General features: G+C 39.1%; 1 protein-coding gene across 1 annotated transcript; it reads left to right on the forward strand.

Annotated features, from left to right (window-relative positions):
• The first annotated feature begins 1,162 nt into the window (after positions 1 to 1,162).
• On the forward strand, positions 1,163 to 118,653 carry LOC124776482. Its single transcript, XM_047251496.1, has 10 exons — positions 1,163 to 1,494; positions 37,900 to 38,199; positions 38,943 to 39,577; positions 39,994 to 40,203; positions 59,080 to 59,337; positions 75,006 to 75,210; positions 79,823 to 79,995; positions 92,738 to 92,835; positions 102,475 to 102,736; positions 117,358 to 118,653. Exons 1-10 carry the CDS (start codon positions 1,362 to 1,364, stop codon positions 117,904 to 117,906), a joined length of 2,823 nt encoding a protein of 940 aa, XP_047107452.1. The 5' UTR covers positions 1,163 to 1,361; the 3' UTR covers positions 117,907 to 118,653.
• Positions 118,654 to 144,179: the final 25,526 nt, after the last annotated feature.

A 144,179-nucleotide genomic window follows, 5' to 3' on the forward strand; every position in this document is an offset into this window, starting at 1 on the left:
GGAGTTGGAGGTTTGAGCGAAACCTCTCAAATCTGTGGGTTCAAACCACATCTGCGCAGACAAGTTGGAGCGTGTGGACAGGAGATCGCCGCAAATCTGGCGCGAAACAGCTGTTTGCTCAGTCTAGTGTTTGCGTGCACAGGGCATTAAATTGTCTGATACTCGTCAGTGTTCTCAAGAGTTTGTAAGTGAATTCATTGAAATATGTAGAAACCACCCATGTTTGTGGAAGATTAAAAGTAAAGAATATAGTGACCGAGACAAAAAGACTACAGCATACAATGCTCTAATTGAGTTATCCAAAGTTCAGAAATCTAGATCTGGTGTAGGAGTAGATCAAGTATACCAGCCAACGTTATGGTATTTTGATCTGCTTGGCTTTCTTAGTGATCAAGAAACGCCAAGACCAAGCAGGAGTACAATTGAAGATGAAATTGGAGTGTCAATGTTACCGCCAGCCGTTCATGAGGAGAAATTGCCCTTCTCATACAAGTATTTTTTTTCATAATAAGAAGGGTTACAAGCTTTAAGAGATAATTATAAGTTTCGACATCCATCCGCAAATAATTTCGCCAGTCGTCCTGCAACTCTCTCAGTAAATTTACGTGAGAAAAATGCTTTCGCTTTAGCAGCCACTGTCTACACCATTTTGCCCGCTTTCTCTGTTTACTGCGCTTGGTCTGAATGTTTTTTGCAACACAAGTTACGAACACAGACCACAACAGAACTTCCTCCATTTCTATATTTCAAAATAACTGAATTAAATGTTTGACGTTTGCGGGGAGCGTAGTCGCTTGCCACTGATATTTCTTTTCTACACCGACAGATGGCGGGCGAGTAGTAGATTGGGGTTTGTGTCGTGTGAACACACCACATTTGCAGCGATCTTTTGCATGTACAGACATCTGCACCGATGTCTGCGCAGACAGATCGTTGCGTGTGGACCGGGCTTTAGCTATAAATTGTGTCGTTGTAATATATGCAGGACAATCTCTACCTGAAGACAAATGTTACTTTGCTGCGTTTTTGTGTACCAATATTATTTAAATTGTGATGCTGAAAGTTTACATGCTGGAAGTCAATGAAATAAAAGAGAATGTAAAAATGTAGCTTTTCGAACCGTTTCCAGAGACTATATACTAAAGATTCCTATGAGAACTTGAGACTCTGAGATAATCTTTGTGTTTGTTTGTTTCACGAATAATCGTGGCTATGTTGTGTGTTGATCAAGGTGAGGAGTGTTGTATTGCGAAGTTTGACCAAGCTGTGGAAGGAATGACAGTTGTATGTTGTTGATTTGATATTTTCCATCCGTTCAACGCTGTGTAACCGATTGTTGTTTTTTTCGATTGAGCTTGAAAATGTCTGCTGTAAACACAGAAGAAAAACTTAGATTGGTTTTACATGGTCTATTGAACTCTGACTGCAAGTTAGTCGACGACACATACTTAGAAAAACTCCTCAGCCACATTCCTGCGATCGTCGGTAGTTCAGGTAAATATACATTAGTTAGTAACGCTGATTACGTGATTATATGCCGTAGGCTACTTGTGAAAAAGTGTAGCCTAGTACGAGTTGGATATGCTAGAAAAAACTTGGGAACAGCGTGTGTAGGTAGCTTCTGTTTTTTGAGCTGATAATGCGCTCAGGTGATTGAAATGGTAAGAATAAGATTGATGGACGAAAGGGATAGGTTGCCATACATTCCTTAGAAGTATTTGCTGCTGTGTGATAAATGTCGTACGGCATCTGCTTATGCTGCGACACAGCCGTTTCCTGCTTGTATCTCTCGATATGTCCTCAAACCGTTAACATTAGTCAAAGAGTTCAATTACGAATGTAATCAATGGATTATAGATTGAGTGACATTGAAATATATGTTCAAATAATTAATTATCTATTGTTATGCACTTTTGAATATAGAAACAAGATGCGAGGTTATGATAAAAGAGCATCAGTCTTGATACTCTGTTGACACAGGAAACAAACTTGTTAAGAGTGTTGTAGCAGTATACTCAACAGAATTTTGAATTATAAAGATCACCGAAAAATTGTAAGCTGACAAAATTGGAAAACATCACACAGCAGACTAAGATTTACTGGATGAAATAGTATGACTCACAATTTTACCCCAAACTTCCAGTGACACCACTTTATTAACCTTGCATCAGAGTGAATACATTGAGTTGGTGTATTTGCATTTGTATCATCTACAGAGATAAACAGATGAACAACATCAGAAATGATTTGTCTAAAGACCGACACACACACGCACACACACAGTGGAAACTGTGCACTTGTTATAAGATAAAAAACAGGCTATATTGTGCAGTGAGTGGTAGCCTGTTTCTGTAGGCTATCATATTCCCTTTGATTGTAAAACACTTCAATTCAATTATAAATGTTCTAAATCTTCAGTAAAATCCCTATTGTCACCTAATTTATTGATGTATTCTGACGTTGTATTATGAAGTATGACGCCATTGTGGCTCACCTGTCTTTCTAAGTACAAGTTCTTGCTTGCATTACATGGAGGGAGCCAAAGTTGCTTGTGTTGCAGGATCAGATTTCTGCTCTCTGTGCAACCAACGTCTGAAAACACTGTAGTTCAGGAACTGCCTGAATCAAATTGGCTGACAACATAAAATAAGCCATGGATGGTTATTTATTATGTATTGTGACTTTTAGGCTGAAGGTCATCACCTATCTCTCAATCTTTTGGAGTTTTACAGCATAAGGTTGCATTTATCAAAACATTTCATAATTTGTTTCAAAACTACAGTATGATTTTGGTGAAGGACATTTGGTGTAATAGTTGATAATGGTCGATGACTTGGGACTAATTGTTGTATGAAATAGATTTGCTTGCTTGTATACAGTTTACAATTAAACAAAAACCTTGTGATTGATGTCCCCTACTGTTATTCCTTCACATTACCATAAGGGTTATATCAAATGTTCGCTGAAAATGGCTTGGAAATGATCCAGTTGTGAAGTGTCAGTTTTGACACTGCTTGATTTCTGCAACTCTTTTGAAACTGTTGATTTCAGTGTATTAATAATGGAAATGAAACAGCTGTATTTCTGTAACAGTACAGTATTTTCATTCAATATTTATCTCCAAAATATGTGTCAGTGAGTCATACGTGGGTAAAAGAGGTTATTATGGAAACATGTGCATTATGGAGTCACACAGGTTTCAATCTTAGAGCCGTTGTTGTTGTTGTTGTTCCTCCCCTCCCACTGTACATCAGTGATATTTACCTGTGCAATATTCTTGTAATTTTCACATACAGGTTAACAACTTCCAGTTGTATCTAGGTGTCAGACCTAAGATCATCACTGTTGGCATATCAGGTGCAAAAGGCAATCTTTGTTCAGTATCACGATCAGCTTGAATTCTTTGTCTTAAACTAAACCAAAGGAAGTCACAGGTTATCCTCATACCACATTGAAAGTTGCTGAAGCATACATTTTACTGGAACAGTTCCTCCTATACTCCTTGATGGGAATCAATTATCCTATCATAAAACAATAAAACATCCCACTATGCCATGTGGGAGCATGTGCACTGGCAAGAACAAACTGTACAGCATACAGAATGTCTCTGTTGTCTACACGCATCAAAATTTTAGAAATATAATTTCTCCTCAAGTAAAATAAAAATTAGTCAAACCTTTAGTCTTTCAAATCTGTACTGCAGTGATGCCATCCAGCACACCACATATAGTGAAAAATCCAGATGACTCGAGCTATCTGCGAATGCTTTGTTAGATATGTGCATAACAGGTGGTTGTTTGAACATGTCCGTCCTTCGTATTCATAGTAAAGGCTGATGTTACCAAATGGGCAACATGATTTTCACATCTCTGTTTTTTTCATTGGGTTTTTGCCAACCCACAATCAAATTGTCACCTTTAAATCTAATCCAGGTCTTTGGCCGTGTTGAAGAGCAGTCTGTCAACAAAACTAAGTTTTTTTTTTTTTTTTTGGGGGGGGGGGGGTGTCCAATATGTACATTTAACCCCTTCACCATTCTATAAATGCACCACAAAATCAGAGGGTCACCCGAAGTTTGCAGTGGTGCCTGTTGCTTTGACTTGTGATGTAACTGTTTTCCGTGGCATTATGGTGGCAAGGCTTGTTTGAAATAGATCATGTTTGCAGAGGGCTTATATGTGTAAGCAGTGGCACTCCCTAGTGTTGGATCTTTATGTTTCTAAATTGTTTATGAGTGATGTTAGTGATTCTTCGGACCTCTTGATTGCTGTTTGTGAGAACAGTATTGTAAGAGCTTTCTTTTGGCAGTTAGTCAGTTATTTTGATGTTGGCAATTGTGGACAGTTTTCAGGTTTGAAGTTACTGATTAGTGTAGTGCATTGTTTATGGTTGGAGATTTGATTTTATATTCAAAGGCATTACAGGCATTGGCTACAAGTGGTCACTGATATAAATAAATGGGTAAAGATGAAAATTTGTGCCAGACCAAGATTCGAACCTGGGTCTTCTGCTTACTAGGCAGGTGCTCTGTTCACTAAGCCATTTGGACATATTGGTCATTGCAACTGCATGGAATACCCTAGCACACCTCTCATCTGACCTGAATTCTCAACTTATCCACACACTACGAATGTAGTGCCTCTTGCCCATTATCCTCATTACTCACGGCACTTTGCCAATTCCCATAAGAGTTCGAGCCTAGTGTGCATCCTTACCGAAGAGATCATTGGCAGTTCTCACCTTAATATATATAATGAAGATAATGTGCAAGGGGCTCTACTTTTGTAGTGTTTGGTTAAGTTGAGAATTTGCATCTGATAGAAGGCATGCTAGTATATCCCGTGCAGTTGTGATGACCATGTTCGGGTGGCTTAGTGGTCAGAGCATCTGCCTAGTAAGCAGGAGACCCAGGTTGGAATCCTGATCCAGCACAAATTTTCAACTTTCCTGATTGATTTATATCAATGCTCCACTGCAGCACATCTGTAATTCCTTTGTGTTTGACTTGTAGTGGCTGCTGGATCAAAATGGCGTCTGTTCTTTTGGACATGTCTGAAAGAACAGACACCACCTGTACTTAATTTTGTTTTTTATTAGTTATGGGTATGACAAAGTAGTTCATGATTAGCTTGCTGGATGCCACAGTGGGGGGATGACATGTTGACCACAATTTAGTTCCTGCAGTTGTTTGGTTTAACACTAGAACTATGGCTGGGTCACTAGTGACCTGTTCCTTAATTCTTTTGTTGGTCACTGTGTTGCATTATTGCCCAGACTGATGAAATTCTGAGACTTTGAGGGGAACCTTAAAACAGACCAAGACCCAGATTCACTTAGAACTGCAGACTGGTCAGTTCTGACCCCTCTGCTGCAGCCATTATAGTAATCTCATATTTTGTATCGCTTCACTTTTTTTTTATAGCTATTGTGTTTGTCCAACAATCTCAAAACTCACTTTTATGCCACTACCAGATGACTCTGCAATTTCCTAGTAGTGGAGGGAAGAGAGATCAGGATGAAACATGTTCAAATGTGTGCACAAGTATAATGCAGCCAGTGCTTTGTTCCATGAAATACAGCGTTAGTAGTGCATTCTGTCTGGATAAATAGTGTCTGCAACATACGCATTTGTTATGGCCAAATATCTAAGAACAGAAGAGGACATTGTAAATGCTATTAAATGGGTTGACTCATGAATCTGAGATGAGCTGCTGGAGTTTTCACTAGAGGAAGAATTGCCATAACCTGTAGTTTCAGATTCTTCACCAAAAGATGATTGTACATCCCATGATGATTTACTGAATACTGATCAAGAAGGTGTGGGAATAAGAGGCAATCAGAGTTGAATAGAATGATGTGCAGACACTTGGGTGAAGTATTCCACAGCTTATTGCCATGAACATAAACTGAACATACACAAGAAACACTCGAGCAGTTCAAGAGACAGATGAGTATTGGTGATCAGTGGTTGTGAACTAAATCTACAGATAAACCATATCTGTAGGTTCTGCAGTTGATAAGTTGGCCGTTGTCGATACTGGCAGCCAATGTCGCCACAGAGGCCCCCCCCCCCCCCCTGCCCTTCCAGTATGGAGCACCGTGTAGGGGGCAGGGAGGAGATGGTTTACACCCGTTCATAGTCCAATAGAAACGGTGCAGGGTGGAGGGAACTTCCATACCAGGAACAGGGAGTGTCATCATCAGCAGTGTTTGTGATGTGTGGAATCGTCTCCAGTCCTGGTTTCACAGTTGTGTGGGGGTGGAGAACCACATCGGAATGTTGAGGGTGCGGGAGGCTGAGCTATGAGGTTTGGAGAGGTTTATGTTCTCCTCTGCTGTTAACACCCAGGCTGGTGTAAGCTGGAGGCTGATACAGTTGTGTGTCTGTCATTCTGCAGCATTGAGAATGTTTTCTCCCTCCCATCGGAATACTTTGTACGGGCCAATACACAATTGCTGGAGTTTGGCATGGACTGTGTCGTCATGTGGCATTAGTGAGAACACTCCCTTAGCCCCTTGTGGACAAAGGTTGGTTGTAACTCATGGGTGTTGCGGCAGGAGTGTGAGGGAATTGTTGACATGGCATCAGATCTTCTGAACTAATGCGGGTAGCTCTGCAATTATAATTGGTGGGAAAGAGAAAGTCTGCTGGGAGAGTAAGGCAGTCGCTGCACAACACCTCTGCAAGTGATGACTTGAGGTCATCCTTGTGTGGTTCCCGGGTTTCTAGCAGAACCCGTGGTAGAGCGTCTGTCCATTGCGTGTTGTGGTACATTAAGGAGGCCTTCAAAATCCGGTGCCATCTTTCCACTAACCTTTTGCTCTGAGGGTGGTAGGCCATTGTATGGAATCATTGCATGCCACATAGTTTGCATAACTCAGTGAAGAGGGTGGATTCAAATTGTTGGCTCTGGTCGGTTGTGGTGGATAGGGAGCAACCAAAACGAAAAATCCAACTGTTAGTGAAGGCCCATGTCATTGACTTGGCTGTTACGGCATGTAAGGGGATTGCTTCTACCCAGTGGGTCATGCAATCGATAGCCGATAAGATGTGTTATAGCCTTTGGACTTGGATAGGGGGCTGATTAAGTCTAAGTCTACGTGCTGGAAGCATCCTTTAGTTAATGTGAAGGTGCCATGTGGGGGAACGAGGGGGATGCGTACCATCTGGTTGTGCTGCACTTGCACAGAACATATGCCCTCGTCCATTTCCTGCAGTCAGCTTGAACCCCCGACAAAACAAAATGTTCTGGGCCTCATCATGTGGTGAACCATGGTGTGTGACAGGTTATGAAGACTGCCAAAACTTGATTTTGTGAATGGGATGGTGGTCAGTGGGGACTGTATTCTCAGCAATGTGCCACACCGAACTTTGACATAAGAGTTGGGGAGCTTAATTTGATCGAGTTTTAGGTCTCTGTTGCAGTTATCTAAGCCTTCACGTAAGAGTTCGTCATGTTCTTGTGCATTTGTTAGGTCCTCTTAGTTAATTAAGGCACTGATGGTGTGGATACAGGACATATAGTCTGCCACCTTGTCCCCCCCCCCCCCCCCCCCCTCCCCCATGCTGCTCTATGTCTGTCAAGAGCTGAGCTATCAGGTTAAGGTGTACCAAGGGGCGGTGGTTGGTGAAAAGTGTGAGAGGGCGGCCCTCGATGTCCTCTCTGAAATATTTTACTGCCTCATAGAGGACGAGTAGTTCACCATCATATGTGGTCAACAACTTCTGCGATATCTGTGGTTTGTGTGAGAAGAATTGCAAGAGTTGGTGTACCATTAACTGTCTGCTGTAGGATTGCCCCAATGGTGCTGTAGCTAGCGTCAGTAGTGATTGACAGGTGGGCCATTGGTGAGGGGTGGGCCAGGGTCATGACCCCTTGTAGTGACTGCCTCAAAAGCCTTTGAACATGGAACAGTTCAGTTGCCTTTGGTGTTGGTTCTGGAAAGGGTATTGTTGAGGGATGCCTGGATTTTGACTGCCTGCAGAATGTGGCACCAGTAGAAATTGATGCAAATGGCGTTGTTCGGTGTTGATGACTACATCTAGCTGTTCTGTGCCTTGAAAAACCTGTTTATGTGTTCTTTGTGCTCTTGGGGTCTAGCAGAGTATATCGGTATGTCATCCAGATAAGGGAAACAGAATGGGAATTTGCATAGGGCAAAGTCGATGAATCACTGCCATGTTTGAGCCACATGTTATAGTCCAAATGGCATGAATATGTATTCAAATAACCCAAAGGGAGTGGTAATTGCAGTTTTAGCAATGTCTTCAATCACCATTGGTATTTGCTAATATGCCTTTCAGTGGTCAGTGATGCTGAAGATCGTGGCATCCGATAAAGTATGAGCAAAGTCCTGGATGTTGGATAGCGGGTAATGATCCGAAATTGTCCGATTATTGAGGATTCTGTAGTCCCTGCATATTTGAAAAGTACCATCTTTTTTGCAGGCCATAGGTAGGGGTGAAGCCCAAGGGCTGTTTGAAGGGCAGATAGTGACCAAGTTAGGCAACCTGTTTAAAGTGGCTTTGGCAATGTGCCATTTCTCAGGAGAGAGGCGGTGCACTTTTCAAGAGATGGACAGTCCTCCTATTATGATTCTGTCCACTGTGCCATTAGTAATGCCATAGCAGGGGGAGATCAGTGCCCAGTCACCTGTTTGACTGGCACTGACCTGTTCATTCATAATGTTTCTCGAAGGTGGTTATTTGCTGTTGGTAAGAGGCGACATGTGCGAAGTCTCAAGCAGATTACTGCAATGTTAGTTGGTTTCCACTGCTTGTTTGTGGCAGTGGCGTGTGTGCATGTCACCGGTAGTGTCTGTGGAGCTCAGGTGGAGCAGCATCAGGGTCAATGATTCATCAGTGTTATGGTATTAGTTGTCATTGCAGGAACTGGCAGAGAATTTCTGCGTTCTGGTGTGGAGGTCCTCCACCTGATGCTGTAAGTCTGCCAGGTTCATATCCTCAGATGTTAGTTGTTCTGCAGCAGTGGTATGTGAGGACTGAAGAGTCCTTAGTTGTAACTCTGCTTCCGCTAGCTGATTTTGATGCCCGTGCAGTAGCCTCTGAAAGGATGAGTTTGCCTCCTGTAGCATTCTTTCCTTGAGTCAGTTTACTGTTGGTTGATTGTTTTCACTTGATCCTCGATGGAAGATCGTAGCAGTTGGAGCCTGCATAATGCTGAAAGTTAGGTATCTTTGTGTTGTGATGGGGCTGGGGCCAGTGGTCGAGCAGTTGTACCATGGATGGTGACATTACTTGGTGTGCAGACAGTACTCCTCATAAATCCGGGCAGAAATGGAGTTGTCATAGGAAATCAACACCAATCAGTGGTTAGTTGACATCGGTGTGAAGAAGTGTCCATGTGAAGTGTTGGCTGCTGCCAAGGGCAATGTTGTAGGTGATGGTTCCATAAGTGTCAATAATTGACTGTTTGCTACTAATAGCTTAGGAGCAGAGCCGGAGGCTTGAGGGAGTAGAGTGTAAATCAGGATTGTACCGATTTCCAACCCAGAGTCCATCAAAAAGTACTGTTTGGTATGATGATCTTGTACATAGAGCCTGGAGTCGCTGCTGACTTATGGGTGAAACAAACTGGTTTGGTTCACTGGGTGTGATGTGTGGCGAACTTTGTTGATGATGTGTCTCTGATGTCTAGCTAAGGTCGTGGGAGGTGTTTGGGCATTGGGCAGGGAACACTTGCATCCAGTATTGCTGAAGCGGGAGGGAAACGATCACCATTGCATGGTCTGTCATTCATTGTCCGTATCCTGTGATGCAAGTGGTGCCATGCCATCGGTAGTTGTCAGCTTTGGGAGAGTGTGGTGCAGCCAACTGGGGTTGATGACTGGCTGTGGTGGTGTTGTGTGCCTTCGGGAAAGTTCGGTAGCAGTCGCTCATGGCCCGCTATGTAGGGAGGTAAGATGACTGCCACTGTTCTGTGCGGGACATGTCGGAGGACCTTGGGTGAGGGGGTAAGTTTCGTTCGCAAGCCTTCTGCCAACTCGGTGTGCAACATGGCTGCCTGCAATTTGTACTGCCAGTGGCTGCTGGGTAGTGTGGGTGGCCATTTTGCAAAGTGTATGTGCGATCTGCTAATTTATGGTCCAGTAGGAGTCCTTCATTGTATATTAGTGCAGCTTGGATTTTGCGTGGCTATTCACTCGACAATGTGGCCCACAGTGAAATGTCAGGCATTAGTGAGGGATCCACTATGGTCTGTAAAAGACTTTGAAGGAGGACTTCTGCTAATTGTTCTGCTTGGATGGCTTGAAGTACTTGTTGTTCAGGGGTCTCACATAGTCTCAGGAGCAATGCTATTTTGGCTGTCTCGACTTGTTAAATTTAGATGGAAAAAATGAAATGTCGTGTGACGAGTGCCTCCTGTCAGGTAGACCGCTCGCCTGGTGCAAGTCTTTCGATTTGACGCCACTTCGGCGACTTGTGCGTCGATGGGGATGAAATGATGATGATTAGGACAACACAACACCCAGTCCCTGAGCAGAGAAAATCTCCGCCCCAGCCGGGAATCGAACCCGGGCCCTTTGGATTGACAGTCTGTCGCGCTGACCACTCAGCTACCGGGGGCGGACAAGTTAGATGGAGACAGTATGTTATTGCTGATCATGGTCATATGTTTGACTAAGTGACACAATAAAGTCACGTGTTGCGGTGCGTCATCAAACATGTTGTGTGTGGTGAATATTGATTCGACAATAACAAGCCAAATATGACGTTGATCTACTACAAATGCAGGCATCTTAGGTGGTGTACACGGCACTGTTATTTGATTAGATCTGGGGATGGCAGTGTGTAGAACCCCATTGCTTGTACATGGTGCGATAGGTAGACCAGGAATGTTTTGGTGTGGCTTGGCTGGCCGTTCCACTGCTGGGTAGGAACTGGTTCATCGCCTGAGAGCCCAATGCGGTAGCACAAGTCTCGGTAGGGGGGAAGGCTGAACAATTGTCATTGAGTGTGAACACTGGCATCCCATAGGATGGTAATGTGGATTACATGTGTTGGGTCCAGAAGATGTTCTGTAGGAAGTGGGTTGATCTGCTTTGTTGTGGTGTGAGGTGGCAGCTGGCGCCATGTAAGGATGAGGATTTCGAGTGCACACATGGGAGAGTGGAAGAAGTCGCTTTCACTCACACTTTCTTGTATGTCGTGTCCCAGGTTTCTCGTACCATGTAGTCCGTGTAGAACACTGTTGAGGTCAATGAAAAATCTGAAAAGTCCCTTTTGGTCGCTGGTATCCATTGTCTGGGTGGTGGTTTGCGTATCCCTTAAGTATATGGTGGATGTGCTTTGGTCTGGAATCACCAGTGTGGAAATAGCAGGTGTCCAGGGAGGAGAATGATACACAGACACCTTGATGAAGAATTCCACACTTTATTGCCATGAACATAAGCTGAACATACACAAGAAACAGTCATGTGGTACACACAATTTGAGAGACAAACAGGAACTGGCAATCAGAGATTGTGAACTTAAGCTACGGGTAGACCCTGTCCATAGTTGCTGCAGTTGATAAGATGATCGGCGTTGATAATGATGCTCGATGTCACCACAAAGGCATGGATATTTATATGTGTATTTCATAACTGTTGATGTATGTGCGGCATAGACACACTTTTCAATTGCAGCAATTGAGGAATGTTTTTTCTAAACCTAATAAATGCAATAAAGTAAATTTTTGAGCAAATGCATTTTTTAAATATTATACTGAAATGATAATGACATAATGAGATAATTTTGTAGACCCAATTCCAGTTGTGTGTTTGACTTCTCAAAAATTTTCATTGTTTATTTCGGGATAGAGGGACAAAATTTCCAAGTTTTTTTCAAACATCCATAAATGCAAAGATGGAAGTTAAAAGCTTAAATCAAACACTGGAAAATCCAGGATGGAATGTAACAGTATTATGAGAAGGAAAGTTGCAACTCACCATATAGTGGAGATGCCGAGTTGCAGATAGTCATAACAAAAAGACTCTCACAGTTACAGCTTTCGGCCGTTAAGGCCTTCGTCAACAATAGATGGACACGTGAGCGCACACGCGCCCACACACACACACACACACACACACACACACACACACACACACACACACACACAAATATGCAACTCACACACACAACTGCAGACTTAGGCAGCTGAAACCTCTGAGACTGCGGTCGTGTGCGCGAGTTGCATTTGCATGAGTTTCCGAGAAACTCCAATAGAGCAAAGACTACTTCGTTGCATCCTTTCAGTCTTTCTGTTTCAAGCTGAATATAAAAACCAGTCCTTTCTTTTGTCTGAGCTCGGGAATGAATCATAATGCACAAATTAAATAGAATACTACATGAACGGATCGCTTTAGTACTACCTGAGCCTCTTATACGTCAAAACATACTGTAATCACATTTGAATATTCCTCCATTGTTCTTAGAAAATTTTGGCACTTATTTTGTGCAACCAAGGGTTTCATATTAATTGATTATTTTTCTCCAAATCTCATTCCTTTTGAAAGTCAGTCGCTGGACTTACCTGATGTTGCTCGAAATGTCATGGCACATACAGGTACTATTTGGCCATCTTTTTTCTTTCTGATGTACTTTATAGAAGTAGTATTCTACTTCTTTCTTGATACTCCTTCTCTCTGACAAAGCTATCTCAAACTGAGTAATAATCAGGTGTTAATGTTGTTGTGTAAACCACTTATGTCTGTTGTTAGTTCTGATGGCAAGTGCCTGTCTGCAGTTATGTTCTTTCCTTTTTTGAAGAAAACTCTCTCACATTATCATTGAAAATGTCCTGCATTATTGTTCTCCCTTCAGGTCTCTCAGAAGCAAAGCACAGTTTACCTTTGTTGACTTTTGTTTTAACTGGCTGAGAGCCAATATCGAGTTTTGCAAAAACTTGTAATTTTCAACATCCTATAACAACAAATATCAGCTTTTGACAACACCGTTTCAATGGGTCATGCATAGCAACAAGCTCGATTTGTAGCTACAAAAATCCACTAAATCTTGAAAAAAATGAACATTCATCGACTTTTGAAAGAATGCTTCTCAATTATGTTTACATTTTTGTACAACTTACTTGAATAAGAGAAGAAATGTTACATGTGACAATTTTTTTACATCCTTGGCTGTTTCGGAAACCTTGAAAGCAAATGCTACAAGTATTGTGGGAACCATAAATAGATCTCGCATGGACATACATCTTTGTTAAGAAGACAAATACGAGTTATACAGAACAGTATTGTTGAAGAAGAATGATACAACACTGACTGTCAGAAAAAGAGCAGCAAGAACGTCCTGATTCAGCGCTATGCATCCTTATTGAAACTTGAGGCTGTTTTGAAAAGATGCCTGAGTATTGTACAATACTCTAAACAAGAAAAAGTTGAAATCTAGGGACTTCATTCTCTAGCTGAGGGAAGCTACTTTCTTTTTGTCAATTTTGTAATAAAATTTGCAGCACTTCAAAGAATAGATTAATCAGTAGCCACAATAACCTACTGACACAGGGTAATGTAAGGAAAGATGGCTGGGTCATAAGTGACCCAGCTGCCATTCTAGGTATGACCAAATATCACTGGTTCTGATGTAAATTTCTGAGTATATGGAGTGTTCTATATGTGAAGAAGGTATAAGATTGACCAAAGTTGTTGTATCTGAGACCAGTATATGCGGTGGTGTTGGTGGGACAATGTAAGGCGCTCTATCAGAGGAAAAGTGAGGAGGAGGTGGGGGGAGGGTCGGCAGCTTATTGTATGAGTAGTTTAGGCTGACCATTCGAGAGACTGAATTGATGACGTATCCTTACTATCAGGTCATCCTACATCAAGTGGACTAGCTTTAGAAATGGTTACTACTCATCCATTTCTGAATCAAATTGAAATTTTATGGGAGTATTCAACAATGTCTTCGATGGATATGTACAGAGTTTCAGCTCAATGTCTCCGTCAGTTCAATTTCTCTAGTCCCTCTTAGTGTCGTGTGCCAACTTTGCACCACCTACAAGTTCCAAATTTTGATAACTTTTATGTATATATCTTTGACTTATAATCCGTTGCTTTTGTATACTTAAACAACTTGTTTAGGCTGAGAAAGAATATATTACTGATTAGATTTTTAAACGCGTTTGGTGACAGCAGTACTTATTCAAAAATAGCATAAAATTCGTTGTACAACTTCGAGAACCCTTCTTTAATCAACCATAAAGCATAATTTTGATGATTCAGTCAAGAATTGATAATATGACACATAGCTGTCCTGTCTTCTAGTGGTTTTTGTACAGTGGTCTCTGTCCTCTATCAAAATATATACATCTGCAAATTTGATGAAAATGGCTTAGTGCCAAATTTTGGATAGTTTTGAGAGTTATATCTCAACTGTGTGTTCTTTAATATTTTTTATCTTGATATCTCTGAAAAGCATTCTTTACGCTTCAGAAGCTAGACCTATGTAGTTTAATTTTTGACCCACGCCTGCTTATGGCTGAGAAACATCACTCAATGTTATTACTTTTCCTACGCAGCATTTAAATGCTTGAATGTGACAGTAATGAATAAACAGAAAGACAAAACAGTGGAAACTGCTTTTATGTCAATATAAATATAGCTGTAGTTGTGTGCAAATCAAATTCAAGCAAGAAGCAGCAATATAACAAATGAAAATCCAAAAATTTAGAACTTTAAAGACACTGCACATCTGGAATAATACTTTTTCTACTCAGACTGAATAAATTTCCTGTACTGTCTTGTTCAGATTCTGAGTAAATATATTCCGTTCCTGGTGTTATTGATGGGATGGTGCTTTTATGATTTTAATTACATATTGCTCTGGAATCCAGCAATTATCTTTAGTAGATGCCCAGTGGAAGGAATGTACAGAGCCACGGAGACTTGAAGCTGACTAAGGTACCTTTTTTGTGTAATGAAACTTCACATACATTGCCCAGCCACCAAGCATTGTCACACAGACAGGCAACATAATGCCCAGGTTGTAATGTTGTAGCTGAAACAGCTGGAATGTTTTCATCTGCTTTAAGCATGAATGCTACATCACCACTGGACATTCTGCTTACTCTGATTTTGCTTAAACTATTTGGCTTGAAATTGTGGTTTCATCTTGTCCCAGCAATTGTGTGGTCTTTGGGAAAGCTACTTTCCTGATCAAAGTGGTTATCTAAAGGCCTCTGCAAACTAGCATGAGCTGCCAGTCATCTGGCTGTTCCTCCAGTTGCACCACAGGGAGATTTCCTGTGGCGGATTATGAAAAAATTCCTTTCAGCAGGAATATCAAAGTCCTTTTCATGTAGATGTAAATTGATAAAATTCTTGTATTGGGCAGCAGATTCATTATTGAAGTAGCGAGTGTGCCTGATTTCTTCTATTGTTATCCGGAAATATTTAATCAGCCTCATTATGAATGCATGAACTGCAGTAGCATCATGACCAAATCAGTCATTAATAATATGGGCACTGATATTCTGTAGCTCTTTACCACCAAAGTAAACCATGAAGGGATGTAATGTGGCTTGGCTCTTCTCTGACTAAACCCCTTGAACAACATCTTTAATGGCAAATAAATAGTTCTCACCAAAATCTATAAAAATGATCACTTCACCATCTGCAAGATTTTCTTTCAAGTTCCTCAGACATGAACTTCGATGTTTTGAAACGAAGTGGTGGCTCGTAAGACCTTGAATTTTTGGAAACAATTCCTCTTATAATATTTTGTTCAATTGCATGACAAGTCTCTAGTATATCCCTGTTAGTATGAACCCACTGTTTGTATTCCATCATTTCCGCTGGATCATATCCTCTGAATACATCTTCCAGGTCAGGTTTGCCAGGACATTGTTCACAATGTTAAAGCATGCAGTCTTTTGATTCCAAGCAGCACACAGTTTTTTTCGTTTAGTTCCTTGTAATCATCATCATCGGTAGATGTTTCAGCCAACATCATTTGGCATTTTGATGTATTACCCATACACAGATTGTGTACCAACAATGCTAGCTGTAAGATACCACTTTGTTCTCAGTTCACAAATTTTTCAGAAGTTGAATTCGCTGTTATATTGCTTGCAATAGGCTGTGAACGTTTCTTTCAAGTTACAAAGTAGAAGGCGTTTCTGCTTATGAACATTTTCACCATCCACTCTTACTGCTGTAATCGTTTTTGCCTGGGGCACAGCCGAGATTGTTCATCATCTTCCAGGAACCTCAGGACTTTATGTTTGATCTTATCACTGAGTCTTTTTCCCTCTAATTTTGCAATTACTGCCAAGGTGCCTGCCTCCATCTCTAGTTTCTTTGACTGTTTAACCATTCTCACAGAAACACTAAATTCTTTTGCTGCTTGTTCTATAATCCAGCTGCTAAGAGCCAAGGTCAAAATTTGAACTTTGTTAGAATGACTTGAATTATGCACTGTAATTTTTAATTCATTAATTAAAATGTCCATATCCTTACATTTCTGACATTGCTTCACGATTTGTGTTTCCACGACATCAGAGCACCTCACACCAGCAGCTTCTACTATAGCCTTGGTCATGGAATCTTGGTGATGAACCCCTTTTGCTAATTCGTTGAAGCTTTAAAGGCGATGGTCCAAGAGCAGTAACAAGCAATTCAGAGGCAGGAACTTGATCCACCTTGTAACAAAATGTAATTTAACCATTCAGTTTTTGGAAAGATGCTATATTTAATTAGAAGACACTTGTTGTTTGTGAAAGCAAATAAACTGTTCGTTGGGCTTAAAATAAGTGTGGGCATCCATCTGAAGCAATTTAACAAGCTCGTAAGTTTTAACAGTGGGAAGTTCAAATTTAGGTGAATATATTTGTTTATCAACAATTGTATTGCGTAAAAAAAATCATCAATACAGATTTAAGAAAGCTGATAGTTTATATATACAACATGGTTCGTAGAAGTAACTTATCTTCTACATATCTTACAAGTAATTTATTTGTCAAAATTACATAATTATCTGTTATATTAATTAAATTACATGCAGTGGGCTACAAACATTTTATTCATATTCACATTTATAATTTTTTTATATCTGTGAAGTTGTCTGTGTTATAGAAATATTTTTGTTCTTCTCAAGTGTGGTACGACTTTAGATTTATGTTTTTGCAGTTTTCTTGTCTCATATGGTAGCTTGTTGAAGACTATTTTGCCATCATCTAAGGAACCTTTTTTTTTTTTTTTTTTTTTTTTTTTTTTTTTTTTTTTTTTTTTTTTTACTTAATCTATTGAATGGAATCTCCTGAACTCCCAGTTCTAGTTCTATATGTAAATATCTGATCAAATTTCATACAGGTGAATATTATCTTTGGCATACATCAATACTTTGAGTCTGCAGAACCTGCAAACTGTAAATATTTTATACTGGGTTTATTTGAATCTACCAGTACTGGACGTCGGCTTTGACCCTTGTTGTAATGTTTTTGTCGCATGTGACAGTGAGTGGGTGCAAAGAGAAATACATTGCACAACAGAATTAAAGGATCATTTTTTCAAAACCCTTTGTTAAAGGTGCCTACAGCCTTCCCCTGTAATGGTGCAAAAGCGTGGTGACATGCAATGTCACCCTCTGGCTCGATGACGCTTCAGACAGCAAGGTGTCGACACTTTCAGAAAAAAGGGCAGAGCTCTGAAGTTCATGTATCATGTGAAGTGGTTTACGAGTGTCACATTGGCACCAATTTTCACCAAAATTCTGCCCAACTCCACCATTGAAGTGTGCATGATGGGAAGAAGATTGTAGTCCCTCTTGCACACCTTTCACTCCTCCTTTTGATGCCTCTATGATGTAGCTCAGAAGTGCATTGAAATCACATGGTTTTCTAATAGTGGCTGAGGAAAATGTTTCAGATACACAGAATCGAAATGAAAAGGCCTCAGAAGGTGGCATAATGGGCGTCAATGAAACCATCCCTTCCTCTTGGGCGTTGATTCCCACACATTTTGTATTCGAAAATGACAGTTTGCAATGTGAAGAGCAACAGGACAACCTTCAACACTGCAGATAACCCCCCGTCCCCAGACGATTCAACACTACTCTATGGACATCGCGAGATGCAACCAAAATGTGTTGAGAATTTTAAAACCATACCTTTACAGAGAAAACCTGCGAAGTAGCCGTAGGCAACTGCATGTTGGCAACCACTTGACATATCTACAATGACAGTTGTGTGCCTGCAGGTGCCTAGGACTACTTCGTAGATTTTCTCCGTTAAGGCAAATTTTTAAAATTCTCAATAATTGAGGGTGAATGCCATTGAGGCTACTGCCGAACTGGGGGGCTTTATAGGGACCCGTGCCATTGTATTCGTGTATGTGTCTATTTCACACCCCTCTTTTGTCACGCTACAGGAGGGCATGAAACAGAAGATCTGAAAAAGCATAAGCACCCGTTGCTGCTTCGGATCACATTCAAATTTCATTGAATGGTTTTGGATGGTCCCTAATGGTTCTACCCCGTATGACAGAACAAAAATTGTGGTCGTACTACATTCCAAAGGGTTCAGCTCACGTTCAGTGGGGTTGCACCTTCACATTGTGCTCAGAGTAGTGTTGAATCATGTGGTGTATCGTCCGATGGGTTTATGCATCCTGTTTTCACGTAAACAAACAGTGCCTAAGATGAACGAAGTGATGTGGCAGATAAAAATCTTAGGATTGACCGGGAATCAAACCTGAGATCCGTGAATTTGTGGTCTGGGACTCTTCCGCCAACCCAGATAGTTCGGCAGTTATAAAGCCATAAAGATGAAGATATCATAATTTAAGATAATTAATATCTTTTGATATATTAGAGGAGCAGAGCTAAGCAGTGCCACAAAGGAAGTTGCCCGTATGACATGGAATGTTGATCTGGTACCAAAAGTTAGGAATTGATATTTATTTTTGAGATATTAGTATTTTTCCTTATTTTACACATACTTTAAGTATAAATATTCTTAATGTTTCCAGGATTCATTCTGTGGCTAAGTCAAGTCCCCACAGTAACCTTTCTTCCAGAAATGCTAGTCCTGCAAGTTTTGCAGGAGAACTTCTTTGAAATTTGGAACGTAGGAGATGAGGTAGTGACACACGTAAAGCTGTGAGGATGTGTTGAGAGTCGTGCTCAGGTAGCTCAGTTAATAGGGCACTTGCCCACAAAAGGCAAAGGTCCTGGGTTCAAGTCCCAGTTTGTTATACAGTTTTAATCTTCTAGAAGGTTTTATAATCAATATTAATTAGAAATTAGAAAACTAATGCAGCATGATAAAGTAGAGGTAAAGTGAGTTGTTTGAGTTGATTGAGGTGCCACAAATAGCGCACTCAAACTGGTTCAATAAAACTGACATTAAGCTGCATCAAAAATCCCGATCCCAATTGTGATCACCCAAAATAGTACTTAAAAATAGTACCCACTTCCAGTAGCACTCGCCACATAAAAGCCAGTGACTTTCCCTTCCTAAACATAAGATAAAATAATTACTTTATGCTATTTATAAATGACCTGCCTTTGAAACTCCCTGGCTGATTGAAACTGTGTGCCAGACCAAGACTTGGCTTTCACTGGCAAGTGTTCTTCTGACTTAGCTACCCAAGCATGACTCACGGCTCATCTCACAGCTTTACTTCTGCCAGTACCTCATCTCCTACCTTCCAGCTTCGCAGAAGTTTCCCTGTGAAACTTGCAGGACTAGCATTCCTGAAGAAAGGACATAGGAAAGAGTGGGCTAGCCATGAATCTTGGAAACATTAACAATTTTTGCATATAAATGCAAAATTACTAATAACTCAAAACTAAATATCAATTCTTAACTTTTGGTACCATACCAGTAGTCTGTGTTACGTAATCATGCCCACTAGCCATGCAGAAGCAGTGCATCACCATGCTACAACACAGGGCATGATTTTAGGAAGTCATATCCTTGTCAAAGTATTAGTCAGCAAGTCTGTGACTTCCTGAAATCAGGCCCTGAAATGAAGTTCATTCTATGTGGCCTTTTTGTACACCACACCTAAAATAGCCCCCCCCCCCCTCTGCCTCCCCCCAACCTCTGCAATACACTGGTCAGACCTTATATTCCTTCTACATCTCTTTCCATAGCATTTGGCTCCTACCCCTGTGACTGCCCTCCTGCCCTCCCTGTGAGACTTGGCCTATGCACCCTCCTAACGCCACCTATCCCAGCCCTGTCACAAATACTATCAAAGAAAGAGCCACTTGTGAAACCAGCTGTTACATAAACACTTTTCAGCTTTCTAGAGTGGTATGACTACCACAAAGTTATCAGTTAGGACGATTGAGCATAGACAGAATGTGTACACGTACAACACACAATGTCCTTGTTACTGAGCATGCTGTACTATGTGACAGTTGTGACCTCAGTGCCTGTTTTGCCACATGTGCCATCTGGATTCTCTTCCCCCAGACACAGGTTTCGTAAAACTCCACTAGTGAGAAGCGACACTGCAACATGTCCTTGGTTCCCGCCACTCACCTTGCCTTAATTTATGTTAATTTCTTTGATGTCAGCATTTCTTCTCAGTTTTTTTTTCCACTCCATTTTAGTTTTCTGTATCTTTTATTTTCTGATCTGTCTATTTTTCCTGCTCCCCCACCTTACCTGCCTACCACATATATGACTTAGTTTTCTGCTCGTATTCACTCTTGCCTGATGTTTTGTCAGTAATCTCTGTTTGCTTATTACCCTATCTTCCACCTTTAAACTCTCAGGTTTTTAAATCTCGCCCAGTGCAGTCCCCAGCAATAAGTCTTTCTTTCTCATCCTGTCCGATAAGTCTTCCCTAATGGGGGTTCTGGGTGACTTTTCCATAACTCTCCCCATTGTCTAAACCTCGCCAGTCCGTTTCATCCCTCTTGCTTCATCCATCATCCTTCCCCTTCTGCTCTTCCGCCAGAAGGTGGAGTCACTGGCTCTGAAAGCTTGCACATTTCCTTCACTTCTTCGTGTTTTCTCCGGTTGCTCCTTGGTGAGTAGATTTTTTTATATCCAATTATATTATATTTTCAAAATTGGTTATTCTCATTGACATATTAGCTTTTGCTTGAGATTTGTTATATTTGAATGTTTTAGCTGTCTCACTATCCTGGTTGCTATTGTTTGTTTGAGATATTTCTTGAACACACAACATTTTAGGAATATGCTGTTGTGATCAGAAACACCATCTACAACTGCTCATCCATTACAAATGTTTGAGATGACATAATGTAAATAGACATAGTGCTCATTTGATTTATTGTTAAGGTAAGAAAAATTGAAACTTCCTGGCAGATTAAAACTGTGTGCCCGACTGAGACTCGAACTCGGGACCTTTGCCTTTCGCGGGCAAGTGCTCTACCATCTGGGATGAGATACTGGCAGACGTAAAGCTGTGAGGATCGGTCGTGAGTCATGCTTCAGTAGCTCAGATGATAGAGCACTTGCCCGCGAAAGGCAAAGGTCCCGAGTTTGAGTCTCGGTCGGGCACACAGTTTTAATCTGCCAGGAAGTTTCATATCAGCGCACACTCCGCTGCAGAGTGAAAATCTCATTCTGGTAAGAAAAATTGTTTAATTTTTGAGCATACGTCAGCAGAATTTTTTTCCACCACATCATTATTAATGTCAACAAAAATTTAGAAGAAACTTGTCACTTATTTCTAAGTAAGTAAGTAAATACCGCACTGGAATTGATTGGTGCATATTTTTGATAATGATCATTATGCTTAGTAATTTGCCCTTCACACCATTATTCATTGTGGAATAATTAGGAACATGGATGAAACTGATATATTAATGCCTTCCGCAGCACATTGTCAATTGATTTGATGCCTATAAATATGGAAATGGAGAAAGTATGATATCATGAATGAAACTAATTTTTAACCTTTTTCCATGACTGCTTAGATACTTTTGGATATGTGAAAAACACAGATTTGTGGATAGTGAATTCTCTTGATAGTTATTTTCATGTACACTCGCCACTCCCCCCACCCCATTTTATTAGTAGATGATAATTGTAGCTCATTGGCAGAGACTGCATTATATGCGTCATAAAAACCTTAAAATATGCGTGCAAATATACATGAAAAATGCTTAAATAATGCACGAAAAGTGTCGAAATATGCCAGATCAGATAATCAAAAAACATGATAGTTACTGTGTACATTGTATCTCAAAGTTGAACCTGTGCATATCAGTTATGAGCAAGAGTGCCGGCCACTTGAGAAGTCGGTGCATTTAGAATGCTGATATCATTTTCTGAGTACTTTCTGATAGAGGTTAGAAAGGGGGCCTTTCTGGGATTATTTTCTAAAAAATTGCAAAATGGGGATGCATACCGTGTTTCAAGAATTGTTCCTTCTTTGCAATTGTTGTCAGTAACAAGTGGATGCAGGTGCGATGCGAGTGTCTCAGCAAAACATTGCTATGTACAGAACTGCCTTTGGGATATATCGCACGCAGAGGGCCACGCTCAAAAACTCCGTAATATTTTATGTAAAAAACAACATACTATCATGAGTTTTTTAACAACATTTACTTTTAATTAATACTATTTGACTAAAGCATCATTTACAATTTATTTTACATTGTTCTATTATTGTATACATAAACAACCAAGTACTTTTCCAAATGATTGGTAGTAAAATTGTGTCTTCTATCATTCAAAACATTTTTATAAGAAGAAAAGGACCGTTCAACATCAACTGAAGTAACTGAGCAGTATTTGAATTTGGGTGCTATGTTCGCATTTATTGCTTCTGGTGAAAGTTCACTTGTCCCATTAATAAAACTATCAATCTGGCACAAGGGTTCAAAGCCTGGCTTATTGTTTAAAACATTTCAAACTTTTCTTTAAGTTTTCTTGGGAATACCTCTGACAATGAGGAATCCACTAGAATAATTTGATTTATTAACTGAATAGATTCATTCAGTACCAAACCTCGAATTTCAAGCTTTTTAATACTTGCAGGTGTATGGGAAAAATGAGTGCTATTACAGTAATGTCTTTTTTAATACCGGAATCATTAAAAGCTTCCTTGCACTGGCAAACTGCCAAAGCCTCTGCACTATTGAAGTCATTTACTACCCCTCTAATGGCCTCGAAATGTTCATTGTAAAACAATACAGCTTCGACCCACGTACCCCAGTGAGTTACCACTGGTTCGGGAGGTAAAGGCGTATTTGGCAGTTTTTCTTTGTAGGTCTTGATGCTAGCGGGAGCCTTTAGAAACACTTTCTTTGTGGACAAAATCAGTTTATTTACATTCACAAATGTGGAACATACTTCTTCAACAAGGTGGTGCACTCCATGAGCAAAGTACGTCACATGAATCAAATTGGGATAAAATACTCGGAGGGATTTTCCTGTTCATTCACAGATCTGGCGATAGTAGAATGATTTACTTTTTCCATTTCTTTGCAGGCCACTAAATAGGAAGAAGAAGGCTCTTCTTTTAAAGCACCAAGCATTGACTCTGTCTGCCTGTTCCTGTTCCTCTTCTGTAATGATTTTTCTAGGCAGTGGCCTCTCAATTAGAGATTGCATGCAGTTCTAGGTCGCGGTCAATCTGTGAATCTGAGACATCAAAACTAGATTGAGCTAGAGACCGCCCATCTAAATTTCTAAAATATTGTAAGCATATAGCGAAACTATGCATCGTCACTAGTTTTTAGTTAAAATATGCAATACCTGGTTAAAAAGAGCCAAATATGCAAGTACATATGCAACATGCAAATGCATATAATCCGGTCTCTACTCTTTAGATAATGGTTGCACCTGCCCCAATTTGTGTGACAGTTTCCTTTTCATACACTATTTGACTGACTTTTGTCTTTCCTTTATCTCAAATTTAATTTTTGCTTCTGCATTTGGTGCGTGTTATTGGAGATTTATATTTGTTATTTGTGCAGTTGTGCTTTCCCATGTACATACATACTTTCTGAAGTGGTACACATTTGTGGCTTTTATCTACGTCTAAGTACATTCTCTACAAGCCACCATATGGTTCAGTTCACAAATGGAAACGTGACCGTCTATATGCTTTCAGATGAGCCCTGATTTATCCTATCTGGTCTTCACAGTTTGCAGTCATCACACGAGATGCGTGATTGTAGCAGTGGGATTGGTGTGTAGTCTGTTGCAAATGCCAGCTCCCTGCTTTCCCAGAAGTATGTTACAAAAAGGATGTCTTCTCCCTCCAGGAATTGCTATTTTAGTTCATGGAGCATTTCTGTATTCTTTGTGTGTTGGTGGAACTTACTGGTAATAAATCTAGCAGCATGTTTGAAAATTGATTTGAGGTTTTCCTCTAATACCATTTAGTGGGGATCCCAAACATTGAAGTAGTACTCAAGTATGGGTTGCACAAGTGATCAGTGTGCGGTCTCCTTTATAGAGGAGCTACACTGTCCTACAATTCACTCAGTAAACATAAATGGTCCAGGAGTGCCTTATACATCACAAGTTGATACTCAGGTAGCTGACTGTGTGTGTGGTGCACAAAGCTTTTTTTTTAGATTAGACGACTCTCCATCCAGTCCAGATATAGTGATAGCTGTCCCAGAAGTATCAGTGTAAGGTTCAAAGAAATATCCCCTGCAGGTGAGAGTATTAAAATACTAATGATTAAATAAAGAACTCATAACAGTAAGATTAAAATATGACAGAAGACACCTAACAATAATAGGAACTTATGCAGCAGAGGATGGGAAAAAGGAAGAAGAAAAGCTTTGTTATGGAGAACTTCAGAAATGGCTAAATAAAACAGACAATTGGGACCATGTAATTTTAATGGTAGATTTAAATGCTAGAATTGGAAAAGTGCCAATTCCTATTTTAATAGGTGCTAATGGGGAAGATACTGTAAATCAGAATGGAGCAAACCTAAGGGAATTTGTAATGTTTAATGAATTGAAAGTAACGAACACCTTCTTTAAGAAGAAAGGACATTCACAAATTTACATGGTTTGCACAAGGTTACTGTTCATTAATAGATTAATTAATTATTAAGCAAATGTTAGCTCCAAGGATAATAGACACTCAAGTATATAGAGGTAAAAATATAACTATGAACTACTACCTTGTAAGACCAGAACTCCAGCTATGGTCAAGATGGAAAAAGCAGTCCATAAAAAGTAAAATTAAAGCTGGAAACAATTCAAACAAAAGATTTAAGGTACATCTATTGCAAGAAGAAAGCTTAAGAAATCAGTATTAGAATAGACTCACATAACTGCTCAATAAAATACAAACTAGTCAGTACATATGAAGAATAGTTTGATGTTAAAACACTGTAAAGCAGATAGCAAGTGAAGTGCTAGGTGAAAAATGTAGGACCAATTGAAATGAAAAGATACAAAAAGCCATTAACGACATACAGAAAGCTTATAATGAATGCTTACAGAAGAAATCACTAGAACTAAAGAGCAATACAGTTGGAAAGAAGTGAAGCAAAAGCAATAGTAAGATCAGCACATAGTACACTGTAGGACAAGTTTATAAGCAGAGGTGAACATAATATCCATGGAGACAAGAAATAACATTCAGGTTAATGAAACATCTCAACAGAGAAGAAAGAGATATGATAAATCTAAATGTAATACCAACATACGACTGACTTGCACATTATAAAGAACTATGGCACCATCCAGAAATCAAAGGAACAGATAAAGAAGAACACCTGCAAGGAATATGTAATATAGAAGTCATGGAACTGAAAACAATTTTTAAATCACTAGGACTAGATGGAATTAGTACTGAATTGATTAAATATGGAGGAATTCTCTTAGAGCATCTTAAGTTCCTGCTGCTAATAAGGTGAGTACACCATTCATTTGTTATACATTTTTATGAGCTTCAAACAGGGGTGACTTATTTTCAATTACCTGTGTAGTAACTAGTTTATTTTTGTAATTTTATGAGTGTTCGAGTGCTTACTGGGCACAACCTTTTATTTTAATAACAGTGTAACGTACAGTACCGCCCTTGTTACCGACCTGGGTATCGCCCCTCGTATTGTACAGGCTTTTGTTTGTTTTGGTTAGTATAGCTCAGTGTCGGTTAGGCCGTCAGTGACAGAGCACCTCGAGTTCCTGCTGCTAATAAGGCGAATACACCATTTGTTTGTTACGTATTTTTACGAGCTTCACACATGAGTGACTTCAGTAATGGATAGGAAATGCGATTGCTGTGCACACGAGTCAAGTTGGTGACCCTTCGCTCACAGCTCCAGCCTGTGTTGGCTTCCGTCACTCAGGTCAAGGCTGCTGCCAAGGGGTATCACTATGGGGAGTTGGATGCGGGGATGCGAGTGACTTCAAGCACGTCCCATGTGTCCCTCGATTGGTCCACTGCTGTGGCCGCCCTGGGTACAGCCTGCACTGAGATTGACCCCGCACATGTGATCAAGTGGGAGATCATTCCAAAGTCCGGCAGACAGCAAAAGACTTTCCATGGGGCCGATCGTAGAACCTCCCGGGTTCGTTTGACGAACAGGTTTTGGGTGTTATCTGTGGCTGACAAAGTTTGTAAGCCGGATTCAGTTGTCCACCCTGTTCCAGAGGAAGCTTCTTAGCCCGCAAGGTCTGGTCATTCACAGAGGGTGGGTTTGCTGGTGGTTGGGAGCTCCAACGTTAGGCACGTAATGTGCCCCCTTAGGTACATCGCTGCCAAGGAGGGGAAGGAAGCCAGTGTGCACTCTTTGTGCGTACCGGGCCGATTCATTCCAGATGTGGAAAGGGTGCTTCTGGATGCCGTGAAGAGTACAGGGTGCAGCCAACCCCAGGTGGTGGCTAATGTTGGTACCAATGACGTATGTTGCTTTGGATTGGAGGAGATTCTCTCTGGTTTTGGGCAGCTAGCGGAAATGGTCAAGATTGTGAGATTAAGACGGAGCTCACCATCTGCAGCATTGTCTGTAGAACTGACTATGGTCCTTTCGTGCAGAGCCGAGTGGAGGGTCTGAATCAGAGGCCCAGGCGTTTCTGTGACTGTGTAGGCTCTAGATTCCTTTACTTGCCCTATCGGGTGGTGGATTTCTGGGTTCTGCTTAGTAGGTCAAGAGTTCACTACACACAGGAAGGAGCTACACGGGTACCGGGGGTCGGTTTTTTAGGTTAGAAGGTCTCAGGAAATCACAGAATGGACGTCCGTCTAAAAGGGGGCAGGTAAAACACAGTAAGGTAGTTGTAGAAATGATCAGTATTGTAGTTGTAAATTGTCATAGCTGTGTTGGGAAAGAACCAGAGCTCCAAGCCCTAATAGAAAGCACTGAAGCTCAAATAGTTGTCGGTACAGAGAGCTGGCTAAAGCCGGAAATCAGTTCAGCCGAAATTTTTTCAAATGAGCTAACAGTATTCAGAAAGGGTAGATTAAATACAGTTTGTGGTGGAGTATTTATTGCTGTCAGAAGTAGTTTACCTTGTAGTGAAATTGAAGTAGATAGTTCCTGTGAAATAGTATGGGTAGAGTTTACACTCAATAATCAGACTAAACTATTAATTGGATCGCTTTACTTACCCCCTGACTCAGAAGATATAGTTGCTGAACAGTTCAAAGAGAACTTGAGTCTCATTTCAAATAGGTACCCCACTCATACAATTATAGTGAGGGATGACTTCAATCTACCCTCGATATGATGGACAAATTACACATTTAAAGCCAGTGGTAGGCATAAATTGTCTGGAATGCTGTCTCAGAAAATTATTTTGAACAATTAGTTCATGAGCCCACTCAAAGCATAAATGGTTGTGAGAGCATACTTGACCTCTTAGCAACCAATAATCCTGGACAAATAGGGACTATCATGACGAATACAGGGATTAATGACCACAAGGCAGTTGCTGCTAGGCTGAATACTTTTAACACTCACAACCAACAGAAAAGAACATGTATTTAAAAAATCTGATATTGCTGTTAATGCCTTTTTAAGAGACAGTCTTCACTCCTTCCGATCTGGTCATGTAAGCGTAGGAAAGATGTGGTATGATTTCAAAGAGATACTATCGACAGCAATTGAGAGATATATACCACATAAATTAATAAGTGATGGTACTGATCCCCCATGATACACAAAACGGGTCAGATCGATGGTTCAGAAGCAATGAAAAAAGCATGCCAAATTTAAAAGAACGCAAAATCCCCAAGATGGGCAAAGTTTTGCAGAAGTTCAAAATATAGCATGTACTTCAATGTAAGATGCTTTTAATAATTTCCACAACGAAACTCTGTCACAGAATCTGGCAGAAAACCCAAAGAGATTCTGGTCATACATAAAACACACCAATGGCAAGACGCAATCAGTACCTTCATTGCATAACAACAATGGTGAAGTCATTGATGACAGTGCCACTAATGTTATTAAACGTGGTTTTCCAAAACTCCTTCACAAAAAAAGACAAAGTAAATGTTCCTGAATTCCAATCAAGAACAACTGCCAAGGTGAGAAACATAGAAGTAGATATCCTTAGTGTAGCCAAGCAGATTAAATCACTTAATAAAGGCAAGGCCTTCAGTCCAGAGTGTATACCAGTCAGGTTCCTTTCAGAGTATGCTGATATAATAGCTCCATATTTAGCAATTATATACAACCACTTGCTCACAGAAAGATCTGTACCTAAAGACTGGAAAATTGTGCAAGTCACACCAATACCCAAAAAGAGAAATGTTCTGGGTAAAATATGAGGTACTGGAGGGATGTAAAATAGCAAGGGTCATTTTGTTATATAAGAAAGGTGAAAGAAATAGTGCATCTGACTACAGGGGGTAAGTATTCTGAAAATTTCTTATGAAATCTACAGCAAAATAATAAATGGATGCCTATGATATGATTTTAATGGAGGAAAAAGCAGGTTTCTGAAAGGAAAGATCATGCATAGATGATGATTTTGCACTGAAACAGATGATTCAAAGGAGATGAGAATTTAGGAGAGAAGATGAATCCCTAAACATCTGACCCAAGTCACGAAAAGCCTATATATGATCACCAGAATTAGAATTGAGATGGGTAAGGAAACGACACCTAAGATACAAACAAATCAAGGCTTTAAACTAGGATTTAGCTTGTCGTCAATATTATTCAATATCTACATAGATGGCATGACCAGAGAATGAAAAAAGAGAGAGAACACAATCAGACGTAAATATTGGGAGGAATAAACATATTAACTTTATTTTATTTGAAGATGAACAGGTTATCATACATGACAGCAAAGCTAAATCACAAACAGCCTTACATAAAGGAAATGAGATACCCTGAAGCGCCAAAGAAACTGGTATAGGCATGTGTATTCAAATACGGAGATATGTAAACAGGCAGAATACAGCACTGATGTCGGCAACGCCCATGTAAGACAAGTGTCTGGCACAGTTGTTACATCAGTTACTGCTGCTACAATGGCAGGTTATCAAGAGTTTGAACATGGTGTTATAGTTGGCGCATGAGTGATGGGACACAGCATCTCTGAGGTAGTGATGAAGTTGGGATTGTTCTGTATGACCATTTCACAAGAGTACTGTGAATATCAGGAATCTGGTAAAACATCAAATCTCTGACATCGCTGCGGCCAGAAAAAGATCCTGCAAGAACGGGACCGACGACGACTGAAGAGAATCGTTCAGCATGACAGAAGTGCAACCCCTCTGCAAATTGCTGCAGATTTCAATGCTGGGCCATCAACAAGAGTCAGTGTGTGAACCATTTAATGAAACATGCCTTGCCTGGGCCCTTTAGCACCAACATTGGACTGTTGATGGCTGGAAACATGCCTGGTCAGATGAGTCTTGTTTCAAATTGTATCAAGCAGGTCAAATATCCATGGAGCTTGCTTGTCAGCAGGGAACTGTTCTAGCTGTTGGAGGCTCTGTAATGGTGTCGGGTATGAGCACTTGGAGTGATACTTCTAGATATGACTCTGACAGGTGGCATGTACATAAGCACCCTGTCTGATCACCTGAATCCGTCCAAGTCCATTGTGAATTCTGACAGACTTGGGCAATTCCAGGAAGACAGTGTAACACCCCACACATCCTGAATTGCTACAGAGTGGCTCCAGGAGCACTCTTCTGAGTTTAAACACTTCTGCTGGCCACCAGACTCCCCAGACATGAACATTATTTAGCATATTTGGGATGCCTTGCAATGTACTGTTCAGAAGAGACATGGAAACAGATGACATGTGGCCAGAGGATATTTTTTGGATAGACGAGACACATTTTACTCTGCATTACCATGAATGCCCAGAACTGTCGCATATGGGTATATACTCTGCCACACTTTGTGCAGGAACATCCACTGCACATAGTTGATGTGACTGTATGGTGTGATTTCACAAGCTCCTTCAGTCTCAGTACATTTTTTCTTTGAGGTGATTACACCTCGCGAGCCTGTTAGGTGCGCTGTGACATCTGCATGTTATAAGGACCTCCTTGTGCAATACGTGACTCCAGCTTTCCAAGAATGCAACCGTGTCGACACCACTATTTTCATGCAAGATGGGGTGATACCATATGTTGCTTGACAGTTGAAAGATTTGCTTCAAAAAACGTTCAGTAACGACCGCGTGATCTCTGTGCAGTTTCAGGACGTGTGGAGTTGCAGAACACCCAATCTAAATCCATGTGACTTCTGGTCGTGACTATATCTGAAAGATTGTGTCTATCAGGGATGTATCCGGACTCTTCCTGATCTGGAGAATAGCGTACAAGGACATAAAGCTCTGGCTACACTGCATATTCTGTGAGCAGTTGTAGATCTAAAAAGTAATGAAGCTCACATAATGTTAGGTACAGTAAGCTAGTTAAAATCTAAATCTGTCAGCAGTGAGATTTTTGGGGAAAATTAAATGTATACCAAAAGCAATGGCTACTGGGAAATGGAGATGGTGTATTTGTTGCTGTAGACAAGAAACTCAATCCATTGAGATAGAAATTGAAACTGGATATGCAATCGTTTGGGCAAAACTAGGAATGGGCATAATATTATAATGGATGCTTCTACCTACCATCAGACTCACCTCTTAGTGTAGCTGAAAACTTTAGAGAAACTCTCAGTTTGCTTGTACCTATGTGACTTTAACATCAATCAATAAGGATAATTACAGAGTTGTAAATGGTTGACAGGACAAAACTATCTGTCAAACATTACTAAATGCCTTCTTTGGAAACTAAATAGGGCAAATAATTTGGGACCCCGGGACTCGTGATGTAAATATATTGGGTCTAATGGCAAAAAATAGACCAGACCACTTTGAGGACATCCACATTGAAACTGGTATCAATTACCTTGAGAAAGTTGTAGCAGCAGGTACAAAGGGCAACTAAAAGAAGTAGAGGAGTTTATATGTCCCATAAACTACACTGTCCAGTCATGTTAATGTGACCAACTGTCAAAAGTCAGAATAACACCATTTGCAGCACGGACAGCTGAGAGACGTGCAGGAAGAGAGTCAGTGAGGTTCTGGAAGGTACTGACAAGAATATGGAACCATGCAACTCCTGTACCACAGCCAGTTGTGCTAGGTTGCTCGGTTGAGGATCCATGGTGCAAACAGCTCGATCAAGGTGACCCCACAAATCGTAGATCGGGTTTAAAACTGGGGAGTTTGTTGGCCAGGGGAGTAAAGTAAACTGCTCCTGGTGCTCTTTGAACCACACATGTGCACTGCAAGCTGTGTGACATGTTGCATTGTCATGCTGATAGATGCCATCATGCCGAGGAAAAATAAACTACGTGTATGGGTGGACATGATCCTAGGGTAAATGCATACTTGTGTTGATCCACTGTGCCTTCCAGAATAATGAGATCGCCCGGAGAATGCCACAAAAACATTTTCCAGACCATAATGCATCCTCCTGTGTTTGCTTTCAGATGTTTCATGGTGTACACGCCAAGAGCCACCTCTCCATTTGAGTGTAAAACATGATTCATTTGAGAAGGCCACCTGTCGCCACGCCATAGATATCCATTTGTGTTATTAGCATGCAATTTTCAGCCTCGTTGCCGATGAACAGCGGTCAGCATGAGTGCATGAACCAGGTGCCTGCTGCGGAGAGCCATACGCAACAACATTTGCTGAATGCTCATTGAAGAGACACTGTTGATAGGTGCTTGGTCTGGTACCGTGCACCGTGGAATTTGAATCTGCGCCAGACGTCATGGACGTCGAAGACCCATAAAGGTCTCTGCACCATCGCGCCGTAAGCTGTGGCAGCACGTGCCTCCTGGCCCGCTTTTAGTGTGAGGGTGCCACAGTGGAACATGTGGTCCCAGCGGCCAATAGCGGCGCCCCCCGATAGCCTCTCGCTCAGCCAGCCAGTTTAATCTCGCGTACGTTGGTTTACACCTCACATTGCGCTAGACAGCTTACTTCCTTGTTCTGTGTACGAGGGGACGTGTTTGTTTCCTTGTGACTCCTTTGTTCGGTCTGGTTGTATTCGTTCTGTCCTTCGTTGGTCGTGTCCACCCTCTCCCATTGTGTTGTTGTTCGCGGGTCTCGCCGTGCTTTCCGTCATTGCTACCCCGCAACCATCCTGGTCGCAGTTACAACACTTGGTTCATCTAGGCGGTCAGTTGTTCAACAGTTGCACGTCTGTTCATCTGTACACATCTCCAGAGCCATTGTTCACTACTGTCATCTGTGGTCCATGGCGCACCACACTTGCCTCAGTACCAGTTTTGGACAGCCCCAGTTTGCCATGCGCCGCACTTTGACCATTTGAAATTGAGTGTTTCAAAGCAAAAGCAGAAATGCTTAACTCTGTTTTCAAATTTTCCTTTGCAAAGGAAAACTCGGGACTTTTGCCCTAATTTAATTCCTGTACCCCCGAAAAGATGAGTGAAATAGATATTAGTGTCAATGCTGTCAACTGAAATTGTTAAAATTGAATGGAGTTATAGGGGCTGATGGAACCCCTGAGATTCTACATTGGATTTACAGGTGAGTTAGTCCCTCTTCTAACTACAATCTGTTATAAATCCCTTGAATAACGAACCGTGCCCAGTAGTTGAAGAAAGCACAGGTCTGTCTACAAAAAAGATAGCAAAAGCAACCCACAGAACTACCATCCAGTATCCTTGATATTCATTTGTTGTAGAATCTTAGAACATATTCTGAGTTCAAATGTAATGAGATACCTCGAACAGAATGAACTCCTTCAAACTAACAAACGTTGATCCCAAAAACATTGATAATGTGAAACCCAACTCTCACTTTTCTCTCATGAGAAATCCCCAGACCAAAGCAGTCAAATAGATTCAGTATTTCTCAATTTCTGAAAAGCATTTGACTCAGTATTTCATCTACACTTATTATGGAAAGTATGATTGTATGAGCTTATCAAGTGAAATTTGTGACAGGTTTGAGAATTTCTTGGTAGTGCAGACACAGTGTGTTATCTTGGTTGGAGAGTCATCAGTAAATTTGGAAATGCCCCGGGGAATAGTGTTGGGACCCTTTTGTTCATGTTGTGTATAAATGATCTCGTGGACAATATTAATAGTAACCTCAGACATCTCAAAGATGATGCAGTCATCTATAATGAAGTACTCTCTGAAAGAAGCTGTACAGTCAGTCAGTCAGATCTTGATAAGAGTTGAAAGTGGTGCAAAGATTGGCAACTTGCTTTAGATGTTGAAGAATGTAAAATTGTGCACTTAACAAAATGAAAAAAAAAAGTAGCATCCTATAGACTATAATATCAATGACTCGATGAATTCATACCTTGGTGTAACACTTTGGAAGGATATAAAATGAAACAATCATGTAGGCTCAATTGTAAATAAAGCAAGTGCCAGACTTCGGTTTATCGGTAGACATTAGGAAAATGCAGTCAGTTTACAAAGAAGATTGCTTAAAAATCACTTGTGTGGCCCATTCTAAAATATTGCTTAAGCATTTGGGACGCATACCATAGAGGACTAACAGGGGCATTGAGCGTATACAGAGAAGGACAGCATGAAGAGCACAGATCTGTCTGACCCGTGGGAAAGTGTCACGGAGATGCCGAAAGAAGAGATAGGTGTAAACTACCTCGAGAAAGCCTACTTACAAAATTTCAGGAGCAGACTTTAAATGATTGCTCTAGGAATATATGACAACCTCCTACTTATTGATCTTGTAGGGATCATGAGGACAACATTAGATTAATTACAGCTTGCATAGAAACATGTGGTTCATGGTGTGGGTTCCTGTAGTCATGTCCTAGTTCATGAACCACGGGCAACGTATGAGTGGCCAGGTAAGTGGTCCCGACAGTTGGGATACCAGTTACTTTGGAATAAGGCTGGGCATCTCGGACATATTCTGAGTTGTGGTCACCTTTGTGCTCATACGGCAAAGACTACCAAATCCACCGGTTAGTCCCTCAGCCGTTAGGGGTAAAACCCAATGGGACTCGGGGCAAGTAAGGCTAGCAACCTGCTTCCCTGGTGCTTTAAATATGATGCTGGCAATAATCAGAGCAAAATGCCTCGGACCTTTGGAGGTGATGGAGTCCCACCTCTAACTGACAAACCAGGGACTCCTAAGATACGACTTGGCAAACACATGGTAATGAGATGGGGAGCTATTAATATCAATGGGGGCTACTCGGGAAGAAGGTAGGGCTGGCAGAGGCTGCAAGTAAGATGGGGCTGGACGTTTTAGCTGTTAGTGACATTCAGGTAAGGGGTGAGAAAGAAGAGGAAGTGGGAGAATACGAGGTCTACCTGTCAGGAGTCAAAGCAGGAATAGCACAATGGGGTGTAGGGCTTTACATCAAGAAAGAAATGGAACCCAGCGTAGTTGCAATAAGGTATGTAAACGAACGGCTGATGTGGATAGATTTGACAGTGTCTAGCAAGAAAATTAGGATTGTGTCAGTATATTCGCATTGTGAAGGGACAGATCAAGATAAGATGGATAGTTTTTATGAGGCACTCAGTGATGTAGTTGTTAGAGTAAAGGACAAGGACAGTGTTCTGCTCATGGGTGATTTTAACACCAGGATTGGAAATCAAACAGAAGGGTATGAAAAGGTTATGGGTAAATTTGGAGAGGATATGGAGGCCAACAGGAACGGGAAACAACTCTTGGATTTCTGTGCCGGTATGGGCTTAGTAATCACAAACTCCTTTTTTAAACATAAGAACATTCACCGGTATACTTGGGAAGGCAGGGGAACTAGATCTGTCATTGACTATATAATAACAGATCAGGAATTCAGGAAGGCTGTGAGGGACACACGTGTATTCAGGGGATTCTTTGATGACACAGGTCATTATTTAATCTGCAGTGAAATTGGGATTGTGAGGCCGAAAGTGCAGGAGGTCAGGTCCATTTGTAGAAGGATAAGAGTGGAGAAACTTCAGGATAAGGAAATCAGGCACAAGTACATAACGGCGATCTCAGAAAGGTACCAGTTAGTTGAATGTAGTCAATTACAGTCATTGGAAAAGGAATGGACAAGGTACAGGGACACAGTACTAGAAGTGGCTAAAGAATGTCTTGGCACAGTAGTGTGTAAAAGTAGGATAAAGCAAACAGCTTGGTGGAATGATACAGTCAAGGCAGCCTGTAAAAGGAAAAAGAAGGCGTATCAAAAATGGCTACATACCAGAACCCAGGTAGACAGAGAAAGTTATGTTAAAGAAAGAAACAAAGCCAAACAGATAATTGCAGCATCGAAGAAGAAATCGTGGGAAGACTTTGGAAACAGGTTGGAGACTATGGGTCAAGCTGCTGGAAAACCATTCTGGAGTGTAATTAGCAGTCTTCGAAAGGGAGGTAAGAAGGAAATGACAAGTATTTTGGACAGGTCAGGAAAACTGCTGGTGAATCCTGTGGATGCCTTGGGCAGTTGGAGGGAATATTTTGAAGAGTTGCTCAATGTAGGTGAAAATGCGATCAGTAATGTTTCAGATTTCGAGGTAGAATGGGATAGGAATGATGATGGAAATAGGATCACATTTGAGGAAGTGGAAAAAATGGTCAATAGATTGCAGTGCAATAAAGCGGCTGGGGTGGATGAACAAATACAGTGGAATGTCAGGTCTTAAATGGCTACACAGGATAATTGAAATGGCCTGGGAGTCGGGACAGGTTCCATCAGACTGGACAAAAGCAGTAATCACACCAATCTTTAAACATGGAAACAGAAAAGATTGTAACAACTACAGAGGTATCTCTTTAATCAGCGTTGTGGGTAAAATCTTCGCAGGTATTGTTGAAAGGAAAGTGCGAGTATTAGTTGAGGACCAATTGGATGAAAATCAGTGTGGGTTTAGGCCTCTTAGAGGTTGTCAGGACCAGATCTTTAGCTTACGGCAAATAATGGAGAAGTGTTATGAGTGGAACAGGGAACTGTATCTATGCTTTATAGATCTAGAAAAGGCATATGACCGGGTTCCTAGGAGGAAGTTATTGTCTGTTCTACAAGATTATGGAATAGAAAGCAAACTTTTTCAAGCAATTAAAGGTCTTTACATGGATAGTCAGGCAGCAGTTAGAGTTGACGGTAAATTGAGTTCATGGTTCAGAGTAGTTTCAGGGGTAAGACAAGGCTGCAACCTGTCTCCACTGTTGTTCATATTATTTATGGATCATATGTTGAAAACAATAGACTGGCTGGGTGAGATTAAGATATGTGAACACAAAATAAGCAGTCTTGCATATGCGGATGACTTAGTTGTGATGGCAGATTCGATTGAAAGTTTGCAAAGTAATATTTCAGAGCTAGATCAGAAATGTAAGGACTATGGTATGAAGATTAGCATCTCCAAAACGAAAGTAATGTCAGTGGGAAAGAAATATAAACGGATTGAGTGCCAAATAGGAGGAACAAAGTTAGTACAGGTGGACGGTTTCAAGTACTTAGGATGCATATTCTCACAGGATGGCAACATAGTGAAAGAACTGGAAGCGAGGTGTAGCAAAGCTAATGCAGTGAGCGCTCAGCTACGATCTAATCTCTTCTGCAAGAAGGAAGTCAGTACCAAGACCAAGTTATCTGTGCACCGTTCGATCTTTTGACCAACTTTGTTGTATGGGAGCGAAAGCTGGGTGGATTCAGGTTACCTTATCAACAAGGTTGAGGTTATGGATATGAAAGTAGCTAGGATGATTGCAGGTACTAGTAGATGGGAACAATGGCAGGAGGGTGTCCACAATGAGGAAGTCAAAGAAAAACTGGGAATGAACTCTATAGATGTAGCAGTCAGGGCGAACAGGCTTAGATGGTGGGGTCATGTTACACGCATGGGAGAAGCAAGGTTACCCAAGAGAGAGGGTAGGAGGAGTCGGGGCAGACCGAGGAGAAGGTACCTGGATTCGGCTAAGAATGATTTTGAAGTAATAGGTTTAACATCAGAAGAGGCACCAATGTTAGCACTGAATAGGGGATCATGGAGGAACTGTATAAGGGGGGCTATGCTCCAGACTGAACGCTGAAAGGCATAATCAGTCTTAAATGATGATGATGATGATGCATAGAAACATTCAGTCATTCTTCCCACTCTCCATACATGAGTGGAACAGGAAAAAGTGATGATAACTGATATACTGGGACATAGCCTCTGCCATGCACTTGACAGTGGTTTGGAGAGTATAGATGTAGATATAGGTTGATTATTAGCTTGCCGTACAACTTCCTTGTTCCATTTCATGTTGACTTGTGATGCTATGCTTCGATATTTAATCAAAGTGACTGCCTCAACCAGTACCACAGAGAGCATATTCAAATAATAAAAGATGGTTTTTCCCAGTTGTGTTCATCATTAACTTACATTTTACCATTTTTAGCTCAGTCTCCCCCACCCCCTCCCCCTTGGGTCCCATAGTGAATTTTTTTATCATTAGCTTGCTCTCTGTGTTGATTTTTTTTTGTGATGCTAAATAGCACCTTGTTTTTATTTCAGAAAATGGTAACTGGTCAACAAGTGGTGGTCTGTGTCTTGAGTGGCTCCACCAAGTGCAAGAGTCATGGCAGTTATTGCCACCTCACCCTTCATTAATGGCATTTGCTTTGAGACTATTGGCAGTGCTTACACATGATGAACAGAGATTTACCTTTCTACAGAAAATGAACACTGTCAGTATCTTCTGTCAAAAAATGAAGCTTCAGAACAACAAAAATGTTTCATTAAATTTAGCTTATACTATTCTGCTGTCGTCAGTCATACAGCATAAGGAAGGAAGAAGATGGGTACTAGCTAATGGTAAATGTCTTTTATGTGAATGTTACCACTTGTGTATATAGCAATTATGATTTTGTGTAAATTCTAGTTGGAAAGCACTCAATTGTTACAGATTAAGTCATAATTTTTATTCAGCTGTAAGTTAAGAATGTTGCAGTTATTTATTTCGTCATATGAAGAAAACTTTGGTTTGATTTATGTATTCATCCAGGGTACTTATCACATTAATACAGGATTTGTCATCATAATACAGTGAAAACAAGCTGCTCACAATAGACATATGCACAGTTTATATAAGTATAAATTTATGAAGAGGATAGATTACTGCTCACATATAGCTAAGATGTTGAGTCACAGATAAGCACAACAAAAAAATTGAAACAAGTGAGCTTTTGGCTGGAAAGGCCTTCATTGGAATTCGAGCACACACACACACACACACACACACACACACACACACACACAAATTCACACAAACACAACTTGCATACACACGTGTGACCACAGTCTCTGGTTGATGAGTCTGTACTTTTGCCATTTGTTGTTTTTTATTGTAGAATACGCCCCCCCCCTCCCTCCCTCCCTCTCCCTCCCTCTCTCTCTCTCTCTCTCTCTCTCTCTCTCTCTCTCTCTCTCTCTCTCTCTCTCTGTGTGTGTGTGTGTGTGTGTGTGTGTGTGTGTGTGTGTGTGTGTACAAACAACTTTTTTCTTCAGTTAAATATAAGCATTATCATTTAATTATTTTTCTTTTTGCTCAATTTTAGGGTTGTGGAAGGATGTCATAAACTTCTGCCTTAGCGATGCAAGCATATATGTTGCTCGGGAAGGTCAAAAGTTTGTCGCAGATCTTTTTAGTAACTTGCTAAAGGATGGAACACCTGGTGTTGCTGCTGTTGAAGAAATTATGAGATATGCCATGAATCCTGTTCTTATTGGCAGAAACAGCTTCGCAGTAGACGTAAAAAGCAAACAAGACAAAATGTTACCAAGTATAGGTATAATGTGTTACGTTTTTGAAACCTCAATGGATGTAAGAAATTTGGCTGTTTTGTGTGGCATTATAAACAAATACAGTTTAGAAACAGTGGCATGGTCACTGTTAAATGGCAGCCTTGACAATATATTTGTTGCACAAGTATCAAGATTCCTAGCACTCCTTTACTTTGTTTTGTTCAAATACAAGGCTAGTTCGTCTGGCCACATAACATTAGAACATGTGAAGGAAATAGATGCAAGTATTGTGAACTTGTTGTCCGCATTGTTTGCAAAAGGTTTTGTGAGAAACGCTCTGAAAATTATTGTCCAGTCTCATTTCCAGTGGCACGAATTTATTAAAATAATCCAAATTGATCCTGAAGCCAGGAAGCATGAATTTGAGAATCAGCTGTTAGCCTTACAGGTATGTTCACAAAATTTAAGTGTGCTTGCATTTTCTCTCAGGAGCAATAGTTAATTATGTTTCAGAAGTGACTACAGTATTTTTCTTTGGTTAGTTGAGTATGATTACTGAGATATTGAAACTGTTTTTTATCTCTCTAGTTGAGCATGTAAAGTGTAATTAGTATGAATGTCAGCCTTCAAGAAAGTCAATGCTCCCAATTTGAGTCTTTTCTGGGAGCACAGTTTTTATGGCATAATGTTTTATGAGCATTTTTGTATGAGAAAGCACAATAGTGACAACAATATTTTTTGAAAAGTAAAATACAGTATATTCAGCTACTGCTGCCATACATCTAACATTAGTCCCCTTGTGATACTTTCAAACATTTTAAAATAGTTAACAGAGTGAAGATAGTTATTTTATATTTATTTTAGGTGGGACCAATTCTTGCTATTCTGTCCAGTACCACGATCTCACATGAATATTTCGATGAATTTTGCACAAAACTGACTGGTTTGATGCATCAGGAAACTGTTCGGGCAGTATATGCAATTAAGAAAATGCTGAGGGACCAGCCCAACAGTCATGAGGTTGCTCACATGGCTGTACTTAGTATATTACAGATAAAGGATGTAATGGACAAGGTAGGCATCAGAGACTGCAAAGTATTTGTGGCTTCTGTGAGATGACTAAATGTTGATAAATTTTATACTTTAATTTTCTGATAGCTGTGACAGATATGCAAGAGCTATTTCTCTTATGTTTGTCAAACTGAAAATGTTGCAGTTATGCTGATATCTTCCATTTTACTGATTGGCATAAAGTGATGTGCTTGAATTATCATAATGTGTTACAGTGAAACTGAAATCTCCCATTGGTAAAATTACATGTTAAATGTGGTAAGAACAGTGAACCTGAGAGTACACTGATTTTCCTTCTATCTATTTTCTTTTTCAATGAAATGCATATTGCAACTGAATTTCTTAATGGAGTAAGGTACTTATTTTCTAGATCATCTTCTCTCTGCCCTTTCTCTGTTAAATTCAACCTCGTGATGTCTGTATTGAACTGTGTCTTATTCTATTGGTCATATGTATAGGATGAATCAGGTTCTTCGATATAAACTTAAGGGAATGTTTGATCTTTTAGAGAGTATTACATATTGTAAAATGACCATTGTCTAATGCTGCATCGTTTCAGGAGTGCACCCTCTGATGCAGTTGAGGAATGTGGTGCAGTAATTAAGACAAAATTTCCAGCTAGACTTCCAGATTTAGGGTTGTCTGTTTTTGAAAATAGCTTCATATGAATGTTTGGTTATTCTTTAATGTTCACCCCTTGTTGTACCCTCCAAGCTCTAACTGTGCTCCCCCTGCACTGTCGGGGGCTAGAATAGACCCGTAGCCCCTCCTTGCCTGTCTTAAGAGGCAACTAATAGGAGTCTTTTTTATTGGGCTAGAATTTTTAGATTGGTCTTGCAACTGTTCTTTGAACTTTTGAAAATTTTGCTCTTTTTCCCCCTTTTTTTAACACTTTTACCTAACCTTTTTTTGCTTTTTAAATTCTGGTGCCCCTTTTTTGGTTTGGCTTCCACTTTCCAAATTTTACTGAAGTGCAGGCGATATGTAGAACGACCCTTTACTTTGGTGCATTAACCCTCCACTGTGCACCGTTATCTTTTGCACCTATCAGTCAAGTGGATCTACCTCTGCACCCAAAATCCAGCGTGTTAGCCAGTCCGTCGTGGTAGGGTTCTCATGTACCCTCTCGGTGGTAGCCCCCTGACAATGCAGGGGTCACACTGTTGATGCCTGTGCTGTACCCTCTCCACATCAGCCAATGAGTAGATGGCTGTCCATTTTGGGGTACCAGGACTTGGGCAAAATTTACCGTGCCAAGAGGCCTTTGCCTTGGAGACATGGCGCCATGGGGAGAGCCTCTGATTGGAGTGAGTGACATCGGGATAGGTTGTCTGCGATGAAACAGGTCAAAATTAATGGCAGCTGTGCCAACACAGCCATCTCATTAGCCAGGAACAGTGATTTTAATGCAAAGGCTTACAATCCTACAGTATTTCCATCACTGACCATGCCTCAAGATAAGAACCAAGGCACAGAAAAATGGAAGCGGACAGTTTGCTGAGTTCTTGGTTTGTTCCCACACTGTTGGCAGCTTTTTTGCTACTACAAAGCCAATGCTTTTTGTTGAAAATATTGAAGATCTGTTTGGGGAGGTTGTGGCAACAGAGAAATGGATCTTTGCTGATCAAAACACCGCATGCCAACCCATCATGGGCACTTCAGACCTTTGTCAAGTTAGGAGATATACCAGTCACCATTTCTTCTCACAACAAGCACAAAAGAATTCAAGGTGATCTGAGACTACATGTTGTTGAAGAGTTGCACACTAATCTCGCATGGTGTGGAGTCCACTTTGTTCACTGCATCCAGAATGGATCCAAGGATAAAAGAGTGGAGCTTTTATCGTGGATTTTACAGCAACATTTTGCCTAAGAAGGTTAAGGTCATGGTTTATAGGTGTGACGTAAGGCCTTACTTTCTTACTCTTCCAGTGAGATTTTTTAAGTGCCAAAGGTTCGGACACGTCCTCCCACAGGTTTAATGAGGCTATCTGTAGGGCATGTGGACAGGTGTCCTGTGAGGGCACCCCTTGTGACCAATCCCCTCAGTATGTCAGACTGTCCGGAACTGCACCCTCCTCATTCACCACAATGCTCAGGGAGAAGTCAATTCAAGAGTACATAGTGCTTGACCATCTGACTTAACCAAGATGCAAAGAAAAAGGTTGAACGGCTTCATCTGACTGATATGGTCTCCAATTTTGTGAATGACGTGTCACAGGCCACACCTCACACCATGACAAGGTCTTGCACGAGACGACCCGGCCCTGGTCGTATTCCAGGACCTGCCCTGGTTGGGGAGGGAATGTCAGCTCCATCATTCCGTACACCTATAGCACCGGTAGTTACTACATCATCGGTGTGGACAGAGATGTCTAGTCATCCTCTGGCATCGTCAGGGACGAGGACACCTGTCAACATGCCCCTCTCTCAAGACAAAGACCAGCAGCCACAGGCTGCAAGCCAAAGAGAAGTATTCTCCTCTTCACTCCCAGAAGACAAAATTGGGAAATCTTCACAGAAATCTAATTCTCACAAGGATAAGAAGGATAAGCTGAAAGGTAAACTACTTTCTGAGGCTTCAGATGTTCCGCTCTCCATCCCTGTAGCAGTCAAGCGTATGCATACGGATAATGGATCAGGCATTCAGGTGAACCACAAAGTGGTAGCGAAGTAATAACATCCATATTTTCCATTCGCCACTCTCTCAGGCCTGACTCCAACACTCCTTCAGTGGGATTACAATGACTACTATCGCCATTTGAATGAACTCTGTTATTTAATGGCTACTTACTCCATAATTGGCATAGCGCTTCAGTAAACGCTGTTTATAGCAACACACGTCCCTGCTCGGGAAAGCTACAATCCTTACTGTACCAATTGCATTAATGTTGAGAGAGCATCTGCTGGGGTCTGTAACCTCATACGCTCTGATATTCTCACTGAGCGGGTGCCCCGTATCATTGCACTAGATGCCGTGGCTGTTAGTATCTACCTGTCAGTTTGGAAGACAGTATGTAATGTTTATCTTTCCCCAGGTGGAACTTTCCATTATCACGAACTGTTTGAGTTAGTGACACAGCTCCCTGCCTCCTTCCTATTATTGGAGGACTTAATGCCCATGAAATCCTCCGTGGGGCGGCGACACAATGTCTCACAGAGCAGATTACTAGAATACCTCCTTTCAGAATTGGACATCTGCGTACTCAACACTGGAGCTGCAGCCCAATTCAGTATGGGCCACAGAACATTTTCAGCTATTGATTTCCAGTTTGCAGCCAGAGTATCTTAACCTTGGTCCAGTGGCATGTCCATAGCAATCTTTGTGACAGTGACCATTTTCCTATTGTTCTCTCCCTCTCCACTCACAGACATCTTGAACATGCTCCATGTTGATTGCTTCAGAAAGCTGATTGGCAGGTTTTCTCCTCTACAGCCACTTTTGCAGCCAGTCATGCGATGGATATCGACAGATTGGTACAGGATATTATAGATACTATCAGTCACGCTGCAGCATCAACAATACCCTACTCCTCCAGCTCATTCCGAAGACTGCTGGTGCCATGGTGGTCTGGAGATACAGCCACAGATCTCAGGGAACACTGCAGGGCACTTTAGTAGCACAAGTGCCATCCCTATATGGATAATTTAACAGCATTCAAGAGACTCCAGGTGAAAATGTAGTTTTTAATAAAGAAAAGGAAGCAGGAATGTCAGGAGCGATATGTATCATCTATGTGATAACAAACCCCATCGTCCCAAGTATGGGCTAACTTAGCCGCATTTACAGCCATCCAACCTCAACGACAGTTCCTGTCATCCTTGTCAATGGTAACTGATCCCGCAGTACTTGCAAAATGTTTTGCAGTCCACTTTGCTGAAGTGTCTGCTTGCATTAATTACCATCCTCATTTCCTGACCCAGAAACACCTTATTGATTGCCGCCCGCTATCTTTCCATGCACACAACTCTCTTTCATATAATGTCCTTTCACAGTGCTTTGGAAGAGTGTCAAGATACGGCTCCTGGACCTGACAAAATCCACAACCAAATTCTGTAATATCTTTGTGCTGATAGTATGAAATGTATTTTCCAGATTTTTAATCAAATTTGGCAGGATGGAGAATTTCCCTCTCAATGGCAGGAAGGTACTGTTATTCCTGTCCTGAAACGGGAAAGGTCCCGCATATTTTAACTAACTACCAGACAATTTCTCTGATGAATGGGCTGTGTAAGCTATTCAAATGAATGGTCAACAGCTGTCTTTATTGATGCCTTGAAGCTGGAGGGCATATATCACAATTTCAAAATGATTTTTGGGCATTCTGGTCTCCCATAGATCACCTGATTTGTTTGGAATCTGCAGTGCGCAATTCTTTCACGTGTCACGAACATCTGTTTGCTGTGTACTTGGACCTGCAGTAGGCATACGATACTACCTGATGATATCACATCCTATCTACACTGCATGAGTGGGGTTTCTGGGGCAGTTTACTCATTTTTATTCAGAATTTCCTATCTCTCCAACTTTTTCATATCCGGATAGGTTTGACTGTCAGTAGGAAACTGGAGTCCGTCAGGGATCAGTTCTTAGTGTAATGCTGTTCACTATCACCATCAACGAAATAATAAATTCAGTGGACCCACAGTCTCTCCATCACTATGCATGAATGATCTTTGCCTGTACTGTGTGTCTGCATCACTGCGCACTGCTGAGTGCCGGCTTCAGGGTGTTGTCTGGAGAGTTCATGACTGGGCCCTGAATCATGGCTATCAATTTTCTCCTGCAAAATCATGAGTCATGTATTTTTGCTGACTCTGGACTGTGCATTCACACCCAGAAATTTATCTTGGGTAACTGGTTACTTGAAGTCGTTGAAACTTTTCAGTTGTTAGGTACTTTATTTGATAACAAACTAACTTGGCTTGGTTGATTTTATCCCACTAGGACTTTGGGTCAGCAGCACCATCTGTACTGAGCTTGCTGGACCCTGTTCACCACACTGACGTGGGTTGGCAATGTGGCCCTTCAGTATTAGCCTTGTTGACAGCCTCCTGGTGGAAGCTGGTGTCCCACTACTGTGTGTTAGATGACAGCAGATTCTGACAAGTTACACGGCCACAATCTGTCAGATGCCTACTCACCCATGTCACTCAACTCTGTTCCACAACCAATGGTTCAGACTGCTCGTTGCCCAAAAGTTGGTAGACCAGCTGGGATCCGACTCAATATTCTACTCAAGGACCTCCAACAGCCTCCTGTGTGTTCCTAGAGCTCCCTCTTGACAACCCCCCCCCCCCCCTCCCCTCCATGGTCTGTACTCTATCCTGTGATATGAGTGTACATCTGTTGTGAACCTATAAAGGATGTTGATGCTACCCTTCTCTGACACTTGCTTCTCTTGGTCCTCCACGATTATTTTAATTCAGTATGCATATACACAGACAGATCGAAAGTCAATGACGAGGTCGGTTAAGCTTTTGCACAGGCAAGAGGACATGAGAAGCACACTCTGCTGAGTTGGTTGCCATATCTCAGGCTTTGTGGTACATCAAACCCCAGGCCACGATCTGTAGTGGTTCCATGAGTTGCTTAAAAGGTGTAACCATGTGCAGTCCCAAAAATCATTTGGTCACCAACATCCAGGACCAACTGGTTGATCTGTACAACTCTGGAAAGTCAGTGACCTTCACGTGGACAATGATCAACATACGCATTCCAGGAAATGAACTCACCAACCATTTAGCTAAAAACGCAACTCCAGTAGATCAGTTTGACGTCAGCGCAATGGCTTATGATTACAACTTTGACGCAATATTTTGAGGTTCTGGGAATTGGAATGGCAGACTATTATGACCCAAAACAAGTCGAGTATGATGAAAGGGTCCAGTAAGGTGCGGGATACGTCTTTCCAGGGCTCTCAGAAAGAAACCATTGTGTTGGCTGACTACACATTGGCCACATGACTCACCCACAAGTTTCTTCTGCATCACAAGGCTCCTCCTCACTGCAGATGCAGTAGTCTACTGACAATAGCGCACAGTCTTGTTGAGTGCGCCGTGCTGGCCGATCTGTGGCACACACACAGCTTGCCTAGCAGACTTTACACTAAACTATAATACTCTTTTAGGGATGGTTTTGTGTGTGTGTGGGGGGGGGGAGGGGGGGGGGGGGAGAAAGCCTCCCTTGGCAGGTTGCCCCCGCAGGTTACTTTCTTACCCCTAGGGAGCAACCTCTGCGACATCTACAACTCCCCCCCCCCCCCCCCCCCCCCTCCCTCCCAGTTTAAGGCTTGCTCAGCAAGCACGATTTTGTTTCGCTCAACATTTTTTTTTGCCCAAGTGGTTCATGGGATCCATATGGAGTGACCTAAATTGACATCTACTCGTGATGGGATGGGTATACCATCAGGTAGTACCTACATCCACCCAAGAAAGAGAGAGCTCGGTTGTTCAGTCCATCTGAGAGGAAGTTTCAGAATTATAGTAACAGGGCACAAGTCTGCCGCAACATTTTCATTGTAATCAAGAGAGCAGAGGAAGCCTTTAAGATGGTCTTCCCTTTATATATTCACTAGGCATTGGAGGGTATTGCTGGATCCTCAAAAAGTGTGAAATGACTTTATAGTGAAACACTTGTAGCTGAAACTGCCAAGTCAGACCAAGTACAGAGATGCCAGTTGCTATGAATCAATCATCATAATTATGAATTTTCTTCAGTAATTATGAGTTTACGAATGACATGGCAAAAATTAACAATTTTTTCCAATTTTTATTGATCTGTAGGTGTAAGTTTATAAAGTGCTCAAAAGGAAGCACAAGAGAAAATCATTCCTTACAACTTGAATTCTCAACGGTATTTCTTTTCGCATTTTTCGTAAACAGTTGTTATACTTGTCCTTCCCTGCCCCTCATAGAACTTTGATTAGACCGAATACCATATATGGTATGAAGGTATGAAGTGTATGTCGTGCAGTTGTTCTTTGCTAGTCACATGATGACTCTTCCTGGTGAGCTCCTATGCAGGTGTCTGTTTTGTTGTGATGACAAGTTGGAGTGAAATTCTGTTTAATGAGTAATGTGTATGTATGTGACATATTAACAAGCGTTTATTGCATTTATCATAAACGAATTAACATAGAATGCTCTTGTAATGCATACTGACTGTGCGTTGGGGAAATAAGTTCAGAAGATTTTGAGATAAACAATGAAGCAATTCTGGTTCAGTAAAATGTGTGTGATGACAGTACCAGGACTAGTGACACTGTTAAGAAACCAGGAATTGTTAGAAAATTTAAGGAGGAATACTCAAAAGCATGGCCTTGCTTTTAGCACTCCCCAAATATGGCAGAATTTGCTATGAAATTTCAAAACTCACCGATGCTTTAGGAATAGGAAAGTACTCTTTACTGAGTAAACTAATGACAGGTGTTCTTCTGGTACCTCATAGTAATTCCACAGTGGGAAGAGTTTTTAGTTTGGAAAGGAAGAACAAGACAGAATTTCGTACCAGTGTGAAATTGCACTGTTAATTGCTCTGTTACTGCAGAAGATGCATATGATTTCAGTACAGAAAGCATGTCACCAGTGTACTTTTAAAAAACAGGAGCTACTAGCTGCTAAGGCGGCAACTAAAGTATCCTATGAAGAAGAAGAAAAAAAGATTCTTCAGCTTCTACTTCAGAGATGTAGTGTAGATCAGAGATGACATCAAACTCTAACAGCTCTGTATATGTCATTCTTTCAATATACTGCATTTGTTTCAAGTGTGTGTTGGTTTTCCAGTAATGATTTGGTGACTACACTGTTGTGGCTGAGATGTATAACAGGTGTTGTTAACTTCAGTAGAGGCACCGTTACCTGCTGCGATATAATGGAGATGGCCCCTGGGGAGTTACATGGAGAATGGAAAAATATGGGTGTCATGGAAGTGCAGAACTGTGTGAGGCAAGTCAGTGGCACATAGGAAAAAACTGCAACATTTATTCTAATGTTCAACACTCCAGAATTACCTGAACATATTCTTGCAGGCTATGTCCGTATTAAGATTTGACCATTTGTTCCCAGTCCAGTGCAATGCTTTCAAATATCAAATTAACAGGAGGGCTATGTGTGGAAATTGTGGAGGCTCAGTTCACAGATCAGGTGATTCTTTTACACTTCCTCCTGTTGCAGTGGAGCTTAAATGAATAAATATTGCATTTGGAAGAATGAAAGTTCTTCGCCCATGAGTGACTGTTATGCTTCTAGAATGAGATTTTCACTCTGCAGCGGAGTGTGCGCCGATATGAAACTTCCTGGCAGGTTAAAACTGTGTGCCAGACCGAGACTCGAACTCAGGACCATTGGCTTTCGTGGGCAAGTGCTCTAACAACTGAGCTACCCAAGCACAACTCATGACCCGTCATCACAGATTCAATTCTACCAGTAGCTCGTCTCCTACTTTCCAAGCTTCACAGAAGCTTCACAGAAGCTCTTCCATGAACCATGCAGAACTAGCACTCTTGGAAGAAAGGATATTGCGGAGATACGGCTTAGCCACATCCTGGGGATGTTTCCAGAATGAGATTTTCTCTCTGCAGCAGAGTATGCACTGATATGAAACTTCCTGGCAGATTAAAACTGTGTGCCGGACTGAGACTCGAACTCAGTTCCCACTGCAGAGTGAAAATCTCCTTCTGAAAACATACATCACATTTTTCTCAATACACAGAAATCTTTTGACATAAAAGTAGCTTTGAGTGTATCATAAGGAAATGTTAGGGTTGATGCTTGGTGCAGGGATTGTTAGTTGGTCCTCAACATAAGCAAATGTAACATATAGCACATAAACAGCAGAGAGGCCCACTATTTTATGATTAAACAATAGCAGAACAATCATTGGAAGCAGTTACATCATGAAATGTCAGGGAGCATGTCTGTGGAGTGATTTAAAATGGAACAACAACATAAAACTAATTGCAGGTAAGGCAGATCCCAAACTGACAGTGGATTGCCAAAATTACAATGAGATTTGTTGGAAGAATTCTTATGAAGTGGAATCCACCCACAAAGAAGGTAATTTACAAAACTGTCGTTCTATCAATAATTAAATAGTGGTCATCAGTCTGCTAGCCATCATGTTTAGAAGTAATAGAAGAAATACTAAAGACTCAAAGAGGAAGAGCGTATTTCATTACAGGTTTGTTTAGTTTGTATGAAAACACCACAGACATGCTCAGCCATCTTTAGTGGTAGATGCTATAAGAGGGGGGGGGGCGGGGGGGGGGGGGGGCAGTGTGCACCACGGCGTGATTTATTGTTAAAATTCTGAGAATGTATGTTCCTGGAAGAATCAACCAGTATACTGTTTCCTCATATGTTCACAAAAAGATTATGAAGATAACTTTAGAGAATCTTGAGCTCACATGGGGGCTTGCTAACAGTCATTCTTTCCTCAGACCATTCAAGTCTGCAACAAGGAAACGAGGAAATGACAGTGGTACCGTACACCAGACATCAAAGATCAAAGATGGCTTGTGGAGTGTAGACGTATATTATGTTGGGAAGTGAGTTGGCAGGGGGAGATAGAAAAGAGGAAGAGGGAGATGGCGAAGAGGAGTGCGGAAAGCAAAGGTGTAAGTGAGTGGGGGGTTAGCAGAGTCTGAGGCCTGAAGGAATATAGGGTTGAGTAATATCCCTTATCTGCATAATTTAGAGATGTTCTGTTGGGGGAGGGGAGAGGGGATTCATACAGATGGCTTGGGTTGTGGAGCAAACATTGAAATCAAGCGTGTTGTGCTCAGCAATGTGTTCTGCCACTGGGTGATCAACTCTTCTCGTAGCCTCAGTGTGGCAGTAGTTGTTAATATGCGAGGATAGCTGGTTGAAGGTCATGCCCATTTAAGAGGCTATGCAGAAGTCACAATAACTGATGTGACTGCTTTCACAAGAGGCCCTACCTCTTACAGGATACATTTCAGACATGATATAACCAATGGGTCAATATTAGTTGCCAAAGACTGAGAATTCAGTTGTAACGTGCCGGGCTGTATCCTCGTATTAGTGTCTCTTACTAGTTCACGTCACAACCGGATGTGCCGGTATTGAAACATTTCCTCACCCGGGGCACCACATGTAACGTGCCGGGCTGTATCCTCGTATTAGTGCCTCTTACTAGTTCACGTCACAACCGGATGTACCGGTATTGAAACATTTCCTCACCCAGTAGATAGTGCGCAGTGTTTTCGACCTACCTTGCTTTGTTTATTCAATATTGTCTTCCCGGTAGCTGCGTCCATCTCATCTAAATCACACTGAAATTAAGAAGCCAGGATCCTCGGTTAAGTTTTCCAAAATCAAAAGTCAAGCTCGTATTCATTGTTGAACATTTATGTCAACCACAGTACGATTTATTAGTTATTACTCGCACACACAATATTCATGTGACCAGGCCTCTTACACTTAATTGTCACATAAGGTAGGTCAAAAAATTCCAGTATTTAACAATGTTCACAATTACATTTTTTTGGTACGACCGGAAAAATTAACTGACTTGCGCACTTTTGCTCCAAGAGAATCTGACCGAGAACTAACTGAGAACTGCACCAGCTCAGACCTTACATAGACGAGCGCTTGAATATTTGACTATTTCTGTTAATATATTATAGTTAATAATTTCCCAGGGTTAAAATGATCCTTTCTAACTGGTTTTGAAGTTAACTATTGGGTTTTATTATTTAAATAACATGAGTGAGCTGTATCAATTTAAATACGTGGAACTAACTTATGCATCCGCCGTGGGAATTCCCGACTTATACCCACGGCAGCCCTTTTGAACAATGATTTTTACGTATTCAAATTACTTAATTCTTAATTAATGCACTTACAAAGTTAAGACTGGAGTTACTTTACGTAGAAAAATAAAGGTAGCAAAAGTATCGAAACAGATCTTGGAATTATTTGGTAGTTTGGTCATAATTGGCACTGAAAGTCATACAGGCTACAGATTTTAAGTCTTAATATCTATTTAACTAACAGACTTTAGGTTAATTCAAACACTTTGCTGGAATCAGTAAAATTTATGCTTTCTTTTGGATGCAGTCTTATAGCTGAATTTGATCTATTAGCTCACTCAAATTTTACTTAATATGTATTACACAATATACGTCATTTTCCATAATTGTTAATGGTATGCATTTCCAATAAAACTGATTAGCTCATTACTTTCAGAATAGATATTAGAATGTACTGAAATAATAAGCTTTTACTAGGGGAGTTTTATTTAAACTATTTCTGAATTCTGTACTATGAGGCTGAAGGCCACAGAATCTGTAGTCGGAATCTGAGTAGTGAAAATGAGGAAAAAAAAAAAAAAAGTTCATTGCTTAACTAAGTTACTGAAGGAGTGTAAAACCAAAACAGGATAGCAGTGGGCAACCCTGCTTCGTTACACTGTGTTAGACTGACAGCACCTTACGAAAAAGTTGCAACTCAGCATTCAATCAAAGTAAAAAAAAAAAGGACTCCTGCTTCATGGTGAGATGTTCTTGCACTGAGAGTCTATGCATAGAAGATTAAAGTGAAATCCAACATCTGAACATTATGAGGTACACAGGAAACTGCTGAACAAAATGAAACGTAATGTTTGCAACGTGAAAATCAGCATGCACTTTCTGTTGTATGCAATGAATCGAATCCTGCAGCACTGTGGCAGAAAACAGCATGTCTTTGGGATTGTATTCAAGTCCTGTGTTTCATGCTTCTACATATGAATTAAACGAATTTTTCAATGTCACTCAGATTTCATGTTGGTATAAATTAGGAGCCACAAGGTGGCATTTTCATGACAGATCTGTTTTTTGTAAAACATGATTATGCATCCACACTGTGAGGCACGAGCATGAGAATCTCTAGTGGGGCTTTAGATAATGATGGAACAAGCATAGCTAGGACTGAAAATGTCACCATAGTTGTTGTACAAGTTATTGGATGCAATTTTTCTGTAGTTAATGATACACCTCCTACTGAGTTCAAATGTCTTAATTAATCAAATACTCAAGAATGACATCTGAGAGGTACCATGTAACAATAGCCCATCGATACTATTGGGACAGCTGATAGTTTTAAAACTGATTGACCAGTTGGCCAAATCAACTATGTGAGTGGTAGTCTGCTTGGGTTTGCTGTCAAATCCTAAAATCGACAAGGCATAAAATTTGGACAGTTTTTCTGTCTGCAATCTTCAGGAGAGATGCTGCTACCAATACCAGAAACCTGTGTCCACCCATAGCAGAACACTGGTATCAACAATCTATAACCCCCAAAAGATTATCCCCAAACACTTGGGCCGGCAGCACCAAAGAATGTTGTGCTTTGATTTGGGAAAATGGGGATTCCACATCTTGCCTCTATTATTCAAGTTGTCTGCCAGCCTAATTTTCATTTATTCCTTATAAACACTGACCCAAAAACTATCAGTTTCATGGAAGTTTATCCCTCATTTAAACAATATTCTGTTATCACTGTTTCATGTAAGCCTTTCCACATTGACACACAATTTTATGTATGCCAGGCTTCCAAAGCCCTATCGCTTTCAACCTCCATGGTAAATTTGATGTTGGGATGAAGACACTTGAAGTGGACCCAAGTGTAAACACCACAACTTCAATTCTGTGGTTTTTATTGAAAGGCTGAAATCTTTGAGGCTGATTCCTGTGGATGTATATGTGAGTTTTGATGTGGTACACCTATTTACAAGGGTCCTGTAGTCCTTTACCACCCATAGTTGCCAACTTGTATATGGAGGACTTTGAGGATAGGGTACTGAGGACTGGTTTTCCATCCAACGTGCACCTGGAAATATGTTGGCAACACCTTTCGTGTCTGGCCTGAGGATATAATTTTTTCAACTGATCTTTTGAACACTTTAGCTGTCTCCATCTTAGTATTAAATTTATCATGGAGAATGGAAGAGACAGGAATCTTCCAGTTTTGGAGGTAATGGTTTACAAAATACATAATTGTTCTGTGGGGTTCGCACAGTTCAGGAAAGGTGTGTGGAACATTGCTGTAATATATGGCTACAACCACCTTAAAAATCAGCAGTAGTAGAACATTGTTTCAATGAAGGATGTGGAAGGAGATTGAATGAGACTCCGATAATTGTTGGTATGTCAGGAATCCATTTAATTAGATGGCAGACAACTTGGTTAATAGAAACAAGGGTTTTCCTCGTAGCATAATGTGAAATTTTGTATTATCTCTAATCAAAGCACAACATTCTTTGTCCTCCAGGGAGCTAGCTGCTGTTTGGCAGGTTCGTGCTTGGCTACCGCAGAGTCCCAGCTTTTGCAGCATCTTTTCCCTTCCATGCTGCATGTCTGTCCTCTTGCTGTTCTTTTCCCCTCCCTTGGGGAACATGTCTGGGCTGTTTTTGGAAATGTTTTCTGCATTTTCGGTAGTCATTTCAGAATACTCTCCATTGTTTTTCGTTACTCTTTTCTTTCTTTGTTCACCTTCTCCTATCCTTTTCCGCTTCAGCGTTTGAGGTTCCTCTTTTTCTTCTCCCTCCCTGTGCACACCTGAAGGCTGACCCATGCACATCTGATGTTTAACAGGTGACTGGGTAACCCATAATTCCCAGCCCCAGATGTCGACAGGTATTGTTCGCTCTTACTCTCTGGTATAGGCCACGCCCAGGGAAGGGTGATTGCCTGATCCCAAATTGCTGATTAGACCCTCTGTCAGGTGTTCGGGAGGTATGATCAACCACCTAAGGCGGGTGTGCCCCCTTATGAAGTGGGTCCCCAGTTGGAAGGAGTGCGCCATCAGAGATGCTGGCAATCATGGGGATTTTTTCACAATGAGCCAATCATCTTCACAGTCAATGGCTGCGGAACATAAACGGAATGAGACTAGCGATTCTAAGACCTTCCCAGCTGCACTACGGTTCCTTGTGTTTTCACATACTGAAGACAGTCAGTCCTTTGCTATGGTAAATCTGTTTATTATTCAGAAAGGTGTTGATGCAATTGCTGGCCCTGTGAAATCCTGCTCTTGTTTACACAATGGCACTTTGTTTTTGCATACTACTTCTGATTCTCAAGCACAACTGCTTGCAGCTTCACTCCTCTATGGCTATCCTGTTCATGTCGAGGCCCACCAAATGCTGAATTCTTTCCATGGTTTTATTTACACTACGCTGCTCGATGGTTTGACTGAGGCAGAAATCCAAACATACCTCTCTGAGTAGGGTGTCATTGCAGTCCATTGGGTGATGAAAAAAATAGGTGCCTCTTTAGTGTCCACATGCCCTCTCTTTCTCACTTTGGATAGTCTGGTTCTTCCATCAAAGCAGGTTATAAAGTTATCACAGTCAGACTGTATATTCCGAACCCGATGCGCTGCTGCCAGTGTCGTCATTACAACCACACTCAAGTGTCCTGTTGACACCCAGCCAAATGTGTAACTATGGTAGGGATGCTCACGAGGGCAGTTGTCTACCTCCTTCTCCCCGCTGCATCAACTGCCTTGATGACCATGCCACCTCCTGCAGTAATAGTCCCATGTATCTCGATGAGTGGGCTGTCCAGAGACATGGGTGAAGGAAAAAGTGCCTTACCCAGTCATTCGCAAGGTTGTTGGCTAGTTGGAAACCCTATGTTCTACTGTATGGCACCTACAATACTGTTCTTGCTGCATCTTGCTCCATGAAGGACATGGTCACGCAGACATGTGATCTCAGGCCCAGCACCACAGTTGTGAAATCACCCAGCATCATGGTAGTGTCCATGTATCCTCCTCCAGCTGTGCAGCATGCCACCAAACTTTCGCCTCAGAGGGGAAAGTTACCAGCTACACAACTGGCATGCCAGAAAGGACAGAAGGAATACTCCCATGAAGACTTCCTATGCCCTTCCAGCCAACCAGCATCTGAGTCTTCCTGTGCCAACTGGAAGGGCTCCAAGAAGTCAAACAGAGCCAAATGGTCTTATCCTTTGCTGACTTGAAGATCCTATTCGACGGTGTTGCCACGTAATTCTCTCGACTAGTCACCCTCCATGTCACTGGTGTGTTTCACCAACCATTTTTCTACCCTGGTCTCTTCAGGCTGACAGAAGGAGAACACCGATGCTTCTGTTGACCTCGTGGAGCAGGATCCTCCTGCCTCTGTGCCCTGTAGGAGCGAGTCTTTGAAGGCTGGCACTCGGCAGCTGCCGAAGTGACATCCCTTCATTTTTTCCTAGTCATGATTCTACTCCAGTGGAACGATCGTGGTCTTCGATCCAACAAAGAAGATTTATGGCTGCTCTTAGACTCGCAGTGTCATCTTGTTCTCTGCCTTCAGGAAACAAAATTGTGTTCTCACGACTGCTTTGATCTCTCACATTTCTTCCCAGTCTGTTTTGACCTTTCTCCTGAGGAAGGCATTCCATCTCAGGGGGGAGTCATGCTGCTCATACAGGATGACGTACATAGTCAACCCATCTCCTTGACTACCCATCTGCAAGCTGTTGCATTTCGCCGTTTCCTTCCTCACTTGACCTTTTCCCTTTGTACCGTTTACATTCCTCCATCATTCGATGTCACCAGGGCAGACTTCCTCCAGCTTATTCGGGAAGTTAACTCATCCCTTTCTGCTGCTTGGTGACTTTAATACGCACTATCCCCTTTGGAGTTTACCCAGAACCTGTCCAAGAAGTGCCCTCATGGCTGACCTCAAGCAACTTAATGTCTTCTGCCTTAACACAGGAGGACGTGTGTTCTTTTCAGACTCCACGCACACCAATTCCCATTTGGACCCTTCAGCACTGCCCAGCTTGCTCATCGTCTCAATTAGTTTGTTCTCTCTGCCACATACTTGAGTTACCATTTCTCGTGGGCTTTACTCCTCCCTGGCGACTAGGGAGATTACCTTACAAACGTTATCCTTACTGCTGCAGAACATTCCATTCCTCGCACTTCCTTTTTACCATGTTGTGTCCTGGTCTCTTTGTGGACTGAGGCATGCCGTGATGCAATTCGCACACGGAGACATGCTCTCCATGTTTTCAACTGTCATCCTACAATGGCAAACTTTATTCAATATACTCTGTTGCATGCACAGTGTAGTTGCGTTCTTTGTGATAGTGAAAAAGCTAGCGGATGTTTCATTCACTAGTTCTTTTAATAGTTCCACTCCCTCTTCTGTCGTGTGGGCCAACCTCCAACGGCTCTCTGGGACCAAGATCCATTCCCCAATTTCTGGCCTGACAGTTGCAGACAATGTCTTCGTGGACCCTATTGCTATCTCCAAAATGTTGGACCGCTATTTTGCGGAGATTTCAAGCTCCTCTCACTATCATCCTGCCTTCCTCCATTGGAAACTAGCAGGGGATGTTTGAGTGATAACCTTCTCTTTTCAGAATCGTGAGTGCTACAATGCCACCTTAACTATGGGGGAGCCATATCATGCTCTCACTTCATCCTGATCCTCTGCCCGGGGGCCAGACGATCTTCACATTCAGATGTTGCAGCACCTTTCTCTTGCGGACAAGCACTTTCTCCTTCTTACATTCAATCACATCTGGGCAGAGGGCACGTTTCCCAGATGGTGTCCTGACTTCACTGTCATACCCATACCTAAGCCCAGTAAGGACAAACACCTTTCTTCTAGCTACCGCCCCATTTCTCTCACCAGCTGTGTTTGCAAGGTGATGAAACATATGATTCATGTCTGGCTGGTATGGTGGCTCGAGTCTTGCAATTTACTGATCACTGCACAGTGCGGATTTCAAGTGCGCTGTTCTGCAGTTGACCATCTCGTCACTTTGTCCACCCATGTCATGAATGGTTTTCTGCGGAAATCCCAGACTGTGACCGTGTTTTTCGATTTGGAGAAAGCCTATGACACCTGCTGGAGGACTGGTATCCTTCATACTCTCTACAAGTGGCCACCTACCCATTTCCTTCAGGAATTTTCAAAAGACCAAGTTTTCAAGGTATGTGTGGGTTGTGCCTTGTCGGACACCTATATCCAGGAAAATGGTGTGCCTCAGGGTTCTGTTCTGATTGTCATCCTCTTTGCTGTTGTCATTAACCAATGACCTGTCTCCCGCCAGTCATCTCCGACTCCCTTTTTGTTGACAATTTTGCCATCTGTTGCAGTTCTCCATGGACGTGTCTCATTGAGCTGCGTCTTCAGTGGTGTCTCAATCGTCTTTACTCATGGAGCATCGACAATGGCTTTCATTTTTCCACTGACAAAACCGTCTGTATGAATTTCTGGCGGTGCAATTGGTTTCTTCCATCGTCCTTACATCTTGGACCTGTTGCTCTTCCATTTATTGAAACTATGAAGTCCCTGGGGCTCACGCTTGATAGGAAGCTTTCATGGTTCTCCCAGTGCCTTACCTGGCAGCCCACTGTGTGTGGTCCCTCAGTGTCCTATGTGTCCTCAGTGATGCATCCTGGGGTGCAGATCGAACTGCCCTCTTCCCTTTGTACTGGTCCCTTGTCCGTTCGAAACTGGATTATGGGTGTTTCATTTGTGCATCTGCATGTGTGTCCCTCTTACGCCATCTCCATACTATCCACCATTGTAGCATCTATTTGGCCACTGGCACCTTTTACACTGTCTCGGTTGAGCGTCTGTCTGCGGAATCTGCCGAACTACTGCTGTCCTACTGCCGTGAATTTCTCATCAGCATATATGCATACCATTTGTCTGCCACGTGCGGCCACGCATCGTATGCCGCCTCCTTCGATGGCTCCTTTGATCGCAAGTATGGTGTGCATCCCTTTTCTCTGTTACCTCCTGGAATTTGCTTTTGGCTCTTGCTCCAACAGCATAACTTCAAGCTACCTGCAACTTTGCATGTTATCATCATTGTATTGACCTGCTCAGCAAATCTCTGCTCCACTGTCTTCTTTCTGTCCAACTATGAACTAATATCGACCCATCGTCAATGCGCTCTCTCCTCCTCCCTCCTCCTCCCTCTCCCCGTCCCCCTCCCCGTCCCCCTCCCCCTCCGCCTCCACCTCTGCCTCTGCCTCTGCCTCTGCCTCTGCCTCTGCCCCTCCCCCTTTTTAATACTATTTATTAAATTATGACCATAGTTAAACAGCTGAATCTTCCTGTAACTTTTTTAAGTGCAGTAGCGAGTGGTCACATGTTGACATCATCTTCATGATCATATAATGTAGCACTCATTCTATTTATGTGTGCATTTATCATATGAAAAGACTGGACCTTTGTGCCCTCTGTTACATCTAACCAGACATCTTAATGTGTAAGCATTACGATTTGTGTGGTACATGAGCAATAGATAACAACAACAATGATGATGATGATGATAATAATAATAATAGTAGTAGTAGTAGTAGTAGTAGTAGTAGTAGTAGTACATCCAGTAGTGTAGTAGCATGATGTGCCCAAACCAAGTGCTATGATTGAGACATTGGACTTTCATTGGGGATGAAAGGGCTTCATATTACTGACCACTCTATTTAGGTTTGCATTGTGTCCCCGTATCTGGTCAGGAAAATGTTGAGGAGGTTACTTAAATAGACCACAGGTAATTCTGTTCCTCAGCTTACACCATCAGAGCTAGTGTTCCATATCTTAATTATCCCATATGTTACTTTGAAATTTGTTGGCACATTATTCATATAATTTGATTTTTCAGGTTTATATGCTAGTTTGTGTTCCTCAGTTTGTTTCTTTGTATGTAATGTGTCCACTAGATTTATATTTATTCTGTTTTATTATGACTTTCTCTTTTTCTGATTTCCATGATTGTACATAATGTAGAAATTTACCTAGATCAGTCAAACTCAGCTAACAGTTGTTATTTTCATTGTGATGGCAATATTTTCTTTCATAGCTTTCATGATTTCACCAATTATTCATTTTTTCCAGGATAAAGCAGTGGTTGTGTTCCAGGTTTTAATGTATAGCTTAAAAGAGTTTATGCCACCATCTGTGCAGTGTCTTCCAGGATACACCATTGATTCGTATGACTTTCCAATAGAGTATCCAGAGTTACTCTCAACAGTCTTGGAGGCTTTAATGATGCTAATCACAAACTTCCACATTGTATGGTCACAGAGTGTAGAATCCATTTGCATCTTCACATTTCTATCAATTTTACTCCAAAATCCAAACCTCAGTTGCAGGGTACGTATGATGATAATTAGTAATTTTGTTGTTGATTATGTAACATAATTTATATGTGGTAGTATTGAAATACTGTGAAAGTATGAAACATAGTACTGGAACTATAATGTATGTGAAACAAAATTAGTGAAAATCACTCAAAAATGAAAATTTTAACTGTTGAAAGGTATGTGCATTCACTGTTTAGACCCAGTAACTGGGAACATCAAAAAATTAAATATCTTGTGTGTTTTGAATTGCATTCCTTGTCTTAAAGACAACACAAGGAAGGAAAGAAGGGCAAGCTATCGAAAACTGTAAGAATATAGGGAAGGGTTAGCTGCTCAGAATCCTGACTTCTCACAGAGGTGTAGATACTGAAAAGCCATTGAAAACAACAGGTGAATTGCAACAGACATTCATGAATCCTTCACAACCTTTGTTAGGCTGGTATTACACTATCATATTTCTTTGACAAAGTTTGATAAAAGGTATGATCAAATATTTGTCACATTTGTTTGACAAAGATATTTGAAGTGGCACTAGAAAGGGGTATTACACTGTCATCATATTTTTCGTCAAAATTCAAGATGTTCGACAACAAGAACTTGTTACTATGTGTAGCAGTTGCATGTACCACAATAGCACTGTGTGCGCATTTGGAAGAGAAGTGGGGGAAGAAAAAGAAATGTACTTGGGTGAAGCCGCAGGTTTTATGACTTGACGATAAAAGCATTCAACAAAATATGTTATGTGAGCTTCTAGTGGAGGAAGTCAAGTTACACATAACTAACTTAAGAATGGATGAGCATACATTTCAGTATTTGCTCAGTGAAGTGTCTCATCATATCACAAAGCACAATACTCACATAAGAACTGGTATATATGCAGAAGAGAGGCTCACAGTAACACTCGGATTTCTTGCTACAGGAGAGAGCTACTCTAGCTGTCAGTGCAGCACTCGAATACCACAGTGGACATAAACTAAAATAATACCAGAAACGTGTGAAGCAATTTATAAAGCACTAAAGCACCAAAATCTGAAAGTAAATAAATGTTCAATACACTTTATGTGCATTAATAACTATTTTTATTGTAGCTCAAAGTAATAATTACATTTGGTGTCCCACAACTACAAAATTAATAGAAATGTATGAAGCTGATGAGGCACTTTACAATGTGAGTCATCCTGAGTACAAAAATAGATTAAGAAGACTGGAGAGCTCAGAAAATATATAAGTAAAGCGCCTCATCACTCACACACACACACACACACACACACACACACACACACACACACACACACACAGGGTGTCCCATTCCCATTTATCTTGACCACCGTAAATAACTGTTTGTCCAGATGAAAATTACAAAATGTCTCAAGCTCATGCTCTTTAGCCGTGAGAGGGGCATCAATCAACATGATTGCCTTCATTGTAGCTTTGTTTTTTACAAAGATATGAACAGTGGTATGACTTTTTTAAGTGTCACCCTGTATTTTTTTGTTCGGTAATTCATTTCCTCTCCTAAAGACCTATTCAAAAATGTGTCACAATGTACCATTCACTGAAACACAACATTATTAATTACATAGCACAAAATTGACGTTGATGATCCCAGCGCTTAGTGCAGGTACTCGGGGTAATGGAGCACATCCACGTGCTGATGTTAGCAGAGGACAAATGTGAACGTAAGTAGAATGCACACCCATCATTCCGTCAACCATCGTCAGTTGAAGAGTTGTGTGAGTAGAATGTACACCAACGAAGAGAAGGTAGAAATGCTACTCATCTATGGGGAATGTAAGTTAGAACAGTAATTTGCAATACTGTTTTCTTATTTATGAGTACCTTTAGTACAGTAGTTTAGTCCTTTTAAATACTGTTGTGTAGAGTAGGCATACAGTAAAGGCTGTCCTTCCTACAAACTGCATCGACATAATGTTTCTTTTATTGTCGTTATTGTTGTTGAAGGTAGGCAGAATGCTACGCAGGCAGTGGAACTGTACAGAGAGTGATATCCTGACAAGAACCCACCTTCCCAACAAATTTTTTCTCGTCTTGTTGCAACACTTCGGAAAACGGGAAGTTTCAACCCACAACAACGCAATTGTAGTACTCGCACAGACGAAGCTGCCGAAGTTACTGATCTTGCTTCCATTGCTATGAATCCACATGTGCACACACGACAGCTTGAACACGAGTTTGGCATTCCTAAAACCAGTGTACATCATATTCTTACACATCACCGGTTCCATCCTTACCGTGTACACCTACATCAAGAATTGCATGGGAATGATTTCCAGAATCGTGTACAGTTCTGTCAGTGGGCACAGCAGCAAATCCTCGCCAACCCGAACTACTTCTCCAATGTTCTGTTTACCAATGAATGTTCCTTCTCAAACAAACGACAGGTAAATACAAGGAACATGTGTTATTGGTCTAGCGACAACCCACGATGGCTTAGACAGGTGGAACATCAGCATCAGTGGAGAGTTAACTTCTGGTGTGGAATGCTTGGAACTACAATTATTGGCCCTTATTTCATCAATGGTAGCTAAACGGCACAGTGTATGCCAACTTCCTCAGATGAATTGTTCCTCCTTTTCTGGATGAAGTGCTGCTAAGAACCAGAATGCTTATCTGGTATCCACACGATGGATGTCTAGCACGTGCCTTGCGTGCACGTCATGTTCTGAACCGAAGGTATCCTGCCAGATGGATTGGTCGAAGAGAAACAGTTACTTGGTCTGCTAGGTCTCCTGATTTAAATCCTCTGAACTTTTTTCTTTGGGGCTGTATTAAAGACGACGTCTATCGCAATATTCCAACAAATCCAGAGGACATGCTGGAACGTTTTGTGCTTGCTTGTAATTCTTGTCAGCAAGCAACTCTGGAAGCAGTAAATAATTCTTTCATTCAATGACTGCACCAGTGTATCAGTGTCCAGGGTCACCGCTTTGAGTGCCTTTGAATGTTCTACTCCTGGGCAATGGTAGAAGAGAGTCAAAGTCAATTTTCAGTTATGTTTGTACTTGGTTTTCATTTGTTGTCTGACAACTCCAGCAAGTGGACGAGTTTGTGAACTCAGGCTCAAAGTCAATGTTGTGTTACGTAATTAATGATGTTGTGTTTCAGTGAATGGTACACTGTGATACATTTTTGAATAGGTCATTAGGAGAGGAAATGAATTACCCAATAAAAAATACAGGGTGCCATTTAAAAAGTCATACTGCTGTTCCTACCTTTGTCAAAAATAAAGCTACAACAAAGGCAATCATGCTGATTGATACCCCCCGGATGGCTGAAGAACATTTGCGTGAAACATTTTGTAATTTTCGTATGGACAAACAGTTATTTAGGGTGGTCAAGATAAATGGGACACCATATACACGTACTTTCGCTTTCTCGTGAGAGTATCTTGAGCTGAGGCCATTAATTTTCTTTTTTATGTTGTCAGCCATGCACCCTGGCTATATCTCACGGCTAATGACTTCTGCAATTTTTTTTGTAGCTCTCCAATCTTCTTAATCTATTTTTGTACTCAGCGTGCCTCATGTTGTAAACTGCTTCATCAGCTTCATACATTTCTATTAATTTTGTAGTTGACAGCACACACGATTTAAACTTTGCAGCTATGTTTACAAACATACTACTGGTGACAGAACGCTGCAGTGATTCTAGTGCTCCAAGTGGTAACATTTCATATTGCAGTGAACAGAAGACAAGTGACTTTTGTGATCAAATCTACAGCGATGCCGTAGGTTTGATCATATTTATTTGACGACAGGCGAGATTTGACAAAGTTCCCTATTACACCATCAAATTTCTTTGACATAAATATTTGACATATCAACTATGGCAAAGAAGTACAATAGTGTAATACCTGCCTTAGAAGCAAAGGTAGGGTGATTGTAAACTACAATAACCAAACATAAGATAAAAATAAAATTTGTACCATTAGCTGGGAATCTGGTAATATGTAGCAATATAATTACAGTGAAACATTTTGAACTGATTCATCAACTTCATGAATGCTTGCCTGTACTTTACTTCTTATGATAACTTATTTTCTTTCTTAGTTACATTAAACATTAAGTAGACCTATATTACGTTGAACTGAAAGAAAATAAAATTTTACAAATCATTTGGGTTTTATTTTTAGTTACTTTTGGCTGTGTTATTTGTTTCATCATGTCTTCAGTCATACAAAACATAGGAGAACTTCTGCATATACAATGGCAGCTAACATGCACTTGAACAAAAAGTGACTAAAATACTAGTTTTTTGCAGTTTGTAGTTACCATGTCAGGCCAAGAAGAGAACTACGAGAAAACAGATACTGCTCTTAAGAATGTGACTTTTAAACATGAAAAGTCAGAATTCTCAGGCTGAACAGCCAACAAATATGAGAGAAAGAACCAGAATTACCTAGCATAAGAAACGGACGGGTAGCAACAGATAAAAATAAGAGGAGAGGCAAGTTGCGAAGAAGCAGCATTAAGAAATAACGGAAATGTCACAAAGGGAATGTAAGAGAAAAGTCAAAGGAAGGCTCAAAGAGGGAAGATAAATAACTGAAATAAATGAGTGTGGAGTAACAGAAATGTTATGGTAAGAATGACAAAACAGGAGAGGGGGGGGGAGGGGGGGGGGGGGGAGAGATTGTACTTGATATTATGATTAATTACTCTAAAGACCAAGTGGATGGTAGGATCCAAACATGTGAAGTCTCATCTGTAAATTTTTAAGGGATTGTTTCCAAGAGAAATAATTCTAATTAACTAAATGTGCTGAATTATACATTAGCTTCAGAATTAGTTTAGGATTGACAGATACGAATGAAATATGGGTGATTGTGGGGGTGGGGGGGGGGGGAGTGGGGGGGGGGGGTTGGAGGAGAAGTCCATCAGGAGCCATGGCAAGCATTCATCCAGTAGTCCAGTATCCTGCAAGATCTGTAACTGTATCATAGCATCCACCCACAGTCCCCCCCCCCCCCCCCCCCCTCCACCCCATCCTCCCCTCCAACATTCACCACTTGCATTATGCTCCAGGTTCAGGCAGTTTATTGTCCTTTGGGATAGTTTGCTTCAGGCTGAGATTTTGTATGTCTTCATTTCTTATAGTTGCAGGGTTAATATTTTATGTATCATTACTGTTGTTTGTTGTGTGGTACTGAAGAATTTCTACATCTACATCTACATCTACATTGATACTCCGCAAGCCACCCAACGGTGTGTGGCGGAGGGCACTTTACGTGCCACTGTCATTACCTCCCTTTCCTGTTCCAGTCGCGTATGGTTCGCGGGAAGAACGACTGTCTGAAAGCCTCCGTGCGCGCTCTAATCTCTCTAATTTTACATTCGTGGTTGGTCAAATGTTCTTTTTTTAAATTAAAATACCTTTCTCTTGCTGCAATTTAAATTTATTGATGTTCCAGGATCATATCCTCCTTTACATTAAAGCATTATTGATTGATTTAATTTGGAATAATACAGTTTTGTTTTTATATGCAGTACTTACAGATTAGAAAACAGTTCATGTCACAATTTTTATGTCAATAAATTGCTCCTGACTGTTATTCATTTTTCTGGCAAAAATCTGCATTTCTTCTCATGTGGTCAATCATTTATTGACCAGAAAAATGAGTGTCTGTAAATAGTAATTCTACTGTATTATTCCAGATTAAACCCACTGAAGATGTCTTAATGTTACAATCAAAACACGTCTGGAACGTAAATAAATATAGACTGCAGCAAGAAAAAGGTGTTTCAATTTTATAAATGAATATTTATATACTTTCTGCAGTTGATGGCCACACCAACAAAATTGTTGGTCAAATGTTATTCAGCTGAAAGTTCATCACTCTCTTGGCCAGGATATTGTCATAAGAGGCCAATAAAGAAATAGTTTGTTCATTGCCTGTGTACTCTATCAAAGGAAAACTTCAATTGTGGTCTGTTTCTTTCCTTTAACAAGTTGATCGAAAGAACTGCTATATATAGGCTTGAATGTAAACTAGATTTGCTAGAAAATCTGTGGAAAAGAAGAGGAAACTGGAAAATAACGGGAGATCATTGTATGGCTAAATGGATTATAGAGAGAGGTTAATCCTATAAGCATGGGCAGTTTTCCATTTTTCTGTACAGAATCACAGGGCTTTTTTTGATAATTAGAATAGTTGTAAGGATAGAATTATAGGAATGTAACAAGAAAACCAAAAACGTACTTTTAAATAATACGGAAAATGCAAAAATTGCATTCAACATAATAAAAACAGAATAAACTTACTGTTAAATTTTCTGAGTGTTGTATATCTTAAAGCAAGATCCCACACACACAAGCTCGAGAATGTGGTTACAAAATTGCTGCTACGAGAAGGTGTACGTGTAAGTACATGAGTGGTACTTGAAAACATGTAAAACGTGACTTCCACTGTTTCAGATTGGAAAATAGTGACCTCAAATGTTCCAGAGCAACAGAAAAGTATTTGATGGGAAAATCACGACTTCTGATGTGCAAACAGAGCAGAAATTATGACATCTGCGATAATCGTGGCTCCTCAGAAATGGTCCGTAAAGTGCTGAACTCATATGTCTGCATTGTCTGTGACTGGGGATTAATTCGCTGAAGATGCAATATCTTGTCACTTTCATGATTGTTATTGTGCAAAGGAGCATCCAAAAGAGAAAATTATTGACCACTTTAAGCAAGCAGGTTGTCTTAAATGCAGCTGCACCTCATTATTTTACAGTTGTGCACAACCTGGATTTTTATAATGGATATTTCTGAGGCTGTAAGCTATTGATGGAGACAGAAGTTTTAGCTGGGTGGTGCTGTATCTCCGATAACAGAGACAAAACACGAACGATATTCCTCAATCTGTTTTGATTGGAAAAAAAAAACAATAAACAAGAACATTGCTGATGTCGACAAAGTACTCGAAGCAAAACACAATTTAAGCAAGAAATAAAGTATGGAGCCCACTTTGGATCTTATAACAGAGAATAACAAAATAAAATGTTTCCCTCACAAGTCTCTCGCTCAAGAAAGTCCACGAAAGAAAAGACAGAAACAAAACTACTAATGAATGGTCAGCACAGCATTACCACAAAGCTGTCCAGGGAGGCCAGACCATAGTTACACGACACTCTTGAGTCACAGTCCAGAGCTACCATTCCTGACGATTCGGCAACTAGCAGGTGAGGCGTATGGATGTTGCAGCCGGGATGGCAAATCTCTACAAGTCCGGGCAGTGTGTCAAACTGCCTTCTGGCCGGTGATGCGCCGGCTTATAAGACCAATTGGCGGATGGATCTTCTGCGACTATTTTTTATCATGTGAGTGGTGTAGAAAAATAGTATGCTTGTTGATCGCGACTTCCGGTACTTTTGTTGATCCACGGTGCTTGGACAGCAGCCCCTGGCTGTGTTTTTGTCTCCAGCAGCGGCCTTGGTTGTCCTGTAAACATCTGCTTTTGTTTCACTTGCTGTGATGAAGGCATCCCGCATCTCTGTTCCGCCATGCGAGATGCCGATGTCACAGACATACAGGACGGTCGCTGCAGGTGGTGATGCCAATTTTGAGGCAGACGTGGGGTAAATATCAGTGAAATTGTGGCAATTGATGAAACATGGGACAGTTCTTACCACATTCTAAAGGAGGACTGGACAGATGCCACGATTTATTCTTTTGCATACAAACTTTCCTGTTGAACTCTCTCCTGCTTTTTTTTAGTGAATAAAACAGGATATTGGCATGGAGAAATGATAAAAAGAAGCATTTCTTAGTCTTACTAATACTGAATATGTGAATCCTGGTAACAGTTATTCTTGATGATGCTCCTAAGCTTCTATTGTTATTGACAAGATGGTTACCATGGCAAAATGAAAAGAAGGAGATGGTCGATTGGCTTCAGTATTGCTGTATGAAGGTAACTGATAATCATAAAAAGGCGGAACTTATGGAAAGCATATCTCTCCATATACACCAGATATGAAACCAATGAGATGACAGAAACCTGTGGGCATAGTCATTAGACTCTCAACCCAATAGATAGATGCAGCTCTAAGTTGTAGGTTATTTTACCAGGAATAGTAAACAAAATTTACTGTCTGCAACTGAACAAAACTGTTAGAAAGTCAGCCTTGAAGACAAGAAGAAAGCTACAAATATATGTAGAGCATCATGCAGAAAGCATTGCAGAATTAAATGGTAAAATATAATCTTTCAAGGCCGAAATTGTCACAGTTAATACAATATTCCAGGCTATTATGCTGTGGTCGAAGGGATTTCACTTCAAAAACCCCATGTTTCGTCCCCATCTGGGGCATTTTCAAGGGGGAGCACAGCTTTGTTGAATTTCCGATTCACACCCTGGCTCGCTACTGAGGTGTGAATCAGACATTCAACAAAGCTACGATCCTCCTTAAAAATGTCCTCCGCAGTTGGGGACGAAACGTCGCATTTTAAGGTGTAATCCCTTCAAACATGGCATAATAGCCTGGAATATTTTATTATTGTGAGAATTAAGATATTTAGAAAAAATTCAGTAGACGAAATGGTCACATCATTAAACAATGACAGTGATGGTTGCTTTGAGCGTCTATTATAAGAACAAGAGTAGTGTCAATACAGTTTATCCATTGTCAGAGGCAGATTTATCTGAATGTTTGGAATATGTAGTTTAGCACTAGAACTGCTGGAATTTTGGAACACCTTATAACCACAGTCCACCTTATAACCACAGTTGGGACAAAAATGGCCCCCTTTAGTCAATGCATGTACAGCTTGTTCTTAGTCTTTTTTATGGGTGGGATGAGTTTTTCTGTAAAGATAGACACTCTAGTGGTTGGTTAATTGCGAACATCAAATATTTTGATATTTTTTCCTCCAAATCCAACTTAAATATCCAAATACATGAAAACTTTCATCATTACAAAATGAAATTTTGAGTTATTCATAGAAATACAGTCAAATCATATTCAACAAATAAGTAGGAACATTTAGTATATAATCATTATGTTACCATAATCTAAGAGAGGTCTACACTTTGCTACACACTGCCTAAAGGTAAACATTACAGGCTGTGTAAGTGAATGTGTTCCTTTTAATACCTACAGATCATTGTAGATTGTAGACAGAGCTTTACAATCTGTGCAGCCTGCTAGGAAACTGTAACAAAACATTTCTTGTAAATTGGCCCTAGTCTCTTTATAAGCTTTGGCAAGTTCCACTGTGAGCATGAGAAGACAATGTCACCTTGTTATTTTGATCTTTTTCGACATCTCTGTAGATTACCCAGGCGTTGATACTTGCTAAATCTAGAATGTTATAAAAATATGAACAGGTCACATTCTTCCACCAGCTTTCAGTGAGTTCTTGTGAGCCACCTGGTCAACATAATTTGCTGTGTATGTAGTTTTATTGTAACATGTCACCATCAGGCTTTGAGTACATGTCAGTTTCAATTTGTACATTTGACTGCAAGGAACTGGGGATTACTACAATCACACCTGAATTTGCTTGATCAGTGTGAGGGTCAAATTGTTGGTTTTGAAATCTACAGTTCTGCGTAGTTTCTCGCGAGCTTTCTTCAAATAGTCAGGTACTATCCTTCTGATTTTGTTTATTGTAATGAACAAGATTGTTGGGTTTGCTTTCAGATTCATTCTAGTAATACTCAGCTGAAGAAGTTATTTTTGTAAACCCTCATCGCCAGTTTTGTAAAGGCATTGTCGCTACTGCTGTGGAGGCCAAGTTTGTGAGTTTGTGAAATGGCTTCTGGTGCAGCACACTGCTATGAAAATTTCTCCCTGCCACTATTACACAGTAATGCCCCAGGGTCAAGTAACACAATAGAAAACAAAGGTTCTACAACACACCAACAAATTAGTAACAAAGTCACACAAATGAGTTAAAAGTTTTACTTATCTTTGTGACTAGTGAAATAATGAAATCTGCAACGCTGCTTGTAATATAACACAAAAAAGGCTCCCAATGACTAAGTGCAAATAATTATATGTAAACTTCACAGTACATAGCAAAGCCAATTTACAATAAGTGTCTGTTCACTTCTAACAGTTCACTAGTGATGTTCCCTGTATTAAGTCAGCCCTGGATGATGACCTATAACCAAGTGGGTGAGAGATGCTCTTCTATCTTCCGCGTAGGCTTCTCCATTGTCGAACGGTCATTGGCGGATTGTACTCAGCCAGCAATTGGTCGTGGAAAAGTTGATATCTTCATCCTCTGCGCTGCCTGTGGCGCTGGTGGAACTCGCACAAGTGACGAATCTCTAGGACATTGGCACCAGCTCGCATCTTTGCTCCTGTGCTGCTTTTGTCCTGGCTGTGTCTTGTTTGGATGACACAGCTGTTATCATATGTAAAATTTCTTCCCTTATTTAGGTATGGGCATACAAGTTTCTTTACAACAATGTTACTAAGATGTGCACTACCAGGACAAATTTCATCTTTAACATGACATGAGAAAACATTTAGCATACATTTGGAATCCTTATCTACAGCTAACCAGTATTTCTGCCCATACTTGTAAGGTTTTAAAGCCATGAAGTGAGTGACCTGACATCTTCACTTGGTTGGGAACTACTGCTCATGAACACAAATATAGGAACAAGGAATGTTTTGACAATTTGCTATGACTCTCTTGTGTATGTTTTGACACGAGCAGGCTTATCATTTTTTAGTTGTTTCAACCATAACAAACAGATATCAAACATCAAGTACATTATAGTTTCTGTTAAGTGATTATGTGACATCACAGGCTTGCAAAACTGTACTCTCCATATCTGTGACCAAGGAAATTCCACTTCTATTCCTTCTGATTCAGAAACATGTCTACCCTACAGAATACCAAGCAATGCATCAAGTTGTTTTCACAGTAATGACAATACTTCACCTCCCAATGTTGTATGTGCTTCTGTTTTATTGCATTTGTGAATGTGTTTGAGAACAGGTTCATCAGTAAAACAATATACGACCTCAGAAATTTTTTCCTTCTTTCCTTCTACATTACTATGTACACATGGGGATTAATCAGAATCTTCGTTGCTGTCCTGTGATTCATCTGGGCTCCCTGCTTTACTTTGTTTTGTATCACAGTGAAAATCAAATTACTATCTCTATATTCTCCAGATTCAGCTTCTTCAGTATTATTCATCATAACTAATATCTGGTCATTCGTGAGACTGGGAGGAGAAGCCATGCTGGTGTATTTCACAGTATCTGTTTCTTTTATTTGTAAAAGAGACTGCACTTAGTTTGATATCTGCATTGCAGCACCAGACACAAGAAAGGCTACCAATAATGTGGAGCCATTGGTAGGCCTAGGCTATTCAATGGGACAAAAATGCCCCGTAAATGGTTCTAGGTGTTTTATTTTTTCTCAAAAACTATGGAATTTACGATGTTGATTGCTTTTTCAAAATAAAATGGGCCATGAAATATTAAAATTCATGGAGTTTCGTCCATGCCCTAAAACATTAGGAGGAGGAGAGGAGCAAAACTTGTGCTGCGGGACAAAAATGTCCCATCGGCAGTTCCAGTGTTAACTACCTGCGCAGTAAAATTGTTTTCTCCCCCCCCTAGGTTTTGAGTTTGAATAAAAGTTCCTCTTAGGAACACAGTCGTTAACACACAAAAGAAGTCTCTCTCTAATTGTATGCAATATGATTGCTGCTCTATTGAGATAGTGTGTTTTCATATCACTATTCTTCTTTCTTCCAAACCAATTAAACAAACTTCCTCACTGCTATTGACATAAATGTTTTGATGTTGTTGTGTTAGAGATAAGTAAAAAGTATGATCAGAATTTAAAATAACAAGCTAATTATCACCATAGTGTACTGTTTCTTGTAATGAAACTAAGTGGTCAACTGCTTAGTTCTTGATGCAGAGGATTAAGCATGACTTTTAACTCAAATTTTCTCATGTTAGTATTTTCCGACAGAGATCCAACTTGGAGCAGATGAAAACCTGATGAATTTTTAATATTTTGTTTGCATAATGTGTTCGTCTAAATTCAATAACAAAGAAGTTACCCTGGTGACATCACCAGGAAATGCTGTTTTGTATCCTTTCCATGTATTGTGTTAAAAATCTTTGCCATACATAAACTAAAATGAAAACAAACTCTTCCAAAACACACTGTCACTAATTCCATCTTTGTACATCAAGTAGTTAGTGTTTTTGAGCTATTTGAATGAAATTTAAGAGCATGTGTTTGTTCTGTGACAACTCTGCTCCACATCTCTGTGCGCTTCTGCCAAAGTCGCAGTCCTAAAGTAACTTTGAATGGAGTATAAGAACTGACATCACTGTTATTATGTAACTCGGTGTGTGCAATGGGGTATTGCATGTTATTATAGCTTAACTCTCCTCCATCTGTATTACGTATTTAATAATCCATCACAGTTTTTCTTTTATTTTGTGTTTTTAGATTGATAACATAAGATGCTTAGGACTTGAAAGGGAGCAATATTTGGGAAGAGAGTGAGACAGGTTACAGACTGTCTCTCTTGTTAATCAGTATTTGTACATGGGGAAAGCAGAAAATGAAACCAAAATGTAACTAAAGTTTGAGAAGAAAAAATAAAACTAAGTTTGCCAGTGACCTTGTCATTGTGTTACAGATCGTGAAATACTTGAAAGATCAGTTGAAAGGCATGAGTAATACCTTTAAAAGAGACAGTAAAAGTAAAACAAGAGTAATGGTATGAAAAGGGATAGCTGGAGGAATTAGATTAGGAATTGAGATGCTGGACATAGTAGGAGAGTTTTGCTAGTTTCTTTGTATAATAACTAATGACAGCAGAAATAAAATGAGAGCATAAAATGATGTTTGATATCAACTGGCAATAGCAAGAAAGCTTTGCTGAAGAAGGGAAAGATGAATTTGAGTGTTAAGGAATCTGTTCTGAAAATATTTATGTGTAGTGTAGATATATGTGGAAGTGATACATGGACAGTTTACAGTACAGCCAAGAAGAGAATAGGAGCTTTTGAAATGTAACGTTACAGAGACATGGTGAAGATTAAATAAATATAAGAAAGTTCCAAAATGTGCTCGATTATGGTTTGAAATGTTTGTGTATGCTTTTGTCTTCCACCTTAAAATGACGATACAGTCAAAGCTGAAATTGTGAAAGGTTCACACGGATCTTACAGTGAGCAAAAAGATGTTTTAAGAAGCTAACAACTGAAAGAAGAACCATGTATTTCACCTCTTATGTTAAACAGAAGCATCCAGAATGTCTCATGTTCCTCTTAAAACATTCATTCTGCAATCAGAGACTTTGGGCATTTAACTTTAAGGAGCACACACTCAGCTGAAAAGATTAGCAACTTCATTTTTAAAATCATTAGTACAAAATGTTTGTTTCAGAATAAAATTCAGTCATCAGCTGTAAATATATTTTTGATTTCACTTTACTGGTTTTGAAAAATTAATTTGTCATCATCAGAAGCCTGCAAAATTAGGGACATTATAAATCTTTAGGCCTTGGTTATACATTTATGTAAAGTCTAAGAAAGGTACTACAGAAACTTAATATTGGTTTAGAGCAACTGGGTGACATTATTGGTGGTGAAGAACACAGTTGCTTTTTATAAATAATGAGAAATCTCCCACTGACATATTCCTCAAATCTGGGATATATGAAATGCAATGTAGTATATGTGTCTGACTTTATTTGTAGGACAGACAGGAGAGGTCCTTAAGACCTGCCATCTTAACACTTGGTCAACAAAGATGATGAGAATTCATATAAGCCAACTTTTGCAGAACACCTTAAAAATGAGAAACACTCTCTTCCTCCTCTATCCGTGCTTAACATGGAGATTTTGCACATAGTTGACAAGGTGTACAAAATGATCCTTTTAGAATAATTTGAAGTATGTAAAGATTTTCATGTAAATTCAAAAGATTTGTTGAATGATCAACTTGCTTTAAAATAAGACACTATCTTGAATGCAAAGCACCTCTTATATATTGTGAAAAGTGCCCATTTCTTTTGTGTTAGATCTGTGTGCCATGTTGTTTCAAATATATGGTATATAACTTCCTTATGTACCTTAATAATACTCTTTATGTGCTTTGATATATGTTGTTGCTGCTAATACAACAGCTTGAAATGTATATAGATATGATTCAGTTACTGTAAATTATTAGTCTGTCAATATGTGTTTACGGTAATCACATACCATATAGACATTTTTGGACATATCATGGCATTATGCTTGTGTGAAGAAGAGATTGACATCTGTTAAATCAGTACTAAATAAGTAATACCCTTCTTATAATTTACATAAATGTGTAACCAAGCACTAAAGATTTATGATATCCGTAATTTTGTAGGGTTCTGAACATGACAAATTGAAACTGGTAAATTGAAATAAAAGTATGTTTGCTAATGATGTCTGGATTTTATTCTGAAATATGTACTACAGTTGCTGAAAAATAACAGCTATGAATAAAATAACAAAATGTTTACAACAGATGTGGAAACTGTACTCTTTTTCCTGTATTTCCTTAGAGTTTTTGTGTTGAGAGTATCTTAAAATTTTAGCATTAAGATATTATAACTGGATTACCATTTAGAACTTTTTATTCTTTGTGCAAGGTAATATTAATACCGAACTTTTGGACTACAATCATCTTAAAAAACAACAACAGAAACAAAAGTTCTATGGTATTGATATGACAGAACAGATAGCTCATTGGAATTAATAGAATTCCTTTAAATTTTAGCAGGCACTACACAGAAGCCATTCAGTCAAAAAATATGTGTAAATAGGCAGAAATTTTAGTAAACTACAAATTGTGGTTCAGAAACCAAGGAGGGATGGCATCAGGAATGACAAAATATACCACCAAATTGAAGTGAGACAATTAATCGTTGAGACCTATGTGGAAGTCAGATGAAAATGGATTGATTACGACAAAAGGAGGGACCTACAAAATGATTCAAAAAAATAACTCACACCACATACAACTTTCTACATTCATTCGCTCAAACTCACTCCCCTCCCCCCTTGATCATTGCTTATCTCTAACATAATCATTGTTCAAACCTTCTCTTTCCTTGGACCTCTCCCTCAGGACATTTCCTCTCAAGGATATGATGTGTGGGTTTCTTTCTTCATTCCCACTCCTCCCCATACATCTTTTTTTGCTCTACACATGCACTATCTCCCTTTTCTCACTCTAATTTATTGCTTTATTTCTTTCTTTGTTTTGATTGTCCTTTTTTCACATTTCATACCACATTTTTACTTGTCTCTTTTCTCACAATCCTAATCTCTTGCTATTAAATTGTCTTCTTTTGCTTAGTATTTATAGATCTTTATCTGCCATTTCTCCATTGTCAATTGTTGTTGTGTATGAGGACTAAGGCTTGTACACTTCCTGTTCATGAAAATAAATGATATATAAACAGAGTGTTGTTTAATACATTAATCTGACAGACTTAATGGATTACACAAACTATCACAGCAGCCACTTCTGACAGAAAAGTTTAATTTGTGGAGGCCCATTAGGTTACATTTGAAGTGGATTGTGAGGCTTTTAAAAATATTCATTCTGCTTAAAATTAAAGACTTTATTTTGTAGACATTTCAGGCTGTTTTAAAGTAGTAATCCAATAATAACTTGATGTGTCATTTATAGGATGCAGTTCAGGCCCTGAAGCTTATGGGAGAAGTTTTAGTGTCCTTCATGCCTCCAAATCTGGCACTTTTAGTGGTCCCTGTGAAGGACAGTTCAATAAATAATCTTGGACCAGTTGTGAGGCAACGCTTACATGATGTCAACTGGGAGGTACGAGACTCTGCCCTTGAGGTGCTGCGGAACGTCGTCACAATATCTGAAATCAGTATGTGTGAGAATCAGAGTGCCTGATTATACTATAATTTAAAAATGAATTCAGACAGACTGAAAAAGTCTCACATATGGATGCTTAACATATATAGTCTCCCACTTCATTGGCCTCCACCGTTTTTCCCAGGTGGCATTAAAAAAATATATGATTGTGTGTAAATCAGAGACAAAAGGGGCCGCACCTTAGATAGAGAATTTCTTGACTGATTCTCTACAGCATTTTATAAATTCAGTGGTAAGCTATAATGCTCTCGAGGAACTGCATTTAAATTTTACTGAGTCACTAATATCTCATTCATCAGACATAACTACTAAGGAGGCCTGGTTTCGGGTATGTGGCTGGTCATTTGTTTTATGAGGTGGTGGATGCTTTATAGGTTTGCATACTAGTGATTTTTGCTTCCAGAGTTCTTTTGTATGTAGGTTGTCTCAGGAGGAATAGTAAGTATTTTAGTATCTGATAATATAAAACATTCTATATAAAAGTGTCCAATTTTTCTTACAGAGCTACAGTTGGTTACAGAGATGAGTATTGATACTCCAGCTGCTGTGGGTTTTTATTGACTGTTATTTTTGTTTTGAAGACCAGTTGTGAAGTTTTGCTTGACCATTCACAATTAAACTTTTTAACTGTTGATGGTGATTTGTTGACCAATCCTAATGTATCGTTTAAGCATGCTGCACATATTTACAAATGCTGAGTATGGTGACATGGTAATTGTGTGCAGGTTTAATAATGCTACTGCTTCTAGAAAATATGGTAGACTATTTCCTAACCAAAGAGTACTAGAGTCAAGAGTACTTATGTTCCAACAAAACTGAATGGTACTCTGCAGTGCCCAGCAGTTACATTTCACTAAACATGCAATGAACAGAGTGTGGATGAAGTAGAGGACTTGGTAGCACACAGGATTTCCATAGGTAGTGATATTCCACATACAAGAATATGGTGCACTTTATGTGTGAACACACTTCCATAAATATGTGGTGTCGTACGATAAACAGTCAGTGGATTGGACTTGTGTTACTACGTCGTCTTACAGTACCCCGTCATCTAGACTTTCTTCAAAATGAGCTTCCAGCGTTACTGTAAGAGGTGCCTTGGGCTACAAATGTGGGTATGTCCCTCCAGCATGATGTGTGACGGGGGCCTCTGCACATTCTAGTTGTCAGGTGACGCATTGTCTGAACATGACATCCTACAATAAATAAATAAATCCAGAAGGTGGATTGGCAGAAATGGTTATGTTTCTCAACCACTTAGGTCTCCAAAACTTCCTTTACATTTTTGCATGATGGCATGGGTGAAAGGCGAAGTCTGCTAAGAAAAAGTAAACACAAGAGACAAATTGATTGTTCGGATTATGACTACCCTCATAAAAGAATGCCAAGGTGACCTCAGATGAACTACATGTGGTGTTGTCAAGAGAAATCGAAAGAACTTCACAGAGTCCAAGTTGGAATTTATGAAAATCAACTTAGAACTTAATCATTTCCCACTATTTAACACCACCCTTGAATATTTGTTTGAGTTGTGTTGTAACAGCTGTATTTCTGTAATTGATGAAAACTGGACGCATTTTGTGGAATATTTATTTGAATTAGTCTATGCTATTCCCTTCTTAAACATTTATTGTTCCTCCTGAAACAATCTGTATTTGTGGTGTAGATAGAGTTAATAATAGTGTATACAAGTAAATTAAATTAATTATTACATAAAAAATTACTTCATGCTAAATGTTTCTACCTATTAGCAAAGATCTGTAATTACATACATGTAGGAAATCCTGTTCAGGATCCATATAAAATTTTAAAATGGCTAATGTAATCATTTCTGTTAGCATGCTTGTAGCACTCTGTGACGTTATCTTTTTGTAGCAACAATACTTATTGTAAATGTGTTTGTTGCATTTAAGAGAGAAACCTTCTTTTACAAGTTAATTATGGAAATATAACTAACTTCCTTTATTAAAGTTTCTTGAACAGAACATTATTTATTGAATCTGCTATATTGACAGTAGTTAATGTCGGTATTCCTACTAGCTCCATGGACGATGATGAGATTGATGAGATAAACGAAACTATTCAGATCATTAAGGGAGATAAAAATTTAATTGTGATAGTATTATTGAATTTGACACTAGAAAATAGGAAGAGAAGAAAAAAATGTAGCAGAACATGGAATGGGGGAAAAGAATTGAAAGGGGAAATAGCCCGGTAGAATTTTGCATAAGGAGCAATTTAATCATTCCAAATTCTTGGTTTAAGACTCATGAAAGTAGATACGACCTGTATAAATTGAAAGAAGTAATGGTTGCTGTAAGTTCAAATGGACCATAAGGCAATGGGTGAACTGAACAGGGGAAAGGAACACTGTAGAAGATAAAGGGGTTGCTTTGAGAGATGAAATAGTGAATGCTGCAAGGAATTGAATAGGAAAAAAGATAAGGTTGAGTAGAAATCCTGGGATATGATAGAAGATATTGAATTTAACTGGTGAAAGGAGAGTATGTAAAAATAAAGCAGTCCAAAGGAACTCCAAGTGCCTAAAAAAATGGGAAAGCAGGAATGGCTAGAGGAGAAAGGCAAAGCTGTAGAAGCATTCATGACTGTGGGATTGATAGATTCTGCCTATGGAAAAATTAGAGAGACTTTTGGAGAATAGAAAAACAGCTGTATGACTATCAAGAGCTCAGAGGTTAACTAATACTAAGAAACAGAAAAAATGGTGAAAGATTGAAGGAATGTATAGAAGGCCTATTCAGAGGAAATAACATTGAAGTCAATATTATGGAACGGGAAGTGGAAGTAGATGAGGATTAGATGGGAGATATACTTCAAGAAGTATTTGACAGAGCATTTAAAGACTTTAAGTCAAGACAAGACACCTGGTGTAATCAACATTCCCTCAGAATTACTGAAATCATTGGGAGAACATAGCATGACAAAACTATTCCACAAGATATGCAAGATATATGAGGAAGGCAAAGTACACTCAGACCTCAAGAAGAATGTAATAAACCTGATTACAAAGAAAGCAAGTGCTGACAGAAGTGTGTATTATCTTATCATTAGTTGATAAGACACAGTTGTGACTTATTTAACACAAATAATTTAGAGAAGAATGGTAAGACCAGTAGAAGCTGACTTCAGAGAGGAACAGTGTGGGTTCCAGAGAAATATAGTAACATGTGAGGTGATACTGACTGTACAACTTAGAATATAGGACAAAGAAAGGCAAATGTACATTGATAGCATTTGTTGATTTAGAAGAAAGCTTTTAATAATCTAGTCTGGAATAGAAATTGTGAAGGTGGCAGGGAAAAACACAGGAAGTGAAAGATTATCCTTCAGCTTGTACAGAAAACAGATTGCAGTTATAAAAGTTGAAGGACATGAAAGGGAGTAGTTGAGATTGGAGTGAGACAAGGTTGTAGCTTACCCCAGTGTTAATCAGCCTGGTGTAGAGTAAGCAATAAAGGAAACTGAAGAGATATTTAGAAACAGAATTAAAGTTCAGGTAGAAGGAATAAAAAGTGAGATTTAGCAGTGACATTGTGATTCTGCTAGAGACAACAAATGACTTGAAAGATCAGTTGAACATAATGAAGGTATTTGTCTGGAGCACTTGAGTAACTAATGAAGAAGCACTGATTCTACTGCATCCCAGCAACAATAAACTTACTTCTGTTTATTAACAAAAAATGTACCACTGCTAATGGGCAACTTGGAAGAGTACTTCACAGATTAATTTTGTGTAATGGAGAACTGAATAAGCTAGCTCAGCATGACCAGCAAGGAGAATCCGTAACTTCATGTTACACTACTGATGGTTGAGATGTCTAATGCCTAAGTTTGCCAGATAAGCATAACTGGGCACTGGAGCTGGCTGGTGTGCACAGTAATGGCCTGATAAATTGTACAAGAGTCGGTTCATAAAGTTTGGCAGTGCAGCTAGCTCAGGCGACAGCGACCTTGGTTGGCATGTTGGCTAGTCCATTGTTTTCTGTCTAGCATTAGTGGCTTTGCCTTGGCAGGCAGTGTCCTTTTGTGAACTGTAAATACTTCATCTTGTGGCTCAGGGGCATAGTTGAGGGCGTACTGCTGCCTGTTGTGAAGCAATAAAACTCGTTCAGTTGATAGTCTCCACTTCCATAGACTTTAGCCTTATTAAAGGTTTGAATGGGGGAAAAAGGAATTATGTGGTACAGTTTGACTAAAGAAATGATCAGTCGATAGTACACATACTGCGGCATCAAAGGAATAGTCAGTTTGGTGATGGAAGGAAGGTTGATTGGTAAAAACTGTAGTGGGAGGGCAAGACTTAACTACATTAAGCAGGTTCAAGTGCATTTAGGTTGCAGTGGTTATATAGAGATGAAGAGGCTCAAAACAGAATAGACTAGTTTGGAGACCTGGATTAAACCAATCTTTGGACTGAAGATCACAACACCACCTATACAAAATATTAATAGCTCTGTGTATGTTTGTTTTTCTCTTGATTACATGTATTTAAAAGTCACCAAAAATTAACATTTTTGCCATATATGTGTTTGATGTACTTGCATGTTTATTGCTAATAGAGACATCTCTGTTATGTGTTGCAGAATTCCCAGTTTTCCAGGATCATCTGTTGGAACATGAGTTAATTGGTTTGGTTGTAGCAATGTCAATAGATGATGCAGAAAGTTATGTCCGTGCATCTGCAATAAACTGCTTATGTCATATGGTGAAAATTGAACGCTTTTGGGCTGAATGTCTTTTTGCTCAGGACTTATCTGTAAGTATGAACTCATATTTTTGTGACTGTGGAAAATTATGAAAGACTTTGGGACGAGTGAGCAAATCAATATTGCCTAAACCAAGGGAGATTCACTTGTCCTTACTAATGCGTTAGTATTGTAATATATGTTATTCAATAAATATTCTTTTGATTAAATGATAAGACCATATGAAGTCTTAGAAAGTGAATTGATAAACCTGACAATTTTCTACAAAGCAGTACGAAATTTTGCTAAATGTGACTGTTTGTCCTCGGAGTCTTTCATGATGGCATACATTCTCGGTTTTCAAGCCATGTCAATTCGAATAAAATCCTCGAACTTTCGATGACCATCTCCGCCATCGTCTTCAGGAGTTCACTGACTGCCAAGGCTGCTACCGTTTCTCGCTTATATAGGCATGATGACATCATCAGTAGCCAAACAGATAGACCCAATGTGGCATGCGCGTCCTAACGACAACGTACTTTTTTGTACTGCAATGAATATTATGAGATGACGGATGGCACAGCCATGGTATCACCACTGCCTCCAGCAGTCACAAATTTCTTCATGGAGCACTTTGAGGAGCACTTCTGTAGACAGAACTGCAAGTTTGGAGTTGGTGATAATGCACAGAAAAAAGTGAAAACCATTTTGTCAGTGAAAAAGTGATGGTACACTGTTCTTGTAACATAGGAACTTATTGACTGTTATCATGACTTACTAATTTGAGAAGTGTAAAACAGTGACTGGCTGTTGTTATGCAACATTGTTTTACCATTTATGTTATGAGTTGAAGCGCCGGCCGGTGTGGTCGAGCGGTTCTAGGCGCTCCAGTCTGGAATCGCGTGACCGCTACGGTCGCAGGTTCGAATCCTGCCTCGGGCATGGATGTGTGTGATGACCGTAGGTTAGTTAGGTTTAATTAGTTCTAAGTTCTAGGTGACTGATGACCTCAGAAGTTAAGTCGCATAGTGCTCAGAGCCATTTGAACCTTTTTTTTTTTTTATGAGTTGAAGCAGTAAAATCAGTATTAATGTGCAAGAAAATGCTCTTGTACAACAGAAATGTGCCTGCTCACACATTGAGTATTGTAATGACAGAAGTGCACCAGTTCATCTTAGAAATAATATCCAAGTATCCCTCATTTGATTTAATGTAACGCTTTCCTAACCCCAAAAAATGATTTGGAACGAAGAAGATTTTCTCAGATGAAGAATTTAAGAGTGCTGTAAATGAATTTATTGTTGTGAAACACACTATTTTCTAAATGCATAAAATTTGTATCTCATTGACCAAATGCATTATGTTCATTGATGATTATATTAAGTACATTGTTATGCCCCCCCCCATGAACCATGGACCTTGCCGTTGGTGGGGAGGCTTGCGTGCCTCAGCGATACAGATAGCCGTACCGTAGGTGCAACCAGAACGGAGGGGTATCTGTTGAGAGGCCAGACAAACGTGTGGTTCCTGAAGAGGGGCAGCAGCCTTTTCAGTAGTTGCAAGGGCAACAGTCTGGGTGATTGACTGATGTGGCCTTGTAACAATAACCAAAACGGCCTTGTTGTGCTGGTACTGCGAACGGCTGAAAGCAAGGGGAAACTACAGCCGTAATTTTTCCCGAGGGCATGCAGCTTTACTGTATGATTACATGATGATGGCGTCCTCTTGGGTAAAATATTCCGGAGGTAAAATAGTCCCCCATTCGGATCTCCGGGCGGGGACTACTCAAGAGGATGTCGTTATCAGGAGAAAGAAAACTGCCGTTCTACGGATCGGAGCGTGGAATGTCAGATCCCTTAATCGGACAGGTAGGTTAGAAAATTTAAAAAGGGAAATGGATAGGTTGAAGTTAGATATAGTGGGAATTAGTGAAGTTCGGTGGCAGGAGGAACAAGACTTCTGGTCAGGTGACTACAGGGTTATAAACACAAAATCAAATAGGGATAATGCAGGAGTAGGTTTAATAATGAATAGGAAAATAGGAATGCGGGTAAGCTACGACAAACAGCATAGTGAACGCATTATTGTGGCCAAGATAGATACGAAGCCCACACCTACTACAGTAGTACAAGTTTATATGCCAACTAGCTCTGCAGATGACGAAGAAATTGAAGAAATGTATGATGAAATAAAAGAAATTATTCAGATTGTGAAGGGAGACGAAAATTTAATAGTCATGGGTGACTGGAATTCGAGTGTAGGAAAAGGGAGAGAAGGAAACATAGTAGGTGAATATGGATTGGGGGACAGAAATGAAGGAGGAAGCCGCCTGGTCGAATTTTGCACAGAGCACAACATAATCATAACTAACACTTGGTTTAAGAATCATGAAAGAAGGTTATATACATGGAAGAACCCTGGAGATACTAAAAGGTATCAGATAGATTATATAATGGTAATACAGAGATTTAGGAACCAGGTTTTAAATTGTAAGACATTTCCAGGGGCAGATGTGGACTCTGACCACAATCTATTGGTTATGACCTGTAGATTAAAACTGAAGAAACTGCAAAAAGGTGGGAATTTAAGAAGATGGGACCTGGATAAACTAAAAGAACCAGAGGTTGTACAGAGATTCTGGGAGAGCATAAGGGAGCAATTGACAGGAATGGGGGAAAGAAATACAGTAGAAGAAGAATGGGTAGCTTTGAGGGATGAAGTAGTGAAGGCAGCAGAGGATCAAGTAGGTAAAAAGACGAGGGCTAGTAGAAATCCTTGGGTAACAGAAGAAATATTGAATTTAATTGATGAAAGGAGAAAATATAAAAATGCAGTAAGTGAAACAGGCAAAAAGGAATACGAACGTCTCAAAAATGAGATCGACAGGAAGTGCAAAATGGCTAAGCAGGGATGGCTAGAGGACAAATGTAAGGATGTAGAGGCCTATCTCACTAGGGGTAAGATAGATACCGCCTACAGGAAAATTAAAGAGACCTTTGGAGATAAGAGAACGACTTGTATGAATATCAAGAGCTCAGATGGAAACCCAGTTCTAAGCAAAGAAGGGAAAGCAGAAAGGTGGAAGGAGTGTATAGAGGGTCTATACAAGGGCGATGTACTTGAGGACAATATTATGGAAATGGAAGAGGATGTAGATGAAGATGAAGATGAAATGGGAGATATGATACTGCGTGAAGAGTTTGACAGAGCACTGAAAGACCCGAGTCGAAACAAGGCCCCCGGAGTAGACAATATTCCATTGGAACTACTGACGGCAGTGGGAGAGCCAGTCCTGACAAAACTCTACCATCTGGTGAGCAAGATGTATGAAACAGGCGAAATACCCTCAGACTTCAAGAAGAATATAATAATTCCAATCCCAAAGAAAGCAGGTGTTGACAGATGTGAAAATTACCGAACTATCAGCTTAACATGTCACAGCTGCAAAATACTAACACGAATTCTTTACAGACGAATGGAAAAACTAGTAGAAGCCAACCTCGGGGAAGATCAGTTTGGATTCCGTAGAAACACTGGAACACGTGAGGCAATACTGACCTTACGACTTATCTTAGAAGAAAGATTAAGGAAAGGCAAACTTACGTTTCTAGCATTTGTAGACTTAGAGAAAGCTTTTGACAATGTTAACTGGAATACTCTCTTTCAAATTCTGAAGGTGGCAGGGGTAAAATACAGGGAGCGAAAGGCTATTTACAATTTGTACAGAAACCAGATGGCAGTTATAAGAGTCGAGGGACATGAAAGGGAAGCAGTGGTTGGGAAAGGAGTGAGACAGGGTTGTAGCCTCTCCCCGATGTTATTCAATCTGTATATTGAGCAAGCAGTAAAGGAAACAAAAGAAAAATTCGGAGTAGGTATTAAAATTCATGGAGAAGAAATAAAAACTTTGAGGTTCGCCGATGACATTGTAATTCTGTCAGAGACAGCAAAGGACTTGGAAGAGCAGTTGAATGGAATGGACAGTGTCTTGAAAGGAGGATATAAGATGAACATCAACAAAAGCAAAACAAGGATAATGGAAAGTAGTAGAATTAAATCGGGTGATGTTGAGGGTATTAGATTAGGAAATGAGACACTTAAAGTAGTAAAGGAGTTTTGCTATTTGGGGAGCAAAATAACTGATGATGGTCGAAGTAGAGAGGATATAAAATGTAGGCTGGCAATGGCAAGGAAAGCGTTTCTGAAGAAGAGAAATTTGTTAACATCAAGTATTGATTTAAGTGTCAGGAAGTCATTTCTGAAAGTATTCGTATGGAGTGTAGCCATGTATGGAAGTGAAACATGGACGATAAATAGTTTGGACAAGAAGAGAATAGAAGCTTTCGAAATGTGGTGCTACAGAAGAATGCTGAAGATTAGATGGGTAGATCACATAACTAATGAGGAAGTATTGAATAGGATTGGGGAGAAGAGAAGTTTGTGGCACAACTTGACCAGAAGAAGGGATCGGTTGGTAGGACATGTTCTGAGGCATCAAGGGATCACCAATTTAGTATTGGAGGGCAGCGTGGAGGGTAAAAATCGTAGAGGGAGACCAAGAGATGAATACACTAAGCAGATTCAGAAGGATGTAGGTTGCAGTAGGTACTGGGAGATGAAAAAGCTTGCACAGGATAGAGTAGCATGGAGAGCTGCATCAAACCAGTCTCAGGACTGAAGACCACAACAACAACAACAACAACAACATTGTTATGCTGTTAAAAAATATATGTTTTACAAAGCTTGTCAATCCACCCTCACATCAAATTGATAAGAATCTCAAAGCTACCCATTCTTGTGAAGTCTGTACAAGAATTTTTCCAGAAGATGGAAAAGAAAAGTGTCGGACCCACTTGGTCTAGACATTTTTTGCTTTCCACACGATAGGTGGATTGGACAAAACACAAGTCATTTCTAGAGTTTAAATGAAACAACAAGTTTACTGTTACCAGTCACCGTTTTATTTTTTCCATGACGCGTTTCGAAGGTTTAAACCTCCATCATCGGGTGGATTTACATTAGTTAGTATTACATATGTGTGTATGTTGTGTTACAACATTTGGAGGAACTTGTGGCACTGCCTCCAGTGGTCACAGGTTCCTTTTTCTGTCATAACACTTCACATGTATACTGCCACATTTGTAAACAAATATGGCGTCTAACCTAAAAACGTTCGCATTTAAAGTTAATCTGCCCAGTCAGGCAATCAAGGCTATTTTCGAGTATAAGAACAAGACGCCATATTTGTTTACAAATGTGGCAGTATACATGTGAAGTGTTACGACAGAAAAAGGAACCTGTGATCACTGGAGGCAGTGCCACAAGTTCCTCCAAATGTCGTAACACAACATACACACATATGTAATACTAACTAATGTAAATCCACCCGATGATGGAGGTTTAAACCTTCGAAACGCGTCGTGGAAAAAATAAAATGGTGACTGGTAACAGTAAACTTGTTGTTTCATTTAATGTCAGTAACAGTCACAGTAAAGCCTAACCTAAAAATGTTCTCATTTCTAGAGCTTGTTTTCTGATTTCTTTTTAATACACTTATATTTTTTTCAATTTGACTTCGTGCTTAACCTATCTAGAACTATTTTGAGATACCAATATGTTTGTAACCATTGTTGTTTTATGCCAAGTTGCTGTCATGTTGAACGTTACATTTACCATTGACCACAGTGTTTTAAGGCTCATTTAGTTGGTGCTTCCATGGAAGCATCACAACTCCACAATTTCCTGAATATATCTTGTTTTCTGAGCTCTCTTTTTGAATCTGTGTAAAAGAGTTGGCCTGCTAGTGTTTCTGATCCACAGGTACCAAACCTATGGATCTAACGATAACAATACTTTGTGAAGCATTGTAGTAGCCATTATGTGTAGTGTGGACTAATGTGGCAGTCAAGTGTAAACAAACGAGAACTTCCATTACCAGATGGGAGCTAGGAGATGTGCAGGGGAACAAACCGCACCTCCTCCTCACTGGACTGGTAGCTGCCATTTGTGCAAAATGAAAACTGATAAATTGTCATATGGATTATTGATCTTATCTGTTGTGATTGGACCACAAATATTCTCTTCACCCATTTAAAAATAAGAAAAGAAAATGCTGATCAATGCACGACCCAAAGCAAACCAGTGTTTCCTAACAGCTACCACACAATTGCTTGCTTAGTTTGGCAGTGTCATAAATGTGTTAGTTGAGACCCCCCAACCAACATCTTACACAATCATAGTCAAAACACAACCTCACCTAAAACTGCCACATTAGTGTCCACATAATAGTAGATGTCATGTCATAGTGTCTTTCTGCTTTGAAATGAACAATAAAGCCATTCTTGGCCCATATGGGGACTACCTATTACTTGGCAGAAAAAAGTTAACTTTTACTTTGGTAAATGATCTGTACAGAATATAAAGCCCTATGTAGTACCGACAGTGCATGAGAATGGCAAAGCTTGTTTTACTATAGTAAGATACTGGACTCATATTTGACAGGATAGCATTTGCATTCCTGTCTGGCCATCCAGATTTAAATTTCCATTGATTTTCCTGAACTGCTTTGAGCGAATGCTAGAATGCTTCTTTTGAAAGCAAACAACCAACTTACACATTTAGGTTTGTGCTCTGTTTCTAATTGACTGATCATTGAACTGATGATAAATCGTAATCTTCTTTTTTCCTGTCTCACTCATATATACTGCTCTCTTCTTTGCAGCTATCTGTGTGCCCTCTTTTCCTTAATGAACAAGGAAAGTCTGACAGATATTACCTGGAGGTTCTAGAGTGCAGAGATCATGAGGGAATTCATCTGCTAAACACAATAAAGTCTGTGAAAAAATTAAGTGATCATGTTCTGTTAATGGCGCAGATACATTTTCTTTCATGATGATAGTGTAACCACTCAACTAGCTGGAAATGTATGGGAATGGCTGGTGGCCTCCACAGATGCTGGCTTTCTGTATTGTCAAGGCATTATGATATGTCATGCCTTGTTGACTCCAACACTACAAGAATGCTCTAGTATTGGTTGCAATAGGGCCTTGTATGCATTTTGCTGTACAGTGAACTACACTTTTCAGAATCCTTCCAGCAAATCCAGGTCTTTCATTTGCCTTCTCTACTACTGCTTTTAACTCGTTGTCTTGTTTCATACTCATAATGCTTACATGATGTGATGTGCTCAAGATGTTTGCCACTGCTATTGTAGTCAGATACCCTCAGGTTTATTCTGTTTGTTATGGGCATTACCTTACATTAATCCACATTTAAACAGAGCTGCCATTCATTACTCTAACTGCAAACTTTGTTTAAGTCCTTTTGAATTTCCTTCCAATCATTCAACATATTTTCCTGTTGAGAGCACTACAGTCAGTGAACAATCTCATAGTGCTTGCTGTTCCAAAGTTAGTTACAGATCATTTTTATTTTATGATATGTTAAATAAAGGGCTACTATAAATAATTAATTTGTTTCGAGATCTCTTATGTTTTCCAAAGTATTGCATTTACAGAATAGGACCATGAACTTACCAAGTTAGCATTTTACACTCTGCAAATATACTATGAGTGCCACTCTGGTCACACAACACACGTCCAAGTGGTAGTCAAGTTCGTTCCATACCTCATGTGGAAACATCCTGTCAGTGGTAATTGCAACAGCATTAATGCCTTCTCTGTGCTGCTCCAGTGTTCTTGGCAGTGGGAGTATGTAAATGCAATCCTCACTATCACTATACTCCAAAAGGGAAAAAAAATCATGCAATGTGTTACATCAGGTGACCAAGGGAACGGAACCACATCGTCTTCACCACTATGCCCAATCCAATGATGCATAAGTTCATTGTTTAGGTATCACTGAAAATACATGCATCAGTGAAGGTGTGCTCCCTCTTGTTACAAGATCAAATTCTCGGAATCAGCAGTCAGTTTTGTAAACAACCACAACTGCATTATATCAAGGGAAAAGGTACCCATTCAAAGTTTTCTCTCATAAGAAAAAGGCCCATACAACTTCATCTGTGTTGCTTGTACAGAAAATATTAACCTTTGGTGAATCTCACCCATGTGGCACGATTTCACGAGGATTTTCGGTGCTCCATGCATTCACATAGTGGTGATTAACCTTTCCAGATAAGTGGAAGATCACTTCGTTGCTGTATATCGACTGGGAGGTGAGATGTTCATCCAAAGTGCTTCCTGCATTGTGATGCAAAATTGAAGGCACCGGCTGTAATTTTCCGGTTTTAATTGTTGTACAAGCTGCAGTTGGTATGGTTGAAGAAATAAGCACCATCATAAAATCTTCCACACAGTTTGCTGCCTATTCAGAGTTTATGGATTGTGTGGACCATTAATATTTGTGGACTGTTTACAAAACTTTATGTAACCCTCTCCACAGTTATGTCAGGCACACATGGTTTACTGGTACTTGTGTGTTTATAGAGACAACCAGTGGACCTAGCTGTCAATACCAGTGCACAGTACTCTGTTTACATGGTAGGTCTTTCCCATAATTCTTTTGGAATGCACTGTTGTAACAGACATATGTATACCAACACACACAAACTCTTTTGTTAGTTTGCTGGCATTATGTCAAGAAACTGGACTTGTAATGCCAGCTGGTCGGCACAATGCAAACTTGGTGAATTTATGTTTCTATTCATGCATCAGTCACATTTGTTGCAATACTTTGGAAAATATAGAGCTTTGAAAATGAGTGAATTGTTTATAGTAGCCTTGCAAAAGTCGTGTCTTACTTGTTGTTGTGGTCTTAAGTCTGAAGACTGATTTGATGCAGCTCTCCATGCTATGTCCTGGTCGTTGACGGGACATTAAACACTAATCTCCTCCTCCTCTCCATGCTACTTGTCCTGGGCAAGCCTCTTCATCTCTGAGTAACTATTGAAACCTACATCCATTTGAACCTGCTTACTGTATTTGTCTCATGGTCTCCTGCTACAGTTTTTATCCCCCAATTTCCTCCAATACTAAAATGATGATAACTCTGTGTCTCCCTGCTTTTATTCAAGTTGTGCAACAAATTTCTTTTCTCCTCCATTCTGTTCCATACCTCCTCATTAATTATGTGATCTACTCATGTAATCTTTGTCATTCTTCTGTAATATCACATTTCAAAAGCTTCTTTTCCCTTCTTGTTTGAACTGCTTCACCATTCACATTTAACTTCCATATGAGTCTGCACTCCAGACAGATACCTTCAGAAAAGACTTCCTAACACTTAAATTTATAATTGATGTTAACAAATTTCTGTTCTTCAGAAAAGCTTTGCGTGTGTTGGAATTCTCCGTTTTGCTATATCCTTTCTCCTTTAGCCGTGATCAATTATCTTACTGCCCAAATGGCAAAAGTCGTCTACTACTTTGAATGTCTTGTTTCATAATCTAATTCCCTAACATCATGTGATTTAATTCAATTATGTTCTATTATGCTTGTTTTGCTTTCATTGATGATCATCTTATACCCTTCTCTTAAGACTCTGTCCATTCCGTTCAGCTGTTCCCCCTAGTCCTTTGCTGTCTCTGAGAGAATTATGTCATTGGCAGACCCTAAAGGCTTTATTTCTTTTACCTGAGCTTTAATTCCTTCTCCAAATTTTTCTTTGGTTTCCTTTTCTGCTTGCAAATGTAAGATTGGGGATAGGCTACAACTGTGTCTCACTTGCTTCTCAGCCAAGTTGTAAATAAACAGTGTATTCCAATCAACTTTATCAAAAGCTTTCTCCAGTCTACACATGCTATAAACAGAGGTTCGCCTTTTTTTTAAGCTATCTTCTAAGAAAGGTTGTAGGGTAAGTTTCACATTGGAAGGTCCTACATTTCTCCAGAACCCTAGGTCAACTTCTGCCAGTTTTTCCATTCTTTTGCAAATAATTCATGTATTTTCCAACCATGACTTATTGTACTAATAGTTTATTAATATTCACATCTGTAAGCACCTGTTTTCTTTGAATTTGGTATTATTACATTCTTCTTGAAGTCTGAGGGTACTCTGCCGGATGTACAAGTTACACACCAGGTGGAATAGTTTTGTCATGGCTTGCTTTCCCAAGGTTACCAGTAGTTCTGAGGGTGTGTCACCTGCCACAGGGGTCTTGTTTTGACATAGGTCTTTCATCGCTCTGTCAAATCCTTCTTACAGAATCAGCTCTCTTATCTCATCTTCATCTACTAGTACTGGAGCTCGATACTCTTCTCCCCAAAGGCCTCTTTAATTTTGATACGGGGTGTTCGGAAATTCCCATTACAAACTTCTGTGACTTGTAGACGGGAGTTAGTACACAATATTTTGAATAGGGACCAATGTCTGGAAACATACCATTTCCATTCTCAATTCAGATGTGAAACTCATCCACTTCTGCTTGAACAATTGAATTAGGCGTAACACACTACAATTATTAGGTTACAGTTCGAACGGAAACATAGCAAAACATTCATTTGTCACTTAAGCATATTTGTTTGTATTAATATGTAAACATTACATGTCTGCATGATTCCAAAACAAAAAAGAACCCAGCATACTGCATGCACAGAACAGTACTGATGTATTACAACAGCGGCTTGATGTGCTTAAGTGATAAATGGATGTTTTGTTATGTTTCCTTTCGAATTGTTACCTAATAATTGTACTGCATCATACCTAATTCAATTCCTCAAGCAGAAGTGGATGAGCTAAACATCGGAATTGAAACCATCATAGAATGAAAACAGTGCATTTCTGGACACAGGTTGTTATTAAAAATATCATGTATTCACTCCCCTCTACAAGTCCAAGAAGTTTGCAACGGGAACTTCCGAACACCTTGTGTAGGCAATACCCATCTTCCTCCTAGTTATACATGCTTATATGACCTTGCATTTGTCTTCTAGCCATTCCTGCTGAGCTATTTTGCACTCCGTTTTCTAGAAGTTTGTATTGCCTTTTGTCTGCTTCATTTTCTGCATTTTCATATTTTCTCATTTTATCAATTAAATTCAGTTTCTCCTCTGGTATCCAACAATTTCTAGTAGGTCTTGTCTTTTTACCTACTTGGTCTTCGCTGCCTTCACTAGTTCAGCTCTCAAAAGTATCCATTTGTCTTCTACTATTATTCCTTTCCCCTGTTTCATTAAATCATTGCCTAACATAACCATTTGTCTTCTACTTTTTCCTTTCTCCTATTTCATTTTATCATTTCCTAATGCTCCCTTTGAAATTCTCGACAACTCTGGTTGTATGCAGGTTCCTGTTGCTTAATACCCCAACTTTTTGCAATATCTTCAGTTTTAATCTATAGTTCATAAACAATTAATTGTGGTCAGAGTCCATATCTGTCCCAGGATATGTGTGCAGTTCAAAAATCTGTTTCTGAAATCTGTGTGTTACAATGCTCAACCTGTCGACCGTGATCGACTAGTTGGTCGCCATGGCTTTATGAGTCGGTCTTTTAATACCTTTGTGTGAAATCTATTTAAATGAGTTGCTTTTGTAAAGTTCCAATGTTTACAATGAGTATTTAGCATGGTATTTGTTGGTGGTAAATCTGATAACACCATCTCCATCTCTGTAATCTTCATCTACGTTTTGCCACCTTTAACACTCACGCAAAGGAACAGTCTTTCCCCCTGCATGGTGAGATTACTAGTTGTGAACTGTAACTTTGTAGGTAGTGAGTGGGGGTTGCAGTGAGAGGGGAGAGCACTCTCTGTGCTGCGGGATGAGATGGGGAGCATGGTGCAGGACGGAACGAACTCTGCCTCCAGTAGGCAACACAGATCTTTGTGATTTTCCATGAAACGACAATGTGCATGACGGAGGTAATGGTCATTAAATACTTAGTGTTATCGAAACTGAGGTTGCTGTTAGTACTGACATGTCAAGTAACTGCCTCATCTTTCAGACTGTGTAAGGTCGGTTCTGGCAAATTATTCACCGGATTATTATAAACTGAATAATGTGCAAAGTCAAGTATTTCACTAAACTCTTTGAATATTTATGACGGTGTCTTTTTTAACTTTTTCACTTGTGTAGTATCTTGAAAATTGAGTAACAGGCCTGTAACTTTTGATGGAGAGAAAATTACCTTTTATGTATTTTCTGTAATTAAAATAGTTAATTTTGGCTATAGTGTTGTTTCCTGTTGAAACCTTTATATGTTCTTAAGTCTGTAGATCTCTAAATAGACTAAATTGCATGTAGTAGATCTCAAACCCAAAAAGGTTGAACACTTCTGATGTAAAAGTCAGAAATTCTCCAGTGTCCCCCAGGTCTGTGTCTTATATATACGCTCTTCTTTAATGAGTCTTAAACCAAGTGTAAGCGATGATTAAATTATGTTTGTACTGAAGTCTGTTAGGTGGAGTCCACTTTCGTACCCCCCCCCCCCCCCCCCCCCCCCCCCCTCCCCCTCGGAGGCCACTACCGTCTAGCTACACATGGTCCAAATTCCAAATAATGTACCTGTAACACCTTTGTTTGATGAGCCTATCAGAATTCAAAAAAGTGACTGGTTGCATATTATATCCACATCTGTTGCCAATTTAAATCACATTTACAGTTCACCATCAACAGTGGAAGTAGTGATTAAATATTGTGACCAGATTTTCAGAGACCACCAGTAATGCTACTGCCTGATTTAAATGATGCTGACTAAAATTTTGTGCTCTGAACACAGTGATCAACACAAAAATTTCCCTCGCCAAAATGTTTTGTGACTCTTTAAACATGTAATAATTAATCAGTGTGTGATCTCATATGTATTATACCTCTAAAACGAGGAAATAATTGATAGTAGAACCCCATTTTTTTTCAGGGTAAAATGACCAACATTTTGAAAAAAGATACAGAAGGTATAGTGCGAAAGGAAGCAGCAGCTCTAATGACTGAACTGTATGAACATGATAAGCTGAGGTGAGTTTTCCAGGTGCATTACAGGCTAACATTCACTACGGATGCCAATCACTTCTCAGATATGTAGTTTTTGGATATAGAATAAATTAAGGACATATGTGCCATTTTATTTAAGGTAATGTGCAAGTTTTTTTCAGCCAATGTGACCACACAGCAATTGTATTTCTGTAATTTTTTGTATTTATGGTATGTGAAGTTCACAATTCAAATATCGACATCCCAGAGCAGTTCGAATGGACTCTCAGAATTTTTGAGAAAATCAAATTTGAAGTTTTCCTAGTGACTTTAATTCACTAAGGTAGGACAATTTTTCATGAGCCATTTGGTCATGTTGGTAGCACTTGAGAGTGGTTATCACATGTTCGAGTCTCAATTCAGTCAGTATTACTTTCGTTTGCCACTGGTTTCATTCAGTTTGGATACATATGTCATTTAAATGTGAAATTTATCAAAAATATGCTACGTATCACATATTTTTGCCTATGAGTTGAGTGTAAATGTAATAATAGAGAATGCCTTGTTCCAGATAGACTTAACAGTACTTGTTATCTGCATATGTTTACAGACTTTCAGTATGTGTGTCGCTATGAATGGATGGTGTTGACGACAGTTGTAGAAACTGAGATCCAATGCCAGTACACCAGCCTTTACCCTATTAGAATTACCTGTGAAGCTGGCCGCAGCTAACTGAAGGCAAAAAGATTTTGGTGAATTCCTCAGTGCATGGAATAGAGCCGACACCTTTTGCAAGGGATAGATGTAGCTGCAGCAGCATTAACTTACATTGTGAAGCAGCTGATACAGGGTGTATTCTCCCCAGGACAACCAGAAATTCCGGTAAAAACTCAGGAGTTTTTTCATCCAGGAGAAAACTAGTAAAAACCCTGGAATTTTTTAGAATTCTGGGAATTTATGGGTTTTAGTTTCCAGTTAAATTTTTGTAATTTTGACTGGTAAGAACTGATACTGAACAAAGAATTTTGCTTTAGCCCACACTGCAGAATGATACTGCAGCAATAAAACGTAAAACGAGGAAAAGCAAAACAAAACTTAAGTTGCAATTGAAATGTGTCATTTATAATAACAAAAAACAGAGCACACACAAGCATCTGCCAACAGCAAAATGTGTCAAAGGCTTTAGGACGAAGACTATGCAGTACTTCATAACAACAAACTGCTTCTGATGAGCATGATGTCACAATGGTTTACATTAGGTTCATTTGAACAGTTGCCAGCGTGTTCAGTCGCATACACAGTTGAGTCACGTATGAGCAGTACCCGGTCTCACTTATGGCTACTTTAGGTGCAGCTGTTAGCTGCATGAACAGTAGCAACAAGAAACTAGATGCTACCCAGAAAAATTTTTCTGGTGCGCCCAAGCTGCCAGATTCATGCGTACCCAGAGTAGTCTCAGTTGTAGTGTTTAGGTTTATTAGTCTCTTGTTTCCTCTTTGTTTACAGCTCTCATTCAAATGAAAACAAAACTGATTTCTGTGGCCCTGAGCTAGCAAGTGAATTAAAATACATTCATGTAATTATGGAAGAGTAAAATCTGTTGTTAGTTTCAAATATTTACTTTCATAGTGCGAAAATATGCAGTCTAGATGTTGCTGCACATCAAAGATCTTTTCAAAATGCATCCTTTTCTTTTTGGGGTGGGGGTGGTTTGTTTTCTAAAGTGCCTGGAAATTGGTGTACGCTGGTGTATGAATCCTTAACCATTCAAAGGGTTGATATGTTTTAAAGTTCCAATAGAAAGTATACTGTCACTTAACACAGAGAAAGTGTATTTTTAACCGGGAAATCCAGGAAAAATCTGGAAATTTTTTTCCCTTGTCCACGTATACACCCTGTGATAGAGTTTTGCGATGATGTGCATGAATATCTTCTAATACGGTAAAAAAAAGATTGTAATGCTAGACATGGACAGTGGAAATTTTCTTGGTGCCTTGATGGCACAAGATGATGATGTTGAAGACACCTTATGCACTGAAGTTTCAAGATTACACTTGAGAGTGTCCTTGTAAATTACGAGAAAATCGTTACAGAAAATAATCTTGAACCAACATCGTCAGTAGTAATTGTTCTGTTATACATTATAGACTTTACATCATGAAAAGTTTGTAACACATGAAAAGTTAATTGTGTATATTGAAGAAGACAAAAAAATGTTTTTATGAACTTGCATCTGTTCGCTGGGAAATTATGAGCCAAAGGAGAAAAAGGCAAAACCATACAAGGACAACTGTTGTGGAGGAATTGCTGAAATAGAAGAAACATTGCTCTGAGGAAGCTTGACAGGGCTACCCACAAGGTATGACCAGGAACTACTACTAGGAGGCTGCTGCAATTCAGTTTGAAAATTTTTTATTTCAGAGCTTCTTATAGGTGGTTTCAGAAATTCAAACAGAGGTATCAGATTCATCAAAGAAAAATTGTAAAGTTTGTAATGGAAAGAGAAATCACAACAATGAGTGAAATTATGGATGCTACAAATACCAAACTTTGATCCCAATTTTGCCGTTAATACAGACCAAACGGCTATTGAAAAAATTCTTTTTTTAATTTTCATAGTTAATCAAAGTATAGATCTTTGAGTGTAGTGTTTTTTGTAGCTTCACTTTTCCCCTGGGTGCCAGTAACTTTTGAAGATCTCTGATGAGTAAAGGATCAAAGGTGATGCTAGTGACGAGACTGAAAATGAATAAAATCTCCCATTCCTATCCTGCACAGAACTCTGTTACCCTATCAGCAAAATTATTGCCCTTTCCTACAAAAACAACAGGTTCATTTGAACCCAGGCTTCAAGATTCGGTCGATGAATATCTCAAGAAATACCGAAACATTGCAGTCACATCATCAAAATTGGGAGAGTCGACTAAAAAGCTGTTTAAAGATTTTTAGTCAACACTTACTAATTGGTTCTTGGGCAGCACTGAACAAAACACAGCCCTTTAATACAGTCTTGTGATGTGTATTTTTCCCATGAAGTAAAACACTTCATTAATTGTAAGCATACCTGATCGATAAAGGATGTGATGTAAGCGATAGAGAAGATTGCATAAAACTTCATTCAATTGTTCATCACCAGTTGTTCACTCCAATCGTAGGTGAAATGGTCAGGTATGCATTGTGTCATGTATTTTTACTGCAAAACAAAAATTAAGCCAAAGTGTACCTGATTGAAGGAGGTCATGAAATAAATGACAGAGAAGACTGTATGAAACTTCATTCAGTTGTCAATCCAATCTTGGTTGGAATGATCACATATGCATGGTTTGCTCAAAAGTTTCCAATAAAAGAGAAATGTGAATGAAGTTTTCTTTCCAAGTGATATACTGGGAAAAAATTGCAGTATGGCATGCTTGTTGCTGTGCAAATGTATGTTTGCCTTGTTTTAACCATGCTTATCACTGGTGTGAGAGACCATATCTGTGGTATAAAATAATGAATACAGTCCAAATAAAGAGTATATGATTTCTAATGAAATTTTTTTCATTTATGCCCCAAAAATTTAATTTGTGTTTTTAAAAAATTACCAATCCTAATAACATTTCTTTTTCAAAATAGTGGCAATTAGGATTTTGTATTTGCAATGAAAATTGGAATTTCATGTGCAATGTGTAATTAGAAATAAGATGTGTGTTTTTCATTTAAAATTATGATTAAATATGTTTTAATTAACACATAAATATTGATTATGTAAATGACGTAGGTATTTGAAGGTGGGGGGGGCGGGGGGGGGGGGGAGGAGAGATTCTGTGTAAAGTGAGACTCATACCAGCTATACTGTGATTATCAGTCTTCAACACTACCAACAGAGCCATGTGGCCCATCAGAAATTGTTGTATCTTTAATGAATATATGTCACTCAGAGTACTTCAAAGTCAATTTCATTGATAATTTTTGCGAGTTTCATTGAATTGCTGTGATAGATTGAGATCTGAGTTCTGAATGTCACACATCATAAATATTGACCATGTGAAAAAATCAGTTGCTGTGTGGTGCCTTGCTAGTGGCAGACACTGTTTCTTAAAATGAAGACCAAAATCTGTGTTCTTTGTGAGAGACTGTATAGTTTGTAGGTGTGCCATCAGTTCTCTGAAATATGGATCTCAATTTTTATTTTATTTTGTTTCAGCTGTATCTTTAGCATAGTTTTTAAAGTCCTTGTCTCATTCTTTTGTTGAAGCTGTAATTAGCTTTTAACAAACAAGGGCCCCTGTTGGCAGTCAGTTTATTTATGATTGAGTGCCTGACATTGGTTTCTTTCAGCAACCTTGCAAAGGTTCAAGCACTCCTACCTAGACTTCAGAGAGGCTTGAGGCAAGGGGGAAAATGCAGCAGTAATTGCATCTCGCGAATTTGGATGAAAATTTCACACAGATGTCTGCCTTTTTTTTAAAAACACATGATTCGTTTTTAGATTAACACTCCATATTATTCTGGAAAATAGACATGGAAACATATTGAATTACTTAAGTCACAGTGGTTATTACCATTTTGTGAGCCAAGCTGCTGAGCAATTGGTGAAGATATTGTACTGTGGGTTGGCAGACTCATTTTCAGGGTTATATTTTAACAAAATATCTTATGTAACCATATATTGTTTCATTTAAAAATATGCATTTCAGTGCTTTAATTAATGATATTTGCATAATGTGGAAGAAACTAATAACATTTGCGCGGAGTGGCTGCACGGTTTGAGGCACCATGTCACATATTGCACGGCCCCTCCCACCAGAGGTTCGAGTCCTCCCTCGTGTGTGTGTGTGTGTGTGTGTGTGTGTGTGTGTGTGTTCTTAGCATAAGTTGGTTTAAGTAGTGTGTAAATCTTAGGACTGATGACCTCAGCAGTTTGGTACCTCAGGAATTCACACACATTTGAACATTTTTTTAATAAGAACAAGATTCAAATTTATATTTCAGTGCCAGTTAATATTTATTTTGTTTTGTCATTATTAGAATAAATAAAAACTTGGCTTCTGTGTTCCTGTCCCAAACCCTACACCCCATGCCTCCCACTTCATTCGGTTAACCTACTCTCATATTTTCCCTTGTGCAGTCTCCCTCTTCCTCGGTGATCTCCCACTGACCACTCCACCATTGTGTGTGCCACATGCTGCTCCTCCTGTCTGCACTAAGGCAAAATTACTGACGCAAAATTACTGTCCCGTTATCTTGCAGCCTGTCCCTTCCAGCTGTCAACCATCCCTCCTCCCACTTCTCCCTTCCTCTTCTCACCTCCTTGCTTGTCTCACACCCCGTGCCTGCCACAACCTCTTGCAGCATTATCTGTAGTCTATCCAGAATTTCTGATACCATATTAACCTAATTAATTTACACAGTGTCTACTACCAAAGCATTTAGTTGGAACCTGGCATAAAAACAGCAAAAAAAATCAAGAGTTTTATGCACTGCGTGCAGTAGATGAATGATACGTATCCACATTGACGGTTTTTTGATAGTACTGTAGACAAAACTGACAATACTAAAACCCACCCTTCATTTACGTACTATGACACAGATCAAGGATAACAGCAGTTCATTAAAAATTAGTGCTGACAACTAAATAGGAACTACTACTTGGATTATAATCAAGTCACCTTACATGCAGATCTCTCATTTGTTTGATGTATGATTTTGAATGGTAGTTATGAAAGTTTTACTGACAGTAAATGTGTGCACCACAACACTGGCAAACAAGTACAGAATTGGGTGACATCATATTCATGGTCCTTGATCTTTGAAAACCAAGCTTGCATTTTGCCCCATCACACAGAAACATAAATTCAGTGCCGTGTGAAGAAAGCCAAAAAAGAACCATTTGTCATAAAATCTCAGAACTATTTCGCCACTGTTATCTCTGCAACTAAAAAAGACAGATGGCTCCATGTTCTAAAAGCTTCCAGTAGCATTGTACATTCAGTTTCCTATGTCTCTTCTCATGTTATCAGAAAATGTCAAAAACTACAAAAATCTGAATGTAGAAGGTATTCCCATGTACCTTAACTTTACCATCCTGTTGGCAGAATAATAGGTAAAACTCTCATACAAACTGAAGTACATTATAATGTTGTTGTTGTTGTGGTCTTCAGTCCTGAGACTGGTTTGATGCAGCTCTCCATGCTACTCTATCCTGTGCAAGCTCCTTCATCTCCCAGTACCTACTGCAACCTACATCCTTCTGAATCTGCTTAGTGTATTCATCTCTTGGTCTCCCTCTACGATTTTTACCCTCCACGGTGCCCTCCAATGCTAAATTTGTGATCCCTTGATGCCTCAAAACATGTCCTGCCAACCGATCCCTTCTTCTAGTCAAGTTGTGCCACAAACTTCTCTTCTCCCCAATTCTATTCAATACCTCCTCATTAGTTACGTGATCTACCCACCTTATCTTCAGCATTCTTCTGTAGCACCACATTTCGAAAGCTTCTATTCTCTTCTTGTCCAAACTAGTTATCGTCCATGTTTCACTTCCATACATGGCTACACTCCATAGAAATACTTTCAGAAACGACTTCCTGACGCTTAAATCTATACTCGATGTTAACAAATTTCTCTTCTTCAGAAACACTTTCCTTCCCATTGCCAGTCTACATTTTATATCCTCTCTACTTCGACCATCATCAGTTATTTTGTTTCCTAAATAGCAAAACTCCTGTACTACTTTAAGTGTCTCATTTCCTAATCTAATTCCCTCAGCATCACCTGATTTAGTTTGACTACATTCCATTATCCTCATTTTGCTTTTGTTGATGTTCATCTTATATCCTCCTTTCAAGACACTGTCCATTCCGTTCAACTTCTCTTCCAAGTCCTTTGCTGTCTCTGACAGAATTACAATGTCATCGGCGAACCTCAAAGTTTTTATTTCTTCTCCATGAATTTTAATACCTACTCCGAATTTTTCTTTTGTTTCCTTTACTGCTTGCTCAATATACAGATTGAATAACATCGGGGAGAGGCTACAACCCTGCCTCACTCCTTTCCCAACCACTGCTTCCCTTTCATGTCCCTCGACTCTTATAACTGCCATCTGGTTTCTGTACAAATTGTAAATAGCCTTTCGCTCCCTGTATTTTACCCCTGCCACCTTCAGAATTTGAAAGAGAGTATTCCAGTTAACATTGTCAAAAGCTTTCTCTAAGTCTACAAATGCTAGAAACGTAGGTTTGCCTTTTCTTAATCTTTCTTCTAAGATAAGTCTTAAGGTTAGTATTGCCTCACGTGTTCCAACATTTCTACGGAATCCAAACTGATCTTCCCCGAGGTCCGCTTCTACCAGTTTTTCCATTCGTCTGTAAAGAATTCGCGTTAGTATTTTGCAGCTGTGACTTATTAAACTGATAGTTCGGTAATTTTCACATCTGTCAACACCTGCTTTCTTTGGGATTGGAATTATTATATTCTTCTTGAAGTCTGAGGGAATTTCGCCTGTCTCATACATCTTGCTCACCAGATGGTAGAGTTTTGTCAGGACTGGCTCTCCCAACTCTGTCAGTAGTTCTAATGGAATGTTGTCTACTCCCGGGGCCTTGTTTCGACTTAGGTCTTTCAGTGCTCTGTCAAACTCTTCACGCAGTATCTTATCTCCCATTTCGTCTTCATCTACATCCTCTTCCATTTCCATAATATTGTCCTCAAGTAGATCGCCCTTGTATAAACCCTCTATATACTCCTTCCACCTTTCTGCCTTCCCTTCTTTGCTTAGAACTGGGTTTCCATCTGAGCTCTTGATATTCATACAAGTGGTTCTCTTCTCTCCAAAGGTCTCATTAATTTTCCTGTAGACAGTATCTATCTTACCCCTAGTGAGACAAGCCTCTACATCCTTACATTTGTCCTCTAGCCATCCCTGCTTAGCCATTTTGCACTTCCTGTCGATACCATTTTTGAGACGTTTGTATTCCTTTTTGCCTGCCTCATTTACTGCATTTTTATATTTTCTCCTTTCATCAGTTAAATTCAATATTTCTTCTGTTACCCAAGGATTTCTATTAGCCCTCGTCTTTTTACCTACTTGATCGTCTGCTGCCTTCACTACTTCATCCCTCAGAGCTGCCCATTCTTCTTCTACTGTATTTCTTTCTCCCATTCCTGTCAATTCGTCCCTTATGCTCTCCCTGAAACTCTCTACAACCTCTGGTTCTTTCAGTTTATCCAGGTCCCATCTCCTTAAATTCCCACCTTTTTGCAGTTTCTTCAGTTTCAATCTGCAGTTCATAACCAATAGATTGTGGTCAGAATCCACATCTGCCCCTGGAAATGTCTTACAATTTAAAACCTGGTTCCTAAATCTCTGTCTTACCATTATATAATCTATCTGATACCTTTTAGTATCTCCAGGATTCTTCCAGGTATACAACCTTCTTTTATGATTCTTGAACCAAGTGTTAGCTATGATTAAGTTATGCTCTGTGCAAAATTCTACAGGGCGGCTCCCTCTTTCATTCCTTTCCCCCAATCCGTATTCACCTACTATGTTTCCTTCTCTCCCTTTTCCTACTGAAGAATTCCAGTCACCCATAACTATTAAATTTTCGTTTCCCTTCACTACCTGAATAATTTCTTTTATCTCGTCATACATTTCATCTATTTCTTCATCATCTGCAGAGCTAGTTGGCATATAAACTTGTACTACTGTAGTAGGCATGGGCTTTGTGTCTATCTTGGCCACAATAATGCGTTCACTATGCTGTTTGTAGTAGCTAACCCGCACTCCAATTTTTTTTTCATTATTAAACCTACTTCTGCATTACCCCTATTTGATTTTGTATTTATAACCCTGTAATCACCTGACCAAAAGTCTTGTTCCTCCTGCCAGCGAACTTCACTAATTCCCACTATATCTAACTTTAACCTATCCATTTCCCTTTTTAAATTTTCTAACCTACCTGCCCGATTTAAGGGATCTGACATTCCATGCTCCGATCCGTAGAACGCCAGTTTTCTTTCTCCTGATAACGACGTCCTCTTGAGTAGTCCCCGCCCGGAGATCCGAATGGGGGACTATTTTACTTCCGGAATATTTTACCCAAGAGGACGCCATCATCATTTAACCATACAGTAAAGCTGCATGCCCTTGGGAAAAATTACGGCTGTAGTTTCCCCTTGCTTTCAGCCGTTCGCAGTACCAGAACAGCAAGGCCGTTTTGGTTATTGTTACAAGGCCAGATCAGTCAATCATCCAGACTGTTGACCCTGCAACTACTGAAAAGGTTGCTGCCCCTCTTCAGGAACCACATGTTTGTCTGGCCTCTCAACAGATACCCCTCAGTTGTGGTTGCACCTACGGTACGGCCATCTGTATCACTGAGGCACGCAAGCCTCCCCACCAACGGCAAGGTCCATGGTTCATGGGGGGTACATTATAATAGTAGGTGTTTATTATAAAGGGAAGCATTAGAATGTTTGGTGCTCAGTAAGCACAGTTTTTCAATAGTATTGAGTTTTGTTTTTAAGAAATGGTACTTTTTTCCTTCACGCCTGTCTCATTTCTCTATATTGTCAGATCAGTTAAATTAATATAAAAATACTGTCCAGTGTTTTAATGATAATTTTGGTCATCTATATGGACATTTCTGTAATAAGTAGCAGATACTAATTGTTTTCTGATTTTTAAATGTGGTGTTCTAGGAAAGAGATATTACCTGTTGTGTACAGCACAATGTCTGCTGCTGCACTTGGTGATTTGTACTGGGAAGTCCAAGTAAATGCTCTTACCTTTTGGGAAAAAGTTATCGATCGTGCAATGGTAAATCAAGGCATGATTGATGGTGCATTTCCTAGTGTCACATTTTCAAAGGAGAATCGTAAAATTGTGACATTGACTGAAAAGGAAATACAATCACGCCTGAGAAAAGTTCTCTCAGAACTGTCACAAATTGGATGTTTACAGGTACGTAGTAAGCTTAAGCTTCAAAAAGTGCTCCACTAGTAAAAGTGAAAATCTTCTGGTGAATGAGCTTCACAATTTAAATTGCAGTTACTGTTGGAGGGGAGGGGAGGGTTGGGGTGTGGGGGGGGGCAACTGCTGCAGAAGAGACTCCCACAAACAACTTTCTGCTCTTAATTTATGGGTTAGCTTGGAGTCATTGCACCTGAACATTATGCGAAACTACAACCTAGCTGCTCACCTTACAGAAATTGTGAAACTAATTGAAAATGTTAGCTATATGACATCAACTCTTAATGGTATGACTGCTCATTCAATGATACTGTATTACACTGTAAAACTGCCATCACTGAAATTGGCATTAATGAACAATATGCTAGTCATGTCGTGGCATTGTTAATGTTTGCCTTATAAGGAATCACTCTGATTACGCTCTGGCTATTTCATTCTGCTCTGCAAACTATGCACTGATTTGTAATTATGGGCACCTTTTCTGCTGTACATTATAATAGTTTCCTCAAGAACAAGCAGAGAAACATACCGAAAACTCCTAATTCTAAAGGGAAGCATCTGTCAACATGCTCACTCTAATGTTTGAGGCACTTCCTTCATAAGCACCCTAGTATACACACAATGTGGAATGATTACATATACTTCATTTCTTTCTTTGTAAAAGGAAAATTCAGTATATGTATAAGCAAAGTTCTATCTAGTATGAAATGTATTGTGATTGGAACAGATATGTAAAGTGCCATGAACTGTTTGTTTTCAAATGAAGCCTTTTTTTTAAAAAAAAAGAGAGAGAAGTGAATGCTGTGTAACTTCAGATGACAATTTTCAGTGTTACTATTTTCTTACGTCATATAATAATTATTTTGTGCCAGCATTGCAGGGTATGTACTGTTGTAAAGTGTTAGATGCAAGATTGATTGTGAGACCAGTAAAATTCTACTTATAGCTTGAAGATAAGCTATGTTTTTAGTACCACTTTCTGCAGATGAGATATATGTTCAGTTAAATGTGTACTGTTAGATGATAGTTACATTTTACCTGTTATTGCTATAAATGACACCACTCAACACTGGTTGGTTTCAGACAGACACCTTATCTGAACGGTTTTAATGTAGTTTATGCAATGGCAATGACTTCTTTAAGCACTAGTGAATTTATAATGGGTTTCTTTGAGTGGAGAAGGCTTGAAGTGCTGAACTATCAAATTAAATACTTCCAAGAATTTTATGGACCATGGATTTGCTCCATGCATGTATCTTGGAGTTTTGGGTTTGATTAATTAGTGGTAAACATGTAAGCCCCATTTCTGTGATACACTGTGGGAACTTAGAAAGGTGCTCTACACATTTCAAAACATTTACCATTGGAAATCACAAAATATTCAAAATTTTGAACTTCAAAACTTATTTATAATGGATATCTTTGTAGAGATCTGTGGCTGCAATTAGTCCTTGTAGATATATATTCTTACTGTTTCTAATGTGTTTTCAAAAACTGTGAAATCATTTCAACATATGATGCGTGATCAAAAAGTAAAGGGATTTTTTTAATTTCTCAGGATTTATACATTCAATTTTCAGTTTTTTACTTGTTGGTACACATGTTCATGATGCATGTTTGCATTTTCAGCTGTGTGGAATATTTTGTTTATTGTTGACAGTTCATATCCTTTGGCTGATGCCAAGTTTGTGTGTGTGTCTTGGGAGGGGGGGGGAGGGGGGGGGGGGAGGGTGAAACATGGAGCAGCAAAGTTTGTTCCAAAATTGTTGAATTTTGACCAAAAACGACATCACATAGACATCGGTTACGAATTGCTGAGTGAAGTCATCAGTAATCCAGAACTTCTAAAGAAGGTTATAAGAGGTGACAAAACATTGGTATACAGTTACGACACCGAAACTAAGGCCCAGTTGTCTTGAAGGAAACGCCTGAAGAGCCAAAATTGAAAAAAATTCAACAGGTTTGATCACAAGGAAGGGTCTTCTCACTGTTTTCTTCAGTTACAACAGGATAGCACATCATGAGTTCCTGTCAGTTGGTCATATTGTGAATAAGGAATACTACCTAGAAGTTACGAGCTGTTTGTGTGAAGCAGTCTGAAGAAAATGACAAGAATTGTGGCAAAATCACTTGTGGAAATTGCATCATGATAGTGATCCCACTCGCACCTCAATGCTTGTTCCTGATATTTTGCCAAAAGACAAAACTATTATGTTGCCTCAGCCACGGTATCCTCTGGACATGGCCCCCCTGTGACTACTTTCTATTCCAGAGGCTGAAGTGAACCATGAAAGGACTTCGTTTTGCCACCGTTTGTGGGATGGAAACAGAATCGCTGAAGGAGCGGAACACCATATCAAAAAGTGAATTGCAGAAGTGCTTTCAAGTTTAGAAAAAGTGGTGGTGCAGGTGTATTGTATGTGAGGGGGGGGGGGGGATTACTTTGAAGGGGACAAAGTTGATATTGATGATTAAATAAAGATTCTTTAAGAAAAATAAAAATTTCTATTACTTTTTGATCACACCTTATATTCTGACTTTGGATGATGTCACAGTCAGCATCTGATAGCAAATACTTTAAAGGCCAAATAATGTAATTTGGAAGTTTTTAATGATCAGAAGTTCTGAATAAAATTGCTAAAATCAGTGGTGTAACTGGGTTGAAGCAGATGGATCAGTTTCCTGTGACTCCTGAGTACAGGGAATCCCTAGTTGCTTCAGGACTCCTGTGAATCTATGTAGTTACTTGAGTGAATTAGATGCTGACTACTTACTTGCGGTCAGCACCAATGCATTTCCTGGAAGAGAATTTTCCCTGTAGCTATTGTAGGGAAGACCATGAATTTGTGCTTCATTAATCATTTTCGTTTTGTTGTGATATAACTTTATGAACAACTTAGAATGGACACAGAATTCAAACAATCCAGCTGTAGTATTTTGATACATGACAGAATTTTCTAGTGACTGTTACTTTAATTGCAAAAGGAAATGAATTCAGTGGCACGGCAGAGAAAATAACTGTATTGCTAACAACTTTTTTTACCTTATGATGTCAAAAGGCTTGCTTTGGTTGCAAGTCATGCAGTGGACTTTGATTAAGATTTTCTCCCATAGTGCTCCTAAGCCTCATCTTTACTCGTTGAAGCGTATTGAAGGATCGCTCCACAGTTACTGTTGTGCATGATGTAGTGTGATCACTCCACAGTTACTGTTGTGTGTGGAATAGTGCTCAAAATTTGTAGTGCTTTTCTCATGCTAAGGAGAAAGACATTGGTCACGTTAAACAGGTCAACGATTTCTGTGTCCTTTAATTTAGCTTCAGGTATATTCTTTTTCCTCCATAAATTGTACCATAGGTCCAGTTCTCTGGCAATATCATCCAAACTACAAATTTTTTTGAACAGTTCGGCATGTTTATGAAATTCTGTTATACTAGTTTTGCTCATATTCAAGGGCTGTAACTTATTTAGAACAATAGCTGGAGTATTTTCTGGTGAAAATTGAATATTTGATAATGACATGAGTGATTCAATGTACGGTATTACCAGCGAATGTCGCCAGTATTTGCTGTCACTTTCTGAAGGCAGATTGCTTCTGAATTTTTGGTTACAAGCAAAGTGTGAAACAGCAATTTCTATTTCCCTTTCCTCTGCAGTGGCTTGTGCTTTTCCAAGTAATTCGCTAGTTGTTCTGTCTGCTTCCTTTCAGTCATTACTGAGAATATCAAGGATTCCTGTGATGTTTTCGCTCACTGCGATCATGTCTATAAACTTAGATTTCAGGACATTAGCCACTGGTTCTAAAACTGCTGAAGATTTGGCTATTGTTTGTAAAGCTAAGAGGAACACCAGTTTTATAATGGCTGAATGCAACTAATACACATAATGTCCCTCCGTGGACAATTTTCTAGAGCTCTCACAATCTCTGCAAAATGTTGAGAAAATAGTCTGATGGATTTATATTTTTCAGACCATCTCATCTCACACAGTCGTGATAAATTTGGAGCATATTTCTGTGGTATAGTTTATTCTCTAAAAAAAAGTTTATAGTGTCTTTTACAGTAGCAACAGTATTTCTAATTTCCGGCACTGCATTTGCATCATTCACCACAAAGTTGAGTATGTGTCTTGAACCACGAACATATGAGGCTCGATAATACTTCTTTCTTAAAATGGCTTGCACACTGCTCTCTCTACCTGCCTTTTTTGAACAGCCATCGAAGCCAAATCCTACACAATCTTCTACTGGAAGATTAGGAAACTGTCAGTTGCTTTGACGGTTGATGAGGCAACGGTTGATGAGGCATTTTGTGACTTTATTTCAACAAAACCTACAAATTCTTCCTGGATTTTCACTTTGCATTCACGCTAGAACCGCACGCCTATTGATAACTGTTCCTTCCCAGCTATGTCTGCTGTTTCATCAGCCAAGAACGCATAAAACATTGCTTTCATAATGTCAGTGACTATATTCTCCCTAATAACAGCATTATACAAATTTATTAGTTCATTTTGTATTTCTAGTGAGTGTAAATAGCATTGCAGCAATAATTTTCCGGATGACTCCTCAACTTGTCGTCGCCAGAATAGATTCTTAAATTCAAGAGGCATATCATGTGTACCATAAAAAATCATACAAGAAGGAATTGATGATAATATCTGCTGGTTTTCATTGATCACTTTTTGATGCACATTATGCAGTTGGACATCTACAGGTACTTGTTCAAGAAAAGATTTGCTGCAGCTCATGCTCTTAGGTGAAGCTGGGTTTTAACATTTGTCTGACAGTCTTCATGCTTATTCTTGAATTTTGTGAATGGTCTAATGACAGATGATCCCAAAATGCCTCTAACAGTGCCAGTAACAGGAAATAAAACACAGTGCTTCTGTAGGGAATTTTTTAGTAGCTTGGAATATACGAGCCACGATGCATATTGTTCTAACCAAGCAAGATTAAATCTTTGCAAATGGCTTGCATCACTTTCAAAATCATAATTCCTTGAGGGGGTCCAAGGATTTAGCAAGAGCTCTTCCTTCTTTTCCACTCTCATCTGAGTAATTAGCCCAATATAACAACCCAGATAATTTTCATTGCAGTCAATTTTAATTGCAATTTCCAAATTGTCTTTGAACATACAAGCTACTTGGGATGCTGAAACTTCCTTGCAGATTAAAACTGTGTGCCAGACCGAGACTTGAACTTGGGGCCTTTGCCTTTCGCGGGCAAGTGCTCTACCATCTGAGCTACCCAAGCATGACTCATGCCCTGTCGTCACAGCTTTGCTTCCGCCAGTATCTCATCTCCTACCTTCCAAGCTTCACAGAAGCTCTCCTGCGAACCTTGCAGAACTAGCACTCCTGGAAGAAAGGATATTGTGGAGACATGGCTGACCCGCAGCCTGGGGGATGTTTTCAGAAGGAGACAGAATGAGATTTTCACTTTGCAGAGGAGTGCCCATGAAAGGCAAAGGTCCCGAGTTCGAGTCTCGGTCCGGCACACAATTTTAATTTGCCAGGAAGTTTCATATCAGTGCACAATCCGCTGCCTAGTGAAAATCTCATTCTACTTGGGATGCTGACTGAGAATTATGGACAGGGTCTGATACAGTTACAGGTATTGCTGTTGAATCTGATTGTTGCTCAGTATCAGCTTTAGGTGTTGAGCACGACACTTCACTTTTGTTATGATCGTCATCGCTTCCACTGCCACTATTTCGACTCCTTTTCGTTTAATGAGCAGTAGACCCTACAATATAGATAAATGTAATTTTGTTTCCTAATATTTAGCCATAGAATGAAAATAGAGCTAATATAAATGGAAGACAGACAGATTTATCGGAAATATAATAACTTTCAAGTGCGAAGTAACTAGAGTATTTCTTCCACCAGTCCCTGAGCCATAAGAAATTATTATTATAAGTTTGTGAACTTTTTAATTTATCCTTGTCATTTAAACTGCTGTGGTTGATTGGATAAATTTGGCACAAATAAGATAGGATTTGTAATTCAGGCAATAATCAGTTTATTTGTGGAACTAAAGTAATTTAGTGTTTTAACTCTCTCAGTACATTTTAAGCACATTTCATTACATGTTATTTGTTGCAATATTCAGTAGAGTTGTTCCAGTATAAAAAGCATCAATTTCTGAAGAAAGTGTTATAAGCCCTCTAATGTTCCTAAACTATTAAATGACAATCTGAGCAGCCATCTTAGATTGTATTATACGATCCTTGTCAGAAGATCAAAACCAATTGCAAAATAATTTAAATAAAATACCTGTACAGTGTGAAAAGTGGCAGTTGGTCCTGAACAATGAAAAGTGTGAGGTCATCATGAGTATTAAAAGGAATCTGTTAAGTTACGGTTACACTTCAAATCGCACAAGTCTAAAAGCTGCCAGCTCAACTAAATACCCAGGAATTACAACTTTGAGCAACTTAAATTGGAATGATCACATGGATAATGTGAAATATACCAAAGACCGCAATTTATTGGCAGAACAATTAGAAGATGCAACAGCTCTACTAAAGAGACTGCATATACTATGCTTGTCTGTCCTCCAATAAGCAATTGCTCTGTGGTGTGGGACCCTTATCAGATAGACTGATGGAGGACATCCAGAAAGTTCAAATAAAGACTGCTCATTTTGAATTACCACGAAAGGGGAGACAGTGGGTCGCATGAATAAAGTGGAGAATGCATTTATTGTTGAAAATTTAGCAAACATTCTCAAGTTCTGTGGCACAAATAATGCCCCCGCAGTGTGGGGGGAGGGGAGGATGTGGGTCTCCATGAGAATGGGGCCCCGTACTTTTGGAGGCCCCAGACTACTTTAATTATTTGTTTAAACATTTATTCTTATATTCGATTTAGCCATGGAAACCCATTAAGGAAGAGTGGACAGACGTATGCCAGCAGGCATTTTGTACTCTTTTTTTTTTTTTTTGTTCAACGCTAACAATAATGCTACAGCATATGGCGCTCAACATGTGCGCAGTGCGGAGATGCATTCCGTCAGCGCTGTTTTTAATTCTCTATACAAGCAGTGGCTGATGGGTCAGCTAGCACTCTGGGATGTGTTACCAGCGTCATTGTGTATTTCCTTCAGTTGGTGTTGACGACAATAGGCTCTGCTACTCAACGTCCATTAAGTTAGTTAGTTAGGGTGTCTTTTTTAAAAGGTTGTGACAGACACAATGCTACTGCGTTAATGCATAAGTTCGTAGCATTTTCCGTAAGTTTATTTAACACCACAGATAAACATAAGAGAGACCTCAGTCATCAATAATATATTCTCCTTCAGTATGGACAATAGACTACCAACACAGGAGTAACTTTTCGATTCCAAGACGGTAGAAATCACATCGTTTTGAGGTGAAGAACTCGTTGAGCCATGTTCAGAGTGCATTTTCATCTGGAAAGGAAGTTCAAGGTTGTCTTATAGGGAGCGGAAATAATGAATATCTGAGGGTACAAGATAAGATGAAGAAGATGGATCGAATGACTTCCCAACCCAACTACTGTGTAGTGTTTTTTGTTACTGTAGCAAAATTCAGGCGGGAATTATTGTGGAGTAGCATCACTTCACTCAGTCTTCCTGGTCATTATTCCAGGATTGCAGATGCAAGATGTCTCAGTTCTTGACAGTTAATGTCAGCAGTGATAGCTACACATTGGGGAAGCAATTTGTAGTACACCGCACCATTGCCGTTGCACCAGATGCATAACATTATCTTTTGTAGATGCGTTGCAGGTCTTTGTATGGGAACCTGCTGCATTGTTTTGGCTCAACCATACCTTTGTTTTCCTGTGTTAGCGTAAAGACATTTGGCCCACTGATGACGAGCAAGCACAGATGCGCCTATGGTCTCCTACTGTTTTTATGGCTTTGGTATGGATGACAGCTTATGTGCTTGATGTGCATTATGAGTCATATTTAACAAAAATTCTCTCTTGTTAGAAAGCTCTGTCAGATTTCCGCTTTGGAGTAGATGAAAATGTGATGTATTTTTAAGCTTTCGTTCAATAATTTGTTCACCTAACTTCAATATCAAAAACATTTCCCACATGCCAAAAATTCTGGAACTTTGTCAGAAAATGCATTTTCATAAACTGCCTGTGTTTCAACTTAATAATGTGTTGCCACACATAAAACTAAAATCATAATGTAGTGCAGCCCCTGTAGAACACATTGATGCCAGTTCCATACTTGCACGTTGAATACTTTGCCTGTTTGCACGAGTTTAATGAAATACAAGATTATGTGTGTGTTCTGTGCCAGATACGATAGGCAACACGCACAGAGAGCCTTCTCAAGAAGGAGGTAAGGTACTGAAGAAGAATTCCATCCTCAGGGAATATGCTTCAGATATTTTATTCATACAAAATTGAGAACTCTCTTAGAGAATGTACTTTTGCTCTGAGAATCTTCTCCCGATAATGTTCTTTTTTCTTTATTATGAGTGAGTGTCAAAGGCATGACACACGAGTTGACATGTCAACCATTAAAGCAGAGGTGTTTTCATTGTGGTTAGATCTTTTATGAAATTTTAGTCTCTTAAATTTTTCGCACAAATACAAAAATATTTTGTTGACATCCACCTACATGTAGAGTAATGTTCATCGTAATAAAGTAGGAATCAGAGCATGTGTTCTTTTTTCCCATACGCTAGTCGAAAGTGGAACGGTAGAGAAATAGTGTGAAAGTGATTCGATGAACACTCTGCCAGACACTTAAGTGTGCTTTGGAGAGTAGTCATGCTATATTGCATGTTACATCAATTTATATACAGAACATCAAAATATTAGTGATTCTACTGTTGTGTCACAGAGTACAGTATAATAAAATAACATTTTAGTTTAAATTACACATAAAAAACTTGGTTAATTATCCAGTCTTTTTAAAAACATTAACAAAGAAGTAGGTAATGTAACTAAGCTCATCTTTTCTAAAAAAAAAAATTCTTGATATCCGTTTGATGACTGCAATAACTCCCTGAAACAATCACAAACTTGATAACTGATATATTCAAAAGACTGTCTCCCAAAACTAATTATCTGCCGAGACTTTGGCTCTTTTATGCCGTTGTGGTGCACATGTCTTTCTTGGCCCCGTCCATGGGGACGCATTAACCCATTGCCCACAGCAGATGGAAATGTGTTCTGATTGTTGTTTGTATGACGTCATTGTGGGATGCTTGATGCACTTGTTGTATGTAGAAGATATACTGAGTTTACCAGCATTGTCATCTTTGTTTTCCATTGTTTCAAATACTTCAATGGATCGCATAATTTGTATGTAAAGGTGATAGTAGAGTCATACACAGTGCTAGGCTGTGCCTTTCTAAGCTGTAACAGAAATTTTACTTCATATTTCCCTAGTAGCATGCAAGGTTGGGAGGAGTTTTGTTGTTGGGATTGTGTAGAAAAGACAATCTGAATGCAGCAAATGGTCATATTTGCTCCTATCGTTTCCAAGAGCCTGGTTAAGTAAGAAACTTTCATTAATCATAATCAATAACATTATTGTATGAAAGAGTGTTTCAGATAGATACATTCCATAAGTACTTTGCCATGCAGTAGTGCTCGAACCATCAGAAAACTGGCTTTGAATTAAAGTTTGTTCGTGTGCATAGATGCAGCAATTTATTCTGAAAAAGGAGTATCTTTAGTAGCTTGTGTACAACACCTACAGTGTGGTTCCCCAGTATCCATCGAAAAATAATAAAAATTCCAGCAGAATGCGAACGTTCATCCTTCATGCCGTCACCAAAAACAAGTAAGAAAAGCAACTCACCTCAAAAAAGAACAACATGGTAGTTTTATCCTGCTAATAGGGAATAACTGAATAAAAATTTGAGAAAATAAAAGTGCTGTAGAGAACTTCAGTTCGGGTCATAACTGTGCAGCGTAGCTCCTTTACTAATGTGCATGTGTCCCTCTCTCAAAATATCGTCAACTGTAAATGTACTTTGATGTTATAACATACAGTCCTCGATTATGACATGCAGTATTGTTGTTTGACAACAGATATATAAAATAACTGAAACCAATTAAAGGCAGAATACATGTTTTAGGTGGAACTGGTTGATGTTTCTTGTTCCTTCCACATGTCTACGATTATTTTGCAGCATTACAAGGCTGATATTGCCGAAGTTTGGAATATTTATCACACTGCATGAGAGCGTCACTGGCAAGAAGGTAGACTTGAATTGTTTTTTGTAGGTAGTAGTACGCAACATTTAATTCCTTGTGTTAATGTATTTCAATAGATTGTGTTCCAAGTTCTTGAATTTTTAAGTCAATGGTTTGAATTAAAAAAATGGACCAGTGACAAAATATATATGTCATTTGATCTGTTACAAATGTACGGGGAATAAGCCTATCTTAGAAAATGAAACACTTTTAAAATTAATATTTTTGCAGCAGGGAAGCATGTTATATTTAAAAAAGCTGTGAGAAATTATGATGGTCATGGTGACGTCAGAGTGCCCTCCAGTAGCAGAGCGGATTGCTTATTGCCAAAATTTGTTATTTCCATAAACTTCCCTGTGCTGACATCCATGTGCCGATGGTTTAAAAACAACGCCCAAGTCTGGGGGAATGAGTTCAGACGTTTTCTGGGAGGAGGAGTGTAAGAAGCTGCCCCCCATGCCCCTCGCTGGGTACACCCTTGATTCAAAGGACAAAATACAGGGTTTTATTTTGCCATTAGCTACACACCTTCGTAAGTTAATATGAAAATACCAGAGATTTAGACTATAGGCTTATCTTGGGACATACAGTTTAAAACTTTGTAGAAGTGACCATAGGTGTCTGATATGGTTATACCAGGCTGCCAAAGCAATGAGAGCAGCAGGTGCAGTTTGTAGAAGACAGGTTGCTGAGACACACAAAGGTCACTTGGGTGGTGGCTGGCAGTTGACAGCATTTGACTTGTGCCGTCTGTATTGAATAAGATCCCAGCGAGTTCAGAAGTGCAAGATATTCATAAGTAGCCTGCCCTCCGAGTACTATAATGCATGGCAGCCAACTGTTACAGATGGTCTGTAATTGTTACAGATTCATCACAATAGTAACAGAGTTAAGGAACTTAGAAATAGGTATTTCACAGTTTGTTTTAAAAAATTCAAAAATGGTACTGTTTATATTTCACTTATCAAATGCTACTAAAATATTGTATAGATTGTAATGATTGTAATGATTTCATTCCTGGGCATGCAGTAAACCTGTATGCGAATTATTTTGTGGCCAAGACTTAACTAAGACCGTTATGCTGAGTGACGACAAAAATTTTTGATTCTTCAAGTGTCAACTTAAGGATAGGAATAAAACCGCTTTCAAACCAAGTAACTTCACAAGGTTCAAGGCATTCTTCTGTAAGCTGTTGTGGGTTTTCTAACTAGGTAATGTCACAAAATGTGCAGTTCATCTATTTATCCTTACTTAATCATACACATGATGCTGATACTGTTATAATAACGGCCATCTCCTTTAATTTTTTAAAAATTGTGCCAGGAGTGAATTATTACTGAATGAAACTGTTGATAATTTTGTGACATTACCTGTGCTTGTTGGACTTATTCATCTTTTTAGAATTCAAAAGCACGGTGTATGTAGTGTTAGCCACTAAGGGTTTTTTATTTTATCAGTTTCCATAAGGACAAGTGTGATGGAAATGATAATGCATAATTAAACAGTATGAATGGTCTATGGAGTGAAACTGAAAAAATAATAAGGTGGAAGCTCCTTTAGTTGTTCCAAGTGGTGGTAGTCGTGGATTTACTTATCATTTCAATCATAGTAAGAAGGAAAGTGGAACTAATTTTTAACCTTTTTCACTTGACCTGAATTTTTCATTGTTTTCCTTGGAAATTCTTCTTTAATTAGGATCGGTAAGTGTATGAAATATAATGTTTATTGGCCCAAATCAGGCTTCGAATTTTTAAAATTTTCTGTGGAGGGCCCACAGACCCCCTCCATATTTGTTATTTGATTTCTGACAGCCTCTTCTGAAGGTTGGCAGATAGGCTAAAGGGAAATATTTTTGGGCAGATTGTTACAGCCAGCATGTCAGAAAGTGAAATACTTCATGATTTTGCTGCCATTATATGCACACTTTTACATATAGACAAAATGTGACATAAAACAAATTCTAGATTGAATGGCCTCAAATACTGGTTTTGCCTTTGGACTGCACAGTGTTAACAAATAGGTAATGAGCATGTACAGAATGGTGTAGCTTGAGCAGAAGAGAACATTTCCTCTAGAAACTGCTATAGCCTACAGTGTTGTCATTGTATCCATCTTGTCTGCTTGTGTCTGTGTATGTGCGGATGGATATGTGTGTGTGTGCGAGTGTATACCTGTCCTTTTTTCCCCCTAAGGTAAGTCATTCTCTCCCGGGATTGGAATGACTCCTTACCCTCTCCCTTAAAACCCACATCCTTTCGTCTTACCCTCTCCTTCCCTCTTTCCTGATGAAGCAACCTTAGGTTGCGATAGCTCGAATTTTGTGTGTATGTTTGTGTTTGTTTGTGTGTCTATCGACCTGCCAGCACTTTTGTTTGTTAAGTCACATCATCTTTGTTTTTAGATAAACTATATAATATCAGAATGAGATTTTTACTCTGCAGCGGAGTGTGCGCTGATATGAAACTTCCTGGCAGATTAAAACTGTGTGCCCGACCGAGACTCGAACTCGGGACCTTTGCCTTTCGCGGGCAAGTGCTCTACCATCTGAGCTACTGAAGCACGACTCATGCCCGGTCTCACAGCTTTACTTCTGCCAGTATCTCGTCATCTCATACCTTCCAAACTTTACAGAAGCTCTCCTGCGAACCTTGCAGAACCAGCACTCCTGAAAGAAAGGATACTGCGGAGACATGGCTTAGCCACAACCTGGGGGATGTTTCCAGAATGAGATTTTCACTCTGCAGCGGAATGTGCGCTGATATGAAACTTCCTGGCAGATTAAAACTGTGTGCCCGACCGAGACTCAAACTCGGGACCTTTGCCTTTCGCGGGCAAGTGCCCTACCATCTGAGCTACCGAAGCACGACTCACGCCCGGTCTCACAGCTTTACTTCTGCCAGTATCGGTAGCTCAGCTGGTAGAGCACTTGCACGCGAAAGGCAAAGGTCCCGAGTTCGAGTCTCGGTCGGGCACACAGTTTTAATCTGCCAGGAAGTTTCATATCAGCGCACACTCCGCTGCAGAGTGAAAATCTCATTCTGGAAACATCCTCCAGGCTGTGGCTAAGCCATGTCTCCGCAGTATCCTTTCTTTCAGGAGTGCTGGTTCTGCAAGGTTCGCAGTGGAGCTTCTGTAAAGTTTGGAAGGTAGGAGACGAGATACTGGCAGAAGTAAAGCTGTGAGACCGGGCGTGAGTCGTGCTTCGGTAGCTCAGATGGTAGAGCACTTGCTCGCGAAAGGCAAAGGCCCCAAGTTCGAGTCTCAGTCGCGCACACAGTTTTAATCTGCCAGGAAGTTTTATATAATATCATTTTCTAAACTCAGGGGCTTTCCTTTTCAACAGTTGTTGTTATGCAACAATAGTTTGCAATGTTGTGGTAAATTTTTTATGTTTGATGAAATGAGGCTGACTGTGACTGCTTAGAATCAAATTTTGCAATTTACTACCGTTTAATGCACTCACAACTTTATCACTGAATTCTTAGGCATCTTGAGAACACAGTACCCTCACACTTATTAGTGGTTTATGAGGTGAAAGTGATGGTCTCTAGTTATTGGCCTTCTGTACAGAATTTTCTCAGTTTTCCAAGTCTTAGTATTATAATTACCTGTTTAAGTGTTTCCTCATTTCTTGTTATTTCGTGTAATATGGTGTTGTTTGCCTTCAGAATCAGTGTACAGATCCTATGATTGAAAGAGGTATGGGACTAACTAAAGTAAAACTTCTCTTTTCATTAAAGTAAGATTTTTTGTAAATATTTAAAACAGTCATTACAAGATATCTACAACTTCGTCGACTCCTCCCAGTACATTTATTCTTTAATGGCTTGTTTTTCGGATAATATAAAAGAGTTTCAGATGAACTGAAATATGCACAAACACAACAAAAAAGTAATTTTCATGCAGACTGTGGCCTCCATGCCTACATTTCAGTGCAGAGTTATGTGCTTGTATGTATAGGTATTCAACAAGCTCTCATCTAACATAAAGCAAAAAGTTGGGATTCTCTATCAAGTCAAAAGAAAATTATAAAAACCTCATTATAAACACCTTCTACATATTATCTGATTATTTAGATTCAAAGCTTGAAGATTTAGCTTTTCGGCATGTAGCAATGTATTGTAAACAATGCTGTGCCAATAAAAATGCTCATTGTTAATGAAGTCTACAGATTACTTTACTACAAATTGCTTTCTTTTATTAACATTTACCTTGACTCGTTCCATGATATGTAGGGTTCTTTGCTTAATGGGAACGAGATGAATGAATGAATGAATGAATGAATGAATGAATGAATGAATGAATGAATGCAAGCTTAGACAATTCAGAAAGAAAGGTACTACTCAAAATATATCACTGATTTAAAATTATGTATTTTCAAGTGGTATTGGTGTGTGAAATACTGCTATTTGATTTCAGGTTCTTCTTGTGTTGATTCAAGACTGTAATATGCGTGTTGTGTGCAAAGCAGCATCTGTTATAACATCAATTTCAAAATCATTATCAGAACATGATTTGCTGTCACCAGCTGCAAAGCATCTTCCAGACTTGGTGATGTCCAGTTGCACTGAAAGATTTCCTGACATGCCTGCTAGCAGAGTGCAAGGACCACGTTTTGCCAGCAACAGTGAGGTTGACTCTATTCCTACTACTCCACAAAAGCGCCAAACAGAAACCTCTGCTAGTGTCATAAATTCTATAGTCCAACAATCAGATATGAAACTTCTGCAGGATGTATACAGAAGCAAATTGAGTGTTCCACATCCATTTGATCATCGTGTGACAACAATATGCAGCAGTGTAAGTCCAGAAGATTTTCTTCACGCTCTTGGAACACTCAACATTCAGAAAATGATTCAAGAAAAGAATCGTTGGCTTGAATATTACTCTGATGACTTTGGTTCTTTACTTGATGATATACTAGCTTCAAATGAAGCTAAAGAATACAATGCTATTGATTGTTACTGATAGAACGCAGTCTGTGTATGTGATATTGTGTGCCAATTCATTTATTTTAATTAAACTGTGCAGTTTTGCAAAATACAGAACATAAAAAACAAAAAGAAATGATTGAGATGTGCAGTCCATTGTAAAGTATTTTATTAATGGTTGATGTAAATATTTTTGTATGAGAAACAAACATGTTGGATCACTATCATAACTGAAGAAAATATTTTAAATGTTTTTGACTTTTTATATATTCTATTATAGTTTATTGGCTGTTAATTGTAACTGAAGATACATATTTTTCATTTCCATAAAATAATTAATGAAAAATTGTCAATATTTCATGGTTTTTTTATGAAATAGATGAGAAAAAAATTGCAAAAAATACCAATCATGTTAAAATAACAAACTTCATTATTATGCATTTATTTTTAACATTTCAGTATGTTTTTGCTTGCATACCTCGGGAAGTAATGAGTCACTGAGTATAATGAAAGTATTGATGTGAAATGTAACATTTACAATATGTATTTGTATATTAGTGATTTTTAAGCAGATATTGACTCTGCACATATTTTGCTAGAGACTTACCATGAGACTAGGTGTACAGTGAGTTGTCAGAAAATGAGTTCCTTGAATAAATATTATTGTACATAGTTGGAACTCATTTCTTGAGGGTTTTGAAAAATGGAATTAGTTATGCTTGGAACTGTGATAAAAGAACTGTGTAAAATATGTTTTAGGATGAATAAAGGAAATTAACAGTTACACTCTGTTGATTAAATCTTTCAGTGTTGTCTGTGATTACCTCAAAAAGTTTCCAAAGAATGGTGGAATGTTTCTTTTGAAATGACATGTAGAATTGTGTGTTACCTATTTTCAAATTGAAGATGGCACGTATCTCACCAACATTTGTGTTTCAGAGAAATAAAGAAACACATGAGCAAGAACAACATTCAGGAACACACTGTATATTACTTTGATTCCTCTTATAGTTTTGTTTAACAAAGCTATTATGCAGAGAGGGAGCAACAGTAGCCTCAGATTTTGAACTTTCAAATAAGGATGTTTTTACCAGCATGTAAAGACATATGGACAGCATGTTTTCTCTCTTTCCTCCATTAACTATTACCTGTGATTGTATGTTGCATCTGTATTTTCTTTGCTTTTTGATTTCTAGTTCTGAATTGATAGAAGTAGGAAAACTTCGGTCACCTAGTGTTTTGTGTCTGGTCAACGCAGTCCAATAATATTGTGTTTAGTAGTCTGGAAATAACCATTGTTGAATGCTATGTTGCAGTTTGTTGTACTGTCCTCAATTTCTCTGTGTTAATGTCATTGGTTAAGTAGTTCCTAGTTGATCATGTGTACTACTTATTGATTTTTTTAAGAGGAAGGCCACCTACAGTGAACCTTACTTGGTAATTTGCAAGAATCATTGGGAATTGATGTCAGGGCATTGCTGCGAACAATATGTATCAAATGCGCAAATTGACAAAGGACACAACAATAGACGAACGTGATACTCACAGCAGCAAGCTCGGGTGTTGTTTTGTTTTATCAGTAACAGTGAGTGAATGTGCTACAATTTTGAGTTCGGATATTCTTACATGGTGGTATTTATTTAAAAATTTGTTTAGCATAGATGTGTTGTTGCCAAATCAAGAGCCCAAAAACTGGGTCGAGCGTTGCAGTGAAAGCTGTGACAAACTATACTAGATTGCAGTGAAAGCCGTGTGAAACTATACAAGAAAACTGCCAGTGTTCAATTTCCGTTGGAGTTATATTGCACCAAATGCAGAAAAAGGACTGCGATTAAAAAGAACACTTGGTTTGATAGCTGTAATTTGGGCATTGACCAGAGTCGTCATTGTGTCTTGCTGGCTAAAAGATAATACACTATAAGCCACAGCATCAGAAAATAAGGTCTCATTCAAGACTGTGTGTGATTATTGTGGTTTCTATTGGAAGGTATGCTATGTGGTAGTGACAAACAAAAGTATCCCCATCAGATGTGAGAATAGGGGAGAGGAAATCGACAAGTCACATATCGTGTCTCATAAGTATGGAAGAGGGAGGAAGCTGAAAAACGAAGTGGATCTCCTTTAGTTTTTTGGAGGGATCAAAAAAGAATTGAGGAAGTTTAGTCATATCTGATGCATGGAAACTCAACCAAGGTTTGAAGAGAGAAGGCATTGATCATGAGTTGATGAACCACTTGGTAGAGCTGTATCTTTTGATGATCCATCACTGCATACTCAAAACATAGAGCAATTGTGGAAGTCACTGGAATCATCTATTAAAAGAGAGGGCAGACCCAGCAACAGGAATGAATTACACATTTTTCAGTTCCTCTGTTTCCATAAGTTACAGTTGACAGGGAAACCTCTTCATTGTGGTACTCTGCTGATAGTTCTTAGAGATATTTCGAGAGTGTATCCAGGATTTGGTTTAGAAAGGCATGCATCCCACTGCCTGTACGAATGAAGCGTTGCTCACAATGTTGCTGAAAAGCAGAATAAGTACTACTTCTATCACATTCTTGTTTATGTCACGAATATTATTACAATTTTATGTTTTATCTCTGTGTATTTACAAATAGTATTATGATTTTATGCTTCATCGTTGTATGTTTTCAGTTCATTTGTCTTTTGTTGTCTCTTTTGTCAGTTTGCATGTTTGATGTATATCGCTTGGAGTTAGACCCTCTCTTCCAAAATAACCCTCTAATTTCATAAACACTAGGTATGAAGCAAGAAGCATAACTGTGCAGTGTACAAAGAAAGCAGGATTGTTCCCTTTTCTGTGTTCCTCTCCCTGTGGTAATCTGTGGAACCCAGGGTTTTGCATTTCTCATAGTTTGTGAATGTCATGACCAAAGTGTACTGCAAATTTTCTGAGAAAACCTGTCACTGCACCAGATCAGATGATGATGATGATGATGATGATGATGATGATAGTTGTGTGTAGCTTACATATTGGCAAATTCTAGTTTAGAAATTTGTGAAATCATTCCTGTGGGCCATTACATGTGGTAATTTATCATATAATAGAGTATCTCTTGTACATTATGGGTGAACAATCTGAACATACGACATAATACACAAAAAATTGTGGTTGCTTACATGATCTAAATGTGTGCAATAGCCCTGTTAATGTGGACTGGTTAGTTACTGAATGTTATTAAAAACTGAGGATGCAGCAATATTTTAATGCAGATGTGAATCCAGTAAAGTACTTGTTGTTTTTTTAAAAAAATCACTGAATGTATAGTTCTTTCAATGTAATACGCAAATGTTTCTATTGTGTCAAAAACTTAATTTTTTCATTCATGATCTGTTAATATTTTGCTTTTATTTCCACTTGCTATCAAGTTGTGACCTCACCAAATCGTAATAATGTGAAATTTGCTACATGTTTATTTCTGTTGCTGAACAGACTCACAGTCTTTGTTATTAAATTAAATTATATCTGTCTCAGTTGTTAATAAATTTAAATATCTGTCTTTTCAACAGCCTGTAGTAAGAACGGTTTATCACATGGACTGTCTGATAGATGTAAATTTGTTGGAAGTATTAGTTCTTTTACATGTAACTGTCCGACCATACTTACCAGCCACATTTCTTATCAGGAAACATCCTTGCATTTATAAATGATGTAATGGTTTTGAATTGGGGTCAGTTTAGGTTTTATTGTGCCAATGGCTTGTCTATACCATACATTAAACTATATATAAAAACAAAGATGAGGTGACTTACCGAACGAAAGCGCTGGCAGGTCGATAGACACACAAACAAACACAAACATACACACAAAATTCAAGCTTTCGCAACAAACTGTTGCCTCATCAGGAAAGAGGGAAAGAGAGGGGAAGACGAAAGGAAGTGGGTTTTAAGGGAGAGGGTAAGGAGTCATTCCAATCCCGGGAGCGGAAAGACTTACCTTAGGGGGAAAAAAGGACAGGTATACACTCGCACACATGCACATATCCATCCACACATACAGACACAAGCAGACATATTTAAAGACATGGTCTTTAAATATGTCTGCTTGTGTCTGTATGTGTGGATGGATATGTGCATGTGTGCGAGTGTATACCTGTCCTTTTTTACCCCTAAGGTAAGTCTTTCCGCTCCCGGGATTGGAATGACTCCTTACCCTCTCCCTTAAAACCCACTTCCTTTCGTCTTCCCCTCTCCTTCCCTCTTTCCTGATGAGGCAACAGTTTGTTGCGAAAGCTTGAATTTTGTGTGTATGTTTGTGTTTGTTTGTGTGTCTATCGACCTGCCAGCGCTTTCGTTCGGTAAGTCACCTCATCTTTGTTTTTATATATAATTTTTCCCACGTGGAATGTTTCCTTCTATTATATTGATATCATTAATTTGAATCCATACATTAAACTGTTTTATTAATAGAGTATTTCAGTGATACATAGTTTGCCACCTCAGACTGTTCTTCTGTTACATAATTGTCAAGATTCTACTTCATACTTCACTACTGTGGAGGTTGGGGCTAGAGTGGTCATCTTTTATGTTTCATGCTTTATCCTAAAACCATTTGAGGCAAATTTTTTAAATTCAGTATCTTTGGATTCACCTGTTTTCACACTACCAAAATCATTAATGCAATTTGTATCTTCAACATTTTGACTACCGGCTTAAAAGTTTTTGATGTAAATAAAGCCAAGTTCCCAAAAAATGTTTTATTTATTCCTCAAAAAATGTGAAACATCAATATTAACCTAAAGATATTTTTTTGCTTTTTTTAGACGAATCTTGTACTTTCCAAAATTAACATTAAGCTGCAGCATCCTCCCGTGCCTTTGTGTTCTGGTTGTTTTTGCAGAAGGCAGGAGAAAAATAATATCACACCTCTCCACTACTGACTCATCTGGGACAAAACGGAATACGAATTCAGATCCTTTTTTCCACAGATAGCAAACATGCACTTCCTCTTTTCCAATGGTATTCACAACTTGCCCAATATAATATTTAAAAGTCTTCTCGGTGGCAAAACGAACCACAACAAAATCATAAGACCTCAATTCTTCATCATCTGTCAACATTTGTAAGGTTTGGGCTTCATTGTCATCTCTTTCACAACATCCCTCATCCTCAGATTCCAGCATAGTTGATGAAAGGGTTTCTAATTCACTGCCTGCATCATCACTGATTTAATTTTTTGCAGAGATATTCAAGTCCTCCTTGCTTGGGAACGAAGTCTTCTTTAAAGCTGATCTCATTTTACCCACCACTGCTGCCCCCAATTTGTCTTTGATTTGAGTACTAGTGTAAACTGCGGATTTCTTTTGCCTCGATTTTCCTTCCTGCCTTGCAGCTTTTTGGCAAGGTCGACAGTCTTCAGGAGTTGGAATTCCAGTTTGAACTGCACCTGAAGTGGAAGGTAAAGCATCACACAAATTTGCAGGTTCCACAAGAGAAGGTGTGTCACTACTTGACGTAGAGGCTGCTTGACTGCTCGGTTACTTTTGATGGCCTAAAATCGTCTTCAGTGAATGCCAACCTATTAAGTGGCCACAATCCAGTCACCTTGATGCTAGATGCAATATTTTTTTGAGTAAACAAAAGTGGGAATGCTATCCCACAAAATAGCAATCTCTCAAATAGTGACTCGGCGACCAGGATGCATTCTCAACTAGTCAGCCATTGCTATTCTTAGATATCCCATAAATGGTCCAAACACAGTGATATCTAGTAGCTGCATCCTGTGGGAACAATGTGGTGGGAATGTCAGCAGAGTGATTCCAGCATCTCGCCATATTGATAACATCAGTGCTGATGTGACTTGCATGACTGTCCAGAAGTATGAGTAGGCGATTGTCTTTTGAACAGCTCATCTGCTTGGCTACATGCTTCGAAACATCGAGGAACAATTCGGTTGTCATGTATCCAGATTTGTTGGTGAATCCAATACTGCCATTTGGTGCACCATCCAGAAATTTGTCTTTCATATGGACTTGTGGAAATATGAACTCTGACGGTATGGCCCTCCCTGAGGCTGAACAGAAAGCACACATTGTGACATTTTCCTCTCTCTGTTGTGGTGCTACCATTCCCACTTGCTTCTTACCACGTTCTGCAATAACTTTAGGAGGCTGCAGTACGGTAGTAATGCCACACTCATTCAAGTTGATTATCCTGTATGGAGTGAACTTAAATTTGTCCAATACACTCAAAAAATTGTCAAAGAAAAGGTTAACATTTACTTTGTTAAATGCTGCATCCTTGCGGAGCTCATATTTTCGGGTCTACAAAGAGATAGCTTTTGTTGCCTATGTAAAAATCTATACAACCAGTCCTTTCCTGCCATACGCCTTACATCCCAGCTCCTCGGGTAATTTCGTTTTTGGAGTTTTTTTAGCACATATATATATATATATAAACAAAGATGAGGTGACTTACCGAACAAAAGCGCTGGCAGGTCGATAGACACACAAACAAACACAAACATACACACAAAATTCAAGCTTTCGCAACAAACTGTTGCCTCATCAGGAAAGAGGGAAGGAGAGGGGAAGACGAAAGGAAGTGGGTTTTAAAGGAGAGGGTAAGGAGTCGTTCCAATCCCGGGAGCGGAAAGACTTACCTTAGGGGGAAAAAAGGACAGGTATACACTCGCACACACGCACATATCCATCCACACATACAGACACAAGCAGACATATTTAAAGACAAAGAGTCTGCTTGTGTCTGTATGTGTGGATGGATATGTGCGTGTGTGCGAGTGTATACCTGTCCTTTTTTCCCCCTAAGGTAAGTCTTTCCGCTCCCGGGATTGGAATGACTCCTTACCCTCTCCTTTAAAACCCACTTCCTTTCGTCTTCCCCTCTCCTTCCCTCTTTCCTGATGAGGCAACAGTTTGTTGCGAAAGCTTGAATTTTGTGTGTATGTTTGTGTTTGTTTGTGTGTCTATCGACCTGCCAGCGCTTTTGTTCGGTAAGTCACCTCATCTTTGTTTTTATATATAATTTTTCCCACGTGGAATGTTTCCTTCCATTATATATATATATATATATATATATATATATATATATATATATATAGAGGGAAACATTCCACGTGGGAAAAATATATCTAAAAAGAAAGATGATGAAACTTACCAAACAAAAGCGCTGGCAGGTCGATAGACACACAAACAAACACAAACATACACACAAAATTCTAGCTTTCGCAACCAATGGTTGCCTCGTCAGGAAAGAGGGAAGGAGAAGGAAAGACCCTTCCCTCTTTCCTGACGAGGCAACCATTGGTTGCGAAAGCTAGAATTTTGTGTGTATGTTTGTGTTTGTTTGTGTGTCTATCGACCTGCCAGCGCTTTTGTTTGGTAAGTTTCATCATCTTTCTTTATATATATATATATATATATATATATATATATATATATATATATATATATATATATATATGCCAGTTCATGTGCTTGATTGTATGTCAGTCCATAGTGTAAATTTGTTGCCTTCATGAAGTGTTGATCTAGTAATTTCTCTTGAGGACCTATAAAAACCTTGTGAACTCTGTTTTTGGACTCTGTCGTATTAAGTGTTTGGATTTCTTCATATGAATTTCCTGAATCACTTCCATCACATGGATCTAAAAAGGTATATAATGTAGTCAGCCCCAATGTGCAGAATAGAAAAGGATTTTTGCAGTTGCCCAACTGTGTTATTTGTGTAAGGCAGTTGGTTTACAAAGAACAATAGAATTATTATATGGTGGCAGAGTTGTTTGGAAACTCACCTGGACAGATCTGAATGCTTTCAGCAGCATATTTCTTAGCTCTGATGACGTGTTTCTGTAGCAGAGACTTCTTTAATCCAAATTTCTCTGCAGTTCGTCGAATACTCCCCTTTTTGAACAAAACTTCTTTTACCACTTTCTGAGCTTTTTCTTCGTCAATATTAGCCCTTTCGGTTTTCCAGATATATGTCCTCACCACCTACAATATAGATAATTTGCTGAAATCATTTTGAAATGCAAAATTATGAAACGAAAAGTTAGCCTCCATTCTAAATCAAGACTGGGGTAACAGTGGACACCATCCACACTTGGCCCTCTTCAAGTGCCCGCACTTGCCCCAAGGGGTCACTTTGGATATGAAATCAAATTTTAGCAAATGTGTTGTATTTAGATGAAACATTTCACAAGCAAAAGTTAGGGGAATCTTCATAGATTTGTAAACCACAACTGATAATATGTTCAGTACTAACCTTTTGGAGTAATCTTGAAATCTGTTTATGACAAAAATCGAATAGAAAGTACAGAAATCGAATTTTCAATACTCTTGCTGGCAACAATAGCCAGACTGGCATAAAATTTTGTTTGATTGTTTACTACATCCTACAGAACTACCAACGTAAAAATACAAAAATTCCAAAGATTATTTCATGTCCACTCTTACCCCACATCCACAGTAGCCCCAGTCTCCACTACACACAAGATATGCACATAGCCGATTAAAAGTGCATTGGTTTCCACCAATGCCACAAATGTTAAGCAGTTTAAAACCCATACATAAATACCACTTGTTCATTGAAATGATACTTTGGTCTTGTAATTTTCATGAGCCTTCTGATTCTCAGGATAACACTGGAAAAATTTTCTGACCCAAATCATTACTGGTACCTATCAGTCACATAAAAAGGTCCACCCTCTTTCATTTCACTTTTGTCTCACGCTAAACAAAAATGATTTCTCCCATTTCTGATGTAATTGACTATATGGTCTACTTACTAACTTACATGAAAATTACATAAATCTACAGTTACCTTCGCATGAAAACTGTCCACATCAATTTTGGAAGAAGAACCAGTACCAGTAGACAATCAAATGTTGATTTCTCCTCATGCTGAAACTGTGTTTTCATTGGTACAGTTAGTAGTTCCTAGACGACCTCATTGCAGTACAAAGAAGATAATTTATATCTTTACTAAAATACCTAATTCCTAAAGAAATGGTGAACATGCCAATTGGTATCATGGGTACTGTGAGTGTTTTATGATTGTAATCCTCTTTTTGTCATATTTTGTGGAGATGGTGTTGAACAGCTGTCAGGAGATTTTGGAACTGTATTGCATAATATGTTGTGTTTTTTGGTTGTTGTTATTTTATGTTCACTTTATTGGAAGTACAATAAGACACACAAAACAGACGAGAAGCTACATAAGTTACTACATTGCTGCAACAACTGACCATACAGATATTTTTTGGTATATAAACGCTTTGATAATTCACATTATTCTCAAAAAAAAAAAAAAAAAAAAAAAAAAAAAAAAAAAAAAAAAAAAAAAAAAAAAACCAACCACAGTAAATGTTGTTTTTTTTACCTTTCAACATCCATTCTTAAAATACAATGTTTGTTTTCCATAATTCTAAATCATAAGTTTCACAGTTTTGGTTAATCACACAGTAAATATCTCTTAATATTGTTGTAAAACATATAGGTTATGGTAAATGTTACTTAATAGCATTTCTAAATTTCTGAAATTTTGATCTTTGCAAAGCTTCAGTCATTATGGCTGCTAATTGTTTTTCTGTACTACAATACATTATGCAAAACAAATCTTCTCGGTACCGTTCACTAACGTAATGAAATTTCACATCTATATGTTTGCTTGGTACAACTAACTGTCCTGATTTTGATCATTGGGGTAGCACTTAGATCATCTACACGAAGAATGATATTTGCTTCCTTTCTGGATAACTTTTGTAGTAGGGTCTTGATGTGTTTTATTTCTTTGGTGCATTCTGCTGCTGAAATGCATTCTGCTTCAGTTGAAGAAGTAGCTGTCACACTTTGCTTCTTGGAACACCAGGTAATGGGAGCACCATTATAAACAACAACGTATGCACTTGTACTCTTCCTGTCTCTCAAACCTTGTGCATAATTAGTATCACAGTAGTCATTTAGGTGTTTTGTGGCATCTTATTCATATTCTTTCTTGTTATAGAAAAGGCCATAACTCTTGGAATCTTGTAGCTATCTCAGAGTTCATTTTACATTTTGGTAATCCTTTTTCATATGGTCTTCTGTGAAGTGGCTCCCTTAATTGACTGTAAATCCAAGGTCTGGCCTGATTTTACATGACAAATACAGACGACCTCCTATGGTGTCACGATATGGAAATTTAATACGTTGATCTTCCAGATTTTCGTCGCTTGTCTTCCCCTTTGGAACTAACTGAGCCTTCATGGCCTTACTGTTAGTCACGTTGATTTTTGTCTGGTACTTTCTTCACATACTGTTTTTGATATAGAAATATTCCATTCTCTGTCATTACTTGTATCCGTGTGCGCCACAACCATTTCAAAATTCTTCTCAAGTTTCTTCGGTATGTTTTCAGTTTTCTGCAAGTCTTTTCCTATTATGATTCTATTACAATTCCACCATCGACATGTATAGCCATGTATATTTTGTCAGTAAATATGCACTGATCTGACTGCAGCTGAATTAGCACTCTTGTTTTTAGAAATCTGTCAGTTTTATTCTGTCTGTTATACTTGTTTATGACCATACAGAGCTTTCTTCAAAACAAATTTTTCTAGCTTCTTCGTTTTCCTTAGATATCTTCATAAAAATCTCTTCATCCAGATTCCCCGTAGAGAAATATTATTTTTTCCCTCAAACACTCGGCATGGAATTTTTTCTCTGCTGCCAGAGCAAACAGTCTTAATGAATGTATTTACTATTGGGCAGAATAATTCCTTGAAATCTGTGCCCTTTTCTTGTTGACAGCCTGTGACAAACAGTCTGGCCTTATAGTGACCACCATCTGTGACTTTAAAGATCCATTTGCTTCTTAAGATCACTTTCCCTTTCGTCTCCTCCTTATTGAGCAATTTCCATTTTTCATTCTGTTCAAGAGATTTCATTTCTTCTTCTATTGCTTGTAAATAATTTTCTTTGGACCATTAATACATTCTTCCTATGTAAATAATGCTGTTTCATAAACCTCATATTTTAAAGGTGTCTTTGAACTGGTTCTACCCCTTAGACTGCAGTTTCTTGTATCTTCATTGCTTAATATTTCTTCTTGATTTTCTTCTCGTTCATTGTGTAGGTCTTGAATTTCATTTTCTTGATTGTTAGTGTCATTTGATAGTTCACAAATAACAAGATTTTCCTGCAGAGTTTCTTTTGTCACACACTGTTCAAATTCAGCATCTCTTGACACAATAATATTTCTTCTTTCTTATTTTTGACATTTTTCTACTGAACTGATTTTCACTTTATAACACATTTTCTTATGGACCTTGTGACTTGTATCTTAACAAATAGGATATATAAAAGCGAGTGAAACCATTTAATAATTCATGTAGTTGCAGTGTTCATTACATGTAGGGGGGTCCATCTCTCCACAGATATCAGTGCATATTATTTAAAATAGTGTTGTTGGCTTATTCTCCCACAGTTGAAATGACTTTCTTGTGTGCTTAGTTCTCACACAATTTTCACATATTTTTTTCTGCTGAACATTAACTATTAGGAACTCCCACAGTAAATTCTCTTAATCTTTGAAGTATATCTTATACTTGGATGACCTAGCTTCTTACACCATTCGTTTTTGTCCTTGTGTCAGTAGTGATTGCATTTTGATTTAATGTTCACTTCATATAATCCATTTCTCATTTTGTGTCCTTACAAAATGAGTATTTTATCTTTATAGATTTGCACGGACTTTTTAGTAAACATAAATTTTTCAGTGACAGCATTCACAGGCATCAGATTTCTACTCAGTTGAGGAACATATATAACATCTTTGAGAACACAGTTATCACATTCAAAGTTGCCTGTTGCTACTATTTTCTTTGCTCCACCTTGTTTGGCAACTTTTACAACACTATAATAGTCTTTCACATTTCTTAAATTGTCCACCTCATTGGACATATGTCCTATGCACTATCACCAACCATGACCGGATGTCTTGTTTCTTGAGAGACTAGATCATCTTTAATGCCTTTCAAAGCAGTGTATGATATTTTTGTGTTCTCTTTGTTATTAAAATAACAATGTTCTTCATCGTGGTTTGTCATTTTGCATTGAGGACAGGGCTTGAAAGATCTCGATTTTGGTTCTTGAATTTGATTTTTGTTTTTCTCGCGTATAGAACAATGTTGTTCCTTCATAAGTTTCTTGCATTCTCTGACAAAATGCCCATGTCCACCACAGTTGTTACAAATTAGCTCTTTTATTTTTGTTAAAACAAACATCACAGGCAATATTCTCTTCTTGATTACTACCTTTCAGTTGTACTTCTCGCTTATGACCCATTCAGTTAGATTTTCCATATGGTTCTCACAACTGGGTGACAAGTCCCATGCTGGTGAAAATTGTTTGAATTCATCGGGCAAAATAAAAAGTGTATTGGGTTGATCATATTACTGTCATCTTTTCTTACTGGAAACGATTCAGTTCAAATGCTGTATTCTGCAGTGCACTCATATTACTAGCTATGTCTATCATTTTGTTGCACTTGAAACTATAAAATTCTTGAAGTAATTGTTGAGTTCTCTGAGAAATGTCTCTTTTTTGTAAATTGCATTTTACCATACACAGGTTTGGAAGTTTCACAACACAGGACATGTGGGTGGTTTTACCTTTTTAATGATTGTTCTTGATATATAATGTTTTGCCTTGCTGTCCCATTGCTGCAATTTTTTTTCTTTTTTTCCCTACAGCTTCACAATTTTGTAGCATTTCAGTTCCTTTCACAATATCTACAGATCTTGCATGTTAAATAATTCTTTTCTCTCTCTTTCATGGCCAATAACCTTGTGTGTTTTTTTATTATTTAATGATCACTTTATTGGAACTATAATAAGACACACAACACAAATTAGAAACTATTTAAGTTGCTACATAGCTACAACAACCAATCATAAAGACTTTTTTCATACATAAACTCTTAGGTAACTTACATTCTTTTTATGATTGCCAACCCTTAAAAATACACACAGTAAACATTGTTTTTCTACCTGTTCTTCAACAGTAGACGTTGAAAATACTACTTAAATTATAAGGTTCTTTTTATTTTCAAATGCTTAGACGATGACTGGTTTTTAGGCTATAACATGCCTATCATCATGTGTGATAGCTTTGTGCTGCCATTCATTGCAGCATTCAGAGTGACAGCACAAAGTTATCACACCTGGTGATCGGCATGTAAGAGCCTGAAACCAGTCGTCAGTTGTGGTTTAAGCATTGGAAAATAAAAAGAACCTTGCAACTGAAGTGGCTTTTCCAATCTCTGCTATAATGCTCAGTTGTGGATGCTCCTCCAGCAGGATTGTTTGTTCTTCAACACTTGGGTATCACGGGGATGTCAACCTTGTCCCATCTGTACCCAGATCAGTCTGCCGCTGTGGTTGCCCCGGTTGCTGCCCGCAGTGGGGCTGAGCTCTCGCCTGTGGTTGATTGGGTGGTCATTCCAAGGCATGGCAGGCAGCGAAAGACGTCCCCGGAGGCTGATCAGAAAGCCTCCCCAGTGCGTCTGACAAACAGGTTTCAGGCGCTGTCTCTGGCTGAGCCAGATGCAGCTGCCTGCCCTGTTTCAGAGGATCATTCTCAGCATTCAAGGTCTGGGCAATCGCAGAGGGTGGGCTTATTGGTAGTTGGGAGCTCCAATGTTAGGCGCGTAATGGGGCCCCTTAGGGATATGGCGGCTAAGGAGGGGAAGAAATCCAGTGTGCATTCCGGGTGGAGTCATTCCTGATGTGGAAAGGGTCCTTCCGGATGCCATGAAGAGCACAGGGTGCAGCCAGCTGCAGGTGGTGGCACATATCGGCACTAATGACGTGTGTTGCTTTTGATCTGAGGAAATTCTCTCTGGATTCCAGCAGCTATCTGATTTGGTGAAGGCTGCCGGTCTTGCTTACGAGATGAAGGCAGAGCTCACCATCTGCAGCATCATTGACAGAACCGACTGCGGACCTTTGGTGCAGAGCCGGGTGGAGGGTCTGAATCAGAGGCTCAGACGGTTTTGCGACCATGTTGGCTGCAGATTCCTTGACTTGCGCCATAGGGTGGTGGGGTTTCACACAAGGTCATTGTAGCTAGGCTCAATACCGTTTCTTCCAAATCCACCAGAAACAAACGCAAAATAATTTTATTTAAAAAAGCGGATAAAGTGTCACTAGAAGCCTCACTAGAAGCCTTCCTAAGAGACAATCTCCATTCCTTCCGAACTAACTATGCAAATGTAGACGAGATGTGGCTCAAATTCATAGCTATAGTAGCAACAGCAATTGAGAGATTCATACCTCATAAATTGGTAAGAGATGGAACTGATCCCCCATGGTACACAAAACAGGTCCGAACGCTGTTGCAGAGGCAACGGAAAAAGCATGCGAAGTTCAGAAGAACGCGAAACCCCAAAGATTGGTGCGGACTTCAATGCGAGATGCCTTTAATAGGTTCCACAACGAAACATTGTCTCGAAATTTGGTAGAAAATCCGAAGAAATTCTGGTCATATGTAAAGTACACAAGCGGCAATACGCAGTCAATACCTTCACTGCGTAGTGCCGATGGTACTGTTACCGATGACTGTGCCGCTAAAGCGGAGTTATTGGACACAGTTTTCCGAAATTCCTTCACCAGGGAAGACGAATGGAATATTCAAGAATTTGAAACACGAACAGCTGCTAGCTTGAGTTTCTTAGAAGTAGATACCTTAGGGGTCAAATCGCTTGATACGGGCAAGTCTTCAGGTCCAGATTGTATACCGATTAGGTTCCTTTCAGATTAGGCTGATACAATAGCTCCCTACTTAGCAATCATATACAACCGCTCGCTCACCGATAGATCTGTACCTACAGATTGGAAAATTGCACAGGTCGCACCAGTGTTTAAGAAGGGTAGTAGGAGTAATCCATCGAACTACAGACCTATATCATTGACGTCAGTTTGCAGTAGGGTTTTGGAGCATATACTGTATTCAAACATTATGAATCACCTCGAAGGGAACGATCTATTGATACTTAATCAGCATGGTTTCAGAAAACATCGTTCTTGTGCAATGCAGCTAGCTCTTTATTCGCACGAAGTAATGGCCGCTATCAACAGGGGATCTCAGGTTGATTCCGTATTTCTGGATTTCCGGAAAGCTTTTGACACCGTTCCTCACAAGCGACTTCTAATCAAGCTGCGGGGCTATGGGGTATCGTCTCAGTTGTGCGACCGGATTCGTGATTTCCTGTCAGGAAGGTCGCAGTTCGTAGTAATAGAGGGCAAATCATCGAGTAATACTGAAGTGATATCAGGTGTTCTCCAGGGAAGTGTCCTGGGACATCTGCTGTTCCTGATCTATATGAATGACCTGGGTGACAATCTGAGCAGTTCTCTTAGGTTGTTCGCAGATGATGCTGTAATTTACCGTCTAGGAAGGTCATCCGAAGACCAGTATCAGTTGCAAAGCGATTTAGAAAAGATTGCTGTTTGGTGTGGCAGGTGGCAGTTGACACTAAATAATGAAAAGTGTGAGGTGATCCACATGAGTTCCAAAAGAAATCCATTGGAATTCGATTACTCGATAAATAGTACAATTCTCAAGGCTGTCAATTCAACTAAGTACCTGGGTGTTAAAATTACAAACAACTTCAGTTGGAAAGACCACATAGATAATATTGTGGGGAAGGCGAGCCAAAGGTTGCGTTTCATTGGCAGGACACTTAGAAGATGCACTAAAGAGACAGCTTACACTACACTCTTTTGTCCTCTGTTAGAATATTGCTGCGCGGTGTGGGATCCTTACCAGGTGGGATTGACGGAGGACATTGAAAGGGTGCTAAAAAGGGCAGCTCGTTTTGTATTATCACGTAATAGGGGAGAGAGTGTGGCAGATATGATACGCGAGTTGGGATGGAAGTCATTAAAGCAAAGACATTTTTGGTCGCGGCGAGATCTATTTACGAAATTTCAGTCACCAACTTTCTCTTCCGAATGCGAAAATATTTTGTTGAGCCCAACCTACATAGGTAGGAATGATCATCAAAATAAAATAATAGAAATCAGAGCTCGAACAGAAAGGTTTAGGTGTTCGTTTTTCCCGCGCACTGTTGGGGAGTGGAATGGTAGAGAGATAGTATGAATGTGGTTCGATGAACCCTCTGCCAAGCACTTAAATGTGAATTGCAGAGTAGTTATGTAGATGTAGATATACAGCAGTAATGCGTTACTCAGACCATCTTTGGGTTATCTTTATCACAGGAAAACATTTTGCAACTGTATTCTGTACTCATTGTCTCAGAAAAAAACTAAAATGTAATTACAAAAGCGGTAATTAGCTGTTTATCCCATAAAAGCAGTCTCTTATCAAACATAAGAAATGTTCACTGCAGCAAAGTCTGCAGAAAATCTAATCATTCAACCCAGTCTTTACTATATGGTCTGCATCATGAATGAAACTAAACCATATGGTGTCTGTTCTGCATAAAACTGTCCAATGACCCTTTGCCCCAGGCCACAAAACACAAACATTCCATACACTCAGAATATTGCTCAATTTTGACCAGCATTAAACCAAAGATGACAGTTTCCTCTGTTCTGTCATGTATCACTGCAGAACTAAACATAACATTAGTTGCTATTTGTCATGTAGTTACTATTGGAGAAATTGTATAATTACAAAATTTATCTACAAAAATATTCAAATTTAAAAATACAATTGCAATCAGATAATATAAATAAACTGTACATAGCTTATCTAATGTCACTAGAATGTTACACTGAGAGAATACAGTCAGCTGTCGAAGTATTTACATAGCCATGCAATAGATCATAATGAGGAAAAATTTTTGTAATAATTCAGATTGAACACCGTTATTCAAGTACATGCAATCACAACTGGCACTGAACTCATATCACTCAATTACAACATACTAACTAAGCATGTACCACGTGTTTTTTTATTCATAAAATGCCATTAAAAAGTCAAGGTGAGAACATCTACATCTACATCTACATCTACATGATTACTCTGCAGTTCACATTTAAGTGCTTGGCAGAGGGTTCATCGAACCACAATCGTACTACCATTCCACTCCCGAACAGCGCGCGGGAAAAACGAACACCTAAACCTTTCTGTTCGAGCTCTGATTTCTATTATTTTATTTTGATGATCATTCCTACTATGTAGGTTGGGCTCAACAAAATATTTTCGCATTCGGAAGAGAAAGTTGGTGACTGAAATTTCGTAAATAGATCTCGCCGCGACGAAAAACGTTGTTGCTTTAATGACTTCCATCCCAACTCGCGTATCATATCTGCCACACTCTCTCCCCTATTATGTGATAATACAAAACGAGCTGCCCTTTTTTACATCCTTTCGATCTCCTCCATCAATCCCACCTGGTATGGATCCCACACCGTGCAGCAATATTCTAACAGAGGACGAACAAGAGTACCTGTACATAAATAAGAACAGTTACAAGTTTTTAAATGCAAGCACAATTTAATTATGAAAACTGCTTGCACTGGTATCTTTCAGAACTCTTAGATTACACAGGCCAACGAAAATTTTTTTTTGAAAAACTTTTTTTACTTTTATAGCTGATCTTTATAGTTTTTTATGAGCTGAATCCAAATCTAGCATTATTTTTTTTTTTTTGATCATTCATAGTTTTCGAGCAATATGATTTTTATTATACAGTATAGAAAATCCTATGCTATACAGTAAATGGGCAAATTAATGAAACGCTTTGTTACAACATAAGCATGATTTGTATTTACAGTAAGCTACTTAAAATAATGATATGTGTTAACAGAGGTTTCACTTGTCAGCTGGAATTGGTTTGTATTTTTTTCTCTTTTTTTCTTTGAAGCTTCTTGTGCAGCTTTTTCTATGATGAGTCGCTTGCTGAACTTCTTGGTGACGTGACCAACAGTAGTCCCCCATCATGGTGGTGTTCCAGTGGCTTTGGTGGCATTTTAATAAATGGTGGGTGATACAGTTTTTTAAGTAACCCTTCTCATCAAACAGTAAATACTTGATTCTGCATACAAAATGCAGGCATAGTGAAAAAAACGTGGCTGCTTCACCACTAGTGCTCTTTCTTGTGTTTTGTATAGACTTTGCCACTTTAATGTTAAACAATACTACTACTACTACTACTACTACTATTCCATATTTCTTCTTATTCTTTAAATTTAGGTCCACATGAATACTTTTGTTTTTGAAACTGCATACTGAGCTCAACAGGAATCAACCTCTGAGACTGGAAGAAATGTTGCAGGAAGTGCTGCTTAGCTTTAGAAGAGGTGAGTTTCCAGATTAGTATGGCTCATAAAATGCCTATGTGATTACTGATCAGTTTCATGTGTTGACTGCTTCAAAGAAGGTGGCAGTCAGTAACATTTAAGGTTATTATTTCTGAGCAGCTACCCAGGAATTTTATTTGTTGTTATTGTTACCTCCAGAAGATATGTCATATCTGTAGCTAATTTATCTTGAGATCTTCATACTACCATTATTGCAATCCTACAAGTGACATAATGCATATTAATTTTTAGAGATAAAAAGGGAAAAGTTTCTATTAGAAAAGGAAGTTCAAATTTTGAATGATACTGAAGAAGGCATGAAATCACAAGTAATGCAAAACAAAAACACAATATGATATTTTTGCAAAAGAATATCCAACAAGGTAAAAGTCTGATAGACTTCTCTTCCACAACACTGAGAGCAAAGTGACTGATAACTCTTGAATACTGTCTTGCAAAAGCATAACTGGTATTAAGATAAGATCAATTTGATCTAAATCTGTGAACAAGGCCACTTCTTTTATGCCAGACTGTTGTAATGGATGACTTCAGACTTAGAATATGTTCTACTTTAAGTGCAGTGCACTCTTACATGTTGATTTGTTTCAATATCAGGAATAATTCTGCAAAAAACATCAGATCAGTTAATAAACAGTCACTGGGAATTGTTTACTTATCTTTTGTTGATTTGTCGTTTAAATCAAACTGTTGTTTCAGTACACTTTTCCACATCTAACAGATACAGTATAAATATTCTACTGTGCATGAACAACTATAGGCAACTGATGACTGATAACTAACTTCCTATTGTAATTTTAAGCCGTTGCATTCAATACAATATTTAATTCCTGGCATCGTGTGAGGAGAGTATTTTGTAGTCTCTTCTCATGTCACTCTGTTAATGTGCAGTGACCAGTAGTTTCCATCTTCACTGTATCTGCTCCATGGGCTCAATATTGAATCAACTATTGCTTGCTGCCTCACTGACACCCTTGAAAAGATCTCGAAGGATGATATAATGCTGGCCCAAGAATGGTGATCGCGTTTCTGATTTTCTACTTGTTCTCGTCCTTCCTTGAATTCTTTATGCTAAGCAAACACATGATTCCTTGACAGTGTTTGGTGGCCAAATTGTGCAGTCAATCTTTGAAAAAGAAATTTTATAATTACGTATTGCACAATGGAGGGGTGCACCTGTTGTTCAGACATAGTGAATGCTACTGATGAGTTGGTTGGGAGAGAGGCATGGTTGGCTCTCCTTACTCCTAATGAACATCCCCTCCCCAAAAAGCATACAGAAGCTCAAGATGACAGAAACAGAAATTTCGTAGATACAAACTAATGTCATTATCACAGCAGATTGTTCAAAGCCCATATAGGTTTAATATTACTATCTTAAGCCCATGAACATCTACAGATGAGAACTTTGAAGTTGTTCTTATACTAGTCTTGAACTACTATACATGTACACATATCTACCTCTATGTTTGTACTCTGGAAACCACTCTGTAGTGCATGGTAGAGGGTATGTCCCATTGTATTGGTTATTATGGTTTCTTCCTATTCCATTCACGTACTGAGTGCAGCAAGAATGACTGTTTAAATGTCTCTGTTTGTGCTGTTATTAATCTGATCTTGTCCTGATGATCTATATGTGAGTGATAAGTAGGGGGCTGTAGTATATTCATAGAATTATTATTTAAAGCTAGTTCTTGAAATTTCATAGGTGGGTTTTCTCAGGATACTTTACATCTAAAAGTCTGCCAGTTCAGTTTCTTCAGCATTTCTCTGACACTCTCCCATGGGTCAAACAAACCTTTTATCATTTGTGCTGCCATTTTCTGTAATATACTCAATATCCCTCATTAGTCCTATTTGGTACAGATTCCACATATTTGAGCAATATTCCAGAATGGGTTGTACAAGTGATTTTGTAGACTGCTTGCATTTTCCCAGTATTCTACAGATAAACTTAAGTCTAATACCTGCTTTACCCATTTCATATCCTTAAAAAGTGTCACACCCAGGTATTTGCAGAATTGGCCAATTGCGACTACAACTCATTGATATTATAACCACAGGACACTAGTTTTTTTTTTTTTTTTTCATTTTATGAGGCACACAGTTGTACATTTCTGAACATTTAAAGCAAAATTGCCAATCTTTGCATCACTTTGAAATCTTATCAAGCTCTGAATATTTATCCTGCTGCTTTCAGACAGTACTTCACTACAAATAACTGTGTCATTTGCAAATAGTTTGGTGTTACCGTTGTTATTGTCCAAAATGTCATGTACAGTATGAATAGTGAGGGTTGCAACGCAATTCCCAGCCAAACTCAAAATTACTTCTACATCTGACGAAAACTCTCCATCCAAGATAACATGCTGCATCCTCCCTAACAAAAAATCGTCATTCCAGTCAAAGTTTTCCTTGATACCCATGATGATCATACTTGTAAGTCTCATACTTTTCAGAAATCAAGAAATACTACATCTATCAGACTGGCTTGATCCGAAAATTTCAGTATATCACGTGAGAAAAGAGGGAGTTTTGTTTACATGATCGATGTCTTCAAAATCTGTGCTGGCTGGCATGTTCAAGATAACTCATTATGTTTGAGCTCAGAATATGTTCTAAGACTCTACGACAAATGTCTGTCAAGAATATTGGACAGAGTATTGTGGATCACCTCTATTACCATTCTTGTAAACAGGTGTGGCTGTGCTTAATTCCAAGTGCTGGGCATGGTTTTTTGTTCAAGGGGTCGACAATAGATTATAGTTAGAAGAGGGGCTAACTCAGCAGCAAATTAGGTATAGAATCTGATAGGGATTGCACTGGGCCCTGGTGCTTTCTTAATTTTTAACAATTTCAGCTGTTTCTCAACACCACTGATACTAATACTTATTTCACCCATCTCTTCAGTGATATGAAGATTAAACTGGGGCAGTTCTCGTAGGTTTTGCTATGTAAAGGAGCATTTGGAAACAGAGTTAAGCATTTCATCTTTTGCTTTGATACCCTCAATTTCAGTTCCTGCCTCATTTGTGAGTGACTGGACACTAATCTTGGCGCCACTAACAGCCATTACATATAACCAGAATTTCTTTGGGTTTTGTGAAAGATCATCTGATGATATTCTGCTATGGTAGTCACTGAAGGCTTCATGTTTTGCTCTTTTGACAGCCAAATGTGTTTTATTCAGTGTTTTTCTCTCTATGACCATTTGTTTTATTTTGTGCCAATAACGCATTAGTCTCTGTTTCCTCAGAAGTTTCTTTGCAGTAACTGCATACTGTGGAGGGTAACTCACACTATGACCCATTCTACATATTTATCTAGTGCATGCTCAACAATTCTTTTAAACTTGAGCCATAGTTCCTCTATATGCTCCTGTCCTGTGTTGAAAGTTTCAAATTCCTCTTCAATATATCACATTATTCATAGGTCTATCCAGGATTAGATTTGGGGGCGGGGGTTCAACAGATGGACATTATAATAAAGTTAGCATGTAATAGAATGCAAAAGTGCAGATATTTCTATTGATGACTGAAAACTGTGTATTGAACAATGTTACATCAGTATTTACTTCATCTGCAGACTAATAATTACAGCTACACTCAAGAGCCAAAGATACTGGTACACCTGCCTAATTTTGTGTAGGGCCCCCGCGACACGATGTGGCATGGACTTGACCAATGTCTAAAATAGTGCTGGAGGGAACTGACACCATGAATGCTGCAGGGCTGTCTATAAATCCATAAGAGTATGATGGGGTGGCGGTCTCTTCTGAACAGCATATTGCAAGGCATCCTAGATATGCTAAATAATCTTGTGTCTGGGGAGTTTGGTGGCCAGTGGAAGTGTTTAAACTCAGAAGAGTGTTCACAGAGTCACTCTGTAGCAATTCTGGACGTGTGGGGTATTGCATTCTGCTGCTGGAATTGCCCAAGTCCGTCAGAATGCGCAATGGACATGAGTGGATGCAGGTGATCAGACACCTGTCAGAGCCGTAGCTAGACGTGTCAGGGTTCCCATATCACTCAAACTGCACATGCCTCCACTAGCTTGAACAGTACCCTGCTAAAATGGTGGGTCTATAGATTCATGAGTTTGTCTCCATATCCATACACGTCCATCCACACAATACAATTGGAAACAAGAATTGTCCGACCAGCCAACACGTTTCCAGTCATCAACAGCCCAATGTCGGTGTTCACAGGCCCATGTGAGGCGTAAAGCTTTGTGTCGTGAAGTCATAAATGGTACACAAGGAGATCTTTGACTCTGAAAGCCCATATCGATGATGTTTTGTTGAACGGTTCGCACACTGACACTTGTTGATGACCTGACATTGAAATCTGCAGCAATTTGCAGAAGGTTTGCACTTGTGTGACACTGAACAATTCTCTTGAGTTGTCATCAGTCCCATTCTTGGAGGATCTTTTACCAGCCACAGCAATGTCGAAATTTGATGTTGTACTGTGTCTCATCACTTGTGCACCAACTATAACACCACATTCAAACTCACTTAAATCTTGTTAATGTTCCATTGTAGCGGCATACTTCTAACCGATCTAACAACTGTGGCAGACTTTTGTCATCTTGTGTAGGCGCTGCTGACCGCAGTGCTGTATTCTGACCGCAGTGCCGTATTCTGCCTGTTTACATATCACTGTATTTGAATACATATTTCTATACCAGTTTCTTTGGCGCTTCAGTATATTATGAATAATATGTTTTGAGTTTGGTTAGTACCTCCAAGTATATACTGTACGACACTAGCTAGCAAAAAATTCTTTTTTTCCCTGGGCAGCAGGTCACGTATTGAAGTGTAGATGCGTGGACGCTAAACAGATGGTATATACCAACAGGCATAGTCAACTTCAAGGTGCAGTTACAACCGTGCAGAAAACATCAGGTAGTAAATATGTGATATGTTTGTGGGACCACTGTTAAACACAGAGCAAAAAGAACTAACACTCTGAAATTGGTACATATTAAAGAATCAAATATCACTATACCTGTATCCAGACCCCTAAAACTCTGCGTGTGTTTGTGTTTTTATATATAAAATTTATGATATTGTGGGTCATCTAGATAATATACTATGACGTTCATCATGCAGCAATCAACCAATAAAATTGTTTTAACGATTTTATCTCCATGGAGATGTTCTTGTATGGCATTTGACACTGGCCGTCACAGCATCGTCACGCCAAATCAAGTTAAGTCATGTGATCCCACTCGCATTGCTATCCTCAAGTGTTTTTTCGCTGGAATGATGTCTTCGCCAAGTGGTTCTCAACTATTTTTACACGCGAAGTGCACATACACAAAATGGTATCTTATACACGTGGTTGCTAGGGTGGACATTTGTAAGAATATGACATCTATCGGACTCAAATGTTCTTGTAGGGATAGTTTTTATATTAGACAAGGAATACTGAAGTGCGAAACAGTGCAAAATAGTGTGTGAATCCGAAAAATTTCATTACATGGTACAGAAAGGGAATTTCGCAACTCTTCAAGGAGCTCGAGGAAGAGGAACCTGGATTTTATAAATATTGTAGAAAGTCGAATGGCCTTTTTTTTCGTTTGTTACGTCAAATCTCACCCAGCTACTAAATGGAACACATCCCATGAAAAATTGGTTTGTTTAAAGTTTAGTTGTTGGTCCGATGCAAATATTAGTGTAATAGTTGTTATCACCTTCAGTAACTTTCCCTTTAAGGTTTATTGATTTTCTTTACATTTTGTTTCTGGCTTTTACTTGAGCAAGTTCCTTCTTTGTCCTGGGATCAGTTGGTGAAACCGCATAAATATTGACATTTGGCATCTGATGCTCGCAAAACTGTTTGACACACTACAGAAAATTATTTAACAATAAATAAGGCTGCCGCAAACACGTATCTAAACAAACAACTACAATACATTACTTTAAAAACCTTCTGCTACTGTTGTTGTGTCTCAAGGTTTTAGTCCATTTCTTTATCAAACATTACTAATGCCTGTCACCAAACGAATAAAATCAACAGTACTTTTTTCACTTCAAGTTACAGACATGTTGTAATCCATTTCATTGTAAAAAATTAAATACGAGTAGTAAATGTTTGAGAGTTTTGGACCAGAGAGCACTTTTTTTAAAAAATTCTTGATTTGAAACCATGATTTTAGTTTTAATGCATCCCCTATTTAAAAATGTACCTGTACCAACGAAAGAAATTTTAATTTAATTAAAAAAATTAAAAATCTAATAAATTTTTTGCTTCATAAATAAGTTTTACGAAACTGTGTTTATCTATACCAAAGATTGAAATTTTCATTTAAAAACCCAAAGGTACATTTCAACCACAAGCGTTTTAATTTCCAGAAAAGTGTGAGTTTATTATTTAAAAAAAAAAAGAAAAAAGTATGCAAAGCTGAATTATTTCAAGACATAGAAAACTATTGTAAAGAAAAACGTGGATCGAGTTATACCAAATTAGATAATTATTGTGAAGAAAAAGGTTATTCAAACTTAACTAGACCAGATCTCGTGGAACTTATTGATTATTTTAATAAGAAAGAAATAAATAAGAGTGAACTAAGATATAAAACTATAAAAGAACTTCGATCAATCTGTTAAATGAGAAATTAAAAAATATTTTTAACTTAATAAAGAACAATTAATTAATCTTACTGTAAATCCTGAGATCAATACCAATAATAACGATAACGAAATAAATAAAAAAATCTTTAAAACATCTTCATAAAATCTGTAAAATGAGAAATTAAAAAAAATTCTAATCGTAATAAACAACCATCAGTCGATCTTGTGCAATAATCTGGAGGTAATATTAATAATAACGATAATGAAACGATGAAAATGTAGCTAAAGGTCAAGAAACTAAACAAAAAACCTAACAGGAAAAACTTTTTGGATAAATTTCTAGATGATGAAATTTTTTTTAAAACGACTAAACGAATGAAGAGAAAAGCTTCTGATTTTAAATCTAGAACAATAACTTACGAAATTAACAATACCGATAATGTTACTGTACCACAAGATTTTTTTAATCAAAATAAAAAATAACAATCAGTAAATCAAAGAATATTTTAATACAAAGAAGATTGATTAAAGTTAATATGAAGTTTTATTGTAGTTTTAAAGACAAACGAAATACAAGAATTTAATTTTAACACAAGTAATAAAGTTTTATTAAGAACATTATTATCAAAAACCAATGAATAAAACATTAACCAACATGGAACAACTGCACAGGAAAAACTGATTGGCCTTTCTTTTTTATCAATAGTTTGGAATTAAGTGTTAATAGACACAATCTAATATCCTGTTCTTCTTTATCTGACTTCATCTTGCTATGACGAATCCAAGCAAGAAAATTGTAATTAATGTTAAAACTACCAATCAAAATGTTTTCTTTATTCAGTAAAATCAGCTTCATATCCAGCAGATCATGTGGAAAGAGTTAATAAGTATAAAAATATAGGGTCAGAATTGGATGAAATTTTTGAAAAAGAAAAAAATAATTTACCTGTGTAATTAATAGATATTCCAAAATTTGAAAATAAGTCAAATATTTCCGTTAATGTTTACGCTTATGATGAAAACTTTGTCTGTCCTCTTTATCATAAAAAATACGAAAAACATGTTTATCTCCGTATAATTCGAAAAGAAATACTTCTCATTCTTTGAGAAAAAACTATTTAGATTCATTAGTTCCAAACAACCGAACACAATGGAAAAAATTATACTTGTGATAGATGTGTTAGGTATTTTCATTAACACGAAAAATCAAACAATCACAAAACGATTGTAAAGAACACAAAGAAATAAAAATAAATATCCTTTTAGAAGCTGAAAAAACAAAATTTAAAAATTAGAATCATTCATTACAGGTGCATTTTGTAGTTTATGCTGATTTTGAATGTCTCTTAAAAGACATTAACTCTTGTCAACCAAATCATCAAAAAGTTTGTATTAATAAATACCAAAAACAAATGGAATTGTCATT

This window comes from Schistocerca piceifrons, chromosome 2 (genome assembly GCF_021461385.2).
Source record: "Schistocerca piceifrons isolate TAMUIC-IGC-003096 chromosome 2, iqSchPice1.1, whole genome shotgun sequence".
In the NCBI taxonomy this organism is placed as follows: domain Eukaryota; kingdom Metazoa; phylum Arthropoda; class Insecta; order Orthoptera; family Acrididae; genus Schistocerca; species Schistocerca piceifrons.

What these genes read in the sequence shown, in the direction of transcription:
- LOC124776482 (XM_047251496.1), top strand. Translation starts at nt 1,362, where the DNA reads ATGTCTGCTGTAAACACAGAAGAAAAACTTAGATTGGTTTTACATGGT. An exon ending in TTTTTGCTCAGGACTTATCT is followed by an intron (nt 79,996 to 92,737) that starts GTAAGTATGAAC and finishes ATTTTTTTTCAG; the next exon opens with GGTAAAATGACCAACATTTT. An exon ending in TATGAACATGATAAGCTGAG is followed by an intron (nt 92,836 to 102,474) that starts GTGAGTTTTCCA and finishes GTGGTGTTCTAG; the next exon opens with GAAAGAGATATTACCTGTTG.